Source organism: Camelus ferus, chromosome 21 (assembly GCF_009834535.1).
Source record: "Camelus ferus isolate YT-003-E chromosome 21, BCGSAC_Cfer_1.0, whole genome shotgun sequence".
Classification (NCBI taxonomy): Eukaryota; Metazoa; Chordata; class Mammalia; order Artiodactyla; family Camelidae; genus Camelus; species Camelus ferus.
In genome coordinates this window covers 18,830,926-18,933,833 of record NC_045716.1, presented here as the reverse complement: position 1 = coordinate 18,933,833, position 102,908 = coordinate 18,830,926, and the positions used below count along the sequence as shown (strand labels likewise).

Below are 102,908 nucleotides of genomic sequence, written 5' to 3'. Positions count from 1 at the left end.
TTTTTTTTTTTTTTTTTTTGGCAAGCTTCTAACATCTTTACATCAAGAAAGACAATGCACCAAACAGCACTCCTCACTTATCTCCAAGATTTCCCCAAAGTCCAACCTCTAGCATCAAGTCTGAGGCTGACTGTTCCTGAGTGGGGTGGGTAGGGGCAGTGATGGGGGGCCCACTAAGCCCTCAAAAGAATTCCAATTTCCTCTCTTCGTTTATCTCCAGGTTCCATCCCCATCGTGCAAGCTGGGCTCATGCGGTCCCTTGCTGGCTCTGCCCCCACTAGCATGCAGCCTGGCCCTACCAGTCCCCACTCAACACCAGGGAGCTTTTCCCTATAATTATCCCCACTGCCATTGCTGAGTGAGAAGGGTGGAGGGTTTATAAAAGATGCCTGGATGTAGCCAGCAGGTCTCAGATGCCGGCTGCCTGACCAGCAGTCAGGAACATCCCTCTTCTAGGAACTAGGTTCCTGCTGATGAGTCAGGTCAGCCCTGAAGCCACAGAGGCCTGTGTGGAGCCTTCTTGGGTACCCTGAGAGAAGAAATCAAACCTCTCTTCCACATCATGGGCCAATTAAGAGAATTTCTGGAGGAGGAAACTCTGAGGACAGAACTCTGAGATTCTCCTGCAAGCCATCCAGCCATCTTCACCTGCTCAGAGGTGGCTATGTTTTCCCACCTGCACAGCCAGACCTTATCCATGTAACCTCTAACTGCCGGCGCCCACCATACCCAGGCCCTGTCAGGATGTTCTCACTTTTAGACCTCGGGGTTTGCCTGGCCCTGCAGACCAGCAATTTGACCTGCGGCAGTTCTGGGGAAGTACTCGTCTTGCCTTTAACTGGGAAACTTGGCCCTATTTTTCCTACAGGGCTCAGAAGTAAGCAGTGGGCATGGAACCCCCTTTCTTCTTGACCTGCACTCCAAGGGAGCCTGTTGCCCCTACCCTGGGGATGGATGGCATAGGCAGGGAGCTGGGCAAACTCCAAGGCCCTTTCTGGCTTTCCTGGGAAGAGGGTCCCCTGAGACAGTTACGGGCTCACTCCTCGGTCCCTGCAGGTATTATTAATTGTGCAACAGGCAATGCTTAGAGACAACCTAAGCAAGCAGGTTGCCTCAGTGGCATTTCTGTGTCTGCTCTCCCACCCCAGGCTGGGCACCGCATCTTTCTGAGACCCCTGAGGAGGAAGTGACCAACTTCCCTAGCTAGGAGGGGTGCACTTAAGGGTACCAAGCAGAGAAGGTGAAAAAGCCTCTACCCCTGGCAGCCGGTGGGGCTGCCCACCTGGTATGAGGGGAAGGGGACAGCAGTCTTCCCCAATGGAGAAGGTGAGGAAGGCACCTGGGGAAGCCACAGCTGTCCTGAGGCAGAGGATGCACAGGAAGCAGCTTGCCCACTCTCCCTGGGCCCTATGAAAAGAGGACTCTCGCCCGAGGCCCTTATAACCTGGCGTTGTAAACACCCAGGACGCGCCCAGCAGCTGTCCTCTGCCTCCTCTAGTGCAGGACACATCGAAGGAGGCAAGACTGGGCTCTGGATCTGAGAAATGAAACTGGGGGGAAGGGTGTTGCCATGGTGATGGGAGCTGGTTGGAGGCCCTTCCCCCGCAAGGGACGTGAAAATGGGGAAATTGTTCCACCCCTGGAAGCCAGCACTTTAGCCCGCAGTGGGAGCTTGGTAATCAGGTCCTTCCAAATAGGCTGAGACTATTCTAAAGGTACAAGAAATTTGGTGGGGAGCGGCACAGGGGGGCGGGGTGGGGTGGAAGCAAGAGCAGACTGACTGACACAGATGAGAAGCTTCTGTGGGAGTGGAGCCAAGCGTGCTGTATTCACTGGGAACTGACTTCACTAGAATGTCCCTAGCACACCACAGGCACTCAGGGGTGTCTGGATGAGTGAATGAACGAAGGCTACTTTGGGGAAAAGTGAGGCAGGCTAACACAGATAAAGATTGGCTTTGGGGACCCCCACTTGTTGGAGTGAGGTGAACTGTAGAGAACCAGCCACTCGAGTGAGGGAGCAGCTGTGTCTGGATGAGGGAACAGGGCTGGCAGTGTGAGGATTGGCGCCCTGGTCGTGTCCCAGTGGGGGATGGGGCGGGTGCCTATGTTGTGACACTGCCTGGAGTTGAAAGGGCTCTGGCAGGAGAGGGCTGAGACAGGAGGGTGAGCCCCAGATTCAGACACCACCCTCTCCACATGGGTGGTCTGAGTCATAGATGTGAGCCCAGTAAGAGCTCTGCCTCCTGTGGCTGTGGTACCTCCTCCCCCAGCTCTGCCCAGCACAGCCCTTGCCCCAGCCCCTCCCTGAGAGAGCATCTCTAGCTCCTTGCCCTGAAATGCCTCCGAGCTGGGCGTGGAGTGGACACAGAGATGAGAATGTGCTGAAAATGGAAATGACAGCATCCCAGAGGGCCACAGAAAAGCCAAGAGACAGCAGGACAAAAGGACCACCTGGCTTAGAAGGGACAATCATGAGAGAGTATCCTTCTATTCCTTGCCTTTGAGCATCACACTGCCCACAGCCCGGGGCTCTCATAACCTATTTTGCACCACATTCAGTACCCTGTGGCAGCCACATCCCCACTGCAAGAAAGCTGGACTGTTCTTTAGAGAAGTAGAATAGATTTAATCTCTAACTTAGAAATGTCTAGATTAGCTGTGGTCATGGACATCAAGAGACTGGGAGGATCCTGCCCCCTGAAGGCACCCCGAGGGGCCAGAGGTGCCCTCAGTTCACGGAGGTGGCTGCTGGGATGTTAGCTTTGCGCTCAGCTTCGATGCAGTACTTCTCAGGAAGGCCGGTGGCTCTGCAGGGGAGACACAGGGTAGGTGTCGGGGTGGGCGTGGGGATGCGGATGGTGACCCGGGGGCCTGTACCCCCAACCCTGGTCCCACAATCCACCCCCAAACACATTCCTCTCAATGCTCCAGCCAAGGAGGTCCCAGAGAGCCAGGAAGACCTGTTGGAAGCCCCTTCAGAAACAGCCCATGTGAGCCCTGAGTCAGGAGAGGGCTGTGCCTCTGTCACCATCCCTTCATCCCCGGAGTCCCACACCTGCCCTGCCACCTAGCTGGAGAAGGGGACATGAGCTGGGGAGGAAGGGATTCCAGGGGTCCCGGCGCACCTCAGCTCCTCCAGCTTTTTCTTCTTGATGTCTTCAATGCGCTCACGCCACTTCTGGGCCTCCTCTTTGAGGCGCCGGCCCTCCTCGAAGGTGGCGATCCGGTCCTGCACCTGCCGCTGCTGGTTCTCCCGCACCTGGCGCCGGAGCTCGTTGGCATGCTGCAAACGCCCCGTGGCCTTTTTCTCCTCCTCCAGCTGCTCCTTTTCAATCTGCTCTCTCTGAGCCCTGGAGGAGGACACGGGTTGTCGGGTTGTCAAAGGGGCTAGGCTGAGCCAGCCCAGCCCAGGAAAAGCTCCTTCAGGGGACACGCTTCAGAGACCATGGCCCTCTTCTTCTGTGGCTCAGAGATCAGCCCCAAAGGCCGCCTCCACGTGTGCGCCAATCCTCCCACCCAGCCAAGCCCGGCTCCCCGGGCATGCGACTCTGTCATAGTCATTCTGAGAAGCACCCCATGCTTGGCTTAACACTCTGCTGTCACTGTTTTGAAATTCTTAATTTTTGAACAAAGGGCTCTACATTCTCATTTTCCACTGGGCCCTGCAAATTTTGTCACTGGCCCGACACTCAGGATTTTGCCCACTGGAAGCTGTCATTCCTCCTCTTCTCTCCTGTAGCAATGCATGACTCCTCTCCAGCTAGTTCTAAGGTATCTTTCTTTCCCTCTCCCTTCCCTCCTTCCTTCCCACTAACAAGAATAATGACATTAACCAAACCAACAAAAGGGATGCTTAACAAGTTCAAAGAAGTGGGAAAGCTGTCCTGCTGGCTCTCCTTTAGTTACTGGAAGGAGAAGGAACTTGGCCTGTTATCTGTTGGCTCCCTTAACTTGGTTCCAACTCTCCAAATTCCTCTTAGGCGTTTCTTCCACAAGAAAACTTCACGAAGCCTGACATCAGGAGGGAAATGGCTAATGTCGACCAGATACGCCCCGAAAAACTCATGTGCAATGTATTCACATCTCAGAGGAAATGCAGTCCCATAAGCCAACTTGAGCTGACATCTTTCTCAATGTAATCAAACGCAAAAACAGAGGGGGAGGCTAAAGCTCAGTGGTAGAGTGTGTGCTTAGCATTCACAAGGTCCTGGGTTCAATCCCCAGTACCTCCACTAATAATAATTAAATAAATAAACCTAATTACACGCCCCTAAAAATAAAACCCAAAATTTTTTAAAACAAAAACAAAATGTAAGATCATCTTAGGCCAGGATCTCACATACTCTCCTCCCTTGGGGTCCCTCACACCCCAACCAAAAACTTCACTTACTCCTTCCCCTCTAGCCATTTCCATGCTCCACCCTGCCTAGGGGCATGGGGTGCCCCTCAGCTCCCAGCAATTCTTTTACACCATACAAGCACCTCCTAAAATTCGATACCTTCTACAGAGCCTTCCCAGTTTATCAGAAGAAAACTGCTGACTTCCTTGCCCCTCTGTGTTTAGACAGCAAATCCCCACCGCTCAGACACCTGCCCAGACACATGTGACAATAGGCAGTCTCATCCTTGCCTTGTCAGTATTTCCCTAAATAGAGAACAGTTTTCTATTGTTTCACATTCTGTGAAACAGGGTGGATATGGGGGACCTGTATGTGTCCCCAGGGAGCCCCTGGGGTGGCAGCCAGTGGAAAATCTGAATGGGGAAGAGCCTGGTCTTAGAGCTGAGATCTGAAGCCTGGCTGCAGGACAGTCATCAAGGAGCGTTCAAAAACTCCTGATGCCCAGGCCCCCTCCCCAGACCAGTTAAATGCGACTCTGTGGAGGTGGAGCCTGGGCATGAGCACTTTTGGAAAGCTCCCAGGCATTTCTAAGAACCTCTGTGTAGGGTAGGTCAGCTATCTCTGCTTAGTCAGCATGCTGACGTTAAAGGCGTCCCTCTGTCCAGAAGCAGGAAGTCCATATATAGACATAGAGGAAACCATGCTGTTGAAGTAGGAAAAGTTGGGTTGCTGGCCAAGGCAGAGATGCTCCTAGCCCTGGAAGACACCCACCACAGCGGTCACGTGGCCCTGGTGACACCAGGTTCAGAGGCTAACCTAGAACAACAGGCGAAATTGAACTTTTCCAAAGGGCTGGGCTAGGTTTGACAGCTGACTAGTGCCTATGCTTCAGGCAAGCAAAGCAAAGAAGGGACAAATAGGTCAGTGGCAGGAGTCGGGATTTCATTTCTTTCCATTAACATTTGCTAGCGATTGCTAAGGGCAGCTCAGATGCCCAGGGCATAGAGGCGGGGAGGGCAGACATCTGGAAGGCAATCTGGAGCCCTGGGGCAGAATCTCTGGGCTCATTAAGGAAGCTACCCTCCTCACCAGGTATCCACGGACCATGACGTGACCCTTGATGGGCAGGGAAAGCTACAGAACCACAGGGCATCGCAGGCAGTAGGAGGAGGCTAGGGACCCACAGCCCAGTAAAAGACGAGGAAGTTGGCTCTGACAAGGACGGAGATTCCTATAGATCTGCTCTGCCTCTGCCCAGGGACCAGGGGCCTTGCCTGGCATGCAACTAACAGGGGCAGTACCAAGAATAAGGACATGTAGACCAAGAGAGCTTTACTTATCTGAGCATAAGTTCTGTATCCCCCTCCCCCAATTTAATTTTTGTTTGGCTTGTTTCCTTTTTTAAAAATTCTGATCTTAGACTGGAGGAGAGGGGAGTGCTCAGTGGTAGAGCATGTGCCTAGCATGAATGAGGTCCTGGGTTCAATTCCCAGTACCTCCATTAAATTAGTAAAAAAAAAAAATTAATTAATAAAACCTAATCATACTCCTCCTCAAAAATAAAATAAAATAAAATAAAATAAAATAAAATAAAATAAAATAAAATAAAATAAAATAAAATAAGAAAAAACTCTGATCTTATAGAGTCTGGACCAGAACAAGAAAAGAGTTGTTTCCAGTTAGGCCAGAACAGATTAGAGCCAGGAGAACACCCCAGGGGCCAGGTCTGGTGGTGGCAGATTTGACTGGTAGAGAGTTGAGCAGCTGAGCCTGCAGACTGCTTTGGGGGAGGAGGAGGGAGACAGAGAGAGTGAGAAATGTGAACACTCAGCTTCCACTTATGTGTCGGAATTATCACTGCGCAAACAGAGAGAACAAAAATACAAGGATAAAAAGCTGGCAGGACAGGAAAGATGGATATGTATAGGTGAGGTCCATCCAAATATGAGACTCTGACATCCTTCCTATAAGAAGGGGCAAGAACGGGGTTTTATTCATCTCGACTATCTCCCATTGTATCCAGCCAGAGCCTTCAATTCATGTGCTTCATACATATTTGTCAAATGAATGGCAAAGACCTCACTCAGAGCCCTGCTCCAATGACTCACAACCCTTAGTGTCTGAAGATCTTCTCTCCATCTCTCCTCAACTTCCCCTGCTGCAGTTTCAGCCCAGACTCACAAGGGAACGTGGGAGCAGCGGAGGGCAGAAGGGACCAGACTGATACCTTTAGTTACACCTCCGATGCTGCCGGATAAATAATCCCCCAAATCCCCAGTTTCTTGCACACTCCAGGTGCTATTTTCCAATTCTTGAATAAAATTCTTGGCTCAAATGTCTTTGAAATAGTTCAGTCAGCCATCAAGTAGAATGACCCCTCAGCCCATCAAGATGGGTGTGTGTCTGTCTGTGTCCGAGCCAGGAAGCTCCTCCCCTCGCAGTATGACCATCCCAATCACAGCACCAAGAAAGCAAGCCAAGGTTCCCAGCCCCTCCTACCGAAGAATCCTCTCGAACTCATCCCGGTCCCGTTGCACCTGGACGGCCAAGGCGTGCTCCTTGAAGGCCACCTGCTCCAGCCGGCTCTTCCGCAGTTTGGCCTCCGTTTCCATCTTCTTCTGCGCGTTTTCCTTCTCCTTTCTGCGCCACTCTCTGTCTGCAACCTCCTGGTTGCGCTTGGCCCGCAAGGCATCCTGGAAAAGGGAGGGTGGGGAGACCAGGGAGGGTGCAAAATAACCTCAGGTCCCTTTAGGAAGACACCCACTTCAAACTTGGACACAGCCTGCTTTGAGAAGCCCCGTGAATTTCTCTAGCTGCAAGGTCATTCTAGGAAAGAATAAACAGAATCCTGTCTCAGAACTTTCAGGTCAGGAGATACCCCCAAGGGGGTCATCTAGTCTCCCCGCCACCCCCCATCCCAGCTCGCTCATCCCTCCTTTCTTTCCCTATACCTCAGACACCTCCAGGTGGTCTTGAGACTGCTTCTAATTTAAAAACTGCTAATGGTGGAGATCCCACAGTTTCCTCCGGTGACACCTTTCAATGGTTTGCTAAGGTTGAAAGTTCTTTCTGTGGTTCTCTTGGACCATGTGCAGGAATGCAGTGTTTGAGCCCTGCTGCCACGGGCACTGGGAGCAGGCTTGCCCCTCCATCCTCAGACCCCTGAAGTTGAGAGAACTTGCACCCTCTCTTCCATATCCCTACCCTCGTGGCCATTTTATGGGCTGGTAAAGGAGTAGTTAAGGGGTTGGGAGAGGCCAAGGGGAGAGACACCAAATAGGTACCTGCTCGGCCTGGTAGTCCTGGGCCTTCTCCTGCAAGGCCCTCAGGCGGGCAATCTCCTTCTCCTTCTCCCTCCGGATTCTCTCCTGTTCAGCCTCAAACTCTGCCTCTCGAGCCTGCCAGGAAGAAAGGGCCTTAGAGAACAGCTCCCGTTGCCCCAGACTTGCAGAGAAACAGATATCTCCCTACCCCTTCCTGACTCCTTCTAAGGGAGGGCAAGATGGCTAGTAATGCGTGGACATAAAACCAATCAGCGTTTGCAGAGCGCTTCCTTGTCTACAAAATGCCTTCTCCTGCACTATCCCGGGGGGTCCTCACAACACCTCATGAGACGGGCATTTCAGATGAAGAAATTGAGGTTTATAGAATTCAAGGGTCCTGTCCAAGACTGCACAGCCAGTAAACCACCAGGTGGATTTGAACCCAGGTATCCTGAGCCCAGCCTTCATGCTCTGTCTGCTACTTCACAGTTTCCAAGTTGCAAGGCCACTGGGCCAAGTTTCTAGAAGGAGCAACTGTGGCTCCCTGCCTGTTCTTGTAAAGTGCAGCAGGTGGAGGTTATCTCATTAGTCCCTGGGCAAATGGCCAACCACACGACTTGCGGTCCGCCAGTGGCTGGGAGATACCTAAGGGATGAACCATGAAAATTAGCTCGCTTTGCCACTTCTCAGAAAGATCAGACATATCCCTAAAAGCTTCCCACTCAGCTTCTTAACTACCATTCTTGACTAGTTATAGGACTAATGGCTTAGGTTGGATGGAAATGTGATCGTCCCATAAAGAATTTTCCTTCCCCTTGTCCTCCCTGTCCAGACTTCTGTGCAGCCCAGTGAGTTATCGGCTTGTGAGCTGTGCGCTGCTGGCTGCGTGTCAGGCTGGTGTCTCTGTTTCACCTTGCCCTAGATGGTAGGGCAGGGAACTCTGGAGGCTTCCACAGTCAATCTCTGCCTTTAGCTCTAAAGGGGCGGCGCTGGCTGCAAGACCAGTGACCACCGTGAGGTCAGGGAAGCCTTGTGATGTATTTGGATACTTACGGTGGGCTATGGGCACGCCCAAGTGCCCGATCCCTTTGCCAGTCTCCAGCCTCTCCCAGCTCCCCCTGCCAGTGGCCTTTCCACGTATAAAGACCAGACAGATTCCTCTCCTGCTCAGTCCTCATCATTCCACACTTCCAGCTCTGCCCAAGGTCCAAGTCATCCCCCAAAACTGCTCTTGACTCTCCATCATCTCACCACCTCATTTCCCATCATGACCACCCCCGACTCTTGGCTGCAGTCAGCCACCTGTTCACCAGCTCCTACACGTGATTGGCTTACTATCACCACCTTCACTCATGCAGGGAAACAGTTGCTGAGGTCCACAGGATGTACCTGCATTATGCTAGGTACGTTCCGCCTAGTCTGATACTGGACACACATTGAAGCTTTCAGGATCTTTTCAATCAGTCAGTGACTAGGTTCACAAGGTCACTGTAACAATTAGATGAGACCACATGTGTAAAGCACTTAGCACAGAGCCCGTGCACAGACTAAGCACCCGATAAATGGTGGTTGTGTGATCTTTCTTGTGCACGAACCACCTACCCCGCCCCCCCCATCTTGCGTTCTCACTCCGTTGCCTGCAGATCCAATGAGAAAGCCAAAGCCAGTAAATAAGCTTTGTTGAGCTACGTTCTCTGTGGTTTGCATTTGGAGTAGCTAGGTACATCAAGTGTGCCTTTTTCAGTTGTACCCACACCCCCCGCTGCCCGTCATTAAGACTCCTGATCACAGAGGAGTGTGGTGTGCCCTCCATCATCACAGAGCCGCAGAACTAGCAGGGGAGACAGGACCCACACGTGAAGAGCTGAGTCCTTCCTTCTCTTCTTACACAAATCCATGTCCCTCCATCTAAACCTTGCCTCAAAGCTTTTCTCTGCCCTCCATTCCTCACAGGCCCCAGTCATGCCATTGCTGTCCTCAGTCTTGCCCCAGAATAAGTCCATACATTCGTGAGGTACATCTCCCTGTAACCGCTGGTGGGTGTTGCTCTCTGTTCCATGGTGCGTTTGTTCTGATAGGTTCTACGGGGCAGGGGAAGCCAGGGGTGTGGGGAGGAGGCTCTATTTTCTGAGTCTAGCACCCAGTACAGAATGCCCAATATAGGCATTTTCACAAAAAAATTTACGGGGCAGCCGACTCATGATTCCTGGGGTATAATTATCCAGGTCATGAGGAATCCACAAAATCTTTCACCACTAGTTTTAATTTTCTTCCCTGCCTGCACCTGACCCTCACCCCAACTTCTTTTTTACATTTCAATATGCATGGCTTCTTTCCTGGACGTTTCCAAAACCAACTTCTAATCAAAGGTGTTAACAAGGATAATCACACCCTGGGTGGGGTGTCCTTTCCAGGCTACTCTCTGTTAATGGACATGGGGACTGGCCAAGTTGAAGGGAAAAAGAAGCCAGGCCCTTGAACTAAGGACGTGAATGTTAGAGTGATGACATGGCTCCCTCTCGAATTCCCTTCGTTCTCAGGCCTGCCTCTCCCCGAGACAGACACTCCATTCCTGCTCAGAAACCCCAGGCCTCAGAAAGCAGGTCCCTACCATCTTCTTTCTGGTGAACTCCATGACCATCTGGTCCGCCAGCTTCTCCTGAGCCAGCAGCTCTGCCTTCTGCTTCTGGTTTTCCTCATTGATGCGTTTGATCTCAGCCTGCATCTTCAGCTTTTGCTGGTGCCTTCGTTCCAAGTCCTGCCACCAAAGGGAGACAGCCTCAGATTAGAAGGGAAAAGACCGAAAGACACTGACCTATCAGGATGGAGAGACACAGAGAGGTGGGTAGAGAGGGGCACTGTCTGCGACCTCACTCCCTATGTTAAAGCTGTTCTTTCAGGGGTCATCGACAACCTCTTCCAGCCAAAAGGCCCTCTGCAGTCTTCATCCAACTTGACTTCACAGCAGCCCCCAACACTGTTGGTCTCTGCATTCTCCCAGGAAGTGGAGGTTCTTAAAATTCCACTCAGTTTCTCCCACATACCTTTCCTCCTGCCTTCAATTTCCTTCTCCTATTCACACCCAAACTTTCAGCCACTGTTCAGTAGTAATGATTAAAATAATATTGTCCTAATTCAGTATTTTCTATTCACAGGACGCTTGGTATAACCTACCTAGAAATTTAAATGCCGCCCCCAAATCCTGAAAGGTAGACCTTGTTATCTTTCTCATGCAAATGGAAAAACCGGGGCCCAGGGTTTAAATAAGTGACTTGCCCAGGGCCATACAGCTAATAAACTTCAGAGCCAGGATTTTGGAACCCACTCTGTCTAAATTAAAGATCCAGTCTTCCCTGGAACTCTTACTTGGTTGGCCCAGGTTTTAATTCTCTCTGCATTTCTGAATTTCCTTTGTACCTAAGATGATGCCGCAGCTCCCAGCCCCGGGGATTTGATTATACGCTGCCTTATAGGTGCCATTCACTTCCAGTGTGTTTATTCTGTCCCAGACAGAGGACGGGGACCATGTGTCACACTTCTCTTCCCCAGCAACACCGAGCCCACTGAGTGGGAAACAGCTCCATAAACTACGCCAATAAACTAATACTAAGTGAGGCAGTGAAGAGGGGACCAAAGTAAGTGGCAAATGAGAAAGAGAAAAAAATCTCAGAGTACAACGCAATGAGCGATGGAGATCAGAGTCCCCTTGTCACCCTGAGTGACAAGATCGCTTCTAAGGGACGAGCCTCTGCCTTGCCCAGCCCTGAGACTTTGAAAGCGCCCAGTGATCAGACTGCTTCTGAGCCCGAGCACGTCCTCGGGTCCCAGTGCCGAGGGGCACTGGGATCTTGTGCAGTGCCTCCCTATCCTCTCTGATCAAACTTGGACCCTTGGCTTCAGACGCTTCTACCCATCAACTCAACCCACTTTCCACACTGCTCCCGGCGCCTTCCATTTCTTCAAAGACTGGCCTTTCGGCTCCTCCTCTGCCCAGCTTCTGTCCAGACTCATCCAAGGCAACTCTGCTGGCCCTCCCCAAGCCTGGCTCACTCCTTCCTCCAGGAAGCCTCCTGAACCAGACCAGCACAGCACTGTATGCCGCCTGCCAGGTCCACGTGGTGCCTGCCTTACAGCCACCAGCATTCCCTCACTCTCCACGTCCCTCCCTCCTTGCTCACTCCACATTGCCCTCTTTTTTCCCTTCCCATTTTCTTCGTTTCCTTCCCACCTTCTTCCCACCAGTTTCAGACCTGCCATTGGTACCCCGCACGGTATTTGATCCCACTTACCTTCAAAGCTAGAAAAGCTGCTGACTTCTGATCTATGACATATAGAAATATATATTTATTTACCTTGCTTAATTATTTACTTTTTGGCTTCCTCTTTTTGTGGGTTCATTTCATTTCCAAGAAACCATAGGACTTTCCCTGTTTCTCATCTTTGAAGCCATCACAAAGCAGCCCCTGATCAACTTCCTTCACTCTCTCCATCTCGCCAGCAGGTGGGAAAAACTGTCCTGGCACCGTCCTGAGCTGCTAAGGCAGTTCTAAGCTAGGGAGACACATGTTTCTACCTTCAAATTGCCTCATAATACTTCCTGGGGACTCAGGGAGCGCCTAGAAGGACAGTAAAAGGATGATGACACACCACCAGAGTAATGGTCTTGACTCAGTGACACCTGGAACTTTCTCAGCAAGCCCACCAATTTCCCATTGCACACAATCTAGTCCGATTTTCCAGTCTTCTGTGTGTTTACCCCATACCTTTCTTTCCTGGCCTGTTCCCCCATCCCCAGAGCCAGGAGTCTGGCCGGGTCTCAGCTGTCTTCTTGGCCCTGTTGGTTCCCTTCCCAAGCAATTCACAAGGCTGCATGCTCCCTCGTCTTCCTTAACCATCTTAGTGATCTTCCTCCCACTCCTCACACAAATCCTCACACTGCAGATGCTCTGAGAAGCCTTCATAATTACAAGGTCACCCATGGAGCCCTTCAGGGCCCCCTGTCACTCACCACCATCAGATGCACTGGGAGATAACAACTCAGTCATCCCCAAACATGGGGGAGGAGGAGAAAAATAAAAGAGTAAGTGTTCCACAAGTTAAATGGCACCATAAGGAAGTATTCAGACAAATCAGAATGTGGGACAGTTTTCAAGTCAACTGGCCTAGATGCTTCAAAATATCGGTGTTCTAAAAATGAAGGAAGGAAGGAATGAGGGAACTCTTCTAGATCAAACTAGACCTAAGAGACTTCAAGGAGGAGGGTGTAGCTCAGTGACAGAGCACATGCTTAGCATGCACGAGGTCCCGGGTTTGATCCCCAGTACTGCCATTAAAAATAGGTAGATAAATAAACCTAATTACCTCCCCCCACCAAACAAACAACAAAAAAGAGGCTTCAGTGAATGCCATGTGTGAACCTGGATTAAATCTTGGTTTGGAAGAAAGAAAGCAACTGAAAATACATTTTTAGGACAGCTGTGTAAATTTGAATGTAGATTAAATATTAAATGATACTGTAGAATTGTTGGATTCGAAATATTGACGGGGGGATGTGAAAATGATATTGTTTACATGTACAAGAATGTCTTTGTTCCTCAGAGATACAGGCTGAAGCATTTACTAGCAAAGTGTCCAGATACCTGCAACTTACTTTCAGATAGTTTAACAATAACAAAATACGTATAGACATCTACAAGAGACAGGCAACCCAGGCAGATCACCAAACATTAAATCTGGGGGAAGCACTGAGGGGTGGTACAGTTCTTCCAACTTGACTGTGTGTGTAAAATTTTTCAACAGTAAAACATTGAGGGGAAAAAAGAAAAAATGCTCCAAACACTTGCCAGGTACCTCACTGTGTCGGGGGTTTTGTATGTTGCAACAGATCAGATAAGGAAATAGTAGAGGATTTTTTTAAGCCTACTTGGTTTGGGCAAGTATGCATGTCATCATTTCTTTTGCAATGGATATGCCTACTCATTTGATTTAGGCTAAAAGGAAAAAAAAGGGTTTGGCTCCTGAACACAATGAATGACACTGGGATTCTATGCACTTTGGATGAAGTAAGAGCAGGGAGCCTGGAACTAAGACGCTGCTACTATTCATCTACAAAGTGTGTGATATCCCAGATAACTGAGGGACGACTATAAAGCATCCTTAGGTTTATTTGTGCAAAGCATGCAGCCATATATTTCCTTTATGTGTCCATTCTCATGGATATGTCAGTCCTGGACCCTCAAGTCTCAGAACGGCAGGGACAGTATCCAAATCACTGCTCATCCCCCAGCATGGCACCACAGCCAAATAAACGTTTAATGTGGTAATAAAAAGTTGATGGTGAAGATGTGAAACGAGCACGTGCCTGACAGAAAATCGGCCCACTCCCTCAAACCCCACAGTCTTGGAGGGCTTTGTTGCTGTTGCAGATGGAACTTGGAATTTATCTTTGCAGCACTGTTACCCTTAGGTCCTCCTCTTGGAGCTGCTCCAGATACTCCAGCATCTGCTCCTTCTCCTGCTCCCGCTGCTCGGCAAGCAGCGATCGCTCCTCCTGGTTCTTTTCCATCTGTTCCACAATGTACCGCCTTCCTCTGGGAAGAAACAGGGCCACAGTGTCTTAGAAACCAAGGGTCCATGTGTCTCGGCTCTAACCTCCACCCAAATAACCCCCAGGATGGGAAGAACAATGTGACAGGTGCTCTGTCAATGTCACTATGCTTTGTGAGCTCAGACCAAAGTCCCTCCCCGGAGTCCTGGCCGGTCAGTTCTCTCTTTTCCAAGCTCCTGATTCTGGGGCTTACCTTTCTTGAGATTCCCTTCCTCCATTTGCCCAAGAGTGCATCCACATCATAATACACCTCCTCTCTTCCAGCGTGTAAGAGCTTCTGAAATCCTCCCATCTCCCAAGCATTCCCAGAGTAATCGAAGGGAGCTACCTTCCCAAGCTGGCTTCACAGAGTTAAAAAGCCCACGGCTTCTCCCTTCTCCAGTGCATCTGCTATCACCCAATGCACCTCGTCTTCCCAATCCATCTCCCACCCCTACTCCTCCTTATGTCCAATCTTCTATTTTAAGATCGTCAGCTGTTGGTGGACAAGGCTGAGTCTGACGAAGTCTCTCCACCCAGCAGTGCCCTAGCTCAACTGTAAAAAGCAGAGAAACCAGTGTTGTCAGGGACTCCATGTGTGTTATTGGGATGTCAGCAAACTTGTGAGCATCCAGACCCCATTATGAGTAAAGGCTGGGAGGATGAGAGAAGACACGGATTAGGATAAGAAGCTACAGGAAGGAGGAGGAGATTCACATTCAGATGGAGCTCTTGAATGGCTTCATGACTCCAGATGAAATAAGCAGGAGTAATGAGTAAAAGAGTTACACAGAAGCAGGTTTAGACTCCGTATAAGGCCCAGGCCAAGTCATCAGAGCTGCTAATGAGGCAGAGATTTTCCCTTCATTGGAACTATATACGCAAAAGATGAAAAGCCACTTGGTCATTCAATAAACTTTTATTGGGAGGCAACTACAGTCTACCAGGTACCTAATAGAAGTACAGAGGTGAATGGTACGTGAGAACAGAATACAGATGGCGAGAGAGAACTGCCATCCAGTGGTACAAGGGCTGTTTAGAGAGGGAATTCTTGCATTATATGGTTGGTGTTCTAAATCTAGGACACTATGATCCTGTAATTTACCTGCTTTGGGACTCGTCCTTTCTGCAAAATGAAGGGGACTGACTCTATTTGTTCTAACATGTATTAAGCATCTGCTACAGTCCAAATACTCTGCAAGGCCCAGAAGCTACAGAAATGAGTAAGACAGGGACCCTGCGCACACGGCCTGGAGGGGGTCAGAGAGCCACAGGGCCAGGAGGGATATGCTTGCGTATAAATACAGTGTGGGGGGGGGGTCCCAGAAGGGAGCCACTGAGCCTGCTTGGTGACCCTAGGGAGGTTTTGCAGGAGAGGTGACAGCAAAGCTACGCAATAAGGAAGAGAAGGCGCTGTCCAGGGAAAAAAGGAAAGAGAGGGGTATTCAAAGCCAAGGGAACAACAGAAGTCATGAATTTGTAATGCGACCTGGCATGTTGGAGGAATGGAGAAAAGCCTCCTTAAATGGGTGGCAGGAAATGGTGCAAAACGAGGCCAAATTGGGGCCAGACTGTGAAGCGCTTGTTATGATCTTGGAAATAAGCTTTAAGAACTTCTGTGGTTCTATGAATCCCTCCATAAAGGTTTTGAGATAATCATGGATGATGATAATGACTATTTCTCATGTCTTCCCTATTTGCAAGGCTATGTGGACCTAACGATCCACGGAAATGACCCAGAGGAGGAGATGCCAGACCACCTCTTTACCGGATTCTCTCCTCCTTCCTCTTCCTGTCCAGCTCCTCCTGCCTTTGAATAGATTTCTGCCGCTCCACCTCCATCATCTGATCCAACCGCTTCTCCTCTGCGTCGAGTTCTTTTTGGATCAGCTGCTTCTCCAGAATTTGGGCATCCCGGATGGCATGGCACTTGGCGTTGAGGATGATCTGAGGGATGAAAATGAAAGTGTGGCACTAGGTCTGAGAGTAAGGATGGGGAGGGAGGGGCCTTGTGGGTGTGGAAGTTGGAGGGGTGAGAAAGGGAAGCAGAATCTTACAGAGTGCACTCGCTGGCCCAGAAAAGCAACAGCGTCTTTCAGGGTACTAGGTCTTCGTGTCTCAGAGGTCGTGGGTTGCTCTTTGGGAACATGATGAAAGCTATGGGTCTTCACCATAAAATTCACTTACATCTACACACACAAAGTTTCCATTAAACTTCAGAGGTCCATGGTCCCCTTTAGAGACCCATGAACCCCAAGTTAAGTCCCCCTGTTCTCCTCCTCAGGGAAACAAACATTCTTGCAGAGGCCAAGCCACTAGATTTTTAAGCTGGAAGAGCCCAACATGACACATAAAGGAGTGAAAAACCATGAGCCATCAATAAGAACTGTGAAATAAAAGCTTTGGAAAATAAAAGGAAGCGTAAGTAGAGAAGATTTACCTGAGAGACAGAAACTGGAGATGAAGGGGCTGGGGAGTCAGCATTTTTCATTTGGCTGGGATGTGACCCACATGCAAATGAGTAACACAATAGCATTCAAATGAGCCTCCTGTCTTTCCGCTCTCTGCTCAAGGAAGCACTATGAGCACAACAAAAAGAACCCAATTGCCTGGACCACCATACGTCATGGCCAGAATTGAACTAGCGGGATAGTGATACAAGTAATATCCTTACCTGTATTTATCAATCCCCAGCACGCAAAGCCTCTCCCATGCATTAGCTTATTTAATCCTGCTGATAATTCTGCTAAGTACTTTCACTGCCCTCATTTTACAAACGGAGACAGTGAGGCTCAGGGAGGGCCAGTGATGTGCTGAAGGTCACACAGCTAGCACGTGGCAAAACCAGTCCTCCCTCTGATCACAGCAACCACGTGGCAGGTGCAGCTCTCCCCCACCATCTCCACCCTTACCCCCCATCCCAGGCCCCTCGCTTTCACCCGGCCACCCCATCTCTATCCGGAGCCCGGGCTGCCCCGGGGTGTGAACAGGAGGTAAGAGGAGGGCGGGAGAACAGAGGGCCCACCTTGCTCACGTCCTTTAGCTCCTCCTCCTGCTCCATCCGCAGCTGGGTGGCTCTCTGTAGCAGGTTCTGGGCCCTCTCCTTGGCCACCTCCTCCAGGTCACTGAGCTTCTTGTTTTTCCTCCAGACCATCTCCTTCTGTTTCATGATCTTCTTGCGTGTGGTCACCGCGTCCTATGGGAGCCAAGTCGGGACCGGTGGGGGGATTATCCCCTGAGCTCTTCACCCTGGACGCTCGCCTGGCTGCCACGGGTGACCCCAGGTGAGTTTTGCTTCACCCTGTGGTGCTGTCAGAACCCAGGGGTTTCTCAGCCTGGCTTCCTCCTCACCCCTCCGCTTGCCCCACGGTTGCCCCCACGTCCCATCTTCATTCTACTACATGTCTTCATTAAGCACCCATTCATGCCTCGTTTAAGAGCCCCTTAACTAGAGCTCCCAGTCTTGTGGGAAGCTGGCCTCTCCCCAGCACTTTTCTCTTGAATCCCACTTTGCAAAATTTGGTGGGGGTGGAGGTGGGGGTAGCTACCACAATGGCTTCCTTCTCCTTCTTGAAGGCCTGCTCCCTGGCCTCGAGTTCTTCTCTAGTCAGGATCTGGGATGCCCACTTGGTCCGCTCAAACTCCTCAGGGATCATGATAAGGGACTTGCCGGAGGAATCCTTGGTGGGGACGCTGACACAAGGGATGAGCAAAGTTAGGAGGGAGGGGGACTGGCTTTTAGCACCGTGGCAGGCTGCTCTGCTCTCCTCCTTGCCCCTCATCATGCCCACCCTCATGCCCAGGACTCCAAGGATGGCAGGAGAGACAGCCAAATAAGTGACGAGTCCACTGGAGAGAGTGGATCCCAGGCAAGGGTGGAGTAGCGTCACAAGCTAAAAAAGGGACTTTTCAAGGACTTTTTCTAAAAGGTCCAGTTCATATGTTACCTTCTCTGCGCAGCTGCCTGTGACCCTTCCCCATGTACACATGTATAGACCACTCGTCCCCTGAGTGCCACCACACTCTGCTCTCCCCGCCTGTGTTATGGGCACGTTCAGTTCCCTTTGCTGGATCACAGGCTCCTTCAGGACACCGACTCTGTCTTAATCCCACGGGCAGCCCAGTCTCTGGTGCAGTGCAGGGCAAAGAGTGAAGGCTCCAAACAAAGCTTTTGAACTGAACTTTAAAAATAGATGGTTCCTCAAGGATGACATAAAAAAGGCAAAGGGACGCCAGACGAGGCTGAAGCAGGTGCCAGTGAGAGACATAAACATCCCTGTCCAGCGCAGAGAGAAGCTTTGAACCCTAAATATTAATTAAAATCTCTGATCAACGATAGTCAGAGACATGTCTATAGACCTTTCTAGCCGCCCAACGCATTCAACAAACCAATAGATAATTATAATGATTACAAGCAGATGACATGTATTACAGATGGAGCAGAGGGGTGGGGATAAAGCTGCTTCTGGGCGAGGCCATTTAACAGGTACATGACAATGAGACGCAGAAGGTCTGCAGCAGGAAGTGAAATTCATCCAATAAAGCTAGTGGCGGGGGGAGGGGTCCAGGAGAAGGACAAACAAGTGAGTGGGCTTGGGGTTTGGCCAAGATCGCGTGGTTCACTGAGTGGCGTGGCCCAGAACAGCCTGCGATCGGGACTGACCAGGAATGACCTGACTCTGAGACAGCATCTCTTGCTGCTCTCAGCAGCCCTGACACATCACCAGCAACTTCACCTCCAACGTGTTTTTAGGATGGGGCCAGTTCAAAAAGGAGCCCTTTCTCAGGCCCCAGGGATGTCTGTGGGGATGCTGACCCTGTCTGGCCATTTGATGCCAGAGCTGACCAGACGGTGCTCCTGGAGCTGTGTCCCAGCCATCCCTCCCCAGCTTGTGACATAGGCTGCATTTTCTGTGAATTCCCGTTTTTAGCGGGTGGAGCCAGAGTGGGAAGAACAGTTCCAGAGAATGAAGCACTAGCGTAAGAGTTGAACCGCTGAGTGACAGTGTTGGCTCATTTCATGTTGCTGAGCTGGGCCTAAACCCCACAGGAGGGGCCCAAGCAAGGGGGCAGCTCCAGTCAGGAAGCCATGCTGAGCTAATCCCAAAGGAACCCAAGAGCCCTTGGGAATCTCCTCTTCTAGCCTCAGAGCTTGGGAAGAAGCCATGGGGCTAAATAGGCATCTGGTCCATTTCCCTTTGCTTCAGATTCTTGATGCAGCCAAGAGGAAGTGACTCATTCAGACATTTCCCTTTACCAAGGGCACTAACGGGGGCTCAGGGAGGACCCACTAAGCACCTCCCCTCTACCAGCCCCATTAGTCCCACAGCAGCCAGAAGAAAGGGAAGCAAAAGAAGCTGGCAATCTAGGGCAATGGCAATAATAGATCCAAGAGGGGAGAAAAAAGAGACACCATGAAGGAGAAGAAAGGGGAACCATGAAACAAAAGAGGGAAATGAATAAGAAAGAAGCAGGGGCTGCACTGGCAGAATGAGACCAGGTGGGTTTCCCTGGCTCTCTGCACAGGTCCTCAGCAGAAGGGCTCCGTGCCCTGGGTACTCACATGAGCTCCCGGACCATGTCGTGGGTGATGAGCTGGATGGTCTCCGGCTTGTGGTCCAAGCCCAGGGGAGTGAGAGTTTTCCGAATGGCATGCTTATCTCGGAGCAGCACAATGGGGCTGTCACTCTGGGTCAGGGGCTGTGGGGTCAGGAAGAACAGCTTAGAAGCTGGTCATCCCACTTCCTGCTGGTCAGTCCTAACCTCAGGTGTAGCCTTGCCCTCTCCTGGGGCTTCTACCCCATCCAGTGGCAAGGGAAGTGGGCTGGACCAGACTGCAGGACCACCAAGAGTAGCCAGGGCACTGAGAAAGCAGCATGGTGATCTACCCTTGAACACGGCCAGATGTGTTCTGTGCTGACCAGCTCTTCTGAGAACAAGGCTTCTCTATAACTTGTGCAGACATTCCCAGAGGGATGGGAGGTGGGGGGTGGGGAGGGTTGCTAGCGTGTATCCACTCCTAACTAAAAACCATCAGGAATGAAAATTTGGGTTCTCTGGGTTCTCCTTCCCCAATGACTTATGAAAGAAAAAATAATTAGCTCTCTTGGCTCACACTGTGGGTTTGAAACATGCAGTTTGTTACAGACTCATCTAATCTATGATATTTGTTGTTTTCAGCCCTTTCTAATGATTCATTTGCTTTGATCCCCCAAAAAGCCATATTGAGGAGGCTAGAAATAGCTCAATGGCCTGGTGGAGACTTGCTCTCAAATCAAATGCAGTGAGGAAGTCAGTGAGTTAGAATTCACCAAGGAGAATACAGATTAGATATATGATTTTTAAAAATGTATCTGATAGTGAAGGGACCAGATAATAAGAAGATGAAATCACTTGTTTCAGGGAATTTTGAACACGAGAGAGAATCTCCTCTGTCAGTAACGCAGGAGCTGTTATCCTGAGCAGAGGCCGGGGCATGGCCTCTTTGGAGGACTTTGCTGTCTGGAAAACCTCACTTTGCACGCCTGTCCCCGGAGTGCTGCTGCCACCTGGTGCCCATCTTTGCTTCCAAGTGGGCACAACTCGGTCAGCCCACAGGCCACTTCTGCCCCCTACTGCCGATTGAGAGACTTCCGGGGCTCTCACCCAGCAATAGGGCCATGGAACGGGGGCCAGGAACAGGCATTGATTTCTCTGCCTGCTCCCTTTTGCGAGCCAGCAGGACTACAACCTGGAGAACTCCGCCATCTCCAAATCTGTCCTCTCCTTGACTAGAAGGACCCAAAGCAAACAAACAAAATGTCTGTAAGTGAAATTGCACTGCTTTGATTCTTTCCCTTGTCAATAGGAAGACTGTGACAGAGTGGGGGTCTTCTAAGCAGAGAAAGATGTCCATCTGGAACCCTCTGGGAAGTCCTTTTTGACTCACAGCGAGGATAGTGACCTCTCCCTGGTCTGCCCGCAGCCAGAGGTATTCATTCACACCACCACTGACATCATTTCTTCTCTTTCCCTTTTCTGTTTTTTTTTTCTTTTGTTTTTCTTCCAGCTTTATTGAGACATAGCTGACATACAGCACCGCATAGGTTTAAAGTGTACAGTGTAATGATTTGATTTACATCCACTGTGAAGTGATTATCACAGTAAGTTTAGTGAACATCCATTGTCTCGTCTATATGATACAAAATTAAATAAATAGATTTTTTTTCTTGTGCTGAGAACGCTAAAGATTTACTCTCTTAACAACTTTCCTATATAATATACAGAAGTGTCCCTTTTCTATCTTAATCTCTCACTGCCCTTCTCTCCATGTCTCATTCTCTTTCCCTCCTTACCTCTCTTCTGCCTCACCTTCTGAACTTCACATATAGCAAGATTAGTCCAAGTAACATTATAGCTCTTCTCCTCTAAAGGAGTCGTCAGCCTCTTAGGCTGGGTGACATTTACAAATAAGGACCTGCTCATTTCCCGAAGCTAAGTAACTGTTTTAGCTGAACAACTGGGAAAGGAGGATGATTTCGTTTTACTCTGATGCTATTCTTGGATGGAGGGGGAATTCTGTTGCTCTCTATCTGCAGGCTTGGTCCAGCAGCCTTCAAATATGTCCATCACGGGTGCTCACTGAGCAGATACCAATCTCTCTGCAGCTGAGCCTCCCTTCGACGTGACAACAGACATAAGGATTTCAGGGGTGGAGGAAGCGAGATGCCCTGTTTACAATGGGCTTCACTAGGTGTCAGAGCTCGTCCATTCAGGCCTCAGAACTCCCCTCTGTCTTCAGTCAGAGTTACCGGGGAGAGGGGGTGACCTGCCCAGAGCTAGCTTTGTCCTGAGCAACACGAGTCACGGTCACTGCCTCCAGGTGGCAGCTCCCTGCAGGGGCTGGGTGAGGGTTACCTTGATAACTCCGAAGAGGCTCTCATCCACCTGGGAGCTCAGGGCTTTGGTCCGATAGCGAGGCCTATTCCTTGACCTGCTGGAGGTGGCAGGAGAGGAGCTCAGGATGCCGGCTGTGCTTAGGGGCTGCAGAGAGAGGCAGAAAGTGGGGACCATCAGTGCTGAGTGCCGTCTGGACCCTGGGCGCTTCTCCAGCCTGTGCTGGGGGGAGGTTGGGTGGGCATGGGGGAAAGCATCGGGTAAATCCTGAAATGTAGGGGGCACCTCGCACAGCCCTTCTCTGGTAGGGACCAGGCACATTACCACAGCGAGGAGGACTTTTGTAGTCCCTGAGCTGAAGAAAGCCAAGCCATTGCGCGGCAGGGAAGGAAGGAGAAAGGAGAAAGGACAAGGGACGGCAGGAGGATGACATCAGTGTCGGCCCAGTCCTGAATCCCCACAAGCACAGTCTCTCGTGAGGCCACGTGAGCTTGCCTCCCCAGAGCCGCACAGGCTCTTCTTCACCTCCAACATTCTCAGCCTCAGAGCCAAGCCCCCTTCACGGCTGATGCTGTTCTCTGACCTCCTTCACGTCTCCAGGATCTCACTCAGTTACGGGGGGACCAGAGGACACCAAGGATGAAAAAGCACCTCACCCACTGCCGGCGTGCGGTTGGCGTCCTGATTAATTTCAGCGGCTGCGTGATGCGCTGCCGCCAGCTACAATCAGACAAACCGGTTAGGAGTCCACCGTGTGCCTCTTTCACTCCCAGGACCCCTTTCCTGTGCACTAGTCAGTTTTTAACCACCCAGTATCTTCCTAGGTTTGGCGAGTTTCCCATCTAATGAGTTGAGGGAGACATGGATCACCTCTGACTGTAGAAGCTGAAGACATCAAATATTTGCCTTCCAAGCCTGGGCAAAGGACCTAGGCTTAGCCATCAGATCACCCAAGCCTGACAATACACAGGGAACTAGCAATGCAAGGAGAACATGGAAGCCCCTTCCGATAAAGGCAGCAGTGGTAGCCACATCCTGTGTCTGGGGCGATGCTGATAAGGGTACCCGCAGCAGCACCCCATGATAAAGCTGCCAACGCCGAGGGTACAACAGTGCATCAAGGTCCCTGCCAGACCAGTTTTGGGTTGTGATTTGGGCCTTGGCTCTGGTTGCAGCTCCTCCCTTTGTTCTCATTCTCCAAGCCTAGGTGTGAAGTCCATGAGCTCTCCAAAGTCCTCTCTATTCTCTTCTAATTAGAGTCCTGGCTCTGTTGCTGATAACGGAGAACCTGACTAATACAATCTCCATTCCCCAAGGTCAGTCCAGCCCCAGCTCAGCCCCAAGAGAAGACCGTCTCCAGGAGACAGTTTCTATGAGGCCTGCGAGACAACTCCAGGCTGAATTGTAAGCCGATTCAAATCTCCCTCTGGAGGATCCCATGTCTCCCGCAGTTCTCTAAGCTAGCGACCTCCGGGGAGTGGGCTCGACATATTAGATCTACCAAGACTGGGAATCGGCAACCATCAAGAGGACAGGGTGGACAAGGAAATGGGCTGTGCCTTCCAGGCCACTAAACACTGGACAGTGTGTTTTGAAAGCTCTCTCTGATCTGCCATGACCACACAGGCGCCCCCAACACCTGTTCCACCTGTATCAGGCTTTCACACTAAATTGGGCAATTATTTTTCAGCTGGCTCTGTTCTGCACAGCGAGCACTACTGCGGGTGCCCTTCTCCTCCCAGCCTGGCACAGCCAGCAAAAGGCTTGCAGAGGGAGCCTCCCTTTACAGCCTCAGTCAGCCCCAACTCAGGAGAGCAGGAAAGCTTGGATTTATTAAAAGGTAAATATAGCAGCCCCAAGGACGCCTAATAACAGGCGCTGAATGGTTATTATATAGTGAATGGTGAGCAACAGCTCCCCTTTCCACTGAAAATAGAAGAGGAAATGAATAGAAGCTGCCAGAGGTGGGACTGAGGTAAAGCATTGGGAATAACTGGAAAAGATGGAGGGCATTGGATCATGAGTGATGGTGTGAGTTCTGTACACAGTTAAGAAAAAAGGGGCAGTGCCTGGCAACACAGTAGGAGCTCCACAGGCATTTGATGAAGAATGAATGAATGAAACCAAGCAAGACGACCTCTCAGGGGCTGCAGACCAGACTGAGATGGAAGCCTTTCCGGAATATGCCACCACTCCACATTTTCCATATCACGTATGCGGTCTGCACTGTGGAAAATAATGTATGTGAAAGGGCTTTGGAGCACAGCTGGAAAGTATTATTGTTGTTTTGCATTTGTTTTCCTGTTTCTTGTCAAGGGCTCCTGCAGGTTTCCCCTTGAGCTCGGGTGTCCACCAGACTGTAGGTGCCTCCAGGGCTGGGACTGCGTTGCCTCTCTCCTACACCCTTGGTACCCAGGTCAAGAGGAAGTCACACAAGAGATACTCGACTGCCCACACCTCGAAGTCAGAACAGAGGAAGGAAAATAGATGACCACAGAAAAGTGGCCACTGGGCAGGGCAGAGGGAAGCACTGGGCTCTGGGGTTGGACGGCTGAGAGACTTCACCGGGGAAATGCTGACTTTGAAGCCACAAGTCTTACATCAGGGTTAGAAGAACCAATTTTGCCAAGAGCAACAAGGATTAGGGAGGTCACTGTGTAAAAGTACTAGAAAAAATGAAGAACCAAGCAGAAATGGAAAGTTAAATCCCTCTGGGCCAGAGGCAGTAGCCAAGAGGTTCTTTCAGGAGGTGAAGGGCTGGTTTCATTTCTTGCATGACCAAATAAATATCCCCAGGAAGCTGAGCCATGCCAAGAGAGGAGCCTGCTCCTTAGGGGAAGGCAGCTCTTGAAGGGAAGGACAGACTGCTAAGCAACGGTGACTGGGGAAGATGAGGATTGGGACAGAAAAAGACACCAGCCTTGCTTTGATATTTTCCTCTTGGTGACCTAGCTGACTCTCTCTTCAAATCCCATCTCATCCCAGGATGATAAGATTTCAGCCACAGCTAGGGGCTCTGGGAGAGACTCTGACGCAGAAACAGGAGCTGGTCAATCGGAAGATGATTTTCATGTCATTATAGCTATAGGACAATCTCCCAAACATATTAAGTTTTAAAGAAAGCAGATGATAAGAAACATCTAAGTGCTACCCTAAAAATGTTCATATGAAGGGTATGCACCCAGAATGTGCTATTAAAAGAATGTTCACAGAAATGTTTAACAGTCATTTCAGGTGAGCATCACCATCTTAAGGTTTTCTTATACTGAATAATGTTCTACAATGAGTAGGTAACTCTCTTTGTGACCTGGGGGTGGGAAGACGGAACTCTTAATTTGAAAACAAAACAAAACAGTGGGCCTGGTGCGCCGACTCTGAACACTGGAGACTGCAGCCCTTAAAAAGCTGCAGCACCAGATGTCCTGAGATTTGGCATGTTCAGCTGCAATCCAACAAGACAGAGCTGGAACTGGGCTGGAACTGGGCTGGAACTGGGCTGGAACAGGGCAGTGTGGAGTCTCCCTGATCGTAACATTAACACCTGTCAACTGAACAAAGGCGAAGGCACGTCCTTTCCTGGATGTCCTCACCACCCTGGGATCTAGTTCCTCTTTCGCATCTAGGTTCACCACAGGCTGGCAAATTCGGGCTTCAAACTCTTGGCCTGATTCTACCTCCTTTTCTGTAGACTTCGGTTACTAAGAAGGTGGGGATGCCCATGCACAGGCACCTTGTCTTTCCCTGAGTGATGCACTCAGGTCACCTCTTTCCTCAAATAGGACCAGGTTGGCCATCTGTGGGGTGCCACTTGAAAATGACATCCTAGTTAGTACTGACCCTAACCTGCTGCTTCTGGCAGATTGAGCCCTGGAGGTCTGCCTAATTGTGAACGTCCGCACAACCATCACCTCTCTCCACTCCTCCAGACACTCTCAAAAGCTAGTGAGTATTACCACACACACACACACATACACACGGACTGCCAGAAGAGCAGAGATCACTAACTTCACCTGCTTGGCTTCTCAAAGGTGCCCACATGCCCAGTCCTGTCCAGGGGACTTCAGAAGGGCTCAGTCAACAGACCAAAACCCCACCTTGAGTAGCCCTGGGGTAGGGAATCCTTGATCTGGGTGAGCCAGAGCCCATAGGTCTAGCCTAGGTGCAATTCACTAATTAATTTGGGCTTGGAAATATGAAATTTTTGAAACAGCAGAAAAAGAGAACTAATATTTATTGTAGGCCCTTAAAGGTCAGGTGTGACGCCAGGCCCTCCAGACAGACAGGCACTGCCAGGCCTGAAAATGACCCGGGAGAACAGGGGATACGTATGCATCATAAAATGCACGTATTAAAGAGGACTCCCGCTGCAGTACACACAGGGAGGCCTCGGAAGTTGGGAGCCGCTCTTTGTTGGAGATGGTTGATTTCAGAATTAACAAAGCTGTTCTTGAAATCCTTACCTAGGGACCCTGAATTTGAACCACTGAGTCCCAGAAAAGCAGTGTGACCTCTGAGCGTGAAGTGTGTCCACAAGTACACCGAAGGAGCCACCTTTGCCACTGGATGTGCACCCTAGAAATTCTAAGATTATTTCCAATAATCCAAGTCTCCAACACCTACCCTCTGCCCCTCTCCCGTATTCCTCAGGGAACACACAGCCCCCTTGGAGCTCACACATCACCTTTATAGCTCCTCCAGGGCCTAGGGCCCTTCTCAACCCCCATGACCCCCATGACCATTGTAGTCCTCCCAGACCAGTCCCAATTCCTCGCCAGGGACTTTCAAACCCAGTACCCTCTTCATTCATTCATTCACTCATTCATTCATTTGCAAATGTTTGTTGAGTACCTACTGAGTGACTCAGAGCCCCAGTGACAGAAAAGAGTGAAGCTCAGGGACATTAGGTGACTTTCACATTGTCACCCAGCTAGTCAGAGGCAGAACAGGTACCATAAACTTGTTATCCCACCTACTCACCAGTGATTTTTCCACATCGCATCCCACAGTCCCCAGCCCACTGAAGGGGAAGAGGGTTGGGACAGTCCCTCTCTCCCCAAATACTAGGCTCAGCACCACTCCATTTGTCAGTCGCTATTGGCCCCACCCCTAACTTCCCTTTGGACACCCCCTCAGGACTTCCCTTGCTACTTCCAGGGGTGTCCTCCCGCTCCTGGGCCTTCCTGACCCACAGACCAAGACCCAGACCCAGACCCAACTTCTGCCCTTCCCTCAGATCCCCACTCAGAACCCCAACACAAGTCAGGACACATGAGGCCCCCATCGGAGATTCTCCTCCACATCCGGGACCTCACCATCTCAGCCGCACACCGCCAGCTCCGCGGTTCCGCTAGCTCCGCCGCCCACACCGCAGCCGAGGCGCCGGGTGTTGACGTGTTACCATAGTAACCAAGAGCCCGCGTTCTCCAGCCCAGGCCCCGCCCCTCCGCCCCGCCCTCCGCCCCGCTCTGGCAGGCAGATGCGGCGTGCAGTGGCTGCAGGAACCCGAACCCCTCCCTCAGACCATTCCCGCCCGGCCCGCGAGCGGGAACCGTGGCTCTGAAAGACTGACCCGCCCTGACGCGCTCCGCCTCTTCACTTTGCTTTGACTGAACTCTTGGGCCAGGACCCAAACCCTGAAGGGCCTAGCATGGGCCCAGGGGGTCTAACTGCTGGCAGCCCCTCCAGGACCCGGGCCCAGGGTCACGGTTTTCCCCCTACACCCCATCTAGGTTGCCGTGATTACTGTTGCCCCAGTGCCAGTGAGGTGCCAAGCCAAACCCCGATAAGAATTTAGTCGGCGGAGAAGCAAGCAGGATCAGACAAACAAGTTTCACAGCAGCAGAGAGTCTGGTTAGACTGAAAGAAGAACTTCCAGCAGTGAGGATGTGTTTGTAATTTCAGGAGCAGTTTCTTAAAATGTGGGCCTCAGACCTCCAGCTCAGAATCACCTGGGAGAGTTTATTAAAAGTAAAATCTTGGCCCTACTAGACTATGTGAATCGAAATCTAAGGAACTGGCTTTAGGGAGCCTGCCTTTTAACGCTTCCCAGTTTGTGTGTACTGTTCTGGAAGGCTTTCTAGGAGTTGTATGATTTTCCCAGTTTGATTTGGCACCTATATCTCCCAACCTGCAAGGACAAAACTAAACTGACCTCCACAGCCAAGCCTGCTCCAAGCCTCACAAAGCCTTCCCACCCAAGTACATTTTTTCCTCCAGTGCTGATAAGCTGAACTCTTGGGCCGAAAAGAAATGGTGACTCTGCAATTCTGTGAGCTACTCGCCCACTCCCAAATCTCTCTCCAGATCCTCACGGCCCACATTTTGGAAGCTTATTCCACCCTAACTTTTGTGTTTCAAAGCCAGGCTGCCTCCTGTGACCTACTCTGGGCTGAAGGATTGGCTGCAGAGCCCGGGGCTTTCAGGGCTGTTCACAAGCTCCAGGCCAGTGACCAGTGACGGCAGGAAGACCAGGTCCTCCAGCTGTTTTTAAAATGACTTAAATCCGGCAAGCTTCACATTCCTTCCCCAGATTTCCCAGCCTTATCTCCTTTGGGATCCTGAAAAGACCGGGGATGGGGGGGGGTGGTGCACAAAGTGTTGGAGGTGGGATCAGAGGGAGGGGGAGGCCAGTGTAGCTACCCTCCAGGGGCAGGCCTGAAGTGGGAAAGCTTAGGAATGAGGGGGGCTTTTCTGTCCCTGGCACCCTTCCTTTCCTGGCCTCTTCCTACAGCCCAGAGAGGAAGGAAGGTGAAGTAACCAGCCCCCTGTGGATTGGATGCTTCCCCTACGAGTCCCACTCAGTCCTCCCAGCCACAGCTCAATGGAGGAAACTGAGGCCAGGAGAGAGAACTGTCCAAACACAAAAGTTAGTGATCTTTTCTCAACCCAGGCAACCCCTCTGAAGGAAAGTGTAAGACTGAAGCAGGAAGGAGGGGGATGACAGAGTGCCGGGTAAGGGACCCCCCAGACTTTTGTTTGAATTTACTTCAAAGCTCTCAGTGCGTAAGCTTCAGGCCTTCCATTTGCATGAGCCCTTTGCAAAATAAGCTGAGTTCGGGATACATTGATTTTTGGTTTAGTGAAACAGATTTTTATGGTTCTCCATCATTGATGCAGATCATTAAGTTACCGCCTGCTGTCCTGGTGGAGGAATGGCTGCTTGGAACATTCCTTTCACCAATCCACCTGCTACCTCACCTGATGTCTGGACCAGAAAGTGCTGTCCATATTCTCCATGGGACAGTGTGCTTCGATGCCCAACACCAAGAGTATTTGCAGTGAAGGAAAAACAAGGTTTGAAATGAACAAAGCCAGAAGTTCCTCTGTGAAAAAATTCTAACCTTCCATGGTGTAAAACTGTTAATTGAGGTTTCTGTTCTTACCAATACCTGGGCAAAACTGAAGTTGTCTCTGGCCAGGAAGAGACCCAGTAATGCAACATATATAATTATCAACACAGCCTCCATCTCATCAGAGAAAAAGCTGCCTCTGGAGGACCTAAACTCATTGACTACTTCTGTTTTTCTGACCGTAATCTGTTTTCTTTTTGCCTTCTTCTCATAGATAATTTTAAACACACATCCCTAGTTGGATGTTTCTAAGTAGAATGAGATAGTCTTTCCATTTAAAATTATTCAATAGTTGTGTATTATTTTTCCACCACTGCTGCAGCAAATTACCACAAACGTAGTAGCTTAAAACAACACAAAGGTATTATCTTACAATTCTGAAGTTCAAGGAGAGTCTCACTGGGCTAAAATCAAAGTGTCAGCAGGGTGGCATTCCTTATGAGGGCTCTAGGCTGAATCCTTTATCTAGTTTGTAAAGGCCACTTATGTTCCTTGGCCCATGACCCCTTTCCTCCATCTTTAAAGCCAGTAACATTGCATCTCTCTGCTCACTCCACACCAGTCACATCTCCCTCTACTGGGAAAGGTTCCCTGATTCTAAGGACTCGTGATTAGGTTGGGCCCATCTGGATAATCCAAGATAATCGCCCCATCTCAAGGTCCTTAATTTAACCATATCTGCAAAGTCCCTTTTGCCTTGTAAGAAAATATTCACAGTTCTGAGAATTCAGAGGTGGATATTTGGAGGAGGGAAGGTGCACTGTTCTGCCTACCACACCTTGCTACATAGCAGTGATATTTTGACAGTCTATAATATATTTTCAAAAAGTTGATACAACTTGCATATGCCTTTCTAAACTGCATTTTGGGAACTATTTTTTAAAGATTTAAATAATACAAGTGAGATTCATAGATTGGGATTATATCAAGAGCATAGTTTTTTCTTTTGTCAACTTTATGTATACGTATTAAGGGACAGAAAATTTACTTTAAAATCAATGGATTTATTCTGCATAGCAAAAGAAACTATTGACAACAGGAAAATGCAAATGGGAGAAAATATTTGCAAATTATATATCTGATAAGGGTTAAGATTCAAAGTGTATAAAGAACTCATGCACCTTAACAGAAAAAAAAATTGAAAAATGGGCAGAGGATTTCGATAGACATTTTTACAGAGAAGACACACCTATGGCCAGCAAGTACATGAAAAAGTGCTCAACATCATTAATCATCAGGAAAACACAAGTCAAAACCACAATGAGGTATCACCTCACACCTCTTAGAATGGCTGTTATCCAAAAGACAAGCGCTAACAAGTGTTGAGGACGATGTGGAGAAAAGGGAACCCTTGTGCACTGCTGGTGGGAATATAAATTGGTGCAGCTACTATGAAAAACAGTATGGAGATTCCTCAAAACATTAAAAATAGAACTGCTATATGATCCAGTAAGTCCACTTCTGGGTGTTTATCCAAAGGAAACAAAAACACTAACTCAAAAAATTCAAAAAGATACATGTGCCCCACATTCACTGCAGCATTATTTACAATAGACAGTCATTGAAGCAACCTAAGTGTCCATCAATGGATAAACAAAATGTGGTGTGTATATATACAATGGAATGTTATTCAGTCATAAAAAAGAATGAAATCTTGCTGTTTGCAGCAACATGGATGGACCTTGAGGGCTTTATGCTCAGTGACAAAAGTAAGATAAATACCACATGATCACAGCTTACACATGGAACCTAGAGAACTCATAGATAGAAAGTCTAGGCTGGCGAGTGCCAGAGGCAAGGAAGAGGGTCAAAAGTGCAAACTTCCAGTTATAAAATAAATAAGTCCTGGGGATGTAATGTATAGCACAGTGACTGTTGTTAATAGTACTGTATTGCATATTTGAAGGTTGCTAAGAGATTAGGTCTTAAAAGTTCTCATTATAAGAAAAAAAAATTGTCACTATGTGTGTGATGAATGTTAACTAGACTTCTAGTGGTGATCACTTCATAATATACCCAAATGTTGAATCATTGAGTTGTACACCTGAAACTAATATCATGTTATATGTCAATTATATCTCCATAAAAGAAATGAATGGGTTCATGAAACAAAAGTAATAAAAATGAACCATGAAATTAGTAGAAATTATTTGGAAATTGAGAAGCAAATTGAAACGAAAAATTTCAGATTACCAAAAAATGTAATTCAATAAGAGGACTAAATAAATTTTGAGCTGAATAAACAAGGACTTAGATTATGTAATGATCCAATTAACAAGGGGGAAGAAAATCATATCAACATATTAGGAAAATATTAAATTTCTTATTGATTTGACATAAAACACTGACATTGGTGGAGATTGCTTGAAACTCACATTAATACATTAAAATGAGGACCTATGACAATCTGGTCAATGAGTAACATCAACTCAAAGAATACTTTAGATTAATTTCTGAACAATGTCCTGAAATCCTTCAACTTATATAAGAAAGAATCTTCCCAGATTTCCCAAATTTGACAGCAATCAAAAAGTTTATATGACTTTACCAGGAAACTGAAATGAAAGAAATATTCTAATCTATCAATAATAAAAGTATTTGATCAAAATCATGCCAGCAGAAAAACTGAATTATTGCTCTATTCTCTTTATATAAAGTAATATCATAAAATCACTGTTGTGTGAAGAGACAAAGAATAAGCAGGCAAAAAAGATAAGGGTAAAAATTATTTTAGGTTTTATTTACAAACCAGAAATAGACTCACAGACATAAAAAACAAACTGTGTTTACCAGGAAGGGGAAGATGGGTAATGGATTAGTTTGGGATTAATAGATACACACCACTAAATAAAAAAAAAAAAAACAGATAAACAAGGGCCTACTGTATAGTACAGGGAACTATTCAATTTCTTGTAATAAGCTGTAATGGAAAAGAATCTAAACTATATATATGTAGGTATATGTGTAACTGAATTGCATTGCTGTACACATGAAACTAACATTGTAAATCCACTATATTTCAATAAAAATTAAAAAAAAACTATTTTAGAGTTGTTTCAGGCAGTGAATTCATACAAGTCTTGTTATTCTTCCAGATGTTATGATGTTTATAGTATTTGCCAGATTTTTTAAACGTATAATTTGTTGTGCCATTATTCTAAATAAATATTTACTCCTGTAGCTAATTTTGTACTGTTTTTCTTAAACAGGGATTCCAAAATTCTATAAGCTTCAGGCCTCACAAAACTCAGTTCCACCCCTGATAAGTAGGGAGGCAACCTTTCCCTTCGCATTAGAACTTGGCTCAGATGCTCAGACGTGTCCTGATGGGGCTGGGGCGGTGCCCCTGCTCTCACCTCCGGATCTCAGCTGCGCTCCGCCCTCTCCTGCCCTCACCGTCCTCTTCCACATTCTCCGCAGTGCCCTTCCTTTTCTTCCTCTCTTTTCTACTTGCTGTGCATCTTTGGGGTCTTCCTTCTACCCCAAAGCCCAAGCTCTCATTTCACCCTCCTCCTCAGCTCTGCCCCATGTTCAGCCCTCTCAGTGCCCAGCAAGCGGAGGGATGAGAACAATAGAGGTTTAAGAGGCTGCAGCCGCCGGAGGAAGAGGGCAGATCCGGATTCTCTGCCCAGCCCTAACCCCACCTCTGGCTGCCTGACCCTTCCTACAGAGTCGCCACTCCCAGAGAAGTCTCCGAGTAAACCCCCTGGATTGCTGGCCGGGGGCTAGGAGCCCAGAGCCAGGAGAGGTGCTGGGTGCCTGGGAGCAGGGCGCCGGGGGCTGCGCTGGGTCCCACAGCTCCTCCTCACCCCTCTGGGCTTTGAGGCCTTCCCAGGCGCTGGGTCAGGCAGGCCCCACCCCGCTGTTCTCCTGAGATGCTCCCCACACTGGCTGAGGCAGAAGGGTTAGGAATTTTGACTCTGAGATGAATAAGCACATTTAAATGGGAGGAGCCTGGGAGACTGGACCCAGAGGAGCCATTTGGTTAATATGAAAAGTCTGGCCTCTCAATAGAGCGTGTCTCCGTCTAAGAGCAGTGAGAAAGGAGGCTGATTCCCTATCTCTCACTCACTCTGTCTATCTCTCCTCTCTCTCTCTCTCTCTCTCTCTCTCTCTCTCTCTCTCTCTTTCTCTCACAGGGATCAGAGGTGCTGGGTCTGGGTGTGGACTGGGGGTAGCAGGGCCACATGTGTACAATGCGCATGTCGACTGAAATAAATGCACAGCCTAAAAGTTGAGAGTTGTATTCAGCGGACATTTTTGAGGTCTCAAACCCCTTCAAGCCTGGGATGAGAGCCTCCCAGATTGCTCTGAGGGACTGTTCTGAAAAGGTAGGGGACAAGCCAGGATATATAGGAGTTTTACAATTAAGACCAGGTAGTCAGAACATTAAAAGATTAGCATTAACTAAAGAAAACTAGACATCTCAAGTTAAAGAATTTAGCCTTTTTCTATGTATGGGAGGGAGCAAATGTCTGGGCTCATAGAAATCATTCCTTTGACAAGCACCTAGCTATCCAGGGCCAGTATCTGTCCTTTCACACTCTGAGTCCCCTCAGTTAGGGGTGGCTCAGAGGCCAGGCAGCCTGCTTGTCTGCATCCTGAGTTGGCAGTAGCAGCCGATGACTTGATGGCCACAGCATTCTCTGTTTACTGATAGGGCTTGCGGCATTTTGTGTTTATAGGCAAAAGAGATGGGGCTTCCACGTTCCTGTAGAAGAGGGCGTTAAGCTCATGGAGATGTTGGTTGGCGGTGGTCTACGGCACTCATGTTTCCTCCAAACTCCTTTGCTACGCTCAGCCTGGCAGTTCCCCAGGATAGAGACCCCCAACATCCTTCCTCTGGACTTGCCTCTACAAAGCAGCTTCCGCTCCCATCTTAAGGGGGGACACCTGCCGGTGACAGGAACCCTAAGATGCCTGTTCAGGTCTCAGTAAAGCACCATTTCCTAGGCTGGTAGCTAGCCCACAATTCTATCGAGGAGGACAGCCTGGAAGGAGTTCTTTTGTGAGTTGCTTGTGCTCCTAAGACAGCATAGCGAAAAAGAAAGTAGTGACTGATTTTGGAGTCGGACCAGCAGAGTTTGACTCCTGGCTCAGCCACTTACAGCTGAGAGACCATCAGTAACCTGCCTAACCACCTGGCCTTATATCCTCATCTGTGAAATGGGTAATAGCCCAAAAGAGAGGTGCTGTGAAAAGCAGACCAGGCTCAGAAATCAGTTTGCATAGTGCCTGGTGGTTCTCTTCCCTCTTCCTTTCCGCTGAGCAGGGGGATATTATGGGGTGGGGGGAATGTCTTTGTCCTCAGTGTAGTATAAACACGACCAGGAATCAGACTGTAAATCCTTTCAGTTGCAAGGATGCCTGAGAGGCTATTTCACGACCCGACCCCCTCTTCCTGGAATACTTGAACTCTCAAAATTGCCTCAAGTCTTTCTAAAACAAAGGATGGCTTAAAACATAAATAAATACTTAAATGCATGAATTATTTTACTCCAGGAATTTGCTGCCTGCCTGCTTCTTTCAAAACTCTCTTGCTTGCTTGTTCTTAAAAATTGAAGGGTCTTCCTGCTACAGCCTGAGAGATCAGGTAGGGGAGGAGAATTTGAGGAGCAAGAAGAAATTCAAGGCCAAGGAGAAAGACTGTGAGCTCCAGGGGAAGAGCAGGGGTGGAGGGAAAGAGGGGGAGGAAGAAGGTTAGGGTGGGAGTGGAAGTAGGGACTGCTAGATGCTGCCTGCGTTTGGCTGGAGGCCCTGGGTCTAGAGCAGGAGGGAGGGAAGGAGAGGGCACAGACCAGGAGGGCAAAATCACCTTCTGATATTAGCACATAACTTTCCCCCCCAAACCCCCTAGAGAGGGGGGAGCAGTGCATGAATGCTGCAGCTCCAGAGAAGTGGCAGAGAGAACCCCATACTACGTCATCCCTGCAACCCCTCTACCTGGCCACACTCCTACTGGGCAGATAACCTCAGGCCAAGGAGAAAGACATTAACAAATCTGCAGCCTCTCCACCTTCTTCAAAACCTCATCTCCACCCTCCTGCTCGCCCCAGGTCCTTGGGCCAGCATTGCCCTGGTGCCCTGGACATGCCTCCACACGCCTGGCACAAGCTTCCCCTCCTACGTGACCCGCACGGGCCCTGGACTGGGTGGCGGATGCTGAGATAAGGCCAAGAAGGGGAAAACCGCCAAAGCCAGGAAGTTACACAGCCTGGTTCCCTTGGCAACCCAGCCACAGTCACCAAACAGTGCAGGGAGGGGGTGGGGACAACTCCCATTCAAGGCATCAGCCAGGACTTGCTCAGACCTCAATTTTCTTGTTGGAGAAACTTCTCTCTGAATCTCTGAGGACAGCGCTGCCTAAAAAATATGGGAGACGCCAGTTTCAAATGCAAATTCAAGGCACTGTCCCCGGCACCTCCACCACAGACTTCCAGCCTAATGAGTCTAGTAGGACTAACAGAATCTGTATTTCAAACCAGCAGCCCAGGTGATTCCAATGCTGGCAGTCTGAGGATGTCACTTGAAGGGTGGCAGAGTTGGGGGAAGATACAGGATGGGGCTTGAGGCATCCCAACCATCCTATGTCTGCTAGAGTCTTCAGACAGCCCCATCTCCAGGGCTGCTTGACATGGACATTTTGAACATGCAGTGAACAACCAGAGACCGGGATTCTAGTACATGTAGAACCAATTCAAAACCATGAACTTGGCTGAGTCCCTTCTGGGTCTAGTACTACTGTTCTGAGAACCATGAGCCATATGAAGACAAATAAGGTTTGATTTCTGCTCTCAAGAACCCTGGAGCCCTGGCCCATCACTTCCAGTCTCTAGGTTTCCATTTCTCTCTTCTCTCCAAAGGGTGTAAAAATATTCAAGTCTTCCCAAGAGGTGACAAGTCTCCCTGGAATTAATAGATTTGGAAGTGCCTTGAAAGTATACCTCTCAGATATCGTCCTGGTGGTTGTGGTAGCTTTTATTGCTGGAGGGAGATGTTGGGCTGTCAGGGGGTCTTCAAAAAGGTCCAGGAGCCTTGAGGACAGAAACCCCAAGTTGGAAGATCAGGGGCTGGACCTCAGGGTCACACCACCAGTTCCTTTCTGGAGCTGCCAGACCTCCATTTGCCTTGGTGTAAGGGAGCAGGTGGCTGCTGTAGAGTTGAACTTCCTGTATCTCTTCTCAGGCCTGACCTCTCTCTTCCTCTCTGTGGCCCTGGCCTCTACCCACTGAAAAACCACAGTTCATGCTGGCTGCAAGCTGCACCCTGCCCTGGGGTCAACCATCAAGCCGGGGAGCTCCACAATGTGGGGAGCAATTAGCTTAGACTTCTTCTGCCAGAAGGTTAAATCCCAGTTCAGCCACCTGCTGGGTTCTGTAAGTTACTTTTGCTCTCTTAGCCTCAATTTCCTCATCTGTACAATGGGAGGGAATACTGTTTTGTGGTGGCGGTTAAGCCCCTTTCTCCTGGATTTCCATCCCATCGACAGATACCGTTTGCTTAATTGCTGAAGCCAGAAGCCAGTCTTTCTGGGTCCCTCTCCCCCTTTTTCCCTCTGCACAGAGTACTGAGCAATTTTGAAATCCAGTGTCTTATTTCCAACCCCGTTGGCCCTCCTTCCCCAGGCCGCTCTCACTTCCGCCTGGACTACAGCAGTAACCTCCTGGAGTCATCCTGCCTCTCTCATCTGTCTTCTCCAAACCTGGACCATTCTCTACCCTGCAGCCTAAGGAAATTATCTAAATTAAAACTCAACTCTCATCTCTTCATCACCCTACTTAAAATCCTTCTGTGGCTCCCTCTGTCCTTAATGAAAGGTCTTAAATTTTTCATTCGACATTGAAGCCCCTCTGATGATGTGTGTTTCTCAGACCCACCCCTCCCGCCTCTAAACACACCCAGTTCTACCGTTCAGCCCTACACATCCCCACCTCCAGCCCATGCCACACCGCTGCCGAGAGCACTGTCCTCCTCGCCACCACTGGCCTCTCCCTCATGTTTCTAATTATCCTTAAACTCTCAGTGCAGACCTCACTATCTCTCAGAAATCTTCACTGATGCCACTAAGCACCCCCCCAACAAGGCTGGGCCAAGTCCCCTCCTGAGGGTTTTCATCTAGACTCCCTTTAGCGTGGCCACAAGTCACATGATACTACAATTGGCTCTCTGTCCTTCTAGCTCCTCCCAGGAGGAAACAGACTATATTTGCCTTGTTGACTGCTGTATCCCCTAGCACCCAGTAGATGCCTCACCTGGAACAGGTGCTAAACAAATATTTTTTGAAATAGAGAATAAATACAAAATACAGGTAAAGTTCTTAGCACAGGGACTAGCAGAAACATGGTAGTGAATTGTCAACATCACCATCATCACCATCTCCGTGATGGTTCAGCTGCACACTGAGCCACGTTTCTCTAATAGAAACACAACTCAAAATTCAGGCCCTACCAACAGTGGGGTGAGATGATGTGACAGCCCCAGTGTCTAGGGAAATGTTCGTATGGTCCCTCTCCACTCACCATCCACCAGTGATGTTGATCTGTCCCCACCCAATCCCTGGTTCTCACCCTGACTCAGGCCTCTTTGCCCACCCCCACTCCAGGCAGGAAAAGAGTAGCCCCTCCACCCCCACTGAAATTTGACCTCTGACCACAGAGCCAATGACTGCTCCTTTTCCCAGAGGGGCATCCCCCACCCTCACCAGCCAGCAGCCCCACTCCCCTGGGCAGACTGGGGTAGGGGTGTGTGTGGAGAGGATCCCTGAGATATGCAGCCTCAGCTCACCATGACATCACCACCAGCCTCTACTCCAGAAATGATCTGGGGCTGCAGGAGGTTGGTGAGTGATCTTCCCGAAGAGTCCTATTTGCGTTTCTCCAAAGGCACCTATCACTGGCTTCCTGAATTATCATGGCTCCTATCCATACTTCATCTCCCCTACAGGACTATGCACTTTTGGAGCAAAGAGATCATGTATTAATAACCTTCATGTCCCCCCTAAGGCCTGGCAGGGAGAACCCCGATAATTGTTGAATGAATGAATACATGAAAGAAAAAATGGGTGTGTGTATGAGTGTTCCCAGGCAGAATTGCCCATTTTCCACATTAAGAAGATGAGATTTGTCCTATTATTGAAAGACATTCCTCTTGACCCTTAAGAGAGTCCAGAGGCTAATAATGCCTCAGAGTCAAGAGGATCATTTTTCCTCGTCTGACCTAAATTTCCCTAGGTGCAACTTCAGTGCATTTTCTTTTAATCTACCTCCCTAGCCACTGGGACTAACTCTTGTTTCTTTGCAAGGAGACAGTCATTAATTTACCCTTTAGCCTTCTCTTCAACAAATTTAATCCCAGGCCCTGTATTGTTCCCTCCCTGGGGCCTCCTGTCCAGCCCTTTCCCTGTTCCACGGCTCCGTGGGCCCTCTGCCAAGCTCTCAAATGCCTCCCTGGGCTGCACAGGAGGAACGGACATACTGTTCTCCATGGGGCCATGTACAAATGCTCAGACACTTACGCTCTGCCTACACACACCGGACACACACCTCTCTGCACCCACAGTCCTCAGTTCTTGGTAAACACATACACAAAGGCAGCCTCCACGCACAGTCACAGATTCATCTCCTCCAACCTGCACGCCCTGAGCCCTGGTCCTGGAAGTTCTCATACACCTGAGTGTGCACAGTGCACAGAAATAGATGGCACAGAACTGAGCCACACTCTGAAGCCCTCTTCCTTCTCCCCCACCTCCTCCCGCCCCTCTCCTGCTCCTCCTCCTCTTCCTCTCTGCCTTTCTTCTCCAACTCTCCTTCCCAGTAACCACCACGGGCCAAGCCTACTTTCCCTTTACCTCCACAGTGATTTTCTGCTTCAAGTTTGAAGGCAAGGAGTAAATGAACCAAAGTTGGCTCCTATCTCCTCCTCCTGGCCTCCCATTTTTTCTGCCAAATATTCAATGCACCTTCAATTTGCCCAGAGCACACAAACCACTCTCCACTCCCTTCCCAACCTCCGTTCTGTTGTAGGGAGAACTGGCTTCTCAGGTTTTTACCTTTTGGAAATGAACAATGAGGAGCATTGGAAACTGACAGACAGCTGGTTCCATCTCAGATCCAATGACAGACTGGGTCGCTGAGAACTTGGGCTGGCTGGGCACCAGGCAAGGGGATTTGGGAGAGTGAGGGTAGTGTGACATTTGTTCATTCATTCATTCTTTCATTCAACAAATATTTATCCAGCACCTACAACATTCCAGGCATTACTCTACATCAACAAAACCAACACACGCCTGCCCTTACAGAGTGTACATTCTATGGGTGGAGACAGAAAATAAAAAAGTAAAATATATTGAGTATCAGGTGGTGATAGGAGAAAGCAGGGGAGGAGGATGGGGTGCAGACTGAGGGTGGAGTGTGCAGTTTTAAATGGAGTGGCCAGGGAAGGCCATACTTGGGAAGTGACATTTGAACAAAGACCTGAAGGAGAGAGAGGAGTGAGCCATGGTGATCCCTTGAAAGGGAGGTTGTTTGGGGCAGCAGGAACTGTCCCGCAGGCACAGAGGGTCAGGACACACCAGTGTGGGGAATGAGTTGCTAGATGGCAGGAGACGTGGTGCCACTCTAATCCCAGGGCTGGGATCCATTCCGGGCTCCAGGGCCCGAGGGAGGGCCAGGGGAGATGCGAGGGGCCAAAGTAGGGACGCAACTGTGACCTCAGATGGAACAAAATGCTACAAAGCAGACAGACAACAAAACCAAATATTGAGGTGTCAGTGGAGGCCCTTTAGCTGAACCTGCAGCGAGATGGACTGAGGGGAGACACGGAGGTGCCTCACAGTGGTGATGGCTGCAGCCACGAAGATGGCTCACTGTCCTAGAGGCATTAGCCCATGTGACCTCCTTTGCCTGGCAAATAAATAAAGCTGCCTTTTCTACTTCATCCAAAACTCTGTCCTCGAGTCTCAATTCAGTAAGCGGGGTATGGAGGCTATTTCGGCAAAAATCTGGAAACAAAATGAGGGACATAATGCAGTACCATCCACCTCATGAGCCACAGTGGGAACCCGCCCGGAGAAGGCAGCGGCTCTGCCTTGGCTCTGGCAGGCTAGTCTCAGAAAGTCCTGAGGCGCGCAGCCAATATTCTATAGCTATGAATAGTTAAACCAGAGAAGGGTGCGAATGGGTTTTTTTCTTAGTTTAAATATCAGTAAATTCAATGTTGTCTCTGCAGTGACATCACTCTCCCTTACTGGCATTCCAGAAGCCTTCCAGGCAGAGATAAAGGGGTGGAGTGTCAGCTAAACCCCTGGGAATTTGCACATAGGCCGCAGCCTATCTTATCTGTGCCACAGCCCAAGGCAGTACAGCAAGCAAGCAAATATCATCTCGCCTGTGGTGTGGGGCTTAGATGGGGCGGGAGCCGCTGAGCTCAAGGCTAATGGACAGCACAGGCCTGGGGCCTGACACGCAGTAGGTGTGTCTCGGCAGAGGGAGCCACAGAGGGATGGGAGGAAGAAGAATGAAAGCTCTCTGGCTATCCACAACTGCACAATCTGTCACCCTCAGGCACAATGCTGCGGCTTTCCCCTCCTAGGGAAACAGATGCCCTGAAGTAGAAAGGGGGAGAAAGACAATGGAGGCCAGGCCCTGCGGCTGGCTGATGGGGGTGGGAGCTGAAGTGAGGGCTGGCCTAGGGTTTCTAGGAAGACACAGGGTCTGATGGGGAGGCCATGGGGTTGGAAACTCCAGGTGGAGCATGAATGTCTTGTTCGGGGTTAGGAGCGCAGGACAACCTGACCCCAAAATTATTTTGGTCCAAGACCACTCACCTAGAAGAACGGCTAGGCTCTTGCCAGCAGGCAGCTTGCAAGTGCCTGGGATGGTCAACAAGTCTTCCTCCCCTCCAGCCATCACTACCAGCTCTTTTCTGCTCGCTCCCCAGCTCACCAGTTCCTCACCATAAGCGCTGGCCTTTGGCCTCTGAGGTGGTCTGGCCAGCTCCAACAGAGGCCACCTTGCTCCACACCTGCCAGAGAGGCCTCCCACCCAGAGACTTGCCAGGACTCAGGGCTGTATGGACAACCAGCCCCACCCTGTGCAGTGGCTGGGAGCTCTTCTGGCTGGGAGGAGCATGTGGGTAGGCGAGGGCCCCATCTCCCTGTGGACACTGACCACACATCCTGCCATCATGGCTTCTAGCCCCAGGGCAGCTGTGAGGGCCTGTCTCTTCTCAACCCCAACCTACCCTCACCCAAACCAAGAGAGAAGAGGAGAGGATACAGCTCAAGTGGTAGAGCACATGCTTAGCATGCACAGGGTCCTGGGTTCAATCCCCAGTACCTCCTCTAAACATAAATAAATAAACCTAATTACCTCCCCCAACCAAAAAATAAGTAAAAATAAACCAAGAGAGAGAAAGGATGGGAAGGAAATCGAAGATGGGGAGGTGCCTGCAACCTTCCAACTCAAAGCCCTCTTTCCCAGAACCAGTCCCTGCACTTCCTCTACATTCCTCCCTTCCCAACAGTGGGCCCTGTGGCCCCAGACACAGCCAGAGTCCATCCAAAAAAAGACAGAGATGCTTTATTTAAATCAGCAAATTCAGATTCTTTAAGCCCCAGCCCATGGTGGGCAGCCCTCACCCCCACCCCTTAGCCACAGCAAGAGGAATGGAACATGAGAAGCCAGAGGGCCTCTGCCAGGGCAGGCTGCCTCAGAAGCGTGGTGAGTGTAGTCCAGCTGGGGCCAGGGTGGCAGCCGCCACAGGCCCCTCCCCGTCAACTAAGTCCCTGCAGCCACAGCTGCGGGTGAGGCAGAGTTGTGGCAAGAAGGTCATCGGGCAGCACCCCTGATCCCCCACCCCCTTCCAGCCAAGGAATGGATTAGGGCACTGAGCTTAGGGGGAGGACAGGACAGAGGACAGAGAAGAGGTATGTCAGGGCGAGGGGGGTGAACACCCCCTCCCAAATCAATTTTGGTCCCAGGGGGAAAAGAGGCCAGTTGGTCCAGTTTCGGTGGTTTTGGAGAAGGGAATGTATTAGTAAGCACAGTGGGGAGGCCACGATCGCCTCCCCCCTCAGAGGAGACAGGCCAGGCCCCCACCCTGGCAGAGGGGAGCGTTAGAGCTCTGGGGCTCTTGGGGAATGTCACTGCTAAAAAAAAATATATATATATTAACCATTCACGGCGGGCAGGGGCAGGGCTGCGGGCGGGATCAGAGGATCTGGCGTGGCATCCCGTAGCCGGTCATGCCTGCCTGAGACGCCCCACGGTTGGTCCCCATCTGTAACCCAATCACATTCTTGCCCTCCTGCAGCTGGTTGTCCGTGAAGTTCCGAGGGTTCTCCTTGGATTTCCTGGGGGGAAAGGGAGGGCGGGTTAGGAGGGTGGAGGTTGCCCCAGTAAATGCCTTCCCTGCACAGAACACAGGCTTTCTGTGGGCTCCAGCGCTGGCATCAGCTCTGCCCGAGAGAGCCTTGAGCTCTCTGAAGCCACCGTCATCTCTCAAAAGGAACAGTCCTTGGCCATCCTGGGAAGGTTGCGGGCAGTGAGACAGGAATGTGGAAGTGCTTTGTAAAGGGCGTTTTCCAGGGGCGGGAATGGGCAGGGCCTGGGCTGCCCTAGCAACACCTACTTGGGAAACCAGTTGGGATCCCCAGAGAAGAGCCCATCGTCCCGGGCTACTGCCAGCCCGCCCAGGTTCATCAGGGTCCGCTGCACACAGGCCATGTTCTTTCCTGGGAAGGGAAAGGGGGTGCGTTGGTCCTAGATGCCAGGCCTCCACCTCTATCACTAAGTCAGCAGGCCCAGGCTCCTAATTCTTTTAGTCCTGGTCTCCCCACGCTTCTCCATCCCAGCTCCTCAACATGACCAACTTCTCCATAACACACACATACACACACACAACACTCTTTGTCCTCAGGGTGCCAAAAACCTGCCCGTCCTCCCCGGAAGAGGTGGCCCAGCCCAGTGTCTGGCCCTCTGGTGGACAGCGCCCTGCCTGGCCCACCTTCCCAGAGGTCCACAGTCTGGAAGATGTCAGTGGTGTTGATGCCGTAGCGCTCGGCAGCCTGCAGGAACTGGGAGATCTGCTCCATCTGCTTGAAGGCCATGGTGGAAGCCTGGATCTTCTTCACTGGGGCCTTGCCCCTCGGGGTACAGTCCGTTAATGAGCTCACACAGCACCTGGGTGAGGACAGCAGGTGTACAGAGGTGAGGCCATGCCCACCACAGATCAGAATGCACCACCCTCGGCACCAGACAAAGTGAACCAGAGGTTCCTCTTCCACCAGAGACAGCTCTGACTCTACCTGGAGTGACCCTCAGGCTCCTTCCAGCCCAGCCCCCTGCCTGAGCCCAGCGTTGCTCCAACATGCTTTTTCCAGCTCTGGGAAGGAGGATGATCACCGACTACAACACACCTCCCCTAGCTCACCCCTTAGAGCTCCTCCTCCGTGTCACCCAGGGCTTCTGATACGGGGAGGCACCCTCACACCTCCCTCAGCAGGAGGGAGGAAAGCAGGGGCCTTTTGCATGATAAAGACAACCCAGCTCAGGAACACCTGGGACAGGGGTTCCCTCAGTTCTTCAGCTGAGACAATCCCTGGGCTCCCAGACCCAGCCCCGCTCTCAAGACACTTCCGGTTGGAGACGCCCCAGCTCTCACCGTGCCATCCTTGAGCCAGTTCTGGAAGTTCTCGCGCCCGGGCTGGGGCCGGCCCACATCCTTGCGGCACTGGGTGGTGATCCACTGGATCAGGATCTGCTCCAGGTCCACATCGTATTGTTTCTCAATCTTCTGCTGCACCTCTCGGCTCAGGCCGTAGGCAGGTCCCCTGTTGGCCATTCTGAAGAGCGGTGGTGGCTGTGGGGAGCTGGAAAGAGGACACAACCAGGCCTGTGGTTAGCATTCTGCAGCCTGTTGGGTGCGGGAGTCTGCCTACAGGGACGTACACCGTATTCCCAGGGTGGGCCCCAAGGATGAGAAAAGCTGCCAAAGGAGGGAAATCTCACCTGGACCCCTGGATGGGCTAGAGTCACCCTGCTCAAACTCTGGGAGGTGTTAAGGGACCACGCAGGCATCTCTGGGTTCCCCCACTCCTAAGCCTGGTATTATTGATAGTCTAAATTCCCATTAGATTTCATTTGAACAGCTCCACTACCAGAATGAAGTGTGAACCCCCCTGGAATAGAATGTAGGGTAAATGAGGCCAGGATTGAGGGCTCAGCCCCTCATTCAGGGTGGTCAACTTTAGCAAATGCAAGCTGGTCATTCTAACCCCAGCCCTGTTTTTTCCAGCTCTGGGAAGGAGAATGACTTGGGGAGAATATGGAGTAGCTTGGGAAATCTATGCCAGGAGCTAGAAGACTCCCCTCGATCAGCCACTGGGTTTTCATTGAGCACCCATGATGCGTGCTGGGGATTGTGGAAGAGACAGAAGTCCTTGGTCCCAAAGTTGCCCATAGTGCCATCAGAGAGACAAAGTAAAAGCACATGCACATATGAAAAGGTAAGAGTTGTACGTGACAAATATTAAACTACACAGTCAGACCATATGTTGTAGGAATTCAGAGAGGAGTATGGGCAGAAGCAGCCTGGAGGGCTTCCTGGAAGAGGTAGGTCTGAATAGGCCCTTAACAGATTTTAGCAGGCAAAAGGAATTTCCCATGAGAAACCAGCCAATATTCTCCTTTCCTTTCTGGAAGCTGTGGTAGGTAGAATAATTCCCCTCCTGCCCCAAAAGGTGTCTATGCCCTAATTCCCAGAACCTATGACTGTTGCTTTATATGGCAAAAGGGACTTCACAGATGTGATTGAATTAAGGATCTTGAGATAGTTACCAGGGAGAGTCCCCTGGGTCACCCAGGGGGCCCAATGTGCTCACAACAAGGCTCCTTATAAGTGAAAGAGGAAGGCAGGCAAGTCAGAGAGGGAGAAGTGAGAAGGAAGTCAAGGTTGGAGAGTCTCGGGCCGTGAACCAAGCAATGCAGGTGGCCTCGAGGAGCTGAAAGACACAAGGAAATGAAATCTCCCCTAAGCTGCTCAAAAGGAATGCAGCACTGCTAATACCTTGATTTTAGCCAGTGAGACCTCTGCGGGGGTCTCTAGAACTGCAAGATATTAAATGTGCGTTGCTTTAAGTCACCAAGTTTGCGATAATTGGTTACAGCAGGGATAGGGCACTAATCCAGGAGCCTTGGAGGGTATTTTTAGGGAAACCTGGGAAGAAAGGGAGAGATGGGGAGATACGCAGGAGGGCTAGTTGGAGGACCTCGGTTAGGAAGAACTGGGTTGTTTCCTGACCACTGGCCTGGGTTGGCAGCACCTTGCTGTGGGCAGTCTGTCCCCACCCACCACCTCCTGCCTAGGTCCCGCACCCAGGGCCCTGTCCTGGGAATGCTATCCTTGCCAAGGGGGAGCCAGCACCAGAGGAGGGACAGGACCCCACTTCTGGCCCTGGCCCCTCCCTGATGGGCTTTCTTTCTGCTCTGTTAGAGCCTGTTGATTGTTCATAAAAGGGCCGCCTCCGGCCAGGCACCTGTGCTCAGGGAGAGGGAAAGGAGACACTCCCTCACGCCATATCTGGCCTTAGGCCAGGTCAGACTTAAGGGATGAAGTCACTCTGGCTCGCTGTGTCCCCCGCCCAGCAGGTTGAACAACCCCACAGTCCCCTCAATGGGCCTGGGGCAGGCCACAGGGTCAGCAGTTGCCTCAAACCCCTTCACACCTCTCAGCCGGCTCCCAGGGGCCTCAGAGGTGGTGCGGCTCAGGCCAGGCCCCTCCCCCACTCTCCAATAGGGCTGCTCCTTCCTACCGGCCTTATCGAGCTGCACATTGCCAGCAGAGATCGTCCACATAAATCAGTTATTTTTAAACCTCATTAAGAGCAACCCACCCCCACTACACCCGACCTGAAAGCTGGGCCAAAGAAATGTCAGCCTGAGCCTTGACCCACACCACCGGCCACACACACACACTCGGCAGGGGAGGGCAGGGGGCGGCTGAGGCCTGTGGAGAGCGGGAGACAAGGCTCCCTCCCCTTAGCCCAGCCCCAGCTGCTAGCCGCCACTCAGTCTCCGTGTGCCTGTGACCCTTGGCCCACAGGGCCATGGTTGGGAGACTTGGAAGGAAGGAGAGGGGGCCAGAGGCTGCTGCCACCAGTAAGCCCCCTTTTCTCAGCCTAATATCCAGACCTCACTTCTGGGAGCAGCGTCACTGTGGTCACCTGGGCCTCAGAGCTGTGTCTGCAGGGACACAAGTGGCCTGCGGCCCAGGGATCACTACGGCCCAGGGAAAGAAAGGACAGGAGAATGATCAACCCGGACACCAGGCTGAGGCCAGGAGAGCAGGCCCAAGGCGTGACCCCTCCAGTGTCACCTATGGGCAGGACAGACTCGGCCTCCCAGACCCACCTCTGGGTGAATGTTGAAGTCCCCTCCCCGACTCTGGGGCCTGGACACAGCTGGCAAGGTCACAGCCTCCAGCTGCAGTGTCTCGGCTCCACTCTGGGGCCACTGCCCTAGACCCTGAGGTGCTGGAGCCATAAGGCAGAGCTCTGGGAGAAGGCGGCCCAGCCAGGCCCAGCCAGGCCCAGCCAGCCCACCCCCACAGGCAGCTCAGCGCCGAGGGGCTGTGGCTGCTGGGGCTGGAGTGGCATCCAGGGGACCTACCCTGGCTCTCCCTTAAAGGAGGGAAGGTAGCCAGTTGCCTACTGGGGTCGGGGGAAGCTGTGTGGGAGGTGTCCAGAGCTGGGGATCCAAAGGGAAAACGACAGCTGAACGACTTGGGGGGTGGGTTGGCTGTGAGTAACCTAAGCTCCAGAGCTGCCTACAGCTGTGGGAACAGCCCTCACCCCCACTCACAAGGTTACAATAGTTGGGAAAAGGGGAGGAGCCACAAAAGGTACCCCAGCCCTTAGCCCCACCCAGACCCTGGGCTGGAAGCTTACCTCACCCCACCCTAGGCCTCCGCCAAAGAAAAGGCGGACATGGGGTGGGGGTGGGAGGATTCGAGGGCTCCTGGCTGGGGAGTTCAATTGGGAAGACAAAGGGACTCTCCATTCATTGTACAGAGAGGGCACAGGGGAACTTCTCAATTCAGAGTTGGCACTGACTATTCTGAAAGGGCAAAATGGGGGTACTTGTCCCTGAAGTGAAGTGCTACAGGGAGTAGGCAGAAGCAGGACGGTGGGGGACCCATGATTTAGGGGTCGCCTTGGGGCAGCCCCCATACTATCAAGAGTCAGTGAGCAGAAGAGAAAGCTGAAGTTACACAAACAGGAAGCCACAAGGCTTACCGGGGAGGAGGGGTATGGTGGGGGCTGTTGCCATGGCTTCTGTGTACCAAACACAGGAATGGGGCAGGGTGGGGGTACTGGGCAGAAACGTCCACTCAGCGCAGAAGGAGTGGGGAGGAGGCTCCGAGCACCAGGGACAGAAGTGCGATCCTTGGGAAAGGGGCCCCTTCTTGGCAGTTCTCAGTAAAGACAGGTGCAAAGGATTCCTCAAGGAAGCAGCCGTGAAGGGTATGGAGGGATTTGGAAGAGATGGGGAAGTTACAGGTTTGCGAGTAGAGAAGTTAGACTCAAGGTTATAGTTTAGGAGAAATGGGAACAGAAGGTACATTCTGAGCCAGAGAACCCCACACCTCAAAGTCCTGGAGAGAGAAGGGATGGGGCGGGGGAGAAAGGATTGGAGGCCAATCCCCAGGGGGCAAAAGAGGGACTGTGGTGTTGGGGGTGTGGTGAGAATTGCAGTTGGACAAAGACTATTTCTTAATAATAGGAAGGGTAGGGCCTTGCTAGCCCCACCCTACCTTGGCCTTCCCTGCAGTTTTAAGTCTTCCCCGTGGACTAGGAAGGAGAAATCACATGGGGGAATTGGAGGCAAGGAGCTGTCTGGTGTTCTAAGTCAGAAAACTAGGAGAGCCACAGGTCTCCTCCTACACCGGATCTCCACACCAGTCCATGCTCACTTCCAACCCTTTCTAGTCACAAATACCAGGTTCCCCTAGAACTACCCCGGTGTCGGCTCCAGGAGACTCCAGGAGGCCTGCAGAGCGGGGGAAGGCGGCAGTCCACTTCCGGTCCCGCTGGTCCGGCCTCCACAGCCGCCCCCCCCCGCCACGCCCTGGGCCGTTACTGCGGGATGAGTCACCCACCGCCCGCCGCTGGGGTGACGCAGTGGTCTGGGCAGCCCGCCTGCCCGCCCGCCCGCGGCCACCACCGACTTTCCCAGCAGCAGGGGGCAAAGGGTGGGGGCATCGGCTCCTGTAGGGGCTGGAGGCCTGGAAAGCAGCCATTCTATCCCAATACCACCTCCTACAGGCAGAGCACCCCGGGGCGCAGTCAGGGCTGCAGTCTCCCAGATGTTCGAGATCCGGAGACTCTTCTGGAGGCGACTGGACCCTCAACTCCCGCCGAACCCGGGAAGGCCAGGCCACTGCGGGACCTGCGCACGAAGCCTCCTCGTCCCAACCCGCGACTCCCGAGTCCTCTCCCAAAAAGGCTGCAGGAGGATGAACAGAAAGGACTGCCTCGGGGACGCACAGGGCAGGTAGCACCCACACGTGCTCCTGGAACCAGGAAGTGAAGGGTCGCGCGGGAAGCCCCGGTGGCGAGGAGCTGGCCAGAGTGGGCGCCGGGACCCTGTAAGCTCCGTCACTCGGGGTCAGCCTGGTAATCCCTGATGCCCCCCTTTCCTCACTCCAGCGAGGAGCCGGAGCTGGAGCAGGCGGCTGGGGCGCAGTCCCCGAGTCCCTGCTGCGGACGGACGCCCCGTCTATGCACTCGCAACACTGCCTGACCTCATCGCTCAACAATGCCGGGTCAGGGCTGAGGGACAGATCTGACAAGCCGGGGCGGGGCAGAGCAGTCATCGGACCCTTGCCTCCCAGCCCTTGATCCCCAAGCTCACTGGAGCAAGTCTCAAGCACCGGCTTCTTGCTGTCTAGAGACCGCGCACAAAGCCGACCGCCAGACCCGCGACACGCACACTGGCCCCACCCGCCCCTCCCTCCTACTCACGGTTCACGCAGGCGGGAGAGCTGCGTACTCAAGGCGGGGGCTGCAGCGCGAGTGGAGCGCCCCGGGCCGGGCCGGGGGTTTTCAGCGCGCTCCCGCCTCGGACGGGGCGGACCAGGGGCGGGGCAAGGGCTGGGAAGGTTTAAAGGAGCCGCAGTGCAGAAGCCGAAGGCAGTGCTTAAGAGAGGGATGGGGGACCAGAACCTGGATTAAAGGATGTGAAGAGCCTGCGTCTACGCAGGCAGCGACAATGGCCTGCACTCTTGAGAACCTCTACCATCACTCCAGAGCCCATAAACTTTCTGCCTAGGTTAGCGCAAGACTGTGGGCGTTTTTATGTGGGAAGAAGCCTCTGTTTAAAAAGGGTGGTTAGGTAAACGGAGGCACAGGAAGACACCCTCCCGCCCCGCCCCCCGCCCCAACTGACTAAGGTGTGACAGTATTGAGGCTTGCAGGCCAAGACAGCTCCCGCGCGTGGTCTTACACCCCACCTTCTTCAAGCCTGGGCAGGAACAGTGAGGTCATTCCTTGCCCAGGGCCCAAGGGGCGTGATCCCTTTTGGGACTCAGGGTTCAGACTTGACTCCTTTCCACTTCATCTCCTCTGTGACCTGGTATGTCTCCTTAATCCTGGAGGAATCAGAAGAGCCACCCTCGGTGGAGGAGGAGGCTGGCAGTTCTTCTGTCTCTAAGAGTGGAGGAGAGCATCGTTTGGGGGTTGAAGGAGTGCTCCCCTCTCCCCGTTTTCAGGTTTCAGTTGAGCAGTCCCTCTGGGTGGAGTCCCAGTCCACACCCAGCAGTGGAGTTCTTCATAAATGGTAGAAGCCCCTGGTTAGCCTGGTTTTCAAGGACATCAACTAGTGTCCTCCCTCTTTTCCATTGTCCATACCCCCATATTCCAGTGATTCCCTGGGAGGCCAGTGTTTCCACTGCTCCGTGCCTTCACACAGGCTGTTCCTCTGCCTGGGAGGCTCTCCCTTCCTTGACTGACTTCTCACCTGCTCTACCCCTCACCGACTTTGTAACTTTGGGGCAAATTACTAAAGCACTCTACATATCAGTTCCCCAGTCTGTAAAATTGAGCTAGTAGTCCTACCTACCTCAGAGTTGTAGGGAATTAAATGATACATGTAAAGAACTTAGAGCATTATCTGGCACATGCTCAGTTTTAGCTATCACCATTGTTCTCACTTTGATGGGGATGCTCAGGAGCACCCATAGGTAGCATTTGTCCCAGCACAAGCTGTAAGCATTCAGTTTGCTGATTCCTCCCTTTGAGCTACCATAATAACCAACACATAGCTTTATCACAGAACTTATCGCATCATACTGTAACTATTTCTTTACTTGCCTGCTTCAACGACCAGAAAGAACTCCCCAAGGGCAAAGACATGTCTTGTAAACTTTGTACTTTCTCAGCATCAAGCTCAACGGCTGGTCTCCAGTAGCTGAGTAGGCACTCAGTAAGTGTTTTTTGAATGGATGTTGAATGCATCTCCATTCATTCAGGAAGAGTCCCCTCCTTTTTTAGGGTTCAGAGATTTTTCTACCTCTCTCTCAGATTAAAAGCCAGATGACACACAGAAACAGTTTTCAGACTTTCTTTATTCACCTGTAAAAAACCTCACCCACACCACAAACACCACACACACACACACACACACACACACACACACACACACACACACACACGGGCATACCTAAGATCCCTGTTTCAGTTCCCAGATCCTAGGGGTTTCAGCACATACAGCCCACACCAAGCCCACAGTCAGGGTTTGTGCCTGAGCACCAAGGGCCAGGGGCAGTGTCCCAGGCTGAAGCTAGGTCTTGCTGGGGGCCTCCTTTGCAGGATCCGTATGCCTTCACCCTGCCTCACATTAGGGTGTTCACAGCAGAGTGGCCTGCTCAGGGTGGGAGACTGGCTGTCGATAGGCTAAATAGGCTGGTAGCCGAGCCCGAGAGGCATCTCGGCGGCGGCGGAAGGCCAGGAATTCCTCCCGAAGGGCAGCACAACGGGCCTCAGGGCCAGGAGCATGGGCAGTGGTCAAGAGGCAGCTCTCCTCTGGAGTCTTCGCACCTGCAAGAGGGCAGAACAAGGAAAGGAAGAAGTCTTAAGGCCCCCTGGGTGCAGTCTCAAGGTTTCCCAGCACCGTGAAGTTCTCTAGGGCCTCCCAGGGCTGAGGAGACAAGGGAGTGAGAGGAGAGTGCCTGGGGCACAGGGCCCCACTGGTAGCAGACTGGGTCAGCGAGGCTACGGTGCCCGCCTTTCTAGGGGGCTCACACACCTAGCTCTGGCTCAGCTTCAAGTCGAGATCGAGGGCCAGCCAAGCCCAGGTGCAGAGTCTCCAGCAATTCCATGTCCCCTGGGAATTCTGAGTCCCATTCATAGTTCTCATCCACAGATGTGTTCCTCCTGTTAAAAGGGGCAAATGCATGGTGTGGATGGGGGAACAGAGGGTGGCCAGAAAAGCCAGAAAAGGAGGGACCCCACATGGAGGCTGGACCATGGGTTTCCTCTGAAGATCCCTGGGCCTCAGCAAAAGCTTCCGCAAGGAGACAGCTCTCCTAGTCCCAGGGTGGGAATGGAGCAGAGAAGGCCAAGGGCGTAGGAGAGGGCTGGGGAGAGTCTGATAAGGCAGGGTTGGGCAGGGACTGCCCTCACCTTTTGCTGACTGTCACCACATGCTCCCTTCGGGGCCACCTCTCAGGGCCACTGGCCCAGCTGCTGGTGTCTCCTGGAGCGGGGCTGAGGTAGCTGCCTCCTGCAGAGGGGGCTGTGGAGGGGGGCCGAAGGAACGAGGCGCTGCCCCGCCCGCTGCTCTGGCTTGTGAGGCTGCCCCGAGGGGCGGCAGGGAGTAGGCTTGGCAGTAGCCGCTCCCTGAGTGTCCAGTCAGCCAGTGCTGTGTATGGGGGCTCTGGGGGGGCCCCAACCCCAACCACAGCACCCTGAAGCACTGCTGTGGAGGACTCTGAGGGGGAGTCCAGGGTGTGGAGGAGAGATGAGGTGGGGCCAGGCCTAGTATCCATGTAATCTGGGGGTGGAGCAGGCCTGGGCTCCTCCAAGGGGGGCCAGTCTCCATCTACATTCATCTCCCGGAAGAAGGGCAAGCTCAGGTACTGAAGCAGGGGTCCTGGACCTGGGAGCGGACTGGGTGGGGCTGCAGGAGGGAGTCCCACAGGGCTGATGTCTGCAATGCAGAGGGGCTGGGGCATCCCACTGGGGCTGCTGCTGCTGCAATCATAGGACCTGGCCTGACGCCGGGCTGGGGCCCGAGGCTCCGCCTGCTCCAGGCCCGACCTTTCTTGGGGGGCCCCCACGTTGGGTCCCATCACAAAGCGCCCATCTGGTCCCCGGCAAATGGGCTCCAGGGGTAAGGGCCCCCGGCTAGGTGGAGGATCCGGAGGGGGGCTGGGGGATCCAGCAGGCTCCCCCCAGAGCAGACTCTGGCGCAGGCTGGGGACTGGGGAACCCTGGAGTTTCAGCTTCGCCACGCTGTCAGGACTGCCCGAGCCCGGAGCAGAGCTGGGGAAGGACAGGAGATCAGGGTCTGTGGTAGGGGGCCAGTCCCCCTCCCAGGAACCAGCGTCAGGCCTTGAGAGGTTTGATGCAGAACAGAGCAGAGCTAGGGAGAGCAAGGGAGAAAAGGACCCACATGGTGGAGGGGTGGAGGGGTGTAGGGAAGGCACAGGCAACACTGGACCGGCCCCCAGGCTGGGGCCTCTGCACTCCCATCCTCACCTCCCTCTCACTTCTGTTCCCTCTCCTATCCCTCCCCAAGGTGCAGAAAAGGAAGCAGAGAACCCTGGCGCTCATAGTGGGAAGGGAGAGGAAGGCAAGGAAGTGGAGGGACTTACTGTGGAGCTGACTTCCCGGTGGGAGAGAAGATAAGAGGTGGATCTGCAAGGGCAAGAGAACTAGAGGTGACACAGGCAAAACCAAGCCCCACCAGGGCTCAAGGCGCTGACCTTCTCACCCAGCATCAGGCGCCCAACCCCATAGGCTCTGTAAAAGTGGAGGCCAGTCAGGAAGCAGGACGCGGGAGGTGGTAACACACCTGGCCCATGCTGGAGGGAGGTCATTTTTCCTCCAGATAGGAGGTGCTTATGGAGGGGCGTGGCCCTCATGTGGGCGGGGCCCCAGGTGGCCTACCTTGGCGGAGGCGTTTGCGGCGGCGACGCGCAGCTCTGCGCCGGTTCATGAGGCAGGCGGCCAGGATGCTCACGAGGACAGCCACGCCCAGGAAGCAGACCCCGCCCACCACGCCGGCCAGCACCGGCTGGGGCAGGAGGCCGGGCAGCTGGGTGCGCGAGGGATACACCTCCAGGCCTGGGCAAGGGGCCACGAGGAAGGGTCGGTGTCCACGACTTAGTGGGCTCCCAGACCCTCAATCCCCAGGGCTCTGCCCTCCTGCCAGGTTCTCACCGGAAGTGGAGACGTTGGCCGTGTTGCTGGGGTCGCTGACATAGCTACCGGCAAAGGCCACAAGGCGGAACTCATAGAGAACATCCTGGGGGTTGGGGTCCAGGAAGGGGGTCAGGGCCCAGCACCGCCCACCCCACCCCATCCTGAGAGACTCTGCAGTCCTAAGGGAAGGATGGAGTAGGAGCCGGAGGGGAGGACGGTCCTATCAGGGTGAGAGCAGGTTTGGGGAATGGAGCAGTGTGCTTGAAGAGCGGCTGGGAGGACCCTCCCTGTGCCTGCCTCCCACACCTACCTTGATAAGTCCTGGCACCAACAGCTGCATTTCAGTGCCTGCCACGGCCCGGTCCAGCACCTCCCAGCCCTGGGCGCCTTGCCGACCCTCCAGGACGTAGCCATCCAGTCTCTTAGGGACCAGTTCTGGAGGATCCCAATGCAAGAGTACCCCCCGGGGTGTCCTCACTGCCACCAGACCTCGGGGAGGGGACAGGGGAGGCAGCATCTCTGTTGGGGGTAGGCTGGGGGCAGCTGGTGTGGTAGGAAGCCCTGAATGGGACAGAGAGGCCTGTAAAGATTGGATTTCCGGGGCTCCTCCCCTGCTCCCCTGGACTTCCACAGCCCCTGGTGCCCAGCTGTTCTCCCAGAGTCCCTGAAGACAAGTCTGGATCATCCTCCACGAACCCCTCTGGCCCCCAGGCTGTCGGGCACCTCTGCCTCCTCCCACCCAGATCCTCCCATATCCAGATTTTCCCTACAGCCCGTCCCCATCCTTGTCTGCTGCTCTGGGTAAGAGGCCTCTCACCTTCAGGGGCAGACAAGACGATCTCGCTGAAGGGTCCACTTCCCAGCTTGTTCTGAGCGAGGACGCTGAACTGGTACTGGATGTGCGGCTGCAGCCCTGGCACTAGGAGGTGAGCAGCCCCCATTGGCACCGCCAGGGACACCCAGTCGTGGTGGGCTCGGTCCGGCCTCTTTGCCCTGGAGGACAGGAGGAAATGGGGGGCACCTCATGAACTAGGAAGAGCAGGAAGGTAGGAGTCCAGAGAGGTGACCTCTCCCCCCACCCCAACCATCCAGGGTCTCAGGACCTGGGACCTAAGATTCTCTAGAAATCAGGCAGCAGAGTTAGGGCAGGGCTGGGATGGAGGGGTGGGAGAAGGGCAGAGGGCCAGAGAGAATCCAGGTGGGGAGAAAAGGAGTAGCAGGGCCAGGTCACTCACAGTGGGGTGTACCAGACACTGAATCTCTGCAGATAGCCACCATCAAAGCCAGGCTCCCAGGAGACATTGGCACCCTTGGGCAAAGGCATCACGGACACATTGGTGACCACGTGGGGGCTGGTGCCTGGGTAGGGGGAATGGAGGGATGATGGTCAGGGCCCTGAGGCGTGGTGAAAAACTCAGGGGAGTCCCAGAGCTTCTGCCCTCCACCCATCACCCCAGGGGCTCCCCACCCAAGATCCCCATCGGGGCCTCTAAAAAAGACTCATTCCCCTCTCCAGCCAGCTCTGCAGCCACTAACCCAGCACGTAGACATTTGTGGAGGTGGCCACCCGGGCCACAGCATTGCTGGCCGTGCACTCCCAGCGCCCATGGGCCTCCTTGGTCAGTGGTCGCAGGATGAGGCTACTGTTGCTGTCCACCTGGGCCTGGCCCTGCAGCCCCCGGCCCACCTACAGAACCACTGGTCAGCCCTGAGGACACACGCAGCCACCCCTCACCAAGGGCGCCACTCATCTCTCCAGGAGCTCATTTCCACCCCACCCTGCCTCTGGCAGCCTCTCTCCCAGCCACCCTCCTCCCACAACATGGCCAGGGGCACGGAGGCGGGGGTGGGGACATGCATACAGGCAGAGTTGGGTCAGCAGCCTTACCTTGGCCCAAGAGATAGTAGGAGATGGGTCTCCTCGGGCAGAGCAGGGGATGAGTAGCTCCCGCCCTACTTCTTGGAAATATTCTTCCTTGGGCCGTTCTAGAAAAGCTGGGGGAGCCTGCAAGCCAAATCCGGCATTGAGAGCGGGCTCTCTCACACTGCTGTCTAAGGGTCGTTACTCCCCCTCGCCGGGGCCCCTTCACACCACATCTGTCTCCATGGCTCAGTGTCTCTCTTGCTCTGTCTGTTCTCCAGGGGCTGGAGACAGTGGTGGGAGAGAAAAGGACTGATGGGCGGGAGGCCTCTGTGGAGATATACAAGCCTCAGTGGACACCCTTCACCCTCCCCTTTGCTCCCCACTCTCTTCCTTCCAGAGAGAGGCTGCACGGTCCCAGTTTAAGGGGTGGGGTGGGCAGGGTATCTTACTTTGTGGATGTGTTGTGTGACTCATGTCCCACCTCCCCAGCACCATCTCTGCAAAAACCTCTGGGATGGCATCTGACAGCTGCTGCTGTAGCCACCGTGGGAAATACAGATTTGGAAGTCCCTCCCTAAGAGTGTCTGTCCCACCCCCTCCATCAGCCTGGTGTCACTGCCAGGCTCATCTTCAGCCACCTGACCCGCTGTGGCTGACACCCTTCCCCACCCCCGAGCCTCACCTTGAGGAGCACACGGGTCACCGGGGAGGGCCCTGCAGTCCCAAGACTGTTGTAGGGGGTGCAGGAGTATTCTCCCAGGGCATCCTCGTTCCCCAGGGCAATGACCAGGGAGCCTTCTGGGCCCTGGGACCAGCCAGGGAACTGGAAGGAAGAAGAGAAGACAACCAGAGAGGGACTCAGCAGCAGCAAGCCCAAGATGGAGAGAGGCAACTGTCGGGAGGGAGCCAGCCCGAGAGACCCACGTCCTCGCAGAGGATGCCACACCCCTACCTCTGAGCTGGACCTCTCTCTGAATTCCAGCCCTTCCCCTCTCTTTCCTACAGAGAGGCCGCTACGAATGGGTGAGAAGGCCAGGACCGCAGCCTCCGAGGGAGCCACTCGCAGGGAATCCAGTGTGAATGGTGCCCCCGGGGCTGAGTGATGTGGACTCCCTGCCTGCTGGGTCCTCACCTAGTTGTCTTCCCACGGTGACATTCTACGATGACCTTCCGCACCGTCCACCCCGTATCAGTTCTTCCCGGCTTCCCGATTTCTGTGTTAAAGGCTAACATCTGACTCCTCACTCACTCACTCTCCGTGTCTGTCCCATCCATCTTCGCATTGTCCTCTCTAACCCAGGCCCCATAACCTCTCATCTGCACCCTCATTTCAACAGCCTCTGAGCCCCTCTCCGTAGGTCCACTCTCTTCCCCCTCCATCCCATCTGACAGACCCCACTGCTTACAGCTCTGACGCAGTCACACCATTGCTCAAGCAAGGTCACTGGCCCTGAACACCTCTGGACTTTATTTTAAAACATTCAGCAAAAACGTATTGAGTATTGCAATCTCAGAAGCCCTGGGGACACTGGATTAAAAGATGCAACACTAGCCCACAAGGAATTTACAGTCTTTGCAGACAAACAAAAGATCTCAATTGCCCTGGAATGAGGTAATAAGTTGGCATCTATAATTCCTCCTTTTGATCCCAACCCGTCTTTCCAGATTTCTCCAGACCATTCCTGTCCCCACAGGCACTGGAGCTCCCACCCAACTGGACGACTCATTATGCCATAAAGGCGCTATACAGTTTCCTGCCTCTGGGCCCTGGTTTCCGTGTGGAATGTCTGTCCGCCCTTCAGGGCCCATCCCCAGTCCCAGAAGGCGCTGCTGAGCTGTCCTCCACCAGCCCCAAGAGGACATGCTCGCCCCTTCCCTGGTCTAGCAGTGTCTGAGTTGCTGTCCTCCCCCCCGGGCACGGTGTCTGTTTGCTCCTGCTCCCCACGTGACACCCTGCACAGCACCTTGTGAGAAGTGGATGTTCCCCAGTCACTGAACTGAATTAAACTGAGCTGACTACACCCCAGCGGTCCTGATTAAAATACTACCAAGCGAAGCCCTCTCTCCCCTCCCCCAAGCCCGTACCTTGTCCAGCTGCAGGGCCTGCCCATCCTTGGTCCAGCTGACAAAGAGCAGTGGGGGGTTGGCACGAACTGGGCACCGGATCACCCCCCGCATGCCCACGGGCAGGGGTGTCTCAGGAGGCATCGCGGTCACCTGGGCTGGGTCTGGGGGAAGCAGTGGTGAGTCATGGAGACAGAGCTGGGCCTGGCCCAGCTGAGGGGAGCAGTCTGGGGAGGGCACAGGGGTCAGGCTTACAGAGCACAGTGAGGTAGGCAGAGGCCGAGGGCGGCCGTGGGAGGCCGTTGCTTGGCACACAGGTGTAGCGGCCGGCATCATCAGGCTGGGCGGCCTCCAGCCGCAAGCTGCCATCCACCAGGATCCGCACTCGGGACTGCAGGCGGCTGCAATATGGAGGCCGGGGATTGGGGGTGGGGTGGGCCAGGCCTTGCTTAGCCAAAGGATTTCTTAGTCAGCCCACCAGTTCCCCATCCCCACCGCATCTCCAGGCCTCACCTAATGTGGAAGACATTGATGCTGTCCTGGAACCAGCTATAGGTGAGGTTAGCAGGGTACGCCTCAGCCCGGCAGGCCAGGGAAACATCCTGGGAGGCATTGACCGTGCTGTTCTTGGGGGGCACCACAATGACTGGGGGTCCTGTAGTGGGGAGCACAAGGGGAAGGAGGGGCCTCAGCGCAGTCTTCCAGGAATCTTGAGGTTACTTGTACAATTCTTCCCAGGTCTGCCCTCTGGAATACAGGGCTGGATGCTACCGCTTGGGGAATGCAAATAGGTCCTAACTCTTGTATGTAACAAAAGTTCCTCCTCTCCCCGAGGCCAGCTCCCCTTCCCACCAGGGACAACCCCATTTACCCAGTTTCCTCTGTGTGTGTGTGTGTGTGTGTGTGTGTGTGTGTGTGTGTGTGTGTGTGTGTGTGTGTCTGTGTTGGGGGCGATCAGTTTTAACTCTCTGCACATTTACCCTTTACATCCCTCATCTGTCACATCTTAAATCACCTCTGTGTCTCCTACCCTAATCCATGTACCCAAAACATTACCCAAGATGCTGCAGCACTCCCAGGCTCCAGGCTCCCCCATCTCTGCCACTCTGATGCCATTCATGCAGAAATGCTCCCTTTGGCCACAGAACACTTCTGCTCAAGGACCCACCACAGTTCCTGGCTCCTAGTACACTAAGCTCAGACTTCTTGACCCAGCCCATGGGCCCTTGTTATCCGAACCATCTTTTCATATGTCAACCCTTCCAAACTCTTTCGGGCACTAAGGGCAGCTGCTGTCTCCCCTCTCCGGGCTCCTGCTGCACGAGCAGTCAGCAGTAAGACGTAATGATATGAGCTGGCCTACAGAGCACCTCCAGGCCCGCCGGGCACCGCTAAGCACTCTACCTGCATCATCTCATTTAATCCTCACCAGAGCCTTTTGTGGTGGGAATGACTGTCTCCACTCCACAGATGAAGAAATGAAGGCTCAGAGGCAGAGAGGCTGTGTGATGACTTGCCCGAGATCAGCAGGGAAGGCAAGATGCATGTTCAGGCCTTCTCCACGCCGGACTGCACCCTTAACCACTGCCCCGCGCTGCCTTTCCAGCAGCGCCCGGGGAAGCCACACTTCACTGATGTGGCTTATCCTCCCCCGTAGGTGGGAGGCTCCACGGAGGCAGGGTCTACTTCTCCAAAGGGAGGGTCTTGGCCAGGAATTACTCCGTGGTTGGTTGAACCTAATTAAATTCTTGTAACAGTCCTGAGAGGTAGGGATGAACCCCTCTGTACAGATGAGGAAACTGAGGGTCGGGGAGCTACATGGCTCATGGTCTAACCCCAGGACCCACGCCCGTTCCACTGTGCCACACTGCTGGGCACTACGTATCTACTGTCTGTTCACTGATCCTTTTACAAGCAAGATGCTGGTTTTAGAGGAACAGCTTGCATTAGGAGGTCCTTCCTCTTCATGGGACCCTGCCTTCAAGCACAAGTCTCCCCCTGCCCCAATCCTGCTGTGTGCACCCCCAGCCTCAGGTCACAGTCCTCTCACACAGATGTCCTATTTCCCAGCCCTCCCTGGGGACAGCACCTAGCACCAGCAGCTGGGTGGCGTGGGTGGAGCTGCCCTCAGTACTGGAGGCTTGGCAGGTGTAGACTCCAGAGCTGCCTCGCTCCACCTGCCGGATCCGCAGGGTCCCGTTCTGCACCTAGAGGAGAAGTCAGTGAGGAAGGACCCACGTGTCCCCTTCCCACGGCAGGACTCAGACCCTGCACTTCCGAGGCTGGCCAGCAGAGGGAGAGAGCGTGCCAGGCTCAGGGAAGCCAGTGCAAAAACCCTTGTCTGGCCAGTCTCCCAGTCTGGCCTTCCTCCCTGTCCTCCAGCCCCACTCCCAGGCCTCCACCTGCCCCACATTCTACCTGGTCCACCCTGTCCAGCCTGGAGACTCACCTGCACCTGACTCTGGCCTTGGCCAAGGTCCTGTCCTCGGAGCTTCCAAGTCACACGAGGTTGGGGGCTGCCACGGGCCACACAACGCAGGGTCACGGGCTCCAGTTCCCGCACTTCTAGCACCTGGGGAGGTGTCTCCAGGAACTGAGGGGGCGCTGCAAGGAGAGAGGTGTCAGGGATGGCCAGAGGGGTGATCAGCCCAAAGAGCAGCATCCAGGGACCAGAGAGCTGCAACAGTGTTGCAGCCCTCAGCCCACCAACCTGCCCAGCTTCACAGGAATTCCTAGCCCAAGGCTACCCTGTCTGCTGCACCGGGAGCCTAGTGGGGACTGTACCAGCCCATCTCCACACGGCCTGCAGAGTTGGCAAGAGAGCTGAGCACAGGCTGGATGTTCAGAGCTGGGAGAGAGCTAGGTGCCCTCCGGAAGAGCACTGTCCTGGGAGTCAGGAGGCCTGGGTTCTAGACTCTGCTCTGCCGCTCATTAGTGGCATGACCCGGTCTCCCAGTGCCCTCGTCTCCTCATCTATGAAATGGGAGTAATTATGATCTCCTTCCATCTTAGGGTTGAAGAGAGGATTCGTGAAGTACTGGGTTAAACAGTGTTTTGAAAAAACAGAAAGTTATATATATATATATATATATATATATATATATATATATATATATATATATATATATGAGCTATGTTTCACCCAGGGCTTAACACCCCCTTACCCCCAACCCATCACCTTCTCCTTGCCAGCAAGGCAGGAGCAGGGAAGAGAGAGGAAGAAGTCGTAACACAGAACTGAGAAGGCTAGCTGGATTTCAATTTGAAGAACCCAAAAGGTGGGGTGGGTGTGGATGGGAGGGATAAGATGCAAACAGGCGTGTCTGTGAGGGTGGGGCCTTCCCCTCTTCCTCCTCATTCTGCTCCCCTCCCTTCTCCTCTGCCTGCCCCCAGCTTCGTACAGTTGACTGTGAGGTGCACCCAGGAGCCGTTGGCAGAGTCGTCTTCGGGGCTGTGCTGGTCCAAGAAGAGCACACGGCACTCATACCAGCCCTGGTCTTCAGCCCGGAGCCCCTCGATCTGGAGAGATGCCCCCTTCTGAAGCCGGACACGCCCTGGTGGGGGAGCCCTGAGTCAAGGGTGCTGAAAGGACCCCTTGGGAACCCCAACCCCCTGGTCACATTTTCAGAGGTCAAGGTTCAGTCTCTCCCAATTACCCTGGAAGAGTGGGGTCGGGACAGGTACAGTTGGGTCATGGAGGCAGCCCCCTCCCTCAGCCCCTCTGAGGGCTCCTGTCTTTCAGCAGCTGGGACCCAGCTTAGACAGAGAGAAACCCAGAGCGGCAGTAGGCAGACCAGACACTCCACTGAACTACACGAGGCTTCCTGGACTGTACGGGGAGGGGGCCGAAGAGCCAACACTGGGTCTCCTCTGCATTCACACAGAATCTGCCCATCCCTGAGCTCTCTGTGTAAGGGGGCTCCCGGGAGTACTCCTGCCGGAGGACTCTGTCCCCAGAAACCATAGTAGTGTCTGGGGCCTGAGCGGGGATCCAGACCTCGCCAATCAAAGCCTCTAATCCACCAGGGCTATTATCAGCGGCCTAAGCGCCTTAGGGTGGCCAGAGTCCAGCCCAGCCAGGCAGCAAGGTCAGCAGCCTCCTCACCCCCTCCCCTCATGCCCCAGGGCATCCAGGCCCGTCTGACAGACTCCACAGAGCTCCACAAAGCATCCAGCCCCTAGCCGAGCAGACACTGCCCTTCCACCTCTGTCAGCATCCACACCACACCACCAGGTTCGGATGGAGGGTGCCCCCTGAACCCCTCAGCCCCCTGCCCTGGCAGATCCCTGCACCCCAGACGGGTTTGTGGGTCCTGGGTGGTGCAGCCTAGTGGGAGATGCACAGGCTGGGGAGCCACAGAGACCTAGCATCCAGCTCTGCCGTGCACTCCTTTGGCCAAGGTTACTTAACCTCTCTCTCAGTGTCAGCTTCTTCATCTACAAAATGAGAGAGAGAAAGAAACCCAGGAGGGGTGGAGGCGAGGCAGGCAGCATGGTGTCTGGCATCAGCAGGGGCTCCAGTAAAAGCGGTTGAACAAATGAACGAGCAGACTTGAATTCAGCAGCCTGCATTCAACCTTGACCCCATCCCTTACAGGGGGACACGTCCTCGCCCTCTTCTCCCCTGTATCAGTGAAGAGCGCCCCCGGGCACGTCACCCTTCCAGAAATCTGGTGTCCCCTAGACTGTTCTCTGCATTACCCCTTCATCTGCATGTGCAGGAAACCTTTCAGATTCTACCTCCTAAATATCTTTTCCCTCTCTACCTGCTTCACTTCAGTCTAGTCTCAGAGCATCTCTCACCCAGGTTACTCCAACAGCCCACGAAGAGGTCTCCGTGCCTCCCACCCCCTGCCCTCTGCATCCACCAGCTGCCCGCCCCACCTCGACCTTGGACATGGACAGATGACGCTTTCTAAATCTTTGGGGTTATGCGCAAACGTAACCAGACTGTGCCCCGCCTTAGCCCTTCCTAACACTGGACAATCTGAAGCTCTTCGAGCACTCGCCCCCTCCAGTCTGTGTCCATTCCACCTCCAGGGTGATCTTTCTGAAACAGAATCAAAACCTGCAGTGTCCCTAAAGCCACCAGGGAAGGCGAGTTGGATGGCCAGGCTAAGGCTGGCTTTGTGGTCTTTTCTCTTCCAGGAATGAGTCCAGGGGTGCAGATTCTCTAGAAAGGGTGGAGCTGCTTACAGGGCTAGGTGTTTAAATCCCCACCTAGAAGATAAGCCTGGGTCTTGTAGGTAAATATTGAACAAAATCACACCCTTCCACCCACCGGGGGGCTCCTCAGTAACCCCAACCTGCCCAGCCATGGAAGCCCACAGACCCCACTGCAACCTCTTCTAAGTCCCATATGATGGTGATTTCATTATAATGACCGTCAAGCCCAACAAAGAAGGAAGAAGAGGGGAGGGAAACTGAGTTAGGGACACAGGCCACATCATACCAAGCACGGTCACCATTCTTAATCTTCCTAAGGATTCCATTATAGAGGAAGGAACTGAGGTTAGGCTTCCTTCAAAATCACACAGCCACATGGGGGAGGATATAGCTTAAGTGGTAGAGTGCACGCTTAGCACACACAAGGCCTTGGGTTCAATCCCCAGTACCTCCTCTAAAAATAAACAAATAAGTGAGCTTAATTACCCCCCAATTTTTTTAAATAAATAAATTTTTAAAAATAATAAAATAAATTAAAAAAAAAGAAAAGTGAAAAATCACATTGATACAGCTAGGCCTTCTTTCTCATGATGCAGCGTACTTGCCAGTGCACACTGGTGTTAGTAGGATCAAGTGATGTTCAGGACACTGTCACTGAGCGTCTTTAGTATGCTCTCACTCAGAGGATGCTGCTAGCCAATGGGCAACAGCTCCAAATAGCTGTTGATCAGAACATCCAATAAAGTGTACTGTCTGTCCTAACTTCTCTGTGAGATATGGACCACCAGACCTGGAATGTTACAGAAGAGCAAGATGGCCAGAGGCAGGCAGGCCGGAGTCCCCTGAGTCCTGAGCCCCCCTCCTGGAGGCCCGCCCTCCACTTGCACAGCCAGAGCCTGAGGGACTTCAGGGGTACGTGGAGGGAGCAGGAGACACAGTCTTCGCTCTCAGAAGGCAAGGAGCCCACACCCATGTGCATGTGCAAGTTCACATACACACAGAAGCTCACAAATGGTGCTGACTGTGCCCAGATGTTGCAAGAGACTATGGAGCAAGAGGGGTATGGAAGGCTTCCAGGAAGATGAGACCATGCAGAGAGTTTTGAAGGATAAATAGTAGGAAGAGGAAATGACTAGAGGGGGCAGGGGTGTTCTAAATGGAGGAGGAGATAACTGATTTTCATCAGACAACTCAGGACAGTAAAAAAAACTCATGTCCCTTCTGCTGTATGGGGTACCTCGAAACTCCCAAGAAATTCAGCACAAAAGTCAAAGACCAAAAGCTGGTCCCATGGACCAGAAGAGTCGGTCTAAGACCCACCCCAGGAAAGCTGGTGCAGAAAAAGTCAAGCCGCGGTTTCGCACCACGCGGGCGCTCTGTGCAGGTTCCGTGCTGGGTACTTTACATACAGGGGCTAACTTAACCCTAGAATTTAATCCTGGCTAGTTTTATATTGCCTTTTACCACTTCTGTACTGTACATCCAGTCTCCTCTGCTAGACGGATTCTAGAATCCTCAGATTGGAAGCCTTCGGTTCAGTGTGATCCCTAAAGCTCCCAACAGTCTCTCTCGTGGTCCCTCCCACATTCTAGGCCACAGGCCTCACACACAGTCCCAGGCCATCTCCCCTTCACTTGCCCAGAGGGTTTATGACAGGACAGCATTGTCCTTAGCAACCTCCACCTCCCGTTGCCTAGCAACTGCAGTCCGGAGTCCTCCACACAAAGGCAGAGAGGCCCCTTCCACACTGGGATGCAGTAAAAGGGTTAATGGGCGCAGGGGCCTCCCTTCCTGGGCCCTGACTCCCCAGACTAGCCCTGGCCCGACCTGGAGCTGCAGACTGGGGGCAGGGGTGGACCCGAAGGGCAAGGGGAGGAAGAAAGCCCCAGAGGTTCCTGCTCACAGCTCTTGCAGCTCAAAGGAACACCGCAGAGACAGGAAGAAAACCCACAGGTAGCAAAGTGGCTGCTCTTCAGTGGTCTGTCTGCTGGAGGGACCTCAAGACAAGACAGAGGGCAGAGGGGAGTGGCATACCTCCCTGTGGGAGTCCCAAGGAAAGCCCTTCTCTCCCCTCTCCTCCACCTCCCCCAGCCTTACCCTCTGTAGGACCATGTTCAGAACCTGCCCAGCCTCAGCCCGGCAGCCCACCCCTCCCCAGCCAGGAAGGCAGAGGCAGGGACTGAGGAAGGTGGGGAGGGAGGGCTGGTGGGCAAAGCCATCATCTGTCTACTTGTCCTAATTGGGGCCCCCTTTCAGCAGTTCTCCTGGGGCTTGTGTAGACACATCCACTCCCACCAGGCTGTTTGCCAACAACTGCCCCCAGTTTGAAAATAAACTCTTCCCTTGTGTGGCACCTGCCTGAGCCTCCGCCCCTCTCAGCTCGGCCTGTCCTTTGGTGAGAGCTCAGCCAATCCTGTGCTTCTCCCAGGATTCAAACTAAAGAGGGAAAAGGGAGGGGGTCCCCTTCCCCCATCCAAGTCCTCCCAAGGTGGACTTTCCTGGGTCTTCCTCTGAGGAGGAAGCAGCCAAGCTCTCTTGCCAGCAGCCCCAGACCCAGCCGTAGGCCTCCCACACACTGCCCTCTGAGACAGCTAAACCGCTCAGATTAAGGCTCCATTGGGGATTAGGAGGAAGCTGAGCCTTTCGAGAGAGCCAGCTGGGCGCAGAAGGCCCCCAGGGAGGCCTATACACTATTTTAAGTCTCCACAGGAGCCACCTGAAGCAGCGATCCAGCCCCTCACATTTGCTGATCTGTAGGGGCGTCTGGTCCTCCCAAGCCCATCCTGTCTGTGCATATCTCGGCTGGACTCCGAATAAGAAGCAGCGGAGAAGCAGACCAGTCACAGACCCACCCACCCTGCTGCCCCGTCAGCCCTTTCCCTAGAAGCCTAGAACCCCCAGACTAGCATTTAGGAAAGTAGGGGAGGAGGAGGGCGGAGGAGTGAGCCGAGAGCAGAGCCAGGGACCAGGAGAGGGCCAAGGAGGGAGACCAGGGAGGATCAGCATGGAGTCTGGGAGGTTTCATGATGAAATCTAGGAAGAGTGATTAGAGAATTAGGATGGATACTTGAAATAAGGCTGCAGGATCTCCTTTGGAACAGACCACGTGGAGTTCTAAACAGCACAGCTATAGTGTGTGTGTGTGTGTGTGTGTTGTAAATGAATGAATCCTTCAGTGCATTAACACTGCTTAGGAGCAGAGCCATGCTTGTTAAGTGGAGTTAAGGCAGTGGAGCTGGAGATGAGGTTGGGGCAGGGATAGAGCAGTTAAGAAGAGGTCTTGCGCCCACTTTACCCCGCCCGCCTTTGTTGGGGATACCTCCCAGCCTCCCACCTGAGGATAAGCCTTACCCACGTAATCAGGGTCGATGCGGGGAGAGTAGAGGCCGAACTGGATGAAGATGGGAAGCAGGAATCCAAAGCGCAGCCACTCGATGACGTGCAGAGGGGGCCGGCCGGCTGGGGGCAGCAGGTCACAGCCCAACACCGCACTCTCCCCAGCCCGGCCCACCACTGACACCACCTCGGGCTTCCCTCGACCTGCAGGGGGCAGGTGGCATGAAGACACAGCAGGGGACCAGAATCTGTGCTGGGAGGAGAGATACCCTCTCCACCTCCGTAGGCTCCCCAGGCCTTTGTGAAGTGATTGAGGGAATCCTTGACTTCCGTGGAACCAGTGTTATTCCTCCCCTCCCCCAGCACACTCACAGAGAACCCCCTGGGGAGCACCCCCCACCCGAAAGCCACCAGGGAGTTCTGGAGCCCAGGGAGTCCAGCTCACCGTCAGCCCCCTGGCTGATGATCAGGCTGAGGATGGCCAGACTGAGGCACCAAACCATAGCCCAGCTGCCTGCTCACCCGGCCCCTCCTATCCACAGGGGCCCAGACGGAGGGGCCCGGGGACGTCCACAGCCCAGCAAGCCCTGTCAATCCTTCTGATCAGGTAGCAGGTGTCAGCTCGCACTCTTCTGGGCAGTTAGGGCTTGGCTTACGGAACACCCGATGAAGCCGTTCTCTGGAGCACCACCAGATCTAGATGCAAAATTCAAGGCAACAGGCAGAGTGGGCCAGTATTGGACACCAAAAGAAACCTCAAAGTTAGAGAAAAGCTGGAGGTGAGCAAAGGATGAGAAAGGAGAGAAGAGAGCAGATAGGTAGAGGGAAGGGCTGAGGTGAGGGTACTGGGAGAGCGAGGGAGGGCTGGGTGGGGGGACCAGACAGGGGAGGACATGTAGGGAGCAGAGGATTTGAAAGATCTTAGAAAAAGCAGAATTCTGGGGATATCCAGATGACTAAGCCTCTTGGAGAGCTGAGCCAGGAGGGAACTGGGGTTCCTATTCACTGGGAAAAAGGCTTGTCAGGAAAGCACAGGAGATGAAGAGCCCCCACAGCCCACCCTCCTCTGCCTTTTCTTTCCTTAGTCCTGACGCCAATAACAAGGTAGCAGATCGCAAGGTAGAACCAGTATTATCACCTCCACTCCACGGTGATAAATAAAGACCTTAAGGATCTAAGAGAGAGTTGCTTGGGGGGCACAGAGCCAATCGAGGGCAAAGCCTGGGTGAGAAGCCCCTGAAAGTGGCCCTCAGGGCATCCCCACACAAATCCTCGCCTCAACCCCCCAGCCTCTGTGAACCCTGGAAGCTGGGGACCCTGTACCACTCTCTCCACTCAGCCTCCCAGCACTGCTTTAGCAGTGAATGAGTCAGGCAGCTGGGAGAGGAGGCGCTGCCTCCCCCACCTACCGGTATGGGGGGCCCAGGCAGCACCCTCCAGGTCTGGGCAGGTCCCTGGGCTGGTGGCTGGCACCGCTTCCTCTTCATGATGCTGCCAGGCAGCCCTCCCTCTGCCATACACCATGACCCAAGTTTCTCACCCCAGTTCCTCCCACTTACTCGTCCTCCATATCCTCAGGCCCAAGGTTTGCCAGGCTCTCCCTTCCCCAGCTCAGGGGAGGGCATGGTCCGTGAGAAGCCAAAAAAGCCTGCAAGTTCCCTGGGGTGTACAAAGTGAGCCCTGGGGAATGAAAGGTGGAACTGTTGACAGCCCCAGCCCCTGAGCATCTAGGGAAGTCACAGAGGCAAATCCAAGTAGACTCTGCTCTGCGGGCCTCCACCCTGCTCTTGGTCTCCCAGTTCCCCACTGGCTATAAAACATCCTCCATGTCCCTCAGCCTGATCTCCGCCTCTACTTAATGGCCCTGCATGTCTAATTCACCAGCAAATATCTCCCTTGCTTCCCACTGCCCTCAGCCAGCTCTCCCATGCTTCCTGGACATATCCTTTTCCAAATGCATAGGAACCCCCAGTTCTCTCCTGGCTCAGTTTCCTGAAAACCTGAGTAACCCAGGTTTGCCCAGAATTCCTCTGCTTTTCCTAAGATCTTCACAACTCTTCTGCCCCCACCATGTCCTCACCTTTGTAGTCTCCCCACCCAGCACTCTCTCCCAGTACGGTTATCCCTACTTCTCATAGTCCCCACCAAATTCCCATTTTTCACACCTGATCTCCAATTGTACCAGGTCCTCTGTGCTTCAAGGAACTCTCTGTCTCCTCCGGAATCACCACCCACCCACCCATCCTCTCCTCTACCATCCTCTCCTCCCCGGAATTTCCCTCTCTAGAATTCTCCTACCTCAGCCCACAATACACTTCTGATACCCCGCCCCCAATTCTCTTCTTCCTCGCCTTCTCCGGACCCCTGGAACTCCTCCTTGCTTTTGGAACCCACCAGGAACCACCCCCCACCCCCTCCCCCTACACACATGCATTACCTCCAGAACTACTCCAGTTCTCCGGGGGCCCCACCCACCCACCAAGAATCCCCCGTTGCTCCCCAGAACTCCCCTAGTTCTGCTCCCCAAAGAATTCCACTTCTCTCCTCAAGTCCCTCTCTTTCTCCTACCCCCCAGAACTCCCGCACCGTTCTCCATCCCCCCGCCGGCACCCCTATTCCATTGCCCCCAGCACGCCCCCGCCCTCACCTGCTCCGCACCGCTCGGCTCCACTCTTCCAGCTACACAATAGGGGGCGGACCCGCCTCCCCGCCTCGGATGCCCCGAGCGCCTCCCGTCGCCCTGGAGACCGCCAATCCCCCTCCCGCGGCGGCCAATTGGAGCGAGCAGAAGGTGAGTCGAGGCGGGCGCGACCCCCGAGCGGCCTGGGAGTTGTAGTTTCGAGAGAGCAGGACTCGGTGGCACGTGGGCTTGGGTCGCCCCCTGCTGGAGCTCGATACAACGAAGCGTGGAAAGGCCGGTGCGCCGCTTCCCGCTTCCAGCTTGAGGAGCTAAGCCCGTCAGGGCCCGTGCTCCAGGGGTCGCAGGAGTTGGCCCTGCACACCCTCCTTCCCGTGTAGACTACCTTGGGGCCTCTCCTCTCCCCTAAAGGGCTTAACCGCAGATGCGGCAGCTAGGGTTGAAATCTGAGCCTGGCGGCAGGAGCACCAAGCGGGGAGCAGGACTCCCCGCCCTCTTCCCAGGGGATCCACCCCGCTCCTCTGATCTCCTCCCCCATCCCTATCCCCATCCCCACCTCCACACATTTCTTCTCTGGCCGGACTGGAAATACCTGTCTGCACTGGCGAGCTCCCAAACCTTGCCCAGGCTCCTCCCCCAGTGTGCAGAGGAGCCGGCTGCGCTCCTAGCCTCAGGTTGCCAAGTCAGCTCCCGCCGCAGCGCCCAGCAAAACCGCGCAGAGAAAAGAGCCCAGAGGGGAGAAGTGAGAGAGACATCCAGGCGCGGGAGACTGAGAGAGGAGGAATGAATTAAACCGTCGTTTACTGAACTCCTACAGGGTGCTGGATCCTGGACCACACGCTTTACGAGTCTTATGTAACCTGTACAGAGACCCTGTAAAGTAGGTGTAACTCCGTTTGACTAAAGAAAAAACGGCGCCTCCAGGAGGTGACGTAACCTTTCCAAGACTTCCTGTCTAGGACATAGCAGAGAAGGAACATGACCCAGCTGGGAATCCATCACACCCACCCCCTTAGAGACTTCAACCTCAGGCAAAAAGACATCTGGTATGTCTGCCCTGCAGAGCTTTCTGCTTCCTCAACTCGGTGCTGACTTGGGGAAGCAGGGTCATCAGCCCTTCCCCAGGAGGCTTGGGCGGTCTTAAGTCTACCCAGTGCTCCTCTGGAAGACTTTCCTGAAAACAGCACACTGATCTCACCCCAGTCTGAACTCCTGCCACTCAAAGAGTGCACCCGGCATCTGATTCCCAATCATGGCCTCAACACTGGGAGAGACCCTGCGCAACCCTGCGGAATTGGTCTAACCATAGCTCACACCAGCATGCCTGCCACATCTTCCCTCCAGGTGGTCACCCAGCCCTATCTGGCCACACCCTGGGCCAGGAAGCTCACCATCTCCCTGTAGTAACGCATTCCATCTTCAGGGACTTTGACTGCTGGAGATTTCTTCCAGGTGTAAATGTCTGGGTGCTTTTATGCCAAGACCTGAGATAAAAATAGGGAGTGGGGGTAGCTGGGAAGGAGGCAGGAGCAGTGGTGTAGACTGCCACACTCCCCCTAGCAAATTCTCCCAAAGTGGCAGCCTTCAGCATGACTGCAATGTAGCAGACTGACCTAACAGTGCTAAGACTCTAATGAAAACATGTTAGTGGACACAGCATGGAAGCAAGGCCAGGCGGAATGCCTAGGAAAGATGGTCAAAGAATGAAGTCTTTTTTACATCTTGGCTCCTCACTGAACAGTGGGAAAGATCTCCCTCCCCCCACACCTTGTTAGAATTGGCTACATCTCTGGTTCAAAGGTTTCATTTCTGCGTCTCCAACGTCTTCTTTAGGATAAGTTAATCTCGTTTGGACATTAAAATAACTTTTTTATAAAATTGGGATTTAAAATGATTTTCCACTTTTTGAAGTTTATGATACGGTCATTTTTTTTAATGTTTTTTATTACTGTCATTTGCTTTGATTCAGATGTATCTTGTTGGCTTCTTGGTAAGAAAAGGAACCTAGCCCTGAAACTTGTTCCCTCACCATGCCAGAAGTGAGAGTTGATGAAAATAGTCCCTGAGGCTCAAACCTAAAGATTTCTCTCTGGGTTGTCCTCACTCCACCATCATTATTAATCTCTGGGAAATTTTCTTCAGCCAGCTAAGGTTCTACCTCACCAAAGCATCAGCCAGCCTACATATTTTCAACTTGTTGACCAGAAGATCAGACAATGTTGTCAATTCCAGGGACTTTGCTGGCCACATGCTGTGAGCACTGGTCCTATCACCTGATCAGAAAAGAAATAAAATTCCTCATTTATTGTCCATTAGCGGTTGGTGTGCCTGTCTTCTGTCCCAGTGAGACTCTAACTCCATGAATGCATGAAGCCGGTCTTGTTCACCCTTGAATTCCCCTGCAGCCCATGGTCTATCAGAGGGGCCCGGCCTACCTCTCCAGACTCATTTCTCACTGACCCCTTTATCACACGGTGACAGTGTGTGGCCTTGTAATCCCTAGAATTCACTGTGCCTGATCATGTATCAGTGGCTTCCCACTTATCTTCTGTCTAACTAGAATGTCCTTTCTCTCCCTTCCCTGAACTCACCGCTAATCACAGGTCAAAATGCTGTTTACCTCTTTCCTCCAGGACACCATCCCTGACTCCTCCCACCACACCCTCACCTTCACCCATAGCCCTTGTCACAACACACCCATATCGTTACACACCCCACCAAGAGTTCCTCGAGGGCAGTGTCTTTTCCGCTTCTCCCGTGCTAGCCCAGTGCCTGACACTTATATTACCCTCCTCCCCACAGTTTGCTTTTCACCTAGTTCAAAAAAGCAAACTTTGCAAAAGGCGAAGTGCCACCAGGTGACTATTATCCTGGCTTCCTGCAGGGGAAGGAGCCTGGGTGTCTCTGAGTTTATATTCCACCTTCTTGAATGTCTCAGCCTTCCTCTTCCAGATGCTCTGGCCTGGTTGGGGACCTCAGCCTTTCTCTGTTCAGAAACTGAGTGTAAGAAGAAGGGATTTTGCCAAATTCCAGGGAAAGCCCTGGGCCAGCAGTACAGGGACCGCTCATTCCCTCATTTACTTCCTGTGCCAGACTCTGAAACACACGAGAGAAGACCTGGCCCCTTGTGTGCAAGATGGGCTCCAGGGGCCTTTCCCATTTAGCCTCCAGAAAGGAATTAAAGGAGTCGGAGGACTCGGGGGCAGCAGGCTGGGTCCTCGAACTGCAGGCCTTTTGGAGGTGGGACTGCTTAGGCCAAAGGGAGGCATAGGGAACCGGTCTCACGCTGGTCCAGTGACAGCATTCCGGGGGGACAAGGGACTCAGGCCCTCAGGGAGTAGAGTGGATCGGCTGCCAGTCTAAACAGCTCTTTGGGGACTGCTTTCCCATCCTCGCCACCTCCTTCCCAAGCCCCATGGGGCTCCATCTCCCACACAAAAACTTAGACAGGAAGCCCTGCTTACCTCTGGCCCTGCTTCCTTTCCAGTCCTGGAGACCCTGCCTCTTGGCTTCCACCCATGCCTTTTGATATTCTTGGAACCCTCCTCCTGGGGTGTCCTAGTGCCTGGCCCATGTGCCCTGTTTCTCCAAAAGCCATCCTCGGCCTTCATGGTTCCCCCATGGGTCCCACTGTCCCATCACAGCCTCAGTGTTCCTTTCCTTGGGAGACACTGTCGAGGGCAACATCCTTCTCCTCACTGAGAGGGAAAAGCGAGATGCAGAGAGATGTCCGGCATGGCTTCTGCCACACAGCCCTGTCCCTACCCCCAGACCCTTTTCTGACCACCCACCAACCAGGTTACCGGCCCCTTCCAACCCTGCGGGGGCTCGGGCACTCACTTGGCCCTGAGTCTGGAAGAGCACCCATCAGCTGCACCTTTGCCTGCTTCACCTTCAAAGCGTGCATTCCTGGTGCCTCAATGGGTGTCTGCTGAACAAAGGGTCCCTTGCCAGAGGTAGGTGGCCGAGCAGAGCCCAGGTCTTCTGAGAGCCATGTCCTGCACCACCTCCTCCAGGTCACTCACTCCCTAGTCACGTCCTGTGGCTTGGGTGGCTTTCAGTTCCCTCCCCCACGGTCCCCCATCCCCTGTGCCAGCTTCCCACCATTAAGTAAGACCCACAAGATCTGATGTGGGGAGGAGAACCAAGACTTAAGCAGTGACATATCAAGCCTGGGTGAGGAGCTCAGACTGATCACTGGACTGGGGAAAGGCAAGAACAAAAACTTAAAGGCCTTTGCTGGGGGCAGCTGGGAGAGGCGTGTGTGTGTGTGTAAGAGGTGGGCATTAACCCAGGACAAGAGTCCAGAGAGAAGGTCTGAAACAGGGAAATCTATGGAGAAGGAACAGACGGGACAGTAAGATAACGTGCAAACAGAGGTCTTAGGGTCCTGACCTCTGCTACCGATCCGGCCGAGCTGCCATCTGTCTTGGCAGAGGCCTAGAGCAGCTGGCATCACGGAGATGAATGAAGGTCAGTGGGTTTGACTCAGACCCAGAATAGGGCTGCACAGGGCTGCTTCAAGTCTCCCTGGGCAGGACAGCCGCCAGACGGGGGTGGGGTGGGTGGGAGTAGTTAAGTGAACTCATGTGCCGGGTGGAGGGAGGCGTAGGAGAGCAGAAGAATCCCCTGGAAGGACACGCTGTGGTGTAGGGTCCTCAGTGCCTGCAACTTTCCCATTCAGCAGCCCCGGCTTCAGTTGAGTTAAAAGGAATCGCTCACGTTTCTAATTTAAAGTGTAGATGTTATGTGTGTTGGTGGGGAAGGGATAGGCTGTGAATAATAACAGACCAACACTTCATTGCCTGTGGGTCTCTTAGACTCACTTTCCTCCCCAAACGCAGGGGCGAGAAGCTTGTGGGCTTGGAGGAGGGCACCTAGGATGGAAAGTTTTGCCTGAGTCACCCCGCAAAGGACCAAACAGCTCCTCCAGACTGGGATCACTGAATCTGACTTTATTGCCAGACAATCTTCCTTCAGGGGGCATGGCCATTCAGACACCCACCCCTGAGCCCCTCGGGAGGAGAAGAGCCCAGGGAAGAGAGGAAGGGCTCCCTGGGGGCTAGGAAGAAACAACGCTCAGGACAGGGGTCCCCAAGGGGCCATCAGGCCAGGCTGGGGCCAGGCTTGCCCTTCTTTCTCAGCCTCATTCTGTTCCTCCTGAGTTTCTTCATCCTCGGCATTTTGCATCTTGTCTGGACTCGGATGCGCCAGAGCCCCATGGCCAGAGCTACAAAAAGCAAGAGGAGGAGCAGTGCCTTGGCCAGGAGACAGAGGGGAGTGGAGGCCTTCTCTGAAGGGTAGCTGGGATCTGGGACAGAAGAAGGCAAAGAGAGAAGGGTTCACCAGAGGGAGGGCTGAGGTCGGGATTAGGTGGCAGACATTCACCCCAAATCCCATAGACGGGGTCTCAAGTTCACAAGTCGATTGGTGTCCCTTGGCAAGTAGCTCAGGAAATGTATATTCTATTCACAGAAGCTTGGGAGCTGAGATCTGGGGAGCAGTCTCAGGCTGAGGGAGATACTAGAAGGGACCTTTGGAAGCAGGGGACCCTGGGAAGGAGCACCAGGGAGAGGGTGGCTGCTCTGCAATCCGAGGTCAAGTCTCCACGGAAGGGGTTAGGTTCTAGGCTCCATGTACTGTCTTGGGGGAGAAGGGAGGGAGGGAGGAGGTGGTCTTGAGGCCCTGCAGTCACTAAGGGCCTATCTCTGGGCCTGGGGCCCTGGTACCTGCACAGAAGGGCCCAGCAGGGATGGGACGGGAACTGACGGTGCTGACGGGGTTGCTCGCCCTGCAGGTGTAAGACAGAGTTTTGTCCCCAGGCCTCCAGGATGTGCTGAGGATGGAGCCTTCATGGGCTGTGTCAGTGCCGTCCTCCCAGGGTATCCAGCTGTAGGTCACGTCCAGGCCTGCCTTCTCTACAGAGCATGTCAAGGACATATTACAGGAACCTTCTTCCCCAGGGATCTCAAAGTTCACAGTCATGTGAGGCTGTGACAGCCGTCCTAGATGAAGGAGGAACACAAAGACCCTCTAAGTAAGCGGGGGTTGGGTCTGCTTTCCTAAGCTCCTCAACACAGGGCTTTGAATGCCCCTCACAGAGCTCCCCTTCACCTATATGGCCAACAAGCCAAACTAACGGAACCTGCCACCGTCAAAGCTGTGGCTCCACGTCCCCAGGGCAGCTGCGCAGGTGGACCGAGCTGAGTGGGTGTCTTCTACCTCCCCTTGATGCCTCACCTTCTCTCTCTAACTTGTGATCCAAACCCTGTCCTGCCTCTTTGATCCTAGAAAATATTATCACCCCTCCCAGGGGCGTTTATAGTTTAATCAGTGTCTCTGCAAGGTTCAAGGTAGAAAATCAGTCAACATCACAGGCACTAAGAAGAAATTTGGGTTCAAGTAAAGAGGAGACACTGATCAGTAGCCCTTACATCACAAGGAGGCTAAAAGCCTCAAGAATGGAAGTGGCACTCATGCCCAGGTTGCAAAACTCTCACTAGGAGAACAAGGCTCCCTAGACGAAGTCCCTGACCCCTCTCACTGCGCTGGGCATGCCCACAGAATAGCCTCCTGTCCCAGGGTCTCCGGGTCACTTTACCTATGGCTGCAGCTCAGATACTGGGGCCAGGCACACTGCAGACAGTCTGCCTTCCAGTCCCAGACCCTCAAGCCATGACTTCGAGTCCTGAGACCCCCTACTCCTTTTCACGGGAAGCTCAGGAGAGCCAGAAAAAGCAGCTTCATGGCTCCCAGTAAACTCACGGTAGACACGGAGATTGTAATGCTGCGTGGTGGAAATCTGGGAATTCCGCAGGTTAACTTGAGCCTGGTAAGGCCCCGAGTCCTCCCAGCTCAGGTTGCTGATGTGCAGGGAGTAGGTGGGCTCCGGGAAGCTCACTCGGCCCTGGTAGCGAGGGTTGGTCACCACGATAGTAGCTGGTTGTCCCTCTTTCCCCAGCACCACAGTGGCTAGTCTTATGTGGGAAGACCAGATGACGTCCTCAACCTCTTCATCCAGTGGTATTTCCAGGGGGAGGCTGACAGACTCCTGAAGGACAGCAACCATTTCTTCGGGATCCACACCATCTCCAGAGTCCCCTTCGGCTGAAGATAAAGAAAGAAAAGATGGAAACAGCCCAGCTGGTGACTCTGGGCAGCTGAGATTGGCAATGGGGCTATGATCGCAATCTCAATTGGGTAGTTTCTATGACCCACACTCAGTCCTGTCCTCCAGCTGCCTCTAGCTTTTTGCTGCACCTGACTCTAGCACCTCCCAGGGGCTGGCTTCCATCTGTGCCCTCACCTTCCAAATTTTCTCTTCTCCATTTGCTCTCATGGGGCTGCTCCCCCTTCCTTAATCCCAGGTTTCCTCATCTCTTGGTCCTGCACTGAAGCCCCACCGTAGTCCTCCTTACTCCAGAAGAGCTGAAGCATTCAGTCCCGAAGGAAATGTCCTCCTAACCCCAAAGTCCCAGCAAGACAGAAGAACAGAGAGGGAGAGAGATACTCCTGTCCTGGAGCAGACAGTCTGTCTCACCTTCCTGGAACAGCAAGAGGAGGAGCAGCCACAGAAGGGCTCCCATGTCGGCAGCCCCGTGCCCCCGGAGGTGTGGCCTGAAGCTTGTGAAGAAGACGAGCTGTCAGGATGCTGCTAGAGACAGAGTGACTGATCAACAGCCCCAAAGAGAGGGAAATTATTCTCAACCCATTTAGCAGCCCTCTAACTTCCTCCATCTCACTAAGCCCCTCCCTGTCCGTGTTGGGAAGGGTTCTCTCTTTGAGCCTGATTGGCAAGAAGATTTACCCACTGACTCATGTTTCCTGTCCATCAAATTCAGCTGAAATCCCACTTCCTAAATGAAGCCTTACTAGACCCCCTACCCTGTGTATTCCCAGCGCCCCCAGACATACCACCTTCCCCAAACTCTTAGCACACCTTCTATCCAGCCCTGTCATTTGGCTCTCAAGATCCTCTGCCTCAGCTCCCCCTGGCAGTGCCTGCATTGCCATGATCATTTGATCACTTTGTTTCTTTCAGTTTAGCCAAACACTTTATTTAAGAAATTTAATCGATCACAGTAAGACATTCAGGCTATAAAAACATTATATACAGTGGTTTAAAAAATGATACTCATCCCTGAAAAGCAACTCATATATACAACACAGGCCTGATTCCCCTGAAGAGAGCGTTGCACACAGCACATGCAAATCTTTGTACAGAAAGATGAGGCATCTCAGAGACAGTTTCCCCCAACGCAGCAACCAGAGTTTGCAAAAATAGATTTTTTTTCCATATATATAAGTGATAAATGTTTCAACAACTATACAAAGTGCAACCATGACAAAAAAGCCCTCATTGGCTGTACAACATCTTTGTCTCCCCAGTCAGAACACATCTTTTGGGACATCTCTGTATGTTGGTGGTCTCCAGGCTAGACACATGTAACACCCAAATGGTATTTTTGGAATGGATGAATGAATGAACTCTTTGTATTTCAAGTTAGTTACATTCCCATTTGAGAGACCATTCAGGGGAAGAGAAATATTTGACCTTCTTGAAAAAAGCAGTTTGGACCAGAGAGTCGATTTAAGTTGTTAATATTATCAAAAGACTAAATCATTCTAGGACAATATGATATGGACCAAAGCTATAGGAAATCTGATGGTCAGAGTGGTCCAGGACAGAATGGGTGGTCTTGGGAGGCAATTTCCGTCCCTGGCATTCAAGTTAAGACTGGAAAATCTTGGATTGTTGGATGTTCCGTAACATCTCTGGCATCAGGTGGGTACTCAGGTGGGAGAATCTTTACTTTTCTTCCAGGACTCATTTCTGTGAGTCTTGCTGTGGTCAGGAAGCAAGAGCAATGCCCTCAAGACCAAGAGCACAATGGAGGCAAATGCATTTAGTTCTGCTCCTGTGTGAATATCCCACACTTTCATATGAGCAAATTCTGCACTTAATCAGGATATTTATTGAGCAGCTTCTACAGCCCAGACATCGTCCTAAGTGCTGGGGCATTAGCAGTGACCGCAAATTTTAGATTATGACTTCATGGAGATCGGAGGCCAATAACTGACCATGGCAAAGTTACTGCAAGTTTGATGAGTTACTAAAGGGGAAATCGGGGAGGCTGTTGACAAAGGGATTTAGGAAAGCTGAAGTCAGGAGGGTCGAGGAAAAACTTTCAAGGAGAAATGATATTTAAACTGAAAGGGATGAGTAGGTTCTGCTAAGTGAAGAAGAAAATGATTTGGATATTCCTTAATGTTCAGTGTATGAGTATCAAGCCTCAGGGGTTAGGATTTTTTGAAAAGGAAGATCAGGTTTCAGCCTGAGTAAGAAAACTTTTAATGTAATCTCATTAAAAAATAAAATTAAAGCAAGGAGAGTATTCAGATTTAAAGGATGAGCATATGAGTTAGGATCTCTGAAGAGATGCTGGAGTTAGGAGTCAAAGAGGTCTAATGTATTTGAGGGAGGGAGTGTGATGTGGGGCGGTAATGCCTGTAAAAGATAAGAAGGGAAGAAAGCTGCATTGAGCAAGGAGAGCCGGGGACCATGATGCTGAGCAGATAGCCTCTGCCAACTCAGCAGGGAGCTCTGGAGCGGAGCTCTGCACCCTCGCTGTGTGCAGTCACTGGCTGGGGCTACCCGGGAAGCGCGTGGGTCCTGCAGGGGCTGCAGCTGGAAGCTGTCAGCTAACTGCACCCCTTGCAGCTGAAGACAAGTTCTCTCTCCAAAGGAGATCCAGGGGCACCTTCATGGCTGCTGCAGTGAATATGCTGATCAGACAAAAGGTGACTATGTGCAGATTGATTAAACCTGTCTTCATAAACAGTACATTATGCTTATTGAGCAGCGGGAAGTAATTTCCATCACTCCCTCCTCCTGCCCCCACCCCATCCTCACTAAGCCCTCAGGGTCCAGTGTGGAGACAGCCCTTCTCAGCATGTGATTTTCAAGTGCTCTAGAAATCTGATTTTTCATTCTGGCTCATGGAGGGTGACTCCCCTGCAATTCCATTTCTGTCTCTTATTACCTCTTCGATCTTATTCGGTGTGGTGGTCTCCCCTTGTGCCAGCAAGAACTTTGGCCTTGGCTTCTGCTTTCAGTTCAGAAATAAAATGAGAACTTCTGTCCCATGTAATACACAAAATCCCAAACTTAAATAGAACAAGCAATCTCCCTCAGCCCTGGCTTGCATCTGTTTCAGGCTGGAAGATTTCAATAGGGCGGTGGGAAAGGTCCTGCTCTCTGCTCAGCTTCCCCCTCCCCACTGCTCCCCTCAACTTGCCTCCCCAGTTCATGTTCCCCCTCTCCAGGAAGGTGGGCAGAGAGGGTGGGTGGTGGAATTGTTCTTACCTGGCTGGGTGGCTCTGCTCTCTGCAGGTCTGGCAGATGGTTAACAGACTCTTTTGAGGAGCAGTTTTGTGGGTTTTTATGAGTTTCTACTGGTTCCCTCTCTCCTACTCTTGTCCCAGAGTGGATGCGTCTCTATTCTAGTGGTCCTTTGAAAGTCTTTCCTCAGCCCCTGCACATCTGGCTGTATGTCTCATCTCTACCCCTCGCTCCTCCAACTGTCCCCACTGTACAGCAAACAGGCTGTGTCTTTGGGGTGGTCCTCAGCTGTCTGCCAAAACCATTCCTTGCCCTGACAGATTCCAAGACGTAGTGCATAGCACCACGCTCCTGGTTGCCTCAAGGGAATCCGAGCTCAGTCCACAGTCAGTTTTAAGTCTCCAAGGTCTGACTTAGGCTCTGGTCCCCTTGGACACACACTTGGCAGGCATGTGTTTCAAAGCTCTTCACGTCCTCTCCCTGAAGTCCCTGCACTTGGCTCCTGGTCAGATACAACATAGTCCATCCATTGAGGATGAGGTGGGGACTAACAATAAAATAACAGTTCTTTCCAAAGAAATCGCTTTCCAGTCTCCCTCTCTTACCTCTCCATCCGTGGATGAGGGGGTTCAGAACAGTGACGCAGGTTCTCCTTCATTCTGGTGGTAAATTCCACGGGGGAAGGAAGTCTCCCTCACACTGCCTTTGGTGTTCCAACTGCTGTCCAATGGACGCCTCAGGGGAACCAGGGCAGGGAGTTTTCCAGCTAACACTTAGGGTTCCCTTACTGCAGACTTTGACCCAGCTGGTTTCTGCAGTGCCAGGGTAGGCAGTTTCACAATTGTGCCCTCCACCTTGACGTTCACATTTCTCCTTTTCTGCTTCAGGGCTTCCTCTGCAGCAGTGGAAGGGAACCAGCACCCCAGAAAGTGTGGCCAGGAAGCGTAGGGGTGTACAGACCCCAGAGGCAACCCCAGCCAACGGAGCGCCCAGTTGGTGGATAAGTGCCCCAGCCTCCCTGCCCTTCCATGGGGCAATTTTGAGACTTGTTCTCTGGGGATCTTCAGCGATTGAGCCCCAATTGCCCACACCAGTAAGCAGCCACAAACACACCTTTTGTGGGCTTTTCTCCCTTCCCCGTCTCATGTTCCTCATTCTTTAATGCTGGTTTCCTGGATCATCTTCCAGAAAGACTACCTCCACCCAAGTTCTTGTCAGAGGCCCTGCTTTGAGGAACCTAGATTCAGATACTGCTATATATGACAAAGTAGTTGCGTCAGTAACATTTAGGTGCCTTGTCTCTTCTGCCTGGGCCTCTAGGGCAAATAAGTTAATGACAAATAAGTTTCCCACCCCAGTTCTCCTGATGTAACAGTCTTAGGAAACAGGGGCCAAGGAAAAGCTGGTCCTGCTCTGATGAAAGAATGGGGAGAATAATAAAGGGTCAAACCTTTTTTTTTTAATTGAAGTATTGTTTTCAATACTGTGTTAGTTTCTGGTGAACAGCATAGTGATTCAGTTATACATTTATTATATATTCCTTTATTATTATTATATTAATATATAATTATAATAATATTATATGTTATTATATATATTTTTTCATATTCTTTTTCACAATAGGTTATTAAAAGCTACCAAATATAGTTCACTGTGCTATACAGCAAGGCCTTGTTGTTTATCTATTTTATATACAGTAGTGTTTATCTGCAAATCCCAAAGTCCTAATTTATCCATCCCTACTCCTTTCCCCTTTGGTAACCATGTTTGTCTTCTATGTCTGTGATTCTGTTTCTGTTTTGTAATTAAGTTCATTTGTATCATTTTTTTAGATTCCACATATAAGTGATATCATATGATATTTATCTTTCTCTGACTGACTTACTTCACTTCATATGATAATCTGTAGGTCCATCCATGTTGCTGCAAATGGCATTATTTCATTTTTATGGCTGAGTAATATTCCACTGTAGACATATACCACATTTTCTTTATCCATTCATTTGTCAATGGACATTTAGTTTGCTTCCATGTCTTGCCTATTGTAAAAAGTATTGCTATGAACACTGAGGAGCACGTATCTTTTTGAATTAGACTTTTATCCAGATATATGCCCAGGATAGGATTGCTGGACCATATGGTAACTATTTTTAGTTTTTAAAGGAATCTCCATACTGTTTTCCATAGTGGCTGTACCAAATTACATTCCCATCAAGAGTGTAGGAGGGTTCTAAAAGGTCAATCCTTTCGTCAAACTTTCTCTCGAGCTCCTCTTCAGGTCTGGAAAGACAGAGACCCACACAGCAGAGCCATTAGCTGATAAGTTCCAAATCAGTCACCTTCCTCCTACAGCAAAGCACGTTGAGACCTGCACGGGTCTTCTATTCCATCCAGGGGGCTGCCTGTGTGTTTGATCCATGGTTTACCTTTTTCTTTTTTAAATGTCAGGGTTAAAAGAGTGATTATTCTGTTGAACTATGATGGTGGCTAGAGAAAACTGAAATAGCTCGCAAACTGTTGAAGTGCACCCAAAGGAGCCATTGTGAAACAGAGGAGAAAGGAAGGACCAGCCTGGCAGGACCCCGGGGGTGGGATAGAGCAGAGCACATGGAGGATGCACTGACGGCGTCCTGACCAGGTGGGGCCGAGAGTAAGGTGGTGAAGAGCAGAGCTGGGGCTGCAAAGACACACTGGAGACAGCTCACCTTAGGGCCATAGCTCAAGAGCTTAGAAATCATACTCTCAAGAAGTTTACTTGGACAGGCAGGAGACATAAAGGATGGAGGTGAAGGGAAAACAGAGGGTAGAAGGAAAGTTTTATTCCTGTTGATTTTTTCTTTTAATGGGGGATATTTGAACATATTCAAATGCTGAGGCAAGAAGGAAGTAGGGAGGGGGAGCTACAGGAAAGAAAGGAGATCAGTGGAGCAAAGCCACCCCACCCCCTAGCCACCCCCACTAGAAGATGGGAGGGAGCTGAGATTCAGAGCCCAGGAAGAACTGGCCCTAGATGACAGACGAGATGGCCCTTCACTCTACTAAGGAAAGATGATCAGAGATGCAGGTAGATTTGCATGCAGCAGGAAGTTAAGGGGGGGACTTATCTAGTGGTTTTAATTTTCTCTGTAAAAGGGAGGCAAATTTATCTGCTGAAATGGAAGGTTTAAGTGTGTGTGTGAAAGGCAGATATTTCAAGAGCATGGACAGAGTTTGAAACAGATGAGGTGACACTGTTTTCAGGTTTCAGGGGACAGTCCCAGTCCAAGTCTGTCATCTTGGCCTAATTGTTAATAGTGCCCCCTTTCACTCTTAGAAAGTATCCTGGTTTGTAGGATAAGTTATGTGACTACCCAAGAACAGAAGCAAAATCTTATAAAAGGAATCATGGTGAGACAGCTAAGTTTTAAGAGTTCAAGGCCGCCCTTAGCTTTTCTGGTCAACAAACTGCCCCAAAGTTCTGAAGGAAGGGAGTGGGGTAGGCAGAGGAAATGAAAATGCATCTGGAACCAAACTGCTTGGTTTGGAACCTTCACCTGCAGCGTGCGACGCTCACGACACCTGCATTGTAGGATGGCTGTGAAAATGAAATGAGATGATGCCTGTAAAGCACTTAGCGCAGAGCCACACGCGGCAAGGGCTCAAGAAGTGTGAGTTGTGGTTGTTACTGAAGGTTGGTTAAGCATCAAGGTCATGGGCTTTGAGGGCGAGGGCATAGCTCAAGTGTTACAGCACATGCTTAGCATGCATGAGGTCCTGGGTTCAATCCCCAGTACCCACTTTATAAATAAGCAAATAAAGCTAATTATCTCCCCCACCTCCCCCCAAAAGCTCATGGGCTTTACAGTTATGTAGGCCTGGGGTCCCTTTGTACTTGGCCAGGGTCTGCAGCAGGAAGTCTCTAACATAAGCCACATGAGTAGGTTTGTATGAGAACGTTCACTGACAGCACCAATCAACCAGGACACAGCGGGCCAGGTTGCCAGCATTTCCAGCCCAGCTCGGTGTTTTCCATGCCACCTGCCTGTTCACCAGATCAGCCCATCGGCCCATCATATATGCAGAGGTGGAGCACGCTGGGCTGAGCCCCTCTAACACACACTGCCTGACAACGCGTACCTCGTCTCTCAGGCATCCGAATCCCAGAGTGGTTCCTACATACACACACCCTTCCCTCATCTTTCCTCTTAAGGATGATTTGTCTGCCCTCCTTTCCTAAAATCGACTCACTGCCAAGTCCTCTGCTTTCCCCCTGTGCTTACTGTCCTCAAAGTGCAGGTTTTGTACCGGAATGGTGAAGAGGGCTGGTTACAGTGCTCATTCCTTTGACCCCATTCCAGACCCAGGGAATCCGGATGGGGGTAGGGGACAGTGGCTGTGAATCCACCTGCTCATCCAAGCCCCCAGGGGATTTCCCTGTAGAGCTGCCCCATGCTGCCTGCTCTTCTGTTTTGCTGAAGCAGAGAGGAAGTTCCCCAGCCGGAGGTGCCTTTGTCTCCAATCACAAAAGGTTTCTTTCCCCCTCAGTAGAACTGTGAAACCACTGCCCTCTTGGGCTGGGCTTCCTAGAACAGGAGAGGCACTCTGGGGGCTTTGGGTCTGTCCTCCTGGGAGTCCCCCTGGAAGTTGGGGAGTGCTGCGTCCTGGACCACCAAGGAAAGCAGGTGTGGGCCAGAGCTTCCACCCAAGACATCTGCCTGTGTTCATTCCTTGACATGTTGGGGATGCTGGTGCAGAATTGATTTGAAAACAAAGTGCTGTTGTTAAAAGGAAAAAAAGTTTAGAATTTACTGATCTTGTCCAACCCCTTATTTTCCAAATCAAAACCACAAAAAACCAAAAATAAAAACCAGAGCTTCATGCGATGGAGGGACTTCTCCAAGGCCCAAACCCAGGTCTCCTGGTGTCTTGGGGGCAGGACTTCACTTGATTAAACTAACTTGGGAGGTAACAGAACTCTATCTGGTGATGTCCCAACACGGGAAACCCTCAGTAAATGTTGGTATTGTTGGTGTCATTATTAATTTGTATTTGTAGTCATTAGTTAATTTGTATTTGGGATCGGAGGTGCTCAAAAAGAGCCAGAGGAGAACAGAGGGAGTGGCCCGAGGGAAGCCAGCTGGCCGCTGACAGCTCACACAGAATGATACTTTTCTCAGCAAAGTCATTGCTGATCAGGCTCCAGCTCACCACAGCACAGGCTCAGAAGCCCAGCTCATCAATGTCCCAGAATCCAGGAAGCTGCCTCATCTCATTGGAGCAGTCGTCCACTGATATACAAAATTAGCCATCCCTCCTACAAATATTTATGAAGTTACAACGAAGCTCCAGGCTCTGTTCCAGATGTGAGCCGCAGCCATGAGCAGGAAACATGGAATTTACACTCTAGTCAGGGCCAGAGTTTTGGGGAGATTAGCAACACACAACGAATAAATACACAACCTGGAGCAATGAAGTTCTGTGAGGAAAAACAGCAGGGTGAAGGGGTGCAGAGGGAGGGGGGCAGGAAGTCTACTTTGTCGAAGGCGTTTGGATCAAATAGACCAGTTGCAGATCTGCTGCACGGACATTTCCTCCCTGTGCGTGGTCAGCCTGGGGGCTTGTCGACAGAAGGCTGCCGAGGAGCATGGTGTTAGGAGAAAGATGGTGAGCCGCGATGCAACAATCTGGTGACAAATGTACCGTCACTCGTGTAGTGTGGAACTCAGGTTAATTAATGGACCCTGGATGAAGGCTCTGCAGTAGCTCTGTGTTTCCATACGTCGAAAATTATCTCAAAATAAAAAGGTTTTTAAAATTTAAAAATAGAAATAAAATGTTTGATGACCGTCTCTTGCACCCATTTCTAGAATGTGCGCCTTCTGCCTGGCTGCCAGAATCCCCAGAATCCTGCAGTCTGGCTGACAGTCCTCAGGCAGAACTCAGGGGGCACCATCAGGGTTGACGTCTGTACCCTTCCTGAAATGAGTCCACACCACTCCAGCTCATTTTTTCAAAGAAGGTAAATATCTTCCTTTGATCATTTGTTTCTTTAGGATAATTTGCATATCTCATCTCCCATCCACTCATTATTGACTTAACACTTTGGCACTCAGAGGCAATCTCATTTTCTCCTTTTCCACAGCTACCCACCCCATGCGCACATTAAATACTTTTCCTGGTGAAGGCAGCAGCTCTTCCATTATCAGATATAAAATGCTCTCGACCAGAGGGACTCCCCTTTCTCTGTCAATTTCCCCCAAGAGCTTATCACTTATTACAGTTGCATGACACCCCATGGCATTCTGCCCTCTGGGTCAAATCCTTCTTCCTAGGGGAGCGAGGGGCTGTCTTGAGTCTTGACCTCAGAGCCCCGATAGTGGTACGAATTTTGGCCAGGGGATGATGTGACAGGATCTCTTAGATCTGAGAGGTTTCCCTGCTTTGAGGGGACAGCAGCCTGGTGGCAAAACACCGATGATGGAGACATTTTCTCCCAATCTGTGGAAATGGTTAAGGAGTGGGGAAGGTCTCGGGGATCCCCCCCAGTCTGCTGGGAGAGGAAATGGAGGCATAGAAGGGGAAGTGGAGAAGTAGGGGCAGCCACTACAGCTGCTCTGTGGGCGGGGGAAGGAGCAGCGCAGAGGAGAACTTTCTTAGGACTGACAGCTCCTGGCACTAGGGATCGCTGGTCTGGCTTACTGTGACTCGCTGCCTCGGGAGGGGGAGGAGGAGGGGACAAGGGGTATCGTCCTTAACTCTGCTTTTCAAAAGCGCATCTGATGAGATGTTGCCTAAAGGCTGTGCAGTCCAGCCCTTCCTTTAGAACAGTGGTTTGTGAACTTTAGAAAATGTCCACACAACCCTTTCCTCAAAGGAAATATTACAAGAAACCCATATATGCAACAGATAAAGGTGGACTATTCTGGTGGAAGCTGAGGGTGTAGCCCTTCTCAGGGTACACCCCAAGGCAACTCCTTGGAGCCCTAAGGGTTCTGTGGATTTCCTCCACTCAGGGGTTGCAGATGAGTGAAGAAATGAGGCAGCGGGAGCAGGTGGAATTCCAGAACTGCTACCTCATTTCAAACAGAATGGTTGGAATTTCACCTATTTACATACTGGGCTTACGAAAAGATACCCTGTGCAGGAAAAAAAAAATTTTAAAAATCCCCTACACAAAATCCTTTAAAACAGTGTTTATCACTCATTCTGGAGATTTACAAACACAAGCTGGGGGGAAGGGAGTCTGCCCCCACTGAGAACCACTAACCACAGTGAAGCGACATGACCAGAAGGCTGAAATCCAAGCCGCAACATACAAGGACCCACTGAAGTGCTTTGCTGCGAAGCCATAGCCTGTGCAGAAGTGTGTTGGAATAACTAGGGATGTTCAATGGGGCTATGGAAAACAGGGCTATCTGCTGCTAAAGATGTTATTTACTATCATCCCACAGTGTCTTCTTGAGAAAAAATGTCTCCCAGAGTGGGGAGCAGGAGGGCCGTTCCCCTGAGCGGTCTCGTGACCGCATAGCTGACCTCACTGCCCCCAAGGAGTGGCTGCCGTCAAGTAGAGAGACACATGCTCCGCCCCCTGGAGCCAGGATAGAACAGGAAAGCACGCGACTGGGGTTCTGACCTCTTTCTTTGCTCCAGCTTATCTTCCTACCCTGCTCCCTTCCAATCCCATTTTTTTAACTGATGGGTGCCTTATCTTGCCAGTTGTATGTTTTTTTTTTGTAAAACATGTGCTAGAGTTTAGTCATGCATACAGGCAGAGAGAATACAGTCTGCACACCACCACCCTCACTTCTGACACTAATTGCAAATTCCAGGGGTTCCCCCAAACCACCCTCAGTTTCAATAATTTGCTAGAAGGATTCACAGAACACACTGAAAGGTTTTATACTCACCAAAAACCAGGCTAGGGAGGAAGTGCAGAGGCCCAGGAAAAGGACCAAATGTGTTGTCTCCCAGGGGACTCTGAGGACACAGTGTTACGCTCCTGGCATCAGCGTGTGACAGACACACAGAGAAGCTCGCCCAAGCCCTGATGCCGTCTTTACTGGGGCTTGATGACATGTGGTTCCTGTGACTGACCTTTAGTCTCGAGCCTTTCCAAAGTTGAGCTGACACGATAAGTTCCCAGTCCCTCTGGAGGGGAGAAATGAGACAGGGTGGCCCAAAGCCCTCATCGCAAATCACATGGTTAGATGGTCTGGTGGTCCCCATGCAGAGACACTCCTATCAGACATGACATTCCACGGGTCTAAAGATCACCTCCCAGCAGCCAAGGGCAAAAGCCAGACCTCTCCTTGGGAAAGTTAATTCTTCACCACACAATGTGCTAAATTTTTTTTTCAAGCAAGGTAAGAAGGAAAGAAGTAATGAACCAACCAACCAAACTGAATTAACCCAGACATGACCACAGACTCCTGACTACATCCCCTCTTTGATGATCAGGCCAAGGGGGACAAATCAAGGCGAGGGGCCCCAGCAGGGACACTAGGTGCCCACAGCCTGAACCCCTCTGTGGGCTGGTCGTGCTGCTTGTGGTACTTTGTTTTGGAGGAGGGGACACAGAGCACTGCTAGGCCCTGAGTGAGGGGAGGAGAGACATCTGGCAGTGTCCCCAGGCAAAAGATCAGGGAAGGCAAGGAGATACTGATGAGATGGAGGGGGATTTGGAGTCATTCCCACTTCTCGCATTAATAGGGAAGGGATTTCAGGAGGAGTGGTCAAGATGGGCATGTGTGCGGTGGAAGGTGGGGGTCCCAGCAGCTTTGCAGAACTGTTTGGGAAGGATGCCGCGTCAAGGTCATAGTTGGCGCCCAGGGTCCAGAGCCTCAGAGATTCCTCTCCCTCTGCACATCTCCCTCTTTCAAGCTCCCCATGCTCTGTGATGGGCCTGGCGGGAGGAACACAGAGGAGTGAGAGCTGACCCAGCTGGCTTGCTGGGCTCAGAGCCAGTTGCGGGACAAGACCTACCATCCACGGAGAGGGTCTCAGGCTTGCTTGTCTCTTCGGAGACTCTGTTCTCGGCTTTGCAGGTGTAGTTCCCAGCATCCTGCTTTGACTTCACCAGGAAGAGGAAGGAGGCGGCTCCTCCATGGAGGGCCGTGCGATTTCCCAGCATCTCCCCATTGAGGTAGAATGAGAACAGGATGGGAGGGAAGTCCCTCTGGGCCTCACAGAGGAGCTCTACCTCATCCCCCACAGCGAGGTCAGTGGGCCTGGGTCTCAGGGTGAGCAGAGGACTGGACACAGGAGCTGGGGCAGCACACAGTGGGGAGGGTCAGTTGGCCCACCCTTGCTCATCACTTAGGGACCCTTCCCCCAACACTCCCAGGGGACCCCACCATCCACTGCCCTTGCCCCTAGGAGTATCTCCCCCTCCCCTACTTATTCCACACCCACATCTCCAGCCAGGGGCTCTGTTTCTGGACCCCACCACCCTCAGGGGCCGCCTCGCACCAGTAACACCCAGAGTCTCCCTTCCTGGGCTGCTGGGATGCAGAGTTCTGGGTGGAGGCCCCTGTCCTGCAGAGTGTGGTCCTCCTTGTGGAAGGAGAGGAGGAGCCCTGAGGCTGACCTCTTGGGGTGTAGCTTCGTCTGGCATCTCAGGGTCATGGGGCTCCCCTCATGAGGCTCATGAGAGGAGATGGTGCTCAGCACAGGAGAGAGGAACAGCTCTGGGGAGAGGGCCCAGGGCTCAGGAGGGGAGTCCTGGACAGTGAGGCCCCAGGAGCCTGAGGCTGAGCTCTGGCACATCCCAGACCAGGGCCCTGTGCCCTGTGGGAAACGCTGGCACTGTCTCCCAGCACCGGGCCTCTCATCCCGCCACCAGCTCTGAAACGACCCCCACACCCCTGAGCCCCTCTGGGGTCCCAGAAGGCCAGAGCCAGAAGGGCCCCCGAGGTCACCTAGTCCCCAGAGGGGAAGCGTCAGGCCCAGGGCCTCAAGGAGGGTGGGCAGCAGGGAGCTTTCTGGGCTCTTCCCCACCCCCACCCCAGGGCATCTCCCCTCCTTCTCTGGCTCCAGACATGCCTCATGGTGGGAGCAGGGCGTGTGGCCGGCATCCTGGATGTCTCAGGGCCTGCAGAGTGGCCCAGCATCAGGGGCCACCAGAAATAGGGGGCTGCCCCGAGCACTGCTGACCTCTGGACACCAGACCCCTGAGCAGCAGCCTGCTCCCCCCAGCTCCCCAAGTGGTGACTCACCTTGGACTTGGACCATGACAGTCCCTGAGGTCCGATTGTTCACATGTCGGCCGGAGGTCACCTGCCCAGCACAGCTGTACCGGCCACTGCTCTTCACTGTTGCTGTCCCCATGGACAGAAGCTGGTTGTCCTTAGAGAAACGGAGGAGTTTCCTGTCCCTGTGGAACTTCACCTGGGACAGGACTGCATTCCTCCTTCCCTGGCATTGCAGAGTCAGGACATCTCTTCAAACACGGGGTCTGGTCAGACTTGGAGGCTCAGCCAGGCTGTGAGGCAGAGGAACAGGGTCACCCTGGAGCTGCAGGTCATCAGTCCCTTTGCTCCCTCTGTCCCCAGCCTGAGGCCTCCTCCGGGATGGAGGCTCCTGGATGGCACCTTCGCAGTGGTCACTGACCCTGGTCCTTCACGCCAGACCAGGGCAGGACCCCTGCTTTCCCCTACCCCCTTCCTTTCCTCTTCCTCTTCCCTGCTTCTTCTCCACTACCTTTCCCCCTTTCTTGTCTCTTTTCCTCTCTCCCTGACCCTGCTATATATTGCCTTTTCCTCTTCCCTTGATATATTTAGTCCCAGCTGAATCTTTCCAACTGCTTAGCTGTCTTATTCTTCCTGCAGAGATTCTCATTTTTCACATCTCACATCCTTCTGTGGTCCAGGCTGACCCGATAGCCCCTACTTCCAGTGATAGCTCCAGGCCCAGACCTTGCCAGATTCCAGAGGTGTGGACACATAACATACAGTGGTTCTCTTCTGCCTCCCTCCTAGAGGCTCTTCCAGGCCCGGACTCCATCAATGCCCCGTGCCCAGGAGGGTATGAGTGATGCTAAGGAGGTAGAATCTTAAAGCTATATATATATCAGCAAAAGAGTGAAAACCACTAATATGTTTATTAATAAGGGACTGGTTAAATAATTATGGTCCAACCATATAATGAAACATAATGTAGCCATAAGAAAGAGGTAGGTCCATAGATACCAAGTGGAATGAGTTCCAAGATAAAGTGTTAGTGAGAGAAAATTAAGAGCAATATGTGGATCCACATGGACAGTGAAACTCCACTTGTATATGGAGAGATTTACACACACCATGGTCACACATATATATGTTTGCATAGGCACAGCAATTTTTAAAATACACCAGGTAGACTGAGTGAGTTGTGGGTTAAATCTGGGGAAAAAACAGTTTTCACAATGTACTTCTTCATTCTTTAAAAATGTTTTTCTATTTTTTTATCACATTCTCATATCGTTTTTAGTAAAAAAGTAAAATAAAATAAGATTCTAACCTTCTTTATTTCCCCATACACCTTTCCATAAACTTCTTCTACCTGGGTAGAAGGTACCTGGGTAGGGATCCACCTCCTGCAGCTAAAGATCCTAAGGAACTGAGTTTCTCGGTGCGCAAGGAGGATGCTCAGGAGGAAGCGAGGAGCGGACTCGGGAGTCGAGAATCCAGGCGATCGCAGCCTAGGCAGAGTAGGATGGGGAGATGACAAGACTGACAACTGATGTTAGGGGTGCAGTTTTGTTGGCGGCAGGAGAAGAGAGACACAAATCATGGCTGGACCTGTGTCTTTGGAGCCATAGTTCAAGTAGTGTTGGAAGACACGTGCGGCGGCAGATGCAGTCTTCACTCAGGGACGAAGCAGAAGGGTTTTCTGCTGAAGGTTGGTTGTGGCATTGCTCTCCCTCCCACTCTTTCTCTCTCCAGCTACGGGAGAGATGCACTGCATCCTGCTTGAGGAGCTCCCGGTAGAGCCTAGCGGCTCTCACAACATCCTACAGCTACTGCTGGCAGGGCTAGGACTTCAGCTGGTGGAGAGACCTGGTGTGAAAGGGAGAAAACGGCTGAAAAAGAAAACAGAATGTGCTCAGGCCCGGATGTTCGGCACTGGGTGCTGGGGCGGAGGGGGAGGTCCAGAGCCACCCAAGGGAGGGACGAGAGCCTGGGATCCCTGGTGCCTTCGGACCTGGCCTCTGGCTCGGCACTGACAGGAACAAAAGCTCTAGCTCAGCACTGGAGAGTCAGCTTCACTGACTGATCCAGAGTCAGGGGCTGGAGCCACCTCAGCCAGACAGCTGTCCTCTCAGCCAGACATTTCCGGGCTGGGTGGTCAGATGGGGACGTGAACACACACACACACACACAGAACCAGCAGGGACGAGAACCTAAGGATGCACCTGTCAACTGAAACAAAATCACGCAATGTAAGAGTTGTGAGTTAAGCTTTATTTGGGGGCAAAATAATGACTATATCCCGAGAGATGGCATTTTAAATAGCTCTGAGGAACTACTCCAAACAGGTAGTGGGGAACTCAGAATTATATATGATTTCAGTGAAGGGAGTACGTGCAGTTAAGCACACTATTTAGGCAGAGGACTTGCTGCTAGTCACAAGGAGCAGATGTCACCATTAACAATTTTAGTGCTTTTCTAGATATGAGGAGATGCAAAAATCATGGCTCATAAAATCTTCTCCTGAAAATAACTATCTGAAGGCCTGTTCTGCAAGTCTTCCCCAGAGCACAGAAAGTTTTCGCTAGATCCTCATTCCTGACCTCCACCCTGAACTCCTTTCAGGGAGTGATGGAAGTCAGCGGCTGCAGCGGCTCGTGATTTAATCCAAGCAGAGGAAGATGGCAAGCACCAATGTGATTCAATCCTTGTAGAGGCAGGTGGCAAGTGCCAGTTTTGAGTTGGCACACCAACCTTCCCATCACAGGGATCCGCACTGGAGAAAATTGACGGGAGTTAGATTCGATAATAAGGACTTCCTGACAGAGGAATTAAACATGGGAATGGTGGGGACAGGTTGAGTAAGCCCCTTCCTCCTTCCTACACAGATCTGGAATGTGCCAGCCCCACTGTTTCCCTACCCCCATATGGTAGTAGTTCCTGTTAAGCTTCCTTGGGAACATTCCTGCACAGCATCTGGCCATCCTGGTTTTAAGGTCTTCACGGAGCCAGCCCATGGCTTACCTCTCCCCACTCTCTGTCTTCCCTGCTTCAGGGGGAAGGAGGAGAGGAAGTCAGATGGGACTTCAGCAGCAACTGTCTCATCGTCTAAGGAGTAGCAGGCAGGACAAGGCTTGGGGTGGAGGTGGGGACTCTAGGAAGGAGAACTTGACTTTGGTGTCAATTATGGGAGCAGGCACGGATCTTCATACAGGTCACCAGATCTGATGAGGCGGGTCTCAGCAGGTGGAAAGGACTCCTCATCTCTTAGGAGCCTGGCTCCACCTTAGCGGAGGTAAACGGACAGTTGTAACCTGGGCAACAAGCTAGGTAGCATTCAGAGAGAGATCAGCAACTCAAAAGGGAGGCAGCTAAATATGCTTAAACTGTATCTTATAAGACGGAATCCTGGTACTTTTTAAAGTTTCCCTTTTGTTTACTCTAGTCTTTAGTAAACAGTTATCTAAAGGTTTCGGCCCATCTCAGCCATGTGCTGAAGAAGCAGCAGAGCTCCCCAAAGCCCAGCCTGGCGGTGGAAACCAAGGAGAGCCCCCCAGAAGTGAACTTCAAAGCAGAGAGAACCTCAGGTCTGTGGCCCAGCTGGCCGGCCCCTCAAGACACCCTTGTTCCAGGCTCAGCTTCGGTGGTTCTGAGTTTTGTTATTATCACAGAAAGCAGTGTTTCCTTGTAAAAATGTAGACTGAGCAATAACTAAATTCTCTCCCCTTGCAGGAAGGGGACCTTCTCCCACTCTGAACCATCTTTTACCCAAGCTGACCCCAGAAGATACTTCATTTTTTTTTTTGTAGGACTTTATAATTTTTTATAAACAGCTTTACTGTTGTGTACGTTCTGTACAGTAAGCCACACATATTTCACATGTACAATTTGATGAGTTTTGATAGGTGTATAGACCTATGAAACCCCCACCGCCGTAATCAACATACTTCGTTTGTTTTTGATTTTTAGGGACAGGATTCATTTATGCTTATTTATCACGAGGCACTGCGTGAGCCTGGTATGTCACAAAATGGGTCCCTTCAGTGCTTCCTTTTAACTTCTATCTGGTCTTCAAACTCTGAGTTTGTGGCTTACTTAGCATGGCTATGAGTAGAAAACCGTGCAAAACTGGCGTGGGTAGGAGGAAGTCTTTAAACTCTCCCTGAGTTTGTGGCTTACTTAGCATGGCTATGAGTTGAAAACCGTGCAAAACTGGCGTGGGCAGGAGGAAGTCTTTAAACTCTCCCTGAGTTTGTGGCTTACTTAGCATGGCTATGAGTTGAAAACCGTGCAAAACTGGCGTGGGCAGGAGGAAGTTGTAATATTGGTGCAAACCAGGAGTAGAAGGCTACCTACCTGGTAAAGTTGTGTTGTGTTGGAGAAGCCCTTCTCAGTCACCTCTCTCTGGGGCCCTACCCACCACCCAGCCTCCTTAAGTGAAATTCCTCTTTCTTTTCATCTGTCACCACCTTCCCCAAATTCTTCTTTAATATGCAAATACTGCCCGGGGGAGATAAGAGGAAACCACAACACATCTCTGTTTAAAAAACTGTTCTCTTATGTTTGTAAATGTTCAGGAAAAATGTAAATCTCCTTGGGTAAGCAGGCTTAGATGAAGCTATGAGCTCATTTTGGTCAATGTGCACACTTAAGCATTTAAAGGAAAGAGCTTTAAATCAATCTCAGCTTCCAAGGCTGGGAGTCAAGCCTCAAAGTACGGTAGCCAAAAGATATTTTATTGACTGGAAGAGACCCTCATGGGACTCTTTACCATGAATGACCTAGAGAAAATAACATAAAGCAATCTTTTCTACTTCAGTCTAACTCAACAAAGATCTATTTAATTCTGCTGTGTGTAGGGCACATACATACTGCTAGGTGAAACTGGGGACACAAAATTGCATGTAAGTCCTCATTCCCAAACAGTCTGGCCATGCAGGACAGAATATATATGGAGACAAAAAGCAAAGTACCAGCGCCTGGGAGAGTTCAATGAAGGGAGAGAGCCCACCCAGTTGGAGGACTCAATGGAAATCGAAAAGGAATTTGGAGGCAGCTGTAAGTAAAATAAATTATATGTGAAGGAACTGACAGAAACAAAGGCACAGAGATGGGAAATCACAGGATATTTTAGGAAACATCAGATGGTCAGGTCTAGGTGGAGCATAGGGTAGGAGTGGAGAGTCAGTGGAAAAGAAAGATGGGAGAGAAAATTAGGACCCTCTGAGCAAGACCAAGTTAAAGGATATTTAGGGCCAATCTGCAACTTGAGTCTTCTGTTCTTTCCCATTTCTGCTTCTGACAGCTCATCCCTAGAACAGTGGTTCCTGGGCACACTTCCAGGATGGGCTTCTGGGGCACAGATGTCTCTCCACAATCAGCTGAGTCTTTGGTTCTACTCTTAGAAACACTCACCTTCTCACATGGCTCAGTGTTCTGTCGGCCGGTCGTCCCAGCCTTTTCCCATTTGCTCTATCCCTAACCCCCTCCACCAGCCTTGGTACCTCTCACCCTCTTGTGTCCTTTCAGCCATGGCTACCTTTGTTCCTTCTTGAGAGTGACTAGTGATAAAATGGTACCCAACTACATTGCCCAAGTTCCACTTCCTCCTCTGATGGACAACAGAGATTCCTGAGGCTGAAGAGCTAATTTGAGAGCTCAGACCTATTTAATAGATTTACTTCTCATAGGGGGTGGGAAGGGATAAATTGGGAGTTCAAGATGTACAAATACTAACTACTATATGTGAAGTAGATTAAAAAACAAATTTCTACTGTATAGCACAGGGAACTATATTCAATATCTTGTAGTAACCTATAATGAAAAAGAATATGAAAATGATTATATGTATATATATGTAAGAATATGAAAACAATTATATGTATAATATATGTATATATACACACATATTATGTGTATATATGTATGAATATATATTATGCTGTACACCAGAAATTGACACATTGTCACTGACTATACTTCAATAAAAACAATTTTTAAAAGCCTGAAAAAAAAACCCAAAAAAGCTTTACTCCTCACTCTCCAACCCTTATCAAGTCTTTCTCCGGCACACCACCACCATCACTACACACTCCCACCATCACTACACACCCCACCTAGTGATCTCTGAATTCCTATTAAGACCCACTTCAAATGTCGTGGACACAACCAAGAGAGGAAATCATGCCTCTCTTTGTGCTAATTTTATACCCAATACTAACATCTCTTATGGCATTTACAAATTGTCCTGCAATTCCTTGTCTCTTAGGGAAAACTTTGAGATAGGGATAAAGTCATCTGTGTATCCTCAATGCCAGCATAATACTTGATACATATTAGGTGCCCCAACTTTGTGTAATGTTAAGTATATCTATATGTGTACCTACAGACACACACACACAACATCAGATATAACAACATTAAAGCAAATATCTTGGTCAGTCATTAAAACCCTGGCAAAGCTCCACTTCTATCAACTTACCCTCCCACCCAGTGTCTGCCTCCTGATGCCATCACAGGTTTGTGATTCTTCATTTCTTGGGTGGAATGAGGTGCACAGGGGTGTTTGAGAAGCCAGGGATGGATGTGTCACAATCACCAAACATGTACTAGGAGTCAGAGGTAGGCAGGGAACGTTTCCTTTCCTAGGGAAGGGATATTCAGGTTGCCAAGAAAACCAAGAGATCAGGTCTTCCCAAGGAGTTTTCTGACTATTTTTTCCTTTTTTGCTCAAGTTCATTCAAGTTGGTCTCTATCACTTGCAAAATAAAGAACTTCAGTGAATTCACTGGAAGGAGCATTGTTGGGAAGGAAATGACTTGCTTGTGAGGCTGAGTGTAGGTTGGAAGTCAATGTTGGCTAGTAGAGCAGAGGGGCAGCGGGGCAGGACGAGATTAAATGAACTTACAGTTCCCTTGTAAGAGGACAGTTACCTCCTCTGGTCACTGATTCTGACCAGCTTCTTCCCTCTTACCCCCAAAATGAGAAGCAAAAGGCAGAAGAGCTCTAACAAATCACCAGCTTCCTCAGAGGAAGAGACACATGTAAGTTCCAGCTGAGTTATTTACAGCAGCAAGTGATCAGGACCGGAGGAAGGACAGGACACCAGGAGCAGCATGGCCACACTTCTCGCAGCAGGGCCAGGGCTTCAGATCTGATGGAGCAAAGGAGATGGTCTCCTCTAGGAGCAGGGTGACCTGACTACATAGATGGAAAGAAGAGGAAGAAGGAAGTGGAAATACTGTGGTCTCAGTGCAGTGCTTTCTTTACATGATCATGGAAATAAAGTCCCATAAGTCTGTGTGGGCTGAGTAATGTTCCCCCAGTATGTCTACACCCTAATCCTGGAACCTGTGAGTCTTACCTTATATGGCAAAAGAGACTCTGCGGATGTGATTAAATGAAGAATCTTGAGTTGGGGAGGTTATCCTGGATTATCTGGGTGGGTCTGATGTAATCACCGGGGTCCTTATTAAAAAGACTCAAGAGAAGTCAGTGTCAGAAGAAGTTCATGTGATGACGGAAGCAGAGGGAAACAGATCAGAGACAGAAGATACCACCCCACCAGCTTCCTGAAAATGAAGGAAAGGGGGCACAAACCAAGGGATATACCTGTATTTCTTAGTTGATAGCAACTACCTCGGAATGTTGCTATGAGAATTAAATGACTTAATACGTGTAACAGTAGCTGTGCAATAAATGCTATTAGAAATATCCTTGAGCTGCACTATCCAATATGGTAGCCGCAAGCTACATGTGACTACTGAGCACTTGGAATGTGGCTGGTCTGAATTGAAGTATGCCACATGTGCAAAATACACCCAAATTTCAAACCCTGAGTACCAAAGAGGGGGAAAAAATGCAAAAGAGCTCAATAATTTTCATATTGATTACAGGTTCAAATGGTAATATTTTGGACATAGTGGATAAATAAAATATAGCATTAAAATTCCTTTTACCTGTTTTTCCTTTTCGCTTTACATTACCTGTATATCAAAGCGGCTATTAGAAAATTTACATCTCTGTGTGTGGCTTGCATTATGTTTCCACTAGACAGAGCTCTTTGAATCTCTGGACCTCGCTGCATGGAGCACACAAAGGCCACTCCGGCCCATTCAGGGAAAGCAGTAAGATGTGCTGACTTCTTTACGTAATTGCCCCTGGCCTTCACCTGCTCCCTTTTTTTTTTTTTTTTTTTTTTTGTATCTTTAAGATGCTGCTCAAGAGACATTCCTGGGAGCACCCTTAATTCTTGACTGCCAGGTACAACTAAACCAAAAGAGAAAATTCATTTGGCCTTAGACATGGTGTAGGTCCCTGCCCTAAGGCAGAAGGAGGGAGCCGTCACTTTCTCTTTGAAACTTCCAGTGAGGTCAGAGCACCATCCTTCTGCACGGCTTAGCTGGAATCTGTTCCCTCCTTACCATACACTGCTTTTTAATCCCTGCCATCCACTCCAAAATGTCTACCCAACATCTGCCCCCATGCTTGAAATTCCACCATTTGGGTGACTCTGCTGCATAGAAAATTTAACTCCATCCAGAAATGGTTCATGGGTCTTAAGAACTTTTAAATCTCAGCCACCACCAAGAATTCCACTTGCTTTCCTTTCGTCTCTGGCCCTTGCCCCAAGAGTGGCCCTAGGCCAGAAAAATTCCTCTCAGGTCCCTTCTCCAATTGTCCCTAGAGACACTCATCCAGCTGGCCCCCATACTCAAAGCTCTACTGCCAATCATTACATAGATATGGACAACAAAGGACAGCAAAACTAAGGAAGCTTGGCGAGCTGCAAGGGCTCCAGAATCTTACTCAGGTCCCACAGCCAGTCTCTCTGCGTGATGGGGACTGAAGTGAACTTCAGCTCCTGCCCTCATTCCTGAATGTGGAACTGACTACCCCACATCTAAGGAGCATACAGGCATCTTTCCCCGAGAAGCACATTCCCCACTTTGTGGACCCAAAGAGGCAGCAGGAGCAGGCTCTCAGGGTCTAATAGGCAATTTGCACCTAAGACACCTCCAGACTGGGTGATACACTCTTCACAAGTTCTCTGCCTGAACCTCTGGACACCCCTTACAATCCCCATCAAAATCTGTGTTTCTGATTAAACATAGAATTACCATAGATCTGGCACTTCTGCTTCGGGTTATATGCCCCAAAGAATTGAAAGCAGGGACTCAAACAGACATTTGTTCACCCAGGTTCAGAGCATGTGAATAGCAGCATTATTCGCAATAGCCAAAGGTAAAGGCAACCCAAATGTCTGTCATGGATGAGTAGATTAGCAAAATGCAGTCCATACATACAATGGAATGTTAGACCGTCTTAAAGGGAGAAGGAAATTTTGACACATGTCACAACATGAAAGACCCTTGAGGACATTACGCTAAGTGAAAAAAGCCAGTGATAAAAGAAAAACTGCCGTTCGATTCCACTTGTATAAGGGAACTAGAGTAGTCAATTTCAGAGATAGACAGTAGATTACAGGTTCCCAGGGGACACAGGAGGGGGTGATGGGGACTTTTTGTTTAATGGGTAAGCTTTAATTTGGCAAGATGAGAAAGTTCTGGAGGTGGATGATGGTGATGGCTGCACAACAATGTGAACGTAATTAATGTCACTGAAGTGTACACTTAAAATGGTTAAAATGGTCAATTTTATGTTACAGATATTTTACAATTAAAAAGAAAAAACCTCCAACTAAGAAAAAGAAATCTGTGTTTCTCCATCTCTAACCAGAGCCAGGTTATGATCAAATAAGCCTGTAAATCTGTCTGTCTGAAAAAGCTCTTCCCTAGTACAGGAACCTCTACCAACCAGGGAAGCCCCCACGCGGGGACCCTCTCAGCTCCTCTGGGCACTGTCTCCAACGGTGGGCTTCACGCAGATGCTTTGTTGTCTCTCCTTGGAATTTTCGGGCTGCCCGGGAACACTCATCGTCAGGAACCCACAGAGAGGCCCGCAGCTTGGGCAGGCAGTTTGGGTCTGGGGCTGTGCACAAGCACATTTGGCTGCAGCCCTGACAGCAAAAACTTTGTTAGTAATAAAACTGATATTTTCATCTCTGCCTTCTAACCACTGGTAGTCGGAGTGGGGTTTTACTCCGAGGTTACAGCTCAGCTGTGTGGGCCTCTCCTCCAAGCTCGTAGGTCGTGGTAACCCTGGCAACCCTCACCTCACCCTTCACCCCTCACCCCTCACCCCTTAGCTGCAGAGGGTAACTGCTTCCTGCACTGCTTTCTGCCCTCACTATTCCTTTTTTTTTTTTTTTTTAAACATTTTTAGTCCTCCAATAACTATTTGATAAATTTCCTATATTAAATATTTTCTGTTAGAACACGTGGTGTGGCTACTGTTTTCTTGACTGGTCCTGATTGTTATGGGGGTGGGGGTCAAGGTCTTGGCAGATAGACCCTTAGGGTGACCCTCATGACCCCTGTCCCTTGGTGTCCAGGTCCTGTATAGTCCCCTCTCCTTGAGTGTGAGCAGGACCTGTGACTTGCTTTCAACCCATAGACCATGGCAAAGTGAAGAAATTTTGCAGAAGTAATTAAGATCCCCAAGCAGTTGACTTCGAGTAAAAAAAAAAAAAACAATAAACGATCATCAAGATGGGCCTAGCTTAATCAGGTAAAAGCCCTGAAGAGAGGAACCAGACTTTCCCTACGGTCAGAAAGATTCTCCTTACTGACGTGAAAAAGTAGGAGCCATCTTGAGGCCCATGTGGCAAAGAACTTAGAACAAGACCCTCAGTTCTACAACCACAAGGAAATGAAATCTGCCAACAACCTAAACGAGGTTGAATGCAGATTTTCTCCTGGTTGAGCCTCCAGAGGGAAAATGCAGCCCAGTTGAAACCTCTATTGGAGTCTCTGGAGACCCTGAGCAGAGGATCTGCTCAACTATCCCCAGACTCCAGACCACAGGAACTGTGAGCTAATAAATGCCTATGTCTTCTTAAGCTGCTAAATGTGTGGCAATCTGTTATGTGGCAACAGAAAACTAACACAATGTCTGCAAACTTTGTATGACCAAATTAAACATAGTGTTAAAATTACCCCTGAAAATCCCTTAGGAAAGCTGACACTGACAGCTAGATTTTTTTCTTCTAGCTTGGAACTTATGTACCAGTTGAAGTAGGTGGCTTTCATTTGGGGACCATGTGGTTCCAAACTATATGTGTTTTTAAACATTAGAATCACACTCAGCATGCTAAGATACTCATGCAAGAAAACTGAGATTTATGAAAATGAAAGCCAATGTGTGACTCCCTCTCACCCTCATCCTGTGGTACATAGTCACTGAGTGAAAGAGCAGGGTGAAGTCCCTTCACCATGTCAGGTGTCCTCTTGCTCAGCATAGAGTTGGACTTACCTAAGTTCACCAGGTCTAAAATGTAATTTTCCTTTATTTGAGTTTTTGTGCTTCCATTTTTAAATTAATAAGATGCTTGTGTTAAATTTTGGAGAAGCTTCTTTTTTTCTTTTTTAATTGAAGTGTAGTTGATTTACAATGTTAGTTTCAGGTATACACCAAAGTGATTCAGTTATATATATACATAAATATATTTTTTTAAAGATTCTTTTCCATTATATGTCATTGCAAGAAATTGAATATAGTTCCCTGTGCTATACAGTAGGTCCCTGTTTTTTTATCTATTTTATATACAGTAACATGTATCTGTTAATTTCCAACTCCTAATTTATCCCTCCCCTGCCCTTTCACCTTGGGTAACCATAGTTTGTTTTCTCCTGTCTGTGAGTCTATTTTTGGTTTGTAAATAAGATTTGTATCATTTTCTTTTAGATTCCACATACAAGTGATATCATACCATATTTGTCTTTCTCTGTCTAATTTACTTCACTTAATATGATAATTTCTAGGTCCATCTATGAGCTGCAAATGGCATTCTTTCATTCCTTTTTTATGGCTGAGTAATATTCCACATATATGTATATGTATATGTATATGTATACCACATCTTCTTTATCTAGTCATCTGTCAATGGACATTTATATTGTTTCCATGTCTTGGCTGTTGTATATAGTGCTGCTATGAACATTGGAGTACATATATCTTTTTGAATTATAGTTTTTGGAGAAGCTTCTTTTATAATTTAAGACACCTAGTTTAGCCAAGACAATACTGAGTCTGCTAATAATCCATTAATGAGAGAAATGAAAACACTCTCTTAGGAGACAACTGCAGCAGAACGAGAAATATTTCTCTTGGCCCTTTGATTGAGTAAGATGGCAGCATAAGGACTGAGGACAGATCCCCCACCTCTATCCAGTCTAGAAATAATGATTAGTAAAAAGAGAAAAACAGCACATCTGTCATAAAAACGATCTGTATCTTGGAACTCGGCAGATGAGATTTCCGAGTGTTCTTTCAGTGCAGTGCAGCGCTAAACCTGATTTCTATTGATTAGTTTACTTTACAATACTTGTTAGCATGTAGCTTTTTGTCCAATAAAAATGTAAGTAATTTACTGTCAAGTGGAACAGATAACCTCAAAGGTTATAGTTTATCTAAATCTAACCCAGTGATCTTAACCTACCATTTCTTTATTAAATTGCATATCTCTATTTCAGTTTCTCAACTGCTCTTTGAACCAGTTTCAATATCTTACTGGTTCCCACATTAATTCGTGAGTTAGTTGAATAAAATTTTAGACAGGATTAATTTTATCCTTGCATGGACATTAGGCTTTTATCAGTTTGAAAATTATACTTTAACCGGTGTCAGAAGAAGAGTCCCAATCACATGCCAGAAACTTCAGTGCATTTACACTGGATGAAGTCCAGGTGGGACTAGCCTGAAGAAAAACTTCTGAGTGATTTTCCCCTCCCTTCCCCGAAGAAGTGAACGCCCATCTCCCCCTAGCTCTGCAAGAACAGAAGATAAAATCTTGAGACGCTCCTAGTTTGAGAGGCAAAGGCTGGAGACAAGGGCGGGCCCTGGACAGTCTGGAAAGGGTCCGGACGGAGTCCTTTTAGGCACTGCAGTGTAGTAAGAAGCCAGGCAGAAGCAATCAGGCGTAAGCAGCTACTGCAAACAAGAAGCAGCGGCAGCGGCAGCAATGAAGAGTCTTGTTTCAAAGCAACGTGAATCCTGTCTGATCTCTATGGAGTAGCGCCATCAACAAGGCTGGGTAGGGACTGGTCTGGGCCAATCCCTATAGTCTAAATAGCAAGAATTTTTTTTTAATCTTAGCAAGCACACATACTGAAAGTCAATTTCCATCTTTGCCAAGCATGAGGCTTTTTTTCCCCTATCAACCCAGTCTCTGATTCTCTAACGTCAGCTGGGTGCCCTATAGTTCAGTTCGGACACTCAGTACACGGAGTCAGCACAGACGCACAGGTTTCAAGCTTCAGTGCCTGAAACACCGGCCTCAAATATGGGGTCTGCCAGACATGTCTGCCCAACTTGGCTACAACGTCAGGGGTTCCCATAACCCACCCCCACCCCCATCAGATTCTATGATTTGCTAGAGCAACTCACAGAACTCAGGA

The 102,908-nt window shown here is 51.2% G+C and overlaps 4 protein-coding genes, 2 long non-coding RNA genes and 1 pseudogene across 16 annotated transcripts; 2 read left to right on the top strand and 5 right to left on the bottom strand.

The window, feature by feature from the left end:
• Positions 1 to 2,607: 2,607 nt before the first annotated feature.
• CFAP45 (cilia and flagella associated protein 45) lies at positions 2,608 to 41,821 on the bottom strand. 2 transcript variants are annotated; one of them, XM_032463945.1, is made up of 12 exons: positions 32,772 to 41,821; positions 22,088 to 22,213; positions 19,755 to 19,891; positions 17,740 to 17,884; positions 17,217 to 17,387; positions 15,960 to 16,138; positions 14,066 to 14,195; positions 10,217 to 10,363; positions 7,627 to 7,740; positions 6,842 to 7,035; positions 3,128 to 3,352; positions 2,608 to 2,809 (listed from the first exon to the last, which is right to left on the bottom strand). In XM_032463945.1, the coding sequence occupies exons 3-12, from the start codon at positions 19,769 to 19,771 to the stop codon at positions 2,731 to 2,733; spliced, it is 1,401 nt and encodes a 466-aa protein (XP_032319836.1). In that variant the 5' UTR covers positions 19,772 to 19,891; positions 22,088 to 22,213; positions 32,772 to 41,821; the 3' UTR covers positions 2,608 to 2,730. The 2 variants fall into 2 exon arrangements, with proteins under 2 accessions (XP_032319836.1, XP_032319835.1); XM_032463944.1 differs by lacking the exon at positions 32,772 to 41,821 and adding an exon at positions 27,379 to 27,434.
• LOC116658691 lies at positions 20,032 to 44,181 on the top strand. The gene is made up of 4 exons (XR_004313951.1): positions 20,032 to 20,042; positions 21,285 to 21,290; positions 38,807 to 38,816; positions 44,045 to 44,181. It is a non-coding gene; the product is annotated as an uncharacterized LOC116658691 (long non-coding RNA).
• On the bottom strand, positions 41,976 to 49,724 carry TAGLN2 (transgelin 2). The gene is given in 6 exon segments (XM_032463946.1): positions 41,976 to 42,766; positions 43,045 to 43,147; positions 43,420 to 43,552; positions 43,554 to 43,595; positions 44,077 to 44,284; positions 49,436 to 49,724. Coding segments are annotated over 5 exon segments (600 nt in total). The 5' UTR covers positions 44,257 to 44,284; positions 49,436 to 49,724; the 3' UTR covers positions 41,976 to 42,624.
• Positions 49,725 to 51,016: 1,292 nt separating this feature from the next.
• On the bottom strand, positions 51,017 to 69,412 carry IGSF9 (immunoglobulin superfamily member 9). Of its 8 annotated transcripts, none has more exons than XM_032463936.1 (21): positions 68,914 to 69,412; positions 66,712 to 66,962; positions 66,282 to 66,563; positions 61,166 to 61,318; positions 60,214 to 60,368; positions 59,854 to 59,971; positions 58,278 to 58,419; positions 58,020 to 58,165; positions 57,786 to 57,928; positions 56,383 to 56,523; positions 55,725 to 55,841; positions 55,373 to 55,523; positions 55,072 to 55,195; positions 54,654 to 54,829; positions 54,147 to 54,397; positions 53,855 to 54,056; positions 53,582 to 53,758; positions 53,287 to 53,329; positions 52,094 to 52,954; positions 51,717 to 51,844; positions 51,017 to 51,508 (listed from the first exon to the last, which is right to left on the bottom strand). In XM_032463936.1, exons 2-21 carry the CDS (start codon positions 66,767 to 66,769, stop codon positions 51,318 to 51,320), a joined length of 3,759 nt encoding a protein of 1,252 aa, XP_032319827.1. In that variant the 5' UTR covers positions 66,770 to 66,962; positions 68,914 to 69,412; the 3' UTR covers positions 51,017 to 51,317. The 8 variants fall into 8 exon arrangements, with proteins under 8 accessions (XP_032319827.1, XP_032319831.1, XP_032319832.1 ...); XM_032463940.1 differs by having other exon boundaries at positions 66,282 to 66,470; XM_032463941.1 differs by having other exon boundaries at positions 53,855 to 53,939; positions 68,914 to 69,411.
• Positions 52,524 to 56,905, top strand: LOC116658690. Of its 2 annotated transcripts, none has more exons than XR_004313948.1 (3): positions 52,524 to 52,545; positions 54,660 to 54,762; positions 56,706 to 56,905. It is a non-coding gene; the product is annotated as an uncharacterized LOC116658690 (long non-coding RNA). The 2 variants fall into 2 exon arrangements; XR_004313949.1 differs by lacking the exon at positions 52,524 to 52,545 and adding an exon at positions 53,928 to 54,064.
• Positions 69,413 to 73,853: 4,441 nt separating the features above from the next.
• On the bottom strand, positions 73,854 to 76,755 carry SLAMF9 (SLAM family member 9). Of its 2 annotated transcripts, none has more exons than XM_032464736.1 (4): positions 76,445 to 76,755; positions 75,670 to 76,011; positions 74,634 to 74,909; positions 73,854 to 74,215 (listed from the first exon to the last, which is right to left on the bottom strand). In XM_032464736.1, exons 1-4 carry the CDS (start codon positions 76,488 to 76,490, stop codon positions 74,010 to 74,012), a joined length of 870 nt encoding a protein of 289 aa, XP_032320627.1. In that variant the 5' UTR covers positions 76,491 to 76,755; the 3' UTR covers positions 73,854 to 74,009. The 2 variants fall into 2 exon arrangements, with proteins under 2 accessions (XP_032320627.1, XP_032320628.1); XM_032464737.1 differs by having other exon boundaries at positions 73,854 to 74,134.
• An 11,310-nt stretch (positions 76,756 to 88,065) lies between these two features.
• Positions 88,066 to 89,748, bottom strand: LOC102523376 (annotated as a pseudogene).
• Between the last annotated feature and the right edge of the window lie 13,160 nt (positions 89,749 to 102,908).

Coding starts and splice junctions, on each gene's coding strand:
- IGSF9 (XM_032463936.1), bottom strand. CDS start 66,769: ATGGTTTGGTGCCTCAGTCTGGCCATCCTCAGCCTGATCATCAGCCAG. Junction 58,420..59,853: donor CACCCAGCTGCTGGTGCTAG/GTGCTGTCCCCA, acceptor TCCCCACTACAG/GACCCCCAGTCATTGTGGTG. Junction 54,830..55,071: donor AGTGTCTGGTACACCCCACT/GTGAGTGACCTG, acceptor CCTGTCCTCCAG/GGCAAAGAGGCCGGACCGAG.
- CFAP45 (XM_032463944.1), bottom strand. Junction 17,885..19,754: donor GACATGGTCCGGGAGCTCAT/GTGAGTACCCAG, acceptor CCCTTGTGTCAG/CGTCCCCACCAAGGATTCCT. Junction 7,036..7,626: donor AGGACTACCAGGCCGAGCAG/GTACCTATTTGG, acceptor TCCCTTTTCCAG/GATGCCTTGCGGGCCAAGCG.
- SLAMF9 (XM_032464736.1), bottom strand. CDS start 76,490: ATGGGAGCCCTTCTGTGGCTGCTCCTCCTCTTGCTGTTCCAGGAAG. Junction 76,012..76,444: donor CCTCTTGCTGTTCCAGGAAG/GTGAGACAGACT, acceptor CTTTATCTTCAG/CCGAAGGGGACTCTGGAGAT. Junction 74,216..74,633: donor TGCTGGGCCCTTCTGTGCAG/GTACCAGGGCCC, acceptor CTTCTGTCCCAG/ATCCCAGCTACCCTTCAGAG.